General features: G+C 38.2%; 3 protein-coding genes and 1 pseudogene across 5 annotated transcripts; 1 reads left to right on the top strand and 3 right to left on the bottom strand.

The window, feature by feature from the left end:
• The first annotated feature begins 17536 nt into the window (after window positions 1–17536).
• On the top strand, window positions 17537–18384 carry MPC1L (mitochondrial pyruvate carrier 1 like). The gene has a single exon (XM_043997957.1). The coding sequence runs from the start codon at window positions 17757–17759 to the stop codon at window positions 18153–18155; it is 399 nt and encodes a 132-aa protein (XP_043853892.1). The 5' UTR covers window positions 17537–17756; the 3' UTR covers window positions 18156–18384.
• Window positions 18385–27486: 9102 nt separating this feature from the next.
• C3HXorf38 (chromosome 3 CXorf38 homolog) lies at window positions 27487–48710 on the bottom strand. 3 transcript variants are annotated; one of them, XM_043991356.1, is made up of 7 exons: window positions 48444–48709; window positions 46745–46879; window positions 39418–39537; window positions 35830–35979; window positions 35354–35533; window positions 29316–29481; window positions 27493–28153 (listed from the first exon to the last, which is right to left on the bottom strand). In XM_043991356.1, exons 1-6 carry the CDS (start codon window positions 48657–48659, stop codon window positions 29341–29343), a joined length of 942 nt encoding a protein of 313 aa, XP_043847291.1. In that variant the 5' UTR covers window positions 48660–48709; the 3' UTR covers window positions 27493–28153; window positions 29316–29340. The 3 variants fall into 3 exon arrangements, with proteins under 3 accessions (XP_043847292.1, XP_043847291.1, XP_043847293.1); XM_043991357.1 differs by lacking the exon at window positions 35830–35979 and having other exon boundaries at window positions 27487–28153; window positions 48444–48710; XM_043991358.1 differs by lacking the exons at window positions 46745–46879; window positions 48444–48709 and adding an exon at window positions 43274–43576.
• Window positions 48711–53594: 4884 nt separating this feature from the next.
• Window positions 53595–123352, bottom strand: MED14 (mediator complex subunit 14). Its single transcript, XM_043994478.1, has 31 exons — window positions 123018–123352; window positions 117083–117109; window positions 113703–113808; window positions 109844–110017; window positions 108932–109061; window positions 106589–106717; window positions 104953–105060; window positions 103992–104124; window positions 102976–103126; window positions 101639–101750; window positions 98390–98515; window positions 97032–97110; window positions 93865–94024; window positions 92428–92622; window positions 91934–92068; window positions 89154–89230; window positions 80689–80849; window positions 80450–80596; window positions 80262–80353; window positions 78449–78601; window positions 77756–78025; window positions 75943–76089; window positions 69269–69380; window positions 68601–68732; window positions 66808–66990; window positions 65226–65461; window positions 63910–64089; window positions 63709–63816; window positions 59894–60019; window positions 58866–59058; window positions 53595–56491 (listed from the first exon to the last, which is right to left on the bottom strand). Exons 1-31 carry the CDS (start codon window positions 123224–123226, stop codon window positions 56418–56420), a joined length of 4365 nt encoding a protein of 1454 aa, XP_043850413.1. The 5' UTR covers window positions 123227–123352; the 3' UTR covers window positions 53595–56417.
• Window positions 123353–133006: 9654 nt separating this feature from the next.
• On the bottom strand, window positions 133007–133101 carry LOC122752257 (annotated as a pseudogene).
• Between the last annotated feature and the right edge of the window lie 2922 nt (window positions 133102–136023).

Raw genomic sequence — 136023 nt, 5'->3', positions numbered from 1 at the left:
ACAGATCCAGATTTGACTAAGGAGGGCTACGAAGCCAACATAGGCCTCAGGTAAGAGAGGAGGAAGTACAGAACTCAGCAGCAGCTGAAGTATAGCTCAGACCCCTCAATTCCAGTTTCAAGCCTAGTAAGAAAGACAAATCACATAAGGAAATGAGTAGAGGCAATGAGATTTTTGCCATTGTCCAGGAGGGTATAATGAGTGCTTGAACAAGGATGCTATCAGTAGCAAAACAGAAGGGGATGGATGCAAGAAGTATTTATGAGGATGGAATCGATTGAACTTGATAACTGATTAGCTATGAAAAGTCAGGGAAAAGGAAGAATTAAGAATACTTAGGTTTCAAACATGAGAGGATGAATGGTGGAGCCACAGATGGACATAGTCAAGTCAGAAGAACAGGCAAGGTCAGGAGTAAAAATAAGCTTTGTTTTGACTAAACTGAGTTAGAAGTCCTGGAAGGGACATCCAGGTTTAGGCAGACAGTGATGTTGGTCCAGAGCTAGACAGACTGGTCAGGACTGGAGGTGTGTATTGGGTGACACTAGCACAGCTTGTTCAAACACCTTAATGTGGGTAACTTTTATTCTCCTTTTGTCTCTTCACTGTAGAGAATCATGAACCTAGGGGCAGCTAGATAGCACAGTGGATAGAGCACCGGCCCTGAAGTCAGGAGTACCTGAGTTCAAATCCAGCCTCAGACACTTGACACTTACTAGCTGTGTGACCCTGGGCAAGTCACTTAACCCCCATTGCCCAGCAAAAAAAAAAAAAAAAAGAGAATCATGAACCTGATTTTCAACTCCATAGGGAAGAGGAAAAAAACTATCATAAAATTGATCTATGGTATATAGATATAGTTGGGTGTGAGATATGCTTTCTTTTTGTTAATATGTACAGCTTCCATACCTTTCCTCAAATACCCTTAACTTTAGATTCTGGTCAGTCAGATATTAATTTTATATACAATACTGTTAGGTAGTTGAGATCCAAAATGCTATAATGTGGTTAAGATTAATTTTTCTTTTTAAAAGTTCTTTGTGCAAACGTTGCCATAGAAGGTAGATTGTTGTGATGAAATATGAAGTAAGCCAAAGCCTTTGTAATTTAAAACTGATGAGCTTTTAAGTTCAGGGGTAAGAAAAAAATTAATTACACAACAGCACTGATCCTTGCAGGGTATGTGGCACCAACATCCTCTTAGCTCTATTAGTCAGAAGGCAATTAATTAAAATGGATGTTCTGCCAAGATTATTACACCTGTTGCTGATGATCCTCTCTTAAATTAAGTCTAATTTGTTCAAGAACATAAATCATAATGTCAGGATTTGTGTGAAAGGCAGGAAAGTCGGTTGCACAGAATAATCTCCCACTGACATTGAGGGAGAAGACTTGTATTGAATTGGTGGGATAGTCTATTTATGGAAGATTTGATATCTCATGTGTAGTAATGTTAGTGTATACTGTATTCTTACAGGAATCATTTGGCATTGGTTTTTGTTTTCTTTGGTTTTTGTTCTCTTTATTTCTAAGAAGCAAGATTCTGGATGTCATGTGAATGCAACTGATATGGGAAAATACAGGGGATGAAACTGAGGCCTGAGCTGTGACCCCAAAATGAAAGTAGAACATACTGTTTGTTCCCCTGAAGTCTGTGGTTTAGTACCAACTTCCTGACATATGCCTCTGTTTACTGAAATATGCCTTCCTGTCTACCAAGTAGCTCACCACAATGTACCTGTGAAAACCTGCATGCATTTTCACGCCTAAGAGATATAAAAACTGCAGCTTGGACACTTGGTGGCTGCCCAGAGTATCAGAGGCTACTCTGCTTTGGGCTGGCGCGTCAATAAACTGCTCTTCCTTATTCCTGAGTGCTGTTTGGGTTTCTCCGTCGGAAATTCCCACAACACAACTACAGGTAAAACCAAATAAAACTATAGTGTCTCAAAATGAAATATAATTATCTGGCCATCATTGTCTCTTCCCAAATCAAATTTTCTTAAAATTATGAGTCAATCAAGTAACAGCTGGTCATAGACATTAGAAACTTACTTTTTGTTGAAATATGTTTTCTAAGGGCAGGTAGGTGGTGCAGTGGATAAAGCACCAGGCACTGGATTCAGGAGGACCTGAGTTCAAATCTGGCCTCAAACACTTGACACGTGCTAACTGTGTGACCTTGGGCAAGTCACTTAACCCTCATTGCCCCGTGAAAGAAAGAAAGAAAGAAAAAGAGGTGTTTTCTAGGATATAAAGAACTGTAGTCAGCAATTACCATGTATTTTCATCATGAAATAGCATTAGCAGTTATAACCATGAGGTCATAATGATTGCACACAGAGTAAATAATACTCTTTAAATTTTAAGAATTTCTGACTGAACCTAACTTTGTACCATCAACAATGTCACCTAAGAAAAACTAGTTAACACAGTGATTACAGACTTAATTTGATAAAACAACCTAAAGAAAAGAAGGGGAGAAAAGGATGGAGTCAAGATGGTGAAAGGAAAGATAGTATTTTTGCCTAATTCTCCCAACACACCTTCATAGCCACATAGAAAATACCAAATTCTGATTAGGAAAGCTAAGGAAAAGTCACTGTGAGTCATTTTTCCATTCCAGGATAGCTTGGAAAGACAGAGAGGTCTGTGGATGCAAAAATTGTATTTGGTAGCAATAGCTATGATGATGATGGTGGTGGCAGTGGCAGTGGTAGGGAACTTTTTAGTGCCCATGGATGATAAAAGAGCTTTGACTGATAACCAGAGCTGGAAGCAGTGGGAAAGAAAGAGATCCCAGGGGACCCCTGAACTAGGACTGGAAACAGGAACAGGGTGCCTTCTGGAAGCTCTGTCACCCATTAGCCAGTCCTGATTACTATTCCAGGGCAGAGAGGAGCACTTGCAATCATAAGGGAGAGGCCCTAGCTGTATCCTGAGCAAGGAACAAATGACAGAAACTTAGCTGTGTGGCTCTGAGACCAAAAGCAGAGGGGAAACTCACTTCAAACCTTCAGCTTCACACACATCTTAAGTGGAATAACCTGGGCAGGAAACGAAAATCAAAGGGGTGTCAAGCCGTTCAGTGGCTCTGAACCTGCAGAACTTCAAGCAGGCTGACAATAACTCAGTCCAGCAGCAGTTTACTCAAACTCAGCCCCACACAATCCAGTAGATCCAAACAGAAATCAGGAACATGCACAGGGCAGAGCAGCAGAGCAGTGAACAAAACTTCCCCCAAATCTCACGACCTTGGAAACACTGAAAACTTGCTGGTCCCCAGACTGATCTGTGAAAATGGCAGAAGGACATAATAGAAGCTCAGGTCAACTATCCTGTCCCCACCCCTATCCCCAGAAATGAGCAGAGCCCAGCACTAAAACAAGAAGAATGAGGAAACAAAAAAAAAGAATTCAACCATAAAGAGCTATTCAGATGACAGGGAGCTCAACACACAAACAGAAGAGAATGACTTGAAAATACCTATAAGAAAATATAAATATCTATATTTATTGCTATCTGTGAGAAAATAAGAAAATATAAGAAAAGCCTCAAAGAAATATGCAAATTAGACCCACTAAGAATTCTTAGGAGAGTTATATTTTCTTTTTTTTTTCTTTTTTTTTCTATCCACTGAGCCACCTAGCTGCCCCGAGAGTTATATTTTCAAAAGAGCAAAAACTTATTTTAAAAACCAAATAAGAGTAGTAGAAGGGGAAAAGGGGAAAGAAATGACAGCTGATGAAGAAAGTTATGAAAAGAGAATTAACTGTTTTATAAAAGAGGTGTAAAGCATTTTTGAAGAAAATAACTCCTAGGGGCAGCTAGGTGGCACAGTGGATAGAGCACTGGCCCTGGAGTCAGGAGGACCTGAGTTCAAATCTGGCCTCAGACACTTAATACTTAACTAGCTGTGTGACCCTGGGCAAGTCACTTAACCCCAATTGCTTCACCAAAAAAAAAAAAAAAAAACCAACTCCTTAAAAATTAGAATTGGCCAAATGGAAACTAACAACTCCATGGGAAATCAAGAAAAAAATAAAACAAAGTAAAAAGTTTAAAAAAAATAGAAGAAAATGTGAAATATCTCACATTAAAAATAACTAAATTATAAAACAGATCAAGGAGGGAGAACTTAAGAATCATTGGTCTACCTGAAAGCCACGAACAAAAAAAGAGCCTAGACATCATGAGGGACAAAAGATCACTAACTCAAAATAAGTACCTGGAGTTGGAGAGTTAAAGAAAAAAATCAATTTCTTTCTCGAGGAAGAGGCACACACCTGTGTATGGTGAGCACGCCCATAAGTTCAGAAGCAAAGTATTATACTTGATCCTAACAATACCCCCTCCCACCTCTGTCTGACTCCCACTGGCTGGTTGCCAGGGCTTACAATGCGACATCTAACCCAATCAGAGAACAGCATGATGTATAGTATACTCTGATCATGAGCTAACCATAAACTCAAGCTGGGGGGCTAAGATTTATGGTATAGCCTGCATGTCCCTGATGTTATACAGTGTCAGGATGTAAGCTAGAAACTAGGGAAAAAAACAAAATATACGATCAGAATATGGTTCCTCTGAGAAAAACACCATATTATCTCTCACAACATGATACTTTTTTTTCAAATTATAAAGGAAAACTTCCCAGATATCTTAGAAAGAGAGGGCAAAGTAGAAACTGAAAGAATTCACCAACCACATCCCAAAGGAAACTCCAAAATGAAAACTCCCAGGAATATTGTAGCTGAAGTCCAGAACTCCCAGGTCAAGGAAAAAAATACTATAAGCAGACAGAAAGAAATATTTCAAACACTGAGGTGCCACAATCAGGATCACACAAGGCTTTAGCAGCCACCATTATAAAGGAATGTAAGGCTTTTGCTTTTCCAGAAAGCAAAAGATCTAAGATTACAACCTATCCATAAAAATTGAATATAATTCTCTAAGAGGAAAAAAAAAAGGATATTTAATTAAATAGAAGACTTTCAAGCATTCCTGATGGAAAGACCAGAGTGGAATAGAAATTTTGACATTCAAATACAGGACTCAAGAAAGCATAAAAAGATAATCATGAGAGAATTCATAAAGAAATAAAAAAGGTTAAACTGTTTACCTACTTATATGGGGAGAGGATATATATATATATATATATATATATATATATATATATATATCTCCCAACAGAATATTATCATCACTAGGGTTCTTAGAGGGAGTCTAATTAGACCAAGTGATTCTATTATGATTCTATTATGTTGAGATGATGCCAAAAGAAGAATGAAGAATGGGGAAGAGGAATGCCCTGGGAGAGGGGGAAGGGAAGAGCACTCAAGGAAGAGTTTAAGCAATTTAGGGAGTGTTGGGGCAACACTTGAATTTCACTCCCATCTGAAAAGGTTCAGAGGGAAGAATACACATATGCATGGTGGATATAAAAATTACTCTTACCCAACAGGGAAATAAGAAGGTTGACAAAGGGACTATTAAGGGAGGCAGTGGTCAGAAGAAAAACAGATTTTTGAGAAGGGTCAGGGTAATATAGAGAAAGATAAGTAAAATAAGATTAAGGGAAATATTTGTATAAATGTGAAAACACATTCATCATTCATCATAACTGTGAGTGTGAATGAGATGAACTCTACCAAACATTTAAAGAATGAGTAATTATAATGCTTTACAAATTATTTGAAAAAACAGGTAAAGGAGTAGAACTACATTAAACTCTTTCTATGACACAAATATGGTCTTGATACCTAAATGAGGGAGACTCAAAAAAGAGAAAGGAAGCTACAGATCAATTTCCCTAATGAATATTGATGCAAAAATTTTGAATAAAAGACTAGAAAGGAGATTACAGCAATATATCACAAGGATCATACACTATGATGAGGCTAGATTTATACTAGGAATATAGGGTTAATTCAGTATTAGGAAAATTATAAGCATAATTAAATATATAAGTAACTATATAACCAATAAAAACAAAAAATAGCATGATTATTTCAATAGATAGTGACTAAAATACCCATTCCCATTAAAAACACTAGAAAGCAGAAGAAAATTGGAATTTTCTTCAAAATGAAAAGTATAATCTATCTAAAACCAAAAGCAAATATTATCTATAATGGGATTCTGCCTTTTCAATAAGATTAAGAATGTCTGTTATCACTATTAGAATTCAATATTGTACTAGAAATGGTAACTATGACACTAAGACATGAAAAAATTGAAATTATTGAATAAGCATAAAGAGAAAGCAAAACGATCACTTTTTTTTTTTTTGGCAGGGCAATGGGGGTTAAGTGACTTGCCCAGGGTCACAGAGCTAGTTAAGTGTCAAGTGTCTGAGGCTGGATTTGAACTCAGGTACTCCTGAATCCAGGGCCGGTGCTTTACCCACTGCGCCACCTAGCTGCCCCTCAATGATCACTTTTTGCTGATGACATGGTTTATCCAGAGAACTCTAGAGAGTCAACTAAAAAACTAATCAAAACAATGAACAACTTCAGCAAAGTTGGAGGATATAAAATAAATTCACAAAAATCATAAGCATTTCTGTATATTACTAACAAAATCCAGTAGGAGGAAGTAGAAAAAGAAATTCCCTTTAAAATAATTATAGATGGTATAAAATACTTGGGGAGTCTACTTGCCAAGATATACACAGGAATTATATGAATACAATTACAAAACAGTCTTCACACAAATAAAGACAGATCTAAGTAACAGAAGAAATATTAATTGCTAATGGATTGGCCAGGTCAATGTAATATAAATGACAATACTAGCTAAATTAATTTACTTATTCAATGCCATACCAATCAAACTACTGAAGAATTATTTTTGTGGAACTAGAAGAAATAATAATAAAATTCATCTTGAAGGACAAAGGTCAAGAATATCAAGAGAAACAATGGGGAAAAATGAGAAGGAAGGAGGCCTAGCAGAACCCAAACTATATTACAAAGTTGTAATCATCAAAACAATTTGGTACTGGGTAACAAATAGAGAGGTTGATCAGAGAGTGGAACACAATATACAGAAATAAATGAACAGAGTAACCCGTTGTTTGACAAAGCCAAAGATCCAAGCTATTGGGGCAAGAATGTACTATTTGACAAAAACCATCAGGAAAACTGGAAAGTAATCTAGCATAAACAGTCATAGACCAACATCTCACTCTATTTACCAAGATAAACTCAAAATGAATGCATGATAAAGGGTGACAGCATAAGCAAATGAGTGGAGAAGGGAAAAAATTACCTGTCAGATCTATGTATGGGGAAGAATTCATGACCAAACAAGAGATAGAGAGGTTCACAGGAGGCAAAAGGGATAATTTTAATTATATAAAATTTAAAAGTTTTCAGACTAACAAAACTAATGAAGCTAAAATTAGAAGGAAAAGCAGGAAACTGTGTGTGCATGTGTGTGTGTGTGTGTGTGTGTGTGAACACTTTGCAGTAGTTTCTCTGATAAAGGTCTCATTTTTCAAATATGTAGGGAACTGAGTCAAATTTATAAGAATAAGAGCAATTCCCCAATTGAAAAATGACCAGGAGGAAGAAACCAAAGCTATAACAGCCATATGGCAAAATGCACTAAATCATTATTAGAGAAATGCATATTAAAACAGCTCTGAGGTACCACTTAACTTCTATTAGATTGGCTAAGATGACAAGGGAGGAACATGACAAATGCTGGAGGTGTTTTGGGGAAAAACAAGCACATTGGGGCACTATTGGTGGAGCTATGAACTAATCCAACCATTCTGGAAAGTAATTTGGAACTATAACCAAAAATCTAATAAACTGTGCAAGCCCTGTGATTCCGTAATACCACTACTGGGGCTATACCCAGGGAGATCAAAGATATGAAAAGTACCCAGCATAGAAGTTCTTTTTGTGGTAGAAAAGAATTGGAAACTGAAGAGATGCCCATTAATTGGGGAATGACTGAACAAGTTTCAGTATATGAATGTGAAGGAAAACTATTGTGGTATAAGAAATTATGAAGAGGATAGTTTAAAAAAACCTGGGAAGACTTATATGAGCTAATGCAAAGTGAAGTGAGAAGAACCAGAACAATCTACAGAGTAACAGCTGTATTGTAATTAATTTTGAGAAACTTTGTAACTATGATCAACCCAATGATCAAATATAATTCCAAATAACTCATAATGAAACATGCCTCTATCTCTCATCTACATGATGAAACATACCTGGAGATAAAGAACTGATAGACTCAGAGTGAAGACTGAAGCTTCTTTCTCCCTAAAATGTCATACCTTTTTTTGGAGAGGGGCATAGTGGGAGACATGGCTAATGTGGAAATTTGTTCTGCATGACTATACATATTTATAATAGGTTTTGTTTTTCTTGTCTTCTCATTGGGTAAGTAGGGGGATGGAGAGAGAGAGAATTTGGAACTAAAGAAAAAACATTTTTAAAGTCTCTGGGCTTTCAAAAAAACCCATGAACTTGGTTTAGTAATTCAGCTACAGAAGATGGGGGTATTAATAAGTATGAAACATTGCATATATCGTCAAATTTTTTCAATGCTTTTTTGCGGGGCAATGAGGGTTAAGTGACTTGCTCAGGGTCACACAGCTCAATGCATTCATTGGTTTTGCTATTTTTTTTTCTCTTCCTCTTTTCCTTTAAAAAATTCTTTGTTATATGAGATAGCTCTGTGGGAGTAGGTAAGGAATGAACAATGGGGGGATTTTTAGGTAGTTTAAAAACAAAAGATATCAATACAATTATTTTAAAATAATAATAAAAAAGAAAATTTGTGGGGTATCACCCTGAAAAAAGAGAAAAGAGTAGGATATAAATAACTTTCACAGTCTACAAATTGCAAGGGGCTAAAATTCTAGCTATACTGTCTAAAATATCTAATGAGTTGGTCACCAATAAATTATAAGCTTTAGCAAGAGTTAGACTTTTAAGCATTTATTAAGGAGAATAAGAATTTGGTAAAGAGAGAGAGAAAGGCCTAGATTCATCTATCTATTAAAGGGAGAGCGCATTTCTAGCTCCCTTCTCCACCAGAGTCCTCAGGAAAGAGAGAGAGTCAGAGGGCCAGTCTCCCCCTTCTTCCTCCCACAAGCCAACACCACTTCCTGACACCCAAGAAAAGCCACATGGTCCTGCCCTCAGAGGCCCTCTCCTCATGTTGGAGCTTTCCTACAAAATATTTATATTGTCTGTCAAGCATTTATTAAGTACTTATGAATATGCCAGGCATCATGCTAGGAGATGCAAAGAAAGGCCAACATATGGTTCCTGGACTCCCAGAGATCATATTCTAGTGCAATGAGAAACTGAAAATTGGATGACCAAGTGTGTATAGATACAAGTATTTGGGTAAGTCTGTTAGAGACAGGATTTTAACCATCTTTCTTTTCTTTTCTTTCCTTTTTCTTCCTTCCTTCCTTTCTTTCTTTCTCTCTTTTTTTTTTTTTTTGTGGGGCAATGACGGTTAAGTTACTTGCCCAGGGTCACACAAGCTAGTAAGTGTCAAGTGTCTGAGTCTGGATTTGAACTCAGGTCCTTCTGAATCCAGGGCTGATATTTTATCTACTGCTCCACCTAGCTGCTCTCCAACAGCATCTTTCTGAATCCAAATCCCCCATCTACTATGTCATGGTTGCCTTTCTAATTGACTAATTATACACACAGTCCAAATTTACCAAATAATTCAAAATTTATGCAGTGTAGATCTAACATGTGAAATTAAATAGCACTGAATGTAACTGAAAATATCAACAATTAACCAATAGGCATTTATTTGGTTCCTATTATATGTCCAGCACTGTGTGATCAAACAGAATGGAAATAAATGAAATTTTTGTTCTACATGCTATTAAAGAATCACAGGGAAAAACTGTCCCCTTAAGACTCAGTTTAGGCCATCCCCTTCTTGATAAAGCCTTAAATAAGGCCCTGACAAAGCCTTAAAAAATTTCTCCTTCTTCTGAATGTCTATAGTATTTGTCTGGACCTGTTATTTGACAGATATGAATAAATGAATGAATGAATAAGCATTTATTAAAGTATTTACTATACATCAACAAATGGCCTTCCAAATATCTTAAATCAGGTGTTTGGAATCTGTAATGGGATTTTCCTATAGAAATAACTTTATAAATAATTCTCAGACTCTAGGGCTTTTCCCCAAAAGCCTATTTAAATACCTAACGTATATTATTTTCCTCGGTACAATGGACAAATAATTGGGTTTGAAGACAAAGGACTTGGATGCAAATTTTAGCTCACCACTTGCTACCTCTATGACCTCGGAAAAGTTACCTGACCCCTCTGGGCCTCTGTTTCTTCCTCTGAAAAATGGGATTACACTAGAATTCCTTCCACTTCTAAATTTGTGATGCTAAATATAACTATATAACAATGATTTTTCTTTGGGAAAATACATTCTGAACTTGAACTTTGGATGTTAGAAATATGCTTCTGCTCACTTGAGTGCCATTAAAGACTTCTTCCATGTGCTGACTTTCCCAGGTCCAAATCATTGTTAGTGGCCTTTTTTATTGCTTTGGGCAGAGGTAAGAAGTGATGGAGTACTGAGTCACACTAGTGTGGCTTTCTTAGTTATTTCTGGTCACCTCCTTTTTTTGGGGGGGGGGCAGGACAATGAGGGTTAAGTGACTTGCCCAGGGTCACACAGCTAGTAAATGTCCATTGTCTGAGGCTGCATCTGAACTCAGGTTCTCCTGAATCCAGGGCCAGTGCTTTATCCACTATGCCACCTAGCTTCCCCTAGTCACCTCCTTTTAAAGACCCCCAAGAACTTGTTCACCAGCTTCCCTTTCTACTGTTATCATCTGTTGCTTCCAAGTAAGTTTCTATTCTCTGAACTATTGGGGGAGAGAAATTTGTGCTGTAGCTTTTCTTCCATGCTTCTGTCCCTAATGTCAGTTACATGTCTTTTCTGTCAGGATCCTCATGCCAAAATTACCCCTTTCTTTTTATTCCTCTCTTTTTACTATTAGAAGATACCATGTTTTCCAGAGCTAAGGCCCAGCAAGCAAGCTGTGTCCTGAGCTTGGCATTACAACAATCATTTGTGCTTACCCTCTGGAAGAACTCTGCTGCAGCAAGATGCTAGAATTGTTTCATACTGGCACCAAGTGGTCCCTGGAATTGGACAAGCGCTCAGAGCCGGGGCTGGGTGGAGGAAGCTGATGTTTGTGTGAGGTTTATGTGCGTATCCCCACTGAGCAGGGCTTGGGTTCTGTGCAGGGTGGTTTCAGGAGAGCAGTTGCACTGGGGGGAGGGGTGGCCCAAGGCTAATTTTAGTGCTTACACCCCAAAGGGGATGGAGAAGGACACTTGATGGGTCTTAGGAGGCTGCAATATAATGTAAATAAAGATTTATGCAGGAGAAGTTGAGTAAAGAATGTCAACAAAGAAGTATATTCTGATTATAAATGAAAAGGGGTTGGTCATATAGTGAAAGAGAGGCAGAGGGAGACAACTGCATGCTCTGTTGTCGTCCTGGAATGTCAAGAGAAATGGAAGCAGGTCTCTAATAGACTTTATGGGAAGTCATGGATGAGGGTTAAAGGGGATGAGCAGGTATACATTTTAGTGGAAAAGCCTCAAGTTATCTCAAGTATCATCACACAGGGATTGGGGGGGGGTTGGAGTATGGGTGCTAGGACAAAGATGATTTTCTCTCATTCCCATTGTGAGATTTAGAGCGCTACCAACCTGTTGAGAAAAATATTGCAGGGAAGCTCTGCCATGAGGAGAAAGCATGTGACTTGGAAACCATGTGACTTTAGCATCTGGAAGTTACCACCTGTTAGTTGTGTCAATCAAAGTTACCAGCCAATTAGCTTGGAGCTGTGTGTGTGGACGGCCCTATTTCCTGTTTCACAAGAAGGTTCTGGGAGAAGCCGAGGGGGAAGAAAAGTCTTTTTTGGTTTCTGACTTGGGCTTGGAGGCAGAGGCAGCAGGGAACAGGCAGAATAGGGATACTTTATCCATGTGTTTCTCTTTACTAACCCCTAATATACTTTAATAAATACTTAATGCCAAAGATTGGTGCTATACGTTTTTTAATTTAAGGTGACCGATCACTCATTAGATTTTAGACATCATAGCTAGAATTTTAGGATCTTACACCATCCTTTGCAGGAGCATCCCTGCCACCACTGATAATATCCCAGGGAAAGGTGGGAAGCAGGGCAGAGAGGAATGCTGCAAAGGAAAACCTAAGGAGGGAGGGAAGGATATGGCTACATGGGTGGCTAGTTTGTTATTTGAACTTAATTTGAAATAATTTTTCTAATAAACTAATATTTAAGAGACTTTTTGAAAAAACTTTGTTAGGTAAGAGCTTTACCTAGTGTGGAAATTTATTTTGATTTGGGGACCCTACCTTTAGGCTGAGATTAGAAAGCCTTAGGCCCTCAGGGTCTCTCCCCCTCCTCCTCAGCTTCAGCAGAGTGAAAAAGCCCTGTGGGCTATTCAAGTCGCCAGGTCAGACAGCTGGGGGAAAAAAAGCCCCCAGCTCCCTCTGACCTGAGCGGAGCTATCTGAAAGATAGCCTGTTCCGAGGCCCGTGAAGTGGGAGTGCACCACCCCCCCAAACCAGCCGCAGCCCTGGCTGGCGGATTAGCTTGGTCTGTGGGGTCGAAGGAAGCCCCGAGATTTGAGTGGAGAGAAGAAAAGGTATATATAGACCTGGGAGTTAGAATAAAGGGAGGGGGAGTGCCCTAAGGCCTCAGGCTGCGAAGGATGGACTAGATAGAGAGACAAGATTAAGGAGAGGGGCTGACTAGAGGACGGACTAGAAAGACTAGAGGGGAGCGTGGATGTGAAGGATGTGAAGACTTCTCTCTCTGGAATGGGCAGATGGGAATAATTTGTTCCAATGGCAATGCAGGCAGCTGAAACAGATGCTGTGGAGCACTCTAAGCTCTAAGCAAGGTCAGACACCAAAGATGCCAAGGTCATCCACCGTATCCTTTAGTCATCCTGATTTTTGTCCTGCTCCTGAACTTAGATGACTCTGGAAGAGAGAGTGAGGCAGACAGCTTTGTACACCTCTGCCTCACTTAAATCAAATGCAACTATAAGTCAAGACATCATCCACAATGTCATTGGTCCTCTTCAAAAACAAGGAATGAGCAGCACTTCTTAAACAACTGTTCAACTCTTATAAGAGGGCCATTTGACATTTTTAGGTATGTTTTTCATAATTTTCTTTATTGAACCTTTGAGATAACATATTTTGTATTTAATTTGAAAATATTTTCCAATAAACTCATATTTAATAGACTTTAAAAAACTGAAAGCCTGGGGGCAGCTGGGCAGCACAGTGAATAAAGCACCAGCCCTGGATTCAGGAGGACCTAAGTTCAAATCCTGCCTCAGACACTTTGCATTTACTAGCTGTGTGACCCTGGGCAAGTCACTTAATCCTCATTGCCCTGCAAAAAAAACCCCCCAAAACAACCAAAAAAAAAAAACAACCCTTAAAGCCTCCATTTATTTTTTGTTGGGTATTGTTCAGAAATGTTTATTGATACCTTTTTTTTCACAATAGGAAAGAAACACATATTCTTGCCCGACTTTTGAGAAGTTTCATTTGCTAATGATAAAGAGGCTAGAGATGTCTGTTTTGCCTCCGTTGCAGCCACACACTACAGCCAATCACCACATCATACTAATGATCTTCTCTAATAGCTCCAACTGCTATCACAATCTCAACCTCCCTCTTCCCCCCACAAGCTAATCCTTTGAATTTGCAACCTCATCTTTCCTCTCAGTTTAATCTATAGCCTAACCAACTTTCTTGGCCCAGATATATTATTCTACTGGGAAGCCTTCTTTGATGAACATTTGCTGAATGAATGAATTTATGAATGTATAACTTTAGCTAGCACAGTGGATAGAACATCAGCCTGGAGTCAGGAAGACTCATTTTCCCAAGTTCAAATCTGGCCTTAGACACTTCTTAGCTGTGTGACTCTGGGCAAGTCAATTAACCCTATTTGACTCAGTTTCCTCATAAAAATGACTTGGAGGAAGAAATGGCAAACCACTACAGTATCTTTGCCAAGTAATCCTTGTATGGGTTCATGAAGAGTTGGACATGACAGAAAAATGATTCAATAACAATAACAACAACACCACCAGCTTTAGCTTCTCTTTTTCTTTAAGTTCTTTTGCATTAGTTTTCTATATACTGCATAATTAACTATAGAGTCTGATTTTTAAACATGTTTATCTTGTCACTTCAAGTATTTTGATCCATATTTCAATCAGCAAATATTTGTTGGACACCTATCATATGCAGATCTCCTTAAAAAAATATTCTTTCTCAAAAGAGCTATTAGTTTCTAATATAGAAGATTACACATAAACACAAAGAAAAAAGCAAATGATAAAAATTAAATCATATCATCAAACAAAATCAAGCATGACTTATTATATGACATATGGGCAGGGCTATTGAATTATACCCCATACCCTTCAGCATATGAGTTTGTGATAAAGTCACAAATAAGTACATCTTGGCTGATCAAAATCTTCTGAATTAACTTTTAAATATACACAAGACAGTATGTGAGAAGTTACTGTGCTTGCTATGTGACAGAGAATTCAAGCAATGGGTATTCAAAGAAAGGAAAAAATTAGTTCCTGCCCTCAAGGAGTTTCTGGCCCAATTTCTATCTCTATCCCTATCCCTAGGTACCCAAGTATAATCAATATTTTGAGTTTCACCCACATCTAATAAGATCCTGTTTGAGGGGCAGATGGGTGGCACAGTGGATAAAGCACCAGCCCTGGATTCAGGAGGATCTGAGTTCAAATCTAGCCTCAAACACTTGACACTAGCTGTGTGACCCTGGGCAAGTCACTTAACCCTCATTGCCCCCCCCCCCAAAAAAAATCCTGTTTGATAAACATTTTAACAGGATTTAAAGAAAATTAAGCATTACTCTTGAGCATGGGATAAACCATGCATTTTTGCAATTTGTGTTAAAATATTATAATATTTGAAATTAGTAAGGGAGAAATTTATAGGGCATTTATTTTTAAGTACAAAGAGATAGTGAATAAAGCCTGCAACACCTGGGTTCAAATCTTGTCTCTGACTCATACTTACCGACTAGGAGCAAGTAATTTTTTTTTTGGGAGGGGAGAGGCAATTGAGGTTAAGTGACAGCTAGTGTCTGATGTTGGATTTGAACTCAGGTCTTCCTGACTAGAAGGCCAGCAAGCTATCCACTGGGCCACCTAGCTGCCTCAGGTGAGTCACTTCTCAGTGACTTAACAACTTTAGATTATAAAGTGAAGAGAAGCTACCAGGCTGCATTGGTAGAGGGAGTTTACTCACCTGTGAGTTCCTGTGCCAATGAGATCACAGATCCTACCCCTATCTTTATGTCTAAGTATGGAATGAATCCATTATTTTCAAACCCAAAATAAATATTTTGTGAAGAATGGAGAAAAAGCCATGAAGACTTCTTCAAAAGGAAAAAAAAATAATAAAAATTCAAGACCTTTTTGTGACACAAATGTGGAGAAAAGGCATTTCTCAGAGTTTATTCAAACATATGTAAACATTTCTACCTCATTCCTAGAATATGTGTAATTCAGGAACAGAAAGAAAACGTGTGTCAGTTTTGTCAGTCAATGTGAATGCTTTTGTTGTACTACTGACCCTGGTTTTAATCATGCACATTGAAATAACAGTGAATATTGTCAAAGACAATGTGAACCTGTACAATTTTATATAAGGTTTGGGAATCTTGTCACCAAATCTGGTCAAAGTGAAAACATGGTTTCATCAGAAAAATCAATCATCCCTGCATACATCTCTGCATTACAGAGCAATGATTGATTAGCTGTGGGAATGGGGAAAGTAAAAACCAACTGCAAAGTTGGGGAAGGTATGGAGATGGCCTAAATTTATTTGCATGTCAGAAATAACACAAAAGGCAGTAACCCATAAATATATCTGTAAGCCTGGTTAGTTGAGTAGTCGATGAGCATTTCTTAAGTGGCTACAAAACAGATACAAAGAAAGGGAGAAAAAGGCAAAAAACAGTCTCTGCTGTCAAGGATTGTATATTCAGATGGAGGACAACAGCATGTAAACAAGTAGGCACATATAAAATATATAGGGCAGCTAGGTGGCACAGTGGATAGAGTGTTGGGCCTAGAGTCAAAGAAGACTCATCTCTGAGTTCAAATCTGGCCTCAGACACTAGCTGTGTGACCCCAGGCAAGTCACTTAACCCTGTTTTCCTCAGTACCTCATGTGTAAAATGAGCTGGAGAAGGAAATAGCAAACCACTCCAGTATCTTTGCCAAGAAAACCCCAAAGGAGGTCATGAAGAGTTGGACACAACTGACCAACAACAAATACAAGATAGAGAGTAGATGGAGGCAACCTCAGGGGGAAGGCATTTAGCAACTGAGGTTAGGAGGAGGTGGGAATGAGAAGGGCCTCCTACAAAAGGTGAAATTTGAGCAGTTTTTAGAGGAAGTCATAGAAACTAAAAGCCAGAAGTAGCAGTGAGGCAGAATGTTCCAGGCAAAGGAATAAATATGGTGATGAAAGCTGGAAAGGTTAAGTTATGAAGACCTCAAATGCCAAATAGAGTACTTGAGCAGGGGAATTATCTAGCATGAGAAACACTACCTTCTCAAAATAAGTTCTTTCAGAGGCAGCTTTGGTATGACAAAAGCCTTTATTGTATTCTCATGAGAATGGTGTACCCACAGTAAAAACCAATCAGTGAGTGCCAGTGCTTAGAGTGTGCAGCCTATATTTATCCTAAGCCCTGACTTGGTAAGTCCCTCCCCTGAGTCACTATAGGTTGCTAGGCTCAGCTTTACAATCTTCACAGAGGAATTCTAACTAAATTCTTCTGGATATGTTACCCCTCCCATGCATATACACCTTCATGCAACTTACAATCAAAAATGGGGCGGAGATTTTAGACAGGGGAAGAGATGTTAATATTAATAGATCTATTTATTAAACAAGGGCAGTAGAGACTAAGGTTAACCTTTTTCCTACTTTTACTAGGACACCGTGGAGGGCCAGCTCAAAAGGGTTTCTATCTCTAGCCCTGAACAACTTACTTTTTTTTCTTGAGTTGCCGTAATTCACTAGCTAATATTGCCTTGCTGTTCCTTATATGAGCACGCTTTTCTCTGAGAAGATTCCACCGTGTATCAAGCTATTACTGTTTCCCACACTTAATATATTTTTATAGTTTAATTGTTATTTAAATCGTGGGAGCCCATGCCTTCAAAGGAAGGCCGCCCTGTCCTCCCCTCCAGCCTCAGCTTTTTCCTCCTGGGGCCTCTCTCTACAGGTGGCGCTGTGCTTTCCCAGAGACAGTCAAATCTACCAGCGTCAGTTCGTCAGTTCACACGTGGTCGTTTGAGGCTGCGCGCGCACGCAGGAAGAGGGAAAGCTCGAGGTTCTCGCTGCATACCTCACACTCGGGCGTCCCTTTCTCCGCCAGGGAGCGGCGGTTCTCTCGGCTGTTGCGGGGTTCCAACCGTTAACAGCCCTGTGGCGTCGGCGTCGGCAGCAGCAGCGGCTTCGGGGGAGGGGGACCTGTAGCGAACCCTCGAACCAACACAGCCTGCCCCCACCCTCCCCCCTCCCTCCCCTCAGACTTCGGTTCGTCCCCCCCCCCCTCCCCGGGGTGGGGGAGAAAAAGGAGGAGAGAAAAGAAAAGAAGAAAGATGCTGACGGCGTTTATCGGGGTGCTCTTTCAGAAGGCGAAGGCCTACGTGCGCACCAAGGAGTTCAAGGACTACGTGAAGAGCACGCATTTCTGGGGCCCCGCGGCCAACTGGGGCCTGCCGCTGGCCGCCTTCAAGGACATGAAGGCGTCGCCCGAAATCATCAGCGGCCGCATGACGTTCGCGCTTATCTGCTACTCGCTGGCCTTCATGCGCTTCGCCTACCGCGTGCAGCCGCGCAACTGGCTGCTGTTTGCGTGCCACTCCACCAACGTGCTGGCCCAGAGCCTGCAGGCCCGGCGCTACCTGCGGCATCGGCGCGGCCTGCCCGACACTGCTACCGCCGCCGGCGGGGCCCCGTCCCCGGAGTGCACCTGCCCCGCGGCCCCCCAGAAGTAGGCCCGGGCCAGCGCCCGACCCCAGCCTAGGGTCGTGGGGACCTGCTGGGAGGCCGTGGGGGAACTTTTTGTGGTGCATTCCAAGAAAAGGGAATTTGATTTTGACAGCCCGAGCCTTGAACCTCGTGGCGTCTTGCTGAATTACACCTCCCCCCTCTTTTTTTTTAAGCATTTTTTTAATGGAAAAAGAGAAGTTAGAAATTTGTGTGGGACTGATTTTTCAGAACAACCTCCCCCCCAAACCCTCCCCCCCAAAACCCAAACCTAAACTCGATCCTGGGAATATCTTGGGTTTCCCCAGGAGGCTTTTTTCTTCCATCCTCAGTCCGTAGCACGTTATTAATTAATTAAAAAAAAGAAAGAAAGAAAAGAAAAAAGCTAAGTCGAGTCCTGGTTATTTTTATGGTCTCAAAATGTTGTTATCGTCATCAACATTGTCGCAATTGTCATCATCATCATCACTATTATTTCTTATAAAAAGGACACATTCCGCACAGGAAACTGCCAGAGATGATGAAAACAGGTAACGCAATTTTAAAGATTTGGGGTAAAAATGATTAGCTTTTGTATGGTTTCCCAGCAGGATGCTAGAGCCAGTTCTGAATCGTGGTGAACTTGGATGCGTCTTAATTTTCATTACCTGAAATTGAGAATTAAGTTATGGAGACATAGACACAAACACCTTCACAGAAGCCCACAAAAACAGTTCTACTGGGGGCAGAACATGAAGTGATAAGCTAAAAAAGCACTCTGGGAAAATTAAGACACTTTTCTTAATGCAGTATTTCTGAAACCGTTGCAAGGTACCTTCAGACACCCTAGGTTTTTTTTTTAAATGAACCTTCGTATTATTTATTTATTTAGTGAGGCAATTGGGGTTAAATGACTTGCCCAGGGTCACACAGCTGGTAAGTGTTAAGTGTCTGAAGCTGGATTTGAACTCAGGTACTCCTGACTCCAGGGCCGGTGCTCTATCCACTGCGCCACCTAGCTGCCCCCCGTATTATTTATTAATAAATATTAAAAGTAATAATTTTAGAAAGTTTACTGCAACTATTCTGCCAATGTTTCGTGTGAACCGAAGAGTTAAACCACTGTGTAAAAGTCTGAGAATCACGGCTTTAGTATAAGGAGAATGAAACCCTGAAATGCCTTACCAAGGGCATTTTCAGTCAACCTTCCAATAGAGTAAACAAATAGGTAAAGGGAGCAATTAATTCTTTTGAATTTAGGAGAGTAGTTAGCAGTTTGCAAAACATCTGGTTAAATTTAGTCTAGTTTGAAGATAGATTAATAGGATAGATTGTGGTCAGCAACCCTTTGTGGTTCTTAGTGGTTGTGGGTAACTTGTGGATATCATTACAGATCTGTGTCATAAAAAGCCCTTTTTGCTTACTGTTTTACTCAATTATTTCTTTCTCTATGAATGTTTGTAATGTGTAAAAACTAAGCATTTCTAAGTACCCTAATGGTACATTGCTTATACAGTTGCTTTACTTAGTGCTCTAGGATTAATTCGTTTAAATGCAGTTTCATTGCCTATGTATAAGGCATTGTATTCTGAACATGAAATATGGTAAAGGATACAGAGATAAATAAGATAATCTTTTACCCTCAAAAATCGTATGGTGAGTAGGTGGGTGTGAATTGTTAAAACACTTGTAAAACAAGGAATAAGGTAGGGAGTGCAGTGGAAAGAAGACTGGCTTTGGAATTGGAGTCTCTGGGTACCTGGATTTGAATGGACTTGAGTTCCCTCTCCTATAAAACAAAGGTTTGGAACAAGATTACTCTAAAGTTCTGAAAAGGACTAGGATCTGTGATCTTTCTGTTATAGTCTGAAGCATGAACAGAGAGGTTGGGCTGTCAAGGAAGGCTTGAGGTTGAGGGAGATACTTCCTTTTTTTGGGGGGGTAAGGCAATTGGGGTTAAGTGACTTGCCCAGGGTCACACAGCTAGTAAGTGTGTAAAGTGTCTGAGGCCAAATTTGAACTCAGGTCCTCCTGAATCCAGGGCTGGTGCTCTATCCACTGCGCCACCTAGCTGCCCCCAAATGCAGACATTTTCTATTTTATGCATTCTTCCAAAATATAGTAGCTTTGTGTGGTTATGGTTTTTAAGTAAAAATTGTTGAGGGCAGCTTTATCAAGCACCGACCTTGGATTCAGGAGGACCTGAGTTCAAATGCGGTCTCAGACACTTACTAGCTGTGTGACCCTGGGCAAGTCACTTAACCCCCACTGCCCCACAACCCCCCCCCCCCAAAACCAAAAACCGTTAGGGTTAGGTTATCAGCATCATGTGGTAGGTATTATCAATATGAAGATCCTGCAGATGGCAAAATTTGTGGCTGTGAAACTTCCTTTTGTTCTTGACTCTGTAGATTCAGCAAATTCATGAAGCTTCTTTTTGCAGCTGTAGTCATAGAGAATAGTTCTCATTAAAACAATAGTTTCATAAAACCTAAATATTTCCTTCCCACAGAAATGTCACAAAGCAGTAATTAATAAAACCTTGTTATTCTTGACTCTTGAGTTAATCCCAGTGCATTTCCTAGGGCCAGGCCTCTTATTGGCTAAGTTTTAGTTCCTTCAATAAATTTTTGGTCATGTTAGATACAAGCAAGATAAATCATCCCAGTTCAGCAACTTTCCCTTTCTAGAACCAGTTCTTCTACCATTTTGAACTTCTCCTTTGGGCTTTTTGAGATAGATAAGACTAGTTACTCAAAAAGCAGTCAGTGGATTAGAACAAGGGTTCCTAGGATGGGGACCACAGACAGATTTTAGGGAAGGGTCTGTGAACTTGGATGGGAAATGGTTATATAATTATTATTATTATTATAATTACTAATTTTTCTGAAATTTATCATTTCCTTCAATTATTTAAAAATGTTATTCAGAGAAGGGAAGTAGGCTTTTCCATACAACCAAAGGAGGAGTCCATGATACATAAAAGGTTAAGAATCTCTAGAATAACACCTCGGTCTACAAACTTTTCCCTCCTCATACATCTGTATCCATAAGTAATCTACAACTTTTATCACCAAGATATTTTATTGCTGGCTTCTTGATGGACCACTGTCTTTCAACCAGCATTGAACAATTCCAAAAAACCCTCTCCCTTTCAGACAGTTAATGTAATGTTAAACCATTCCTTCATAATTGAGGCTTCTTCATATTCTGTCCCAAGGATGGAAAGATTTCTAGTTAACATAAATTGCTTAACCTAGATTGGTCTCATGGGAAGGCTGAGATGAAAGGGAATCCAAGAGCAATGGTTGTTGAGAAATTGAAACTGTTAAAACAGATATTAAATGCTTGAATTTTTCTAACCTTGTCTTTTTAGACAAGACTAAAGAATTTCAAAAATACTTGTATGACCTAACATCTTTTTGTGTGTTTGTTTTTTGTTTTTGGTGAGGCAATTGGGGTTAAGTGACTTGCTCAGGGTCACACAGCTACTAAGTGTTAAGTGTCTGAGGCTGGATTTGAACTCAGGTCCTCCTGAATCCAGGATTGGTGCTCTATCCACTGTGCCACCTAACTGCCCCGTGACCTAACATCTTATGTAGAGAAGAGTATGATAAACTTTTATACACTTAACATGAAAAGAAGTACAGAAGTTTCCAAGTTGTATTATTTTTAAAAAGATGTATTGTTTATTAATCTACATTTAAAAAAACTTAGCAAAGTGATACAATACCAATTCCAAATCGCCTAGAATTATGGGGAAGAAAAAAAGAGAAGAAAGGCTAAGGGTAATACAAAACAGATAATTCCTAAATATTTGATTTTGTAGTTCACTCACATATTCTACTCACCAATATCTTTTTTTCCATTCCCATATTAGGGAGTTTTTAAAACTTAGCAAAGTAATATAATACCAATTCCAAGTGGCCTACATTGATAGGGAGAAAAAATGGAAGAAGGGGTAAGGATAATACGACCAGATCCTGCCCAAATATTTGATTTTGTAATTCACTCACGTGTTCTACTTCACAATATCTTTTTGCTACTTCCATATTGGGGGTGGGAGGGTTGAGGGAGGTGCCTATTACATGCGAAGCATTGTGCTAAGCACTTTATAAATATTGTTTCATTTGATTCTCACAACAATCCTGTGAGGTAGGGGCTACTGTGATATCATTTAACAGCTGAGGAAAATGAGGCAGACAGTTTTTTTTTACTCAGGTTACACAGTAAGTGTCTGAGGCTTCATTTAAACTCAGGTTTTCCTTCCTGAATGCCATCCCAGCACTCTGTCCTCTGCAGCATCTAGCTGCTATTGGCCTCTGGGACTTGGCTTCCTAGTGATGGGGAGAGGTACTAAATTCTGTAAATAATCTACATTTACAATTGAGAAATTATTTTTAATAGCATAGCTCTGCAGATAAATTCAGAATTTTTAAGGCCTGCTATAAAAGTCTTTATGTAACTTTTGAATGAATTCCCATCTCTTTAGACCAAGAGATCACAGATCTCTCTCTGCATTAAGGATCTAATACAAATAGAAATTATAGGATAATAGCATATAAGAGCTGGGAGGGAAATTCAGATATTATTCAGTCCAACTCCTGAATTCTATTCATGGGGAGGCCCAAGATCACAGGTGGTTAACTAGAACTAGGATAAAAGCCCCAGGTTCTGGCTCCAAACTCAGTGCTTTCTACTACCCCATACTACCTACCTTTTTTGATTATTTATTTTGAAGACTGGGAAATTTCATTCGAGCCTCCAAACTCACCATATGCTTATAAGCATAGGTAGTGTATATAGTACACTGAGTATGGGTGATGAACTGATTAAAAAATAGTGGTATCCCCTTAGCATATTAGATACTTTGAGCTAAAATTCAATGATCAGAAAACCCATTTTGAAAGTACTACAACGACCAGAACCTTTATGAAACTTAATTTATTTCAAGATTATTTTTAATATAAAATTACAAGGACATTTTCCTATTCCACTAAATGTCATGTTACTGGAAATTAATATATTTCTTTAGTGCTCAAATAAAATGTATTTTTTTAGAATTGCAGCATGCTTCATAAAAAAGCAATTTGAATTATATTTCATTAAAAGGTCACTGCCTACTGAAAAATTTCAAAATGGGTGGACTTCTATTAGTCTGGAAATGGGGAGGAGTAATTTCTGCTCATGTTTTTCAATTTCGAGGGCAAAATTTTTAATGGAAATAATGAAAACAAGCTATAATATTTAACTGCACCCCAGATCTAATTTGTAACCTGCCAGACAAACAGATCTAGCACTTTGTTGCTTAGCATACTGTTGATGTTCACCAGCTTCCTTCCTTCGTTTATTTTTGGTCCATACCTGTGTAATGTATCATCAGTGAAGTTTATAGGATCACATATTTAGAACTGGAAGGAATCTTAGAGGCCCTCTCTTCCAACCCCCTCCATTTACAGATGTGGAAACAGAGAAATGAAGTCAGTTGCTGACAGCTGTTGTGTGAGGCAGCATTTGCACCTGGATCTTAACCTGACTTCAAGTCCAGTGCCCTACCCACTCTGCTTCACAGATACATATCAACAGGTATATCAGAGGCAGGATTAAAAGATAACTCTTTTTGACTTATAGACTGACCATATACATACATACATACATATATATATATATAGCCATAAAGATCCATATACCATATTGCCTTTTAAAAGAATCATCACATTGCCTTTTAATATTTAGTGATTTGATAAGTTTTTATTATTTATTTGGATAACTAACCTCATAGTTTCACACAAACCCTAAAAAATAAGTAAATCCTCTGCTCTTGGGAATTTTAGGATGCTATGTATTGACCATGGATCTACATGACATTTAACAAACTAAAAATTGCTATAGATTGCTAGGGCTGGTCCTAAGCAGGCTACCACTGACATAGCTTGTTTCCCAGAATTTGGCTATTTTATCTTTTGTAGCATGACTTTATTGGGAAATTTAGGAAGCTCAAGCCCAAGTTACCTAACAAGGCAGAGAACTGAAAAAATGAAAACTACTCTTAGCTGAATAGTGGTACTATTAAACAATAATTTATTGCTTCCAAATTTACAAACCATAAACCTACCAGATTTTTAGACTTCAAATTTCCTTTATCAATGGGAGGCTGGAGGACTCTTATAGGGGCAGAAGGCTGGCTCTGCAATGCAAAATCAATGCCTTCCCAACAGATCAGTCTTCATTTCTTCTTAAAATCATGGGGAAGTGCCCTAGAATATTATTGGTGGATACTGCTGTGATATTTTCTCCAGAGTAGACTGATTATACTTTACATGTACAGTTTGAATTTTCTCCTGGTGTTTCTACATCTTGCTTCTGCATTTGCAATCTTTTTCAGGGATTCTTGTTTCCTCTCCCTTCCTATTTCAGTTTCCTTATTTTAATGTTGATGATGTTGAATACAGTGACTTGAGATTGCCAGAGTGAAGATACTTATTCAACAAGTATATTTTTATACATTTTTTTTTAAGTGAGGCAATTGGGTTTAAGTGACTTGCCCAGGGTCACACAGCTAGTGAGTGTTAAGTGTCTGAGGCTGGATTTGAACTCAGGTACTCCTGATTCCAGGGCCGGTGCTCTATCCACTGCGCCATCTAGCTGCCCCAAGTTTATTTTTAAAAGAATCTGTATCTCAAAAGTCTAAAGGTTAAGCTGCTCCCAAAGATATAATATAGAAGCTTTTATTTATTAAGACCTAAATTAGGCAGACTATGGAAATGAAATGGGTTGTCACAACCTTCTGTTGGATACAGAATGAAGGACCCAGGATATTGCAACCCTTTTTCAATGCTGAGATTTTTATTCCCTTAGCTGGATTTGAGGAAGAGGAAGGTCCTATATATTTTTGCTATGAAAGTCTTCCTAAGAAAGTGAAAGACTAGAGACCAAGCATGCATGGGAAGAGAGTCAGACAAAATAGATAAAAAAGACACATCCAGATAGTCTTATAATAAAATGCATTTTTTAAAAAAAGACTAAAAAAACTCTGCCACCCCAATTCTGTGTGATATATTCAACTTTGGATAGGCAGTTAAGTGAGTCAAAGACCACATTTTCCCACTAGTCTCTAAATATAGATGAATAAGATAGTGGTCAGTACTGTACCGTTGTGTCTCTGTCTCTGTCTTTTTGCAGGGCAATGAGGGTTAATTGACTTGCCCAGGATCACACAGCTGGTAAGTGTCAAGTGTCTGAGGCTGGATTTGAACTCAGGTCTTCCTGAATCCAGGACTGGTGCTTTATCCACTGTGCCATCTAGCTGCCCCTAGTTGTCTCTTTAATAAGACCAAAATGATACTGCTGTTTACTCTTTCTGGTCTTTCTACTCTTGGAGGTTAGTCTGTGATTAAGAAAATTAGGAACAAATTTGCCCTGCAATATGATATATAATATGGCATACAGCATTTGTGGACTGCTGAATAAATTATGAAAAAGTGGCATATTTGGCCCCAAATATTTTAGATCTAAAGAGAGCTTCAAATAGTGACAGGCTATGAAAATACATAAATTCTATGAAATGGGTCCATCCAACATGCTGGAGGGTTATCTAAAGATTGTGACATTATGTGGATACCAAAGGAACACAGAGGTTGTCCACAGATACCACCTTGCTTTTTTTTTCCCCCAGCCCAGGTCATACATCTTTCTGATGACATTTTTTATACTGTTTCTCTTTGGCATACATGCAGTTCCTTGTTGGCAGTATATTACAGCCTACTAATGTCTGCAGTATGCCTTTCTCATTGTTCTTTGGGTGACCTCCAACTTTAATTTTTCAGACTGGCATTCCATAATTCAGCCATAAGACATCACCAGAAGAATACTGATACTAAAAAGACAGGCCATTGTTTTAGGGAGAAACTTGAGGTCATTAAAAGCCTGCGTAATTGCCTAAAGGCAAACCAACTTGCTTTCCTCCTCCAATTCTGAGCCCAGTTTATTATCTAGTTGCATTGAGTTCAAGAAGTATGTATGGGTGTATTGTGAATTTAACAAAATAATAAAATGAACATTTCCATATATTAAGAATAGAAAAAGGATTGTACATGAAACTAAATTATTCTCCCTCCCCCCAAAATTGAATTAATGGGCTGGCTTGATGGGTTGTCTATATCATAGTTTGGAAAATAGTCATTATTTACTTTGGTTTTCCAATGTGTTATAGTGAGGCTGAACTTTTGAATATGGACATATTTCATTTAGGAGGTTCTGCAAGGTTCCAGGGCTTAATAGTACTGAACAGAAGAGGTCATTAAACAGTATCTTCATTGTTACATCTTTCCAAGAAATTTTTATGATTTAATAAGTTATATAGCACATACTAGGTGTCAGGCACTGGCCTAAGAGCTTTACAGAGATCTCATTTGATCCTCCTAACCATCCTGGAGGTAGGTGCTATTATCATCCCCATTTTACAGTTGAGGAAACAGGTAAACAAAAGTTAGGTGTCTTTCCTGATGTCACGCAACTAGTGAGGTTGAATTTGAACTCAGTTGTTCCTGACTCCAGGCCTAGTACTCTATTCACAGAGCCACCTAGCTGCTTTAATGATTTGACATATGTAGAGGGCCCAATGTTTGGAAGGAATCTTTAAGGCAGTGCTGTGTTGTATTGAGTCAAATGCATTTTTTTGTTTGTTTGGGGTTTTTTTCGGGGCAATGAGGATTAAGTGACTTGTCCAGGGTAACACAGCTAGTAACTGTCAAATGTCTGAGGCCATATTTGAACTCAGGTCCTGAATCCAGGGCTGGTGCTTTATCCACTGTACCACCTAGCTGCCCGAGTCAAACACTTAGAGTGGGATCTTATTTTTTCTATAACTTGCCAGTCAGTTTCAGTCTAAAGATTTGTTTTCCTATAGAATACTTTCTGCTAATGCTTGCTTGTTCACTTCTCAAGCCTTTAGCAAGAATTCCTTCAATATGTGTGCAGGTTATTTTCCTAGAAATTTTATAGAGATAGGCAAGTAAGCATATGGGTTGGGAGTTATGCTAATTTCTTGGTTGCCCTTTTCTGATTATAAGGCCTGAGATTTCCCAAGTGTTTGGTATCCCCTCCCCCCTTTTAGATATTTTGAGAATTTATCCCTTAGCATCCTCAAAATTCTATTGCCAATTGCGTGGATCTCCTGAGTACACTTTAGTTTGGCACTTTATTGTTTTTTCTTGTGTAGTTATATAGCACTCTTTCTCTCTTTTAGCCTCCTAGTTATGCCCATTCTCACAAACTAGGCTTACTACTGCCATACTAAGCAACTTAGCTTGATTTTTGTAATAATTGCAAAGGTTTGGGGAACAGCATCTACATGATATATCTGAATTTAAATCACGAACCCATTTTTTATATTTAACCTATTATTTTAATTTTAGGAATTTCCAGACAAAGCAGTAAGAGATAGGAATGCTATGGCAGTGGACATATATATCCAGTGACTTAACATATATAAAGCTAGCTTTGCAGAGTTCCTTTCTATAGCTCTTTTAAGAGCAGAGAAAAGCCTAACTTTTTTTTCATAATAATTATTGGGTAGGAGAAAGTTGTATTTTAAGAACTTCTAAAAATTTTGGTCTATGGAGAAGATAGAGCACCCAAACTTTTAATCATAAAGAAAAAGAAGAATCTTGAAGAAAAATCCTTTATTACTATGAAGAATACTTCTATTTGCTATTAAATTCATTCTTCTTCCTTGAATAAAAGTTTCTAGTAATTAAGGAGGAATCTTTGGTCTTTGACCTTCACAACAGTCCTGAAAGGTAGGTAGGTGCTGTTATTTTTCTCATTTCACATCTGAGGAAGCTGAAGCAGAGGTTAAGTGACTTGCCCAGAATCATACAGCTAGTAAGTGTCTGAGGTCACATTTGAACTCAAGTCTTCCTAGCTCCAGGGCCAGCTCCACCTTGATGCTTCCCCCTTCAGTAATGAGACTGGAATCAAGATGATCTTCAGATATCATGTTTTATTTTGACTAAAAAAAAAATCACTAAAATAAAAGAATAAGGGTTTTAAATTAATCATCAAAAGAAAGAACAGGCCCTGAAAATTGCAGTCCATCTACAGAGAAAGAACTGATGGTATCTGAAAACAGACTGAAACACATTTTTTTTTCTTTGACAATTCCTTAATCTGAAGTTTTGTTTAACTGTTTTCTCTCACAACCTAGCTAATGTGGGGATGTTTTCCATGACTACTCACGTATAACTTATATTGAATTGCTTGAGTTCTTGGGGGTGGGGGATGGGAAGGGAGGAAGAAAAGTTGGAACACAAAGTTTTAAAAATTTGATGTCAATTTGTTTTTACATATTTTTTGGAAAATAAAATTCTAAACAGAAAAAAAAAGAACAGGTCAAAACTAAAGGTTACTTTTAATGGGTTGTTTTCATAGAATCATAACAAATATTTCATAAAATTGCCAGCTGTTCCTATTAGAGTTACCTAAGAAACAGGCATCTTTATTAAATGACAATTTTAGGGATGAACCCCTACTCATATTTCATCTATTATGGATATAAAGTTAATTCTCTTAAAAATAAACCAACAGGGGGCAGCTAGGTGTTGAAGTAGATAAAGCACCAGCCCTGGATTTAGGAGTACCAGAGTTTAAATCCGGCCTGAGACACTTGACACTTACTAGCTGTGTGACCCTGGGCAAGTCACTTAACTCCCACTGCCCTGCAAAAATAAATAAATAAACAAACAAACCAGCCAACCAACAATATAGTGTTTGTATAAAAATTGCTGAGTTTTGTTATATATGAATTTGCTTTTTGTATTTAAGAACCATTGCCTGAAGCAAATCAAGGACACAGCCTATTCTTTCTTTCTTTTCTTTTCTTTTTTTTAGTGAGGCAATTGGGGTTAAGTGACTTGCCCAGGGTCACACAGCTAGTAAGTGTTAAGTGTCTGAGGCCGGATTTGAACTCAGGTACTCCTGACTCCAGGGCTGGTGCTCTATCCACTGTGCCATCTAGCTGCCCTTATTCTTTCTTACAAAGTCATTCCAGCAATAGCATACATCATTTGAAGTCCTAAGCATATAAACATAATTTGAATTCTTAAATAACCCTAATACTCTTCCCAAAGGAAGAGATTAGAGAAGAGACAATTCTGTCCCTTAGTTAAAATGTGTGCATTAAAACTCACCTTTAGTCTCTATCAGGTCAAGCATCTACTTCCCAGGGTCCTTTGTACACCTTTTTTGATACTGTAGATTAAAATCTTCCAACTTTTGTATTTCTTTTTTGAAACTAATTCTAAGATCTTTGTTGTTTCTTAGGAAGACCTTCATTGCCTCTACATTTTTTATGATCTGAAATAATGAAATTAAACAAAACATTAAAATAAAAAATTACTACCACAAGCTTTTCATTTTAAGCCCGGCCCTGGGGGTAAGGATAGTTATCTTGTGGTGGCAGGTAATCATTTATATCTCTAATTATCTCAGCTATATGTCATATAATATATAACATATAACAATGTGTCAGTTCCCCTTACCTTTCTAGTTTCTCCTGTCAGTGTACCTCTTAAAATGTCACAGAGTTGGGGCAGCTAGGTGGCACAGTGGATGGAGCACCGGCCCTGGAGTCAGGAGGACCTGAGTTCAAATCCGGCCTCAGACACCTAACACTCACTAGCTGTGTGACCCTGGGCAAGTCACTTAAACCCAATTGCCTCACCAAAAAAATAAAAAAAATTTAAAAAAATGTTAGAGTACTTAACTCAATACTCCAAATGTGATAAAAACCAGTACTGAGTACCATGGAATTATTATTACCTCTTTTGTCCTAGATACTCTGCAATTAGTATGACATGACTTGTTCAGCTGTTTCACTCGTATCTGACTCTTTGTGACCCTTTTTGGGGTTTTCTTGGCAAGAGATACTGGAGTCGGTCTTTCTCCAGCTCATTTTACAGATGAGGAACTGAGGCAAACATGGTGAAGTGACTTGCACAGGGTCACACAGCTAGTAAATGTCTGAGGTCAGATTTGACTTCAGGAAGAGTAATCTTCCTGACTGCAGGACCAGCACTCTATCCATGTGCATCACCTAGCTACCCTGAGCATTTTGCTTGGTATATATTGCATCATCTCAACTAAATATAATATACTTGCCATGTAGATTAATACTTAACATTAATATAGGGATTTATACTTACCAAAGCATTTTATGGATCTGATCTTAATTTGATCATCGCTGCAGCCATGTAGGTGTAGTAGTTTCTACTTAAAGCTCTCAAACAGTTTCTGAAGAGATACTTCCCTTAACTAATGCCTAAAGAATAGTGCTTTTGTTGGTGTGGAGTCCACTATATTTTTCCCCCCGGATTTTTATTTTTAGCTATTCTAAGCTTGACAAACACAACAAAAATGGACATTTCCCAAAGTCAAAAACAAGAACTATATGAAACATACATATAGTTTTAAATTAAAATATATAGTATGTAATATATAATATACATCATTATATAATATAATAAATTTAACCTATTACTTTTAGAGCTATGTTTCCCTCTGAATTTGCTTTTGTTCTCTTCTGTTCATTAAAAAAATTTGATCCTTTTTTTCTTTCTTGGTATTATATCACTATACCCCCTCCTACCATTTTCTTCCTACCCCAAGCCCCCTAAATGCCTTCCCTTGTAACAGATAAGGAGAGTCAAGCAAGGCAAATCTACACATTGGCTATCTGAAAATATATGTCTCATGCTGCACCTTTAGTCTACTAACTCTCAAGTGGGAGATAAGCTTTATCAATTCACTTTCTGCAATCGTGTTGGTCAGTGCATTGACTGTTAAGTGTGTTTAAAAAAAAATGTATACCAGTGGTCAAGAGCTGTTTTTAACCTTAGACTGCCTGCTTTTGAATCAGAGCAGGGAGTACCAAGGCATTTAGTTTTTTTTTCCTATAAAAGGATTTTAGTTGAATTTGTTAAAAAGTCCATAAAAAGAGTGGTGAGCATCTTCACACTTTGAAGGATGTGAAAGATGCCTTATGGCTCCAGCCCAGCCCGACATGGGGCTCTGCTAAGCCTGAAGCTGCATTCTGATGAACACCACTCGTTAAGCTGTCACTTGATCCAAACACAGCATGAACAGTTTCTGATCCCATTTGGCTCTTTTTCTGAAAGTATTTTACTATCATTTGTATACATGTGCTGTATATTTTAACATAGCCCCCCCTTTTTTTATAATTTTATGTATCGTTAAGGCTCAGGCAAACTTCAGAAAATAAAAGGAGATTACGAGCTATGGCTGCCACAATGTCCTTTGCTATCCCTGAGGAGTCTTCACGCTTTCCACTCACATACCACTGTGCATTTACTTTGAAGTGCCAGTGTCACTCTTAGCTTCCTAATGGACCAGCTTCAAGTCAAGTCCCAAGTCATTCCACTCCTATTATCTGTTTTGAAAAAAACTTTGGATTGTTAAATATAAGGGGAAAAGGTTATTGGGCCCCATACTTTAATGAATGGAAGACACAGAATTATAATGAGGAAAAACTATTCTCATAGTGTTTCAGGACTAAGGCCCTGCCTGCTCTTATGACACTGCTTTTATTTTCTTCTAGTCCTATGAGCAAGAAGATTAAGTATAGGTGCCTCAGGAGAGAAATGAGAAAATATGGTAGCAATGGTAGTGGAAATGAGAGTGTCTTAGGATGGGCTTTTCTAGCTCTAACCAGACCAGCATTCCACAGCTGCTAGGAGGTAAGGTGCCAATTTCTACCTTGGTCATTAGGACTTTGCAGCAAAGGGGCTTTGAAAGGAAAATGAATGCTGACTCAAATGTCATTTGAAAATAGCGAGGCAGAATTAAAGATGTGCTAGTAAAACAGAGGATTTGGTAAATAGCACCTTCCCCTTTTTTTTTTTTTTTTTGGTGAGGCAATTGGGGTTAAGTGACTTGCCCAGGGTCACACAGCTAGTAAGTATTAAGTATCTGAGAAAGGATTTGAACTCAGGTCCTCCTGACTCCAGGGCCGGTGCTTTATCCACTGCGCCTCCTAGCTGCCCCCTTCTAATATTTTAAAATTCTTAAAGCATATTATAAAGTAAAATATAAAAATGTTTTAAAATAAAATTCAGAAAGCTTATAAATAAAACCAATTATCTTATAGACAACAAAATGTTTTTTAAAAACCAAGTTTATAGGGGCAGCTAGGTGGCGCAGTAGAGAAAGCACCAGCCCTAGATTCAGGAGGACCTGAGCTCAAATCTGGCCTCAGACACTTGACACTTACTAGCTGTATGACCCTGGGCAAGTCACTTAACCTTCATTGACCCACAAAAATAGAATAAAAAAAAATAAAAAAACAAAAATAAATAAAAAACAACCCATGGGGAAAAAAACAAACAACAAACCAAGTTTACAGACCCCAACTTAAGAAACTTTAAAAGTCTAACACATCCATTAACAGAATCACAGAATTCGAGATTGGAAGGGACCTCAGTGGCCATCCAGTCCAAACCAAAAGCAGAACAGAGAATCTTAAGATTTTAAGTATTTACTGTCAATAAATAGTCATTAAGTGAATAACAACGCATAATTAGTTTTAAGTAGTCTTCCTTGTGTTTAATCCAAAGTTGTCTTTGACATCTCTCCTGCTGAATTTTCTCCTTATTGTATTTCTGTATTTTTGAGTTATAAATCTTTTATTTTCAGAATATCTGATACTTTGGAGATTCTCTACCATATTTTAACTTACCTATTCTAAGTGTTTGTCTTATATATTTCTTGGAGGCAGGTGGTGTTGGGCCTGGAATCAGGTAGACCTGAGTTCAAATGTGGTCTCAGACATTTATTAATTGTTTAACCCTGGGCAAGTCACTTAATTTTTGCCTCAGTTTTCTCAACTGCATTGCACCTATCCTGCAGGGCTGTAGTGAAGGTCAAATAAGATAACATTTATAAAAGTACTTAGCATAGTGTTTGGCACATAGTAGGCACTATATAAATACTTACTCCCGTACCCCCTTCCCCTTCCTTGGGAACTCTGTCATGGAACTTTTTGGTGATTTGATAAAGCCTGGGGACCAACTCTTAGACTGTTTTAAAATGCATAAAATAAAATTCAGAAAGCTATGAAGGAAACCAATTATCTTAATGTACCATTATAAAAATATTTTTTAAAAAACAAGTTCATGGACCCCAAGATAAGAACCTCTCGTGAGTTTTAACACCTATTAAAAGAATCATTCAATTTGGGATTGAGAAGGACCTTGGTGGCATCCAGTCTGACCCATATGCAAAAGGAATCTCTATTAAAATAGAACTGGATAGCTGTCATCAATCTTTTGCCTGAAAAATTCCAATGAAAGAGAATTCACCACCTTTTATGGTACCCCATTCCTGTTTTGGACAGCTTGAATTTCCTACAACATGTCTCTTGGTAACATCCACACATTGCTTCTAGTTTGGCCCTTTGGGGGCAAGCAGAACAAGTCTAATTTCTCTTGCACATGAGAGCCCTTCCAATAATGGAAAGACAGGTATCATATCCTACCCTCCCTCCCCCAATTCAGACCAGTCTTCTCCAGTCTTCCCCGATTCTTTCAAGTGATTCCCCATTTAGTATGAATCCTTTACTGTCCTATTCCTGTCCTCTGGATATTCCTTATCTTATCCATGTCTTTCTTAACCTGTGATATTCAGAACTGAAAACAATGCTCCATATGTTGACTGCCTAGAGCAGGGTATGAGAGACTATTCTTTCTTTGTTCTTGGAAATCACACTTCCTAATGCAGCCTTGTCTTGTGGTGCTACAGAATTAGTGCATTCTTATTCTGAGGCTATTGGAATAGAGTAATTCCATGAAAAAAAACATCTTCCTTCTATTTAAGAGGCCAGTGGAAAATGATAACCATGCTATCAGTAGTACAGGTAAAGAAAAGGAATCAGGTGAATGGAAGTAGTTTGTTCAGGGTCGTCTAATGATTCTAAATCTAATTAGGCCTTCAGTACTTCTGTCTGTCTGTATACAGTATTCTTTCTATTGCTATTTTATATAGTTCTCAACTGAGAACCTTGTTGCCTCATATTTTACAGAAAAAACTGAGACCATTTATTCTGAGCTCCGTCTTCCTCATCATATAGACCACTTATGCCACTATCTCCTCCTTCACTCTTGTCTCACATGATGACGTAACCTTGCTCTATTAAGGCTAAACCCTTAAACAATTCCATTCTATTGTGTATCCTCCAACAAACAGCCACCCTTTTGTCATTCCCACTCTTTCACTTATTTTCATTCAGTCAGTCTTTTTTTTGGGGGGAGGGGCTCGAGGCAATTGGGGTTAAGTGACTTGCCCAGGGTCACACAGCTAGTAAGTGTCAAGTGTCTGAAGTCAAATTTGAACTCAGGTCCTCCTGAATCCAGGGCCAGTGCTCTATCCACTGCGCCACCTATCTGCCCACTTATTTTCAAACTCTCCCAGTTTATTACCTACAAATATGCCCAAGGCTTCCCCAAAAAACCCTCACTTGATTCCCTCATCCCCACTATTGTCCTATGTCTCTTTTGCCCTTTGTGGCTGAACTCCTTGAGATGGCCATTGACAATAAGTGCTTCTACTTTGTCTCCTTCTACATTTTCAGTCTTCTTATACTTTACCCCTTGACATGTACTGTTTGATCTAGTGACCTTGATCTTCTGGCTGTTCCAAAGACTATTACCCCATCCCTAGTATGCTTGCCCTCCTGTCTTTGTTAACTGGCTTCCTTTTAAGTCTTAACTAAAATCTCATTTTCTACAGAAAGTCTTTCCCAACCCCTCTTAATTCTAGTGCCTTTTCCCTTTCATTTATTTCCCATTTTATCTTGTATATACCTTTTTTGGGTACATATTTGTTTGCCTGTTGTCTCCCAATTAGATTGTGAATTCCTTGAGGACAGGGACTGTCTTTTCCCTCCTTTTGTATACTCAACACTCAACACAGTGGTTGGCATATAGTTGGCACTTAGTAAATGTTTATTGACTGACTGACTTACTTATACTTTTGATATAGTGACCAGGATTCATATTTTAAAAAAATACTAATCTATATTTATGAGATATTAATTACCAACAATTATTTGGTTTATAAACCAGAACAGGAAATGTTCATTAAGCATGCTTGGACTACTAATCTCTTCTAATGGATTTTTTAGAAAGAATTTTAACACACAACATGTGATTTTTACCTCTTCAGGTGATACTGCTTGCTCTTCTGCTTGAAGATAACTCTCTTGAAGTTTTTCCCTTAATAATTGCATTTCAATTTCATTAATTTCACTTTCACTGAGGTAAAGCCTATTTTCACTTTCAGGCCCATCAAACTGATCGTCCCCAGGGATATGGACAGCCCAATCAGATGTTAGTAGCTATTTGGTTACAGAAAAGAAACATATTAATTAACTTATATTCAAAGCATAGTCTTTAAAATCATTTAGTAAGAATTATGATTAAAAGCTGTTGAGACTGTGTTGATATCCTTTTGAAGTAGGAAAAAAGCATCTAAATAACGGAGGATTTCACATCATATGTGAACTTACCTGGAGCACTTCTCTTTTTTTTATATAAAAATCTTAAAATGTGCAGTAAGCCCCATAAGATCCAAACTCCAGATGTTTGAACAGTTTTCTTCTTTGTCCCATGTATTGTTGTTATAAGTTTTTACCTGTTCTACTCTGGCACTTGTGGCTGCAATCTCTGGAATATTCCTGAATTCATTCAAAAAACTTTGAATCTTCTTCTGAAAATCTTGCAGCCATGTAGAAGAAACTTTCATTTCTGAAGAGTGCATGATTTCATTACGACACTTAATCACCTAAAAATAAGATGAAGTCACAGAATCTTCAAGTTTGTATAGGACCTGGAAGCTCACCTAACTGAATTCATACTCAACTGGAAATGCCTCTACAACACATCCTCAACATTTCAGGGAATATACTACTTCTCAAATCAGCCCTCTCCAATTCTCAATAGTTCCAATTGTTAGGAAGTTTTTCCTTACACGTAGGTGCAACTTGCTTCCTTGGAGTTTCACCAACTGTTCTGAAGAGAACTGTCATGTCACCTTAAGTCTTCTCTTGTCCAGATTAAACATTCCCAGTTTGCTCAACTGATTTTCATAAGGTATGAACTCAAGACTCCTTACCATTCTCTTTCTGCATGCTTTCCAGCTTATTAATGTGCCTCTGAAAATGTGACATCCAGAATTGGATACCCCTGATGTGGTCAAAGCAGGGTAAAATAGAGCAAAACCATCACCTTCTTTATCTCTCTTAAAGAAGTTTAAAGTTTGCATTAGTTTTTTGACTGCTATATTGTACTCTTATCTCAGCCCACCAAAGCCCCCAGTTCTTTTTTAAGTTAATTGCTATCCAGCCAAGATTCCCCCATTTTCTCTTTGTAAAATTGATTTTTTGAATCCAGGTATGGTACTTTACAATGATTAGAGTTAAATTTAACATTGTTAGATGTGACCCATTGTTAGCTTAAAAAAAAAAAAGTTAGATCATTTTGTATCCTGGTTGTCATTCAGTATATTAGCTCTTTTGGTTTTTGTGTTATCAGTAAATCTGACAGACCTGCCATCTTACCCTTCTTCCAAGTTACTGATAAAAAGGAGGGCAGTATAGGACCAAAGACAGATCCTTGAGGATGATCATAGGAAATATTCTTAATCTCTTGGCAACCTCATCAGCTCTCATGGGTTTAATTGCCATGTCTATGTAGATTACTCAGAGATCTATATATCTAGCACCTCTCCCCAACCATCAATTCTGCATCACCAATTGTCTATTGTACATTTCAAAATGTGTTACTATGACATCTCAAACTCACCATGTATCAAACTGAACTCATTATCTTGCCCTCCCCTCCAAACCTTCCATCTTCTAAGCTAATTGATTTCTGTTGAAAGCTACCAACAATGTTCCAGTATCCCAGATTCTTAACCTTGGTATTATCCTATACTCCTCATTCTCCCTCAGTCCACATATCCAATCAGTTATCAGACCTTACTATTTCTACCTCCACAACATCTCCTAAATGTAGCTCCTTCAGTAACCTTAATTTAGGCCCCCATCGCCTCTGAGCTGGATTGTTGTTATAGCACACACTGTCCTATCCATTTCAATTCAAATGGCTCCTCTAGGATATTGTCACTTCTAGGATAAATATAAACTCCCCTGTTTATCTTTTAGTGCCCTTGACAACCTACTCCTAATCTATTTTTCCAGCTTCACTGAAGTAGCCTCACAGAGGCAGTTAGCTGGCTCAGTGAATACAGCACTATGCTTGGAGTCAGTCAGACCTAAGTTCAAATCTGGCCTTAGGTACTTACTACCTGTGTGACTCTGGGCAAGTCACATAACCTCTTTTTGCCTCAGTTTCCTCAACTGTAAAGTGTGGATAATGACAGCACCTCGAAGCGTTGTTCTGAGGATCAAATGAGATATTCGTAAAGTGCTTAGCCCAGTGCTTGGTACATAGCAGGTGCTATGTAAGTGTTTATTTCCCCCTTCATACTCCCTGGCTTATCCTCTGTGATTTAACCTCCCTCCCAAACTACTCTGTGTTGAAACTACTTAGTATATATTTGTATTTATCCGCTTTATATTCATACTGTATATATTTTTGTTGTCTCTTGTTGTCTCCCATATTAGAAGGTAAGCTTCTTGTGAGTGGGGGTTCCTTCATTTTTTGTACTTGCATCTTCAATTCCTAGCATGTAGGAGGCACTTGACACATACTTGTTGAGAGATTGGTTGTAAGCTCATGCCCCATTAATAAATACCCTCTGTGTGTTGTTATTCAAAACCGTGTCAAACCTAGCTGAATCTATTACTGTGCAGCTCACCCCTTTCCATCAAGACTAGCAGGAAAAGCTTTGTCAAATATTCTGAATGAATGAAAATGCATTTATTAAGACCTTGCTACAGGTCAAGTCCTTGCTACTGGGGATACACATAGAAAAAGACAAGTCCTTACTCTCAAGGAGCTCGAACTCTAATTTGAGGAGACAAGACATTTTGTTGTTGTTGTTGCTAGAATCCAGGTAAATGCTAGCTAAAAATCCCCCTGATTTGGTCTGAAAAATTGTGTCAGTAAATGAGGTTATTTGGGCATGCCCTCCCCCTTTTTTTGAAGAAACCATGCTGATAGTGATCAGTACCTCTCCTAGATGTTTATTAATTACTGTTTAAACAGTGTATTCTAGAATTTTGTCAGGAATAGAATTCAAGTCCATAGGCCTATAGTTTGCAAGGCTCAGTTATCTTCAATTTTTAGAAAATTGGCGGGGGGTGAGGGGGAAGAAAATAGGGAAATTTTCCCTTTTCCAGTACTGTAGCATCTCTCCCATTCTTTACATCCATTGAAGATCACTGACAGCTCAGCAATCACAGCTATCAGTTCTTTTAGTACATTGGGATGAAGGTCATCTAGATCTAATGACCTGGTTTCAAATTATTTCAACTCTTTATTTAGCCATTTTAGTTTTGTCTAGCTCAAAGAACATCCTCTTTGGCTCAGAAAACATGCAGAATAAAGAGCTGAGCAAGTATGTTTTTTCTCCATTTTTGCTGTCCTATCCATTTCTTACAATAGTCCAATCCATCTGAAACAGTAGTCTTCTTATCCTTTTCTCATACTCTTTTCTCCAATATAGTTAAGGAATATATATTTTTTAAAAGTAATAGTTGGGGCAGCTAGGTGGCACAGTGCCCCAGAGCACCGGCCCTGGAGTCAGGAGTACCTGAGTTCAAATCTGGCCTCAGACACTTAACACTTACTAGCTGTGTGACCCTGGGCAAGTCACTTAACCCCAACTGCTTCACTTAAAAAAAAAAAGTAATAGTTGAAGAGTAACGCAAGTTTAAATTATGGGAATAAGTAGTAAATGGATCATTATGTCAGGAACAGCATATATGTTAGGGTCTGGGGGATGTGATTTTTAAAAAATTTATTTTGTTTATTGAGTAAACAATTTAAAAAGTGGAGCATTTTACATTTCTGTATCCCTTTGACACCCCCTCACAACCCACCAAAAATTGAATTAAGTTGCTTTACTTTTATAATCCTTTTTTTTCCCCTATGAATCAGAGGTTCTCAATAGGAAAAAGATTTTCCACACTCGATTTATACTATTATTTTCCAGTGACGGCCACTATTAAACTCATAAGATTCGCTGGCATTCATGGTTGACTTAAAATTTCAAATCAGACAACTTAAGCATTTAGAAGTACCTGGGAATTCTTACCTCTATGACTTTCTTTCGATCAATCCTGAAATGATCACAGGAGTTGATAAGATTCAGAAGAGCAACTGCATCACATTCCTCTGGTCCTTTTTTGTCCGCCAATCCCCTGGGCATAAAAGCCTGCATCACAGAGCCCACAAAATTCCCATTTGCTTAAGGAAGCTGCAAATCACTTGTCATATCTCTATTTTCTTAAGGATAACTTAGTCTTTAATTAACAAACAAAAACTTGCCTGAATCAGATTTCTGGTGAATCCTAAGTACAAGTTGGGCAGCAGAGTTCTAAATAATTAAGAGAACTTTCTGAAAGAAACCTCAAAGGAAGGGTTTATCCAATCTGTTTTTCTTATCTCACGTAAAACTGGCTAACCCACAAAATTTGGCATTTGTCCTGTTTTCAAAGGTCTTTAGGAGCACTCCATAACCTCTGTGCTAGCATTTCACAAATTGTAATAGTAAGGAGGTTTTCTCATAGAAAGACAAGTGGTTGTGCTGCTTAAGTAGAAGCTTTATAAAACACAGATGATGCTCAAAACAGACACTTTTTATAGGAGATAAGTAAAAGAAAAATCTGTACAACACAACCCATCACAGCTCAGGATTCAGTGTAACACAGAGGGAGACAGAAGTCTAACTGAGATCACACATACATACATACATACATATTTTACTAATAAAAACAAAATCAGAAGAGTGATTGGGTTTGACCATATACACACAGAAGGCTGTGCTAGAGGTGACACTCCAACAGATCAATTCTCAAGATATCTGAAATTAGAGAGGATAATAAACCTTTGGGAGGGAATCATGTACTTTATAGTTACTGAAAAATGAAACCAAGGAAATGGCAATAACCATTACATCAAAATGTGTGTGTGTACATACATATATGTGTATATGTACATATAAAATAATCTAAATAACCTCTCTTAGATTACTGCATGTTTTCAGTGCATACTTTTAAATATACACACATACATATGGTAGTATCCCAAAAATTTTATGAAGTTTTAAGCTTTGATATATGATTTTAAAAAAGTTAATGTACTTAATTTTGAATTAGCTTTTTTTTTTTTTTGCGGGGCAATGGGGATTAAGTGACTTGCCCAGGGTCACACAGCTAGTAAGTGTCAAGTGTCTGAGGCTGGATTTGAACTCAGGTACTCCTGAATCCAGGGCCAGTGCTTTATCCACGGCACCACCTAGCCACCCCAGTATTTAATTTTTAAAATATAATTGTTAAGCACTACTATCCAGTGTAAAATAGCTTCTTTCTTACTAACCTGGCCCAGCTTCTTTCCCTTTCACTCCATAAATCAGCTCCCCCCCCCCCCCCCCCCCCCCCCCCGCTTAAAACCACACTGAATGTAATAGAAAAAGGAGAATCTAGAAATTTCACGGATTCTCTAGCCCATGGTAGTAATGGTCCTAAGACTTAACTATTATATTTTTCTTCCCCATTTCTTCTTGCCAATTCAATAATGTTTTACTGTGTATTTAAGTCTTATTGTCTCCTTTTATTTTAGTTCACAGACTATTAGCTTTTCCTAAGGAAGTTTAACTTGATGTAAATCAATTACCACAAAGAAGAGACCAAAAGAACCTGCAAACTGCTTTATCAGCAAATCCTTCATCTCTTTGCCAAGCAAAGAGAAAGGGTAGCCAAGGGCAATACTGGCATAGGTTATAAACTCTTGTGAAATCTTATAAAGGAAGATGGTGGAAGATTTTGTGCAGCATCAGCTCATAAAACAGTGAAGGAAGGAACAAATTTATAGAAAAACTTGACATGAAACACCAACCACGCCAAATTATTTGAAAAGCAGTTAAGAATAAAAATGGAAAGAGGACAAACACGATTTTTGTGAAAATTGTTCTCCCCAAAACAAAACAAAACAAAACAAAAAGAAACTTGTTCTCCCTAATGCAGTATAGCGACGTCATGTCTACTTTTAACATATGGTTCCCATGTAAAGAAGTAGAAAAAGTGCTAATAAAACCACATGGGCAGAGTGGCTGGGCTATACCATGTACACCCAGAAATGGTCTGTGCTAGAGGTGAAAACTTGAGGGATCAATTCTCAAGATATCTGAAAGAGGGAAGAGAGGATGATAAACACTTGGGAAAAAATAATGTATTTACTGAAAACTAAGACTAAGATAATGACAATAACTATTACATCAATAGCAACCTTATTTCTACAAACCCATCTCTACAAAAATCTGTTGAGAGAATAATGCCCTCACATACATATTTGAGGCATCTTCAAATATCTGAGAAGGGAAACAGGAAGGTTTTCACAAGCAACATTCCAAAGTGGACTAGATTCACCATCTTTAGTATCACACAAATGACATATAAGATTCCATTATCTTATTTATTAACTACAAAAAAATAATTGATTTGGTAGAGTTAAACATTGCCTTAAAGGCTCTTTTCCAACAAGATGGCTCCCATGAATTGGTCACCATCATCCAAGATTGCTATTAAGTAAGATATTACAATAGGATCATAGTCACACCTGGAAAAGGCTTTGGAGGTTTTTTAGCCCAGTGCCCTCAAGAAAATGAGGCTGAAGGTGGTGACAGAACCAGCATTCAAATTTAGGTCCTGTGACTAAATTGAACACTCTTCTCATTATACTATAACAGAAACTACTTTGTTCGCAAGTCCTCTGATGATTACTATGAAGCTAGGCATATGACAGAAGATGTATGTGGACCAAATATTTGATGCTGCCATGGAAGATGCCCATAATTGGATCTAAATGGAAGAGGTATATGACCTCTAGATCAGGGGTTCTTAAACTGGCTTCCATATCAAAGGGTCCATGGATAGATTTCAGAAGGCCTATGAGCTTAGGGGTTGGGGGGAACCATATCTTTATTTTTACTAACCACTAAATGAAATTCTGTACTTCAGTTAGTTAAAAACATGATTCTAAGATGGGGCACCCAGACTTCACCAGACTTCAAAAGGTATCCGTGGTATAAAAGAGGTTAAGAAGACTTGCTGTAGAACAGCTCTCATGTACTCCTGTTAGCTGATGACACTGTGCTGCTGCACCAAACCCTTGAACACTGTAGAGCCACCTAAAGGAAATGTGTAATCGTTATCCACATGGGACCAGAGGAGAATGCCCATTGTCCAAATTATGATACACTGTTGGATCCATGAGACCATATCCTAGACATAGGCAAAAGATGGGCAATGAACTGTACCCACAACTGATTAAAAGAAGGGAAGGCTTAATTGAATTTGAGAAACCTCACGGTGCTTTTAATCATCCTAAACTTCTCCTGGAAACCAGGGCTTGTCTTTTTGACATCAGTGTTATTCCAGTTGTGCTATGTGAAAACAAATCATGGGAACAGCTACAGACTCTGGAGTCTCTGAATGTAAGGGATGGCCACCCAAAGAGTAACATACATACAGATGGGTCTGAGATGGCTGCAGTCTATTACCAGGTAAGAAGTGAACAGAAGCAGCATAAAGATCAGAGAGATATATGACCTGAAAAGTCTGCCAGCTCCACTGAAGATCTAGATGAAGGCCCCTAGCACATAGATCGAACGGCCTGTGGAGAATTTACAGGAGGAATATAAGACAATAAAGACCTAGAAAGGACCTCAGGGGTCATCTAGTACTACCCCTTAGGAGAACAGGGATAAGAGACACAGGATAAATGGTGGTGGTTGTTATCTGCACTGGTGGATGAGACAGGAGCACCTCCTAAGTATCATCATAAGACACCTGAAAAATTAAAGGCAAGGGATGGTTTCTGTATGAATTGACATTGCTACCTAGTGACCCCTCCCTCATAACAAAGAGGTATAAAGAAAAACGAACACTTACCACGTCTAACAGCAATGCTTCCTTCTGTTCCTGTAGCCTAGCATCTTTCAACTAAGAGACTGGAGGTATGCTTCAGTCCTCAACAATCAATTGGTCTCTGCATTTATCTGAATTATGTCTCTGTGTTTTTCTTCATATTTTTGTGATCACAATATATGACGACCAAATAACCCTCTTGGTTCTGCTTATTTCAGTCTGAATTATTTCATACAAGTCTTCCCACATTCCCTGAATTCCTTGTATTTGTTATTAATGTGAAGCAATAATAGTCCATCATTTTCACAAAATCACATTGAGAGCTAGAAGGTAGTTCAGTGGCCCATTGTCCAAAACATACACAGAGAAATCATACTCATAAACCACAATTTGCTTATCCATCCCCTAATCAATGGGTACCCCCTTTTCACTTCTAGTTTTTTGCTATTATAAAAAGCACCATTATTTTGCAACATGGCCACATGGAATATAAAGTTAATCTGGTCTAAATTAGTCTTCATCTCCTTAGGGCTATCATATCAACCCATAGGGTAAAAATTCCATCCTCCTACTCTCCAGAAATGGTTAGTGCTGGTCAATTTGATTTGACCTAAACAGTTTTTATTTGCAGAGCACCATAAGTTTCTTCTTAGTTGAGGGTGTTGTTACAGTCCCTGCTCATTTGGGGACATGAGAGAGAATCCACAATACCTTCTCAGTCCTGAGGTTCTTTGTATTTGGCACAGCCCCCAAACTCTTGAGGTTCAGCCTGGTTGTTACTGGCCCTGTGTTATTCTCAGTAAATCTGTGTCCTAAGTAGCCTCCAGATTTCAGGGGGGGGGACAGAGATTCAAATGTAACTATGGAGGGAAACTTACTTTAGCTTCTAAAACACAGAATGTTGTGGGGACCCCACTTATTCACTCAGTCAGTCAATAAGCATTTATTGAATGCCAGGCACTGTGCTAAATGCTGGGAACACAAAGAAAAGCCAAAGACACTCTCTACTTTGAAGGAATTTGAAGTCTAAAGGGGGAGACAACATGAAAGCGACTGTACAATACAATAAAAATGTAGGATAAATTAGAGACAATCAGTAGAAAGCAGGCACTAGTAAGAAAGGGAATGGCTTCTTGTAGAAGATGGGGTTTTAAAAGAAGTCAGGCAAGTCTAGAAGCAGAGATGAGGAAGGACCATATTCCAGCCATGAAGAATAGTTATTGAAAATGCCCAGAGTTAGGGGCAGCTAGGTGGCACAGTGGATAAAGCGCTGGCCTTGGATTCAGGAGGACCTGAGTTCAAATCCAGCCTCAGATACTTGACACTAGCTGCGTGACCCTGGGCAAGTCACTTAACCCTCCTTGCCCCATGAAACAACAAAACAAAACAGAAAATACCCAGAGTCTAGAGATAGTATCCTGGGCAAGGAACACCAAGGGAACTGGGGTCACTAGATTGCAGAGCTCATGGTGGGGAGTAAGGTATAAGAAGTCTGTTGAGGTAGGAGTGAGCCAGGTTGTGAGGGATTCTGAATGAGTTTTATTTTTTATAATTTTATATTCGTTCCTGGACGTGATAGAGAGCCACTGGAATTTATTGAATGTGGGGAGGAGTAAGATCTGAGCTTTAGAAAGATACATTTGACAGCTGAGGGGGTAGAGGGAAAGCCTTGAGGTAAGGAGAGAAACCAGCAGGCTTCTGCAATAGTCTAGGTATGAGGTGATGAGGGCTTGTACCAGGGTTATGGTGGGGACAGAGGTGAGAAAGGGGCATGTATGAGATATTACTCCACTCCTTTACAGTTTGCAGCCCCTTGAAATCTGATTTATAGTTCCACCATTCCAGATTACCAAAGATCTCTTAATTGTTAAATTCAGTGACCTTGTCTCTCATGTTCATCTTTCTCAATTTCATTGTAACACTCAACCTTCTTGACTTCTCTGCAGCAACCTGGATATTCTCTTTACCCTCGGACATCTTCCTAGCCATTTCCTTGGCATGATACTTGAGCATTAGCCTCTTCTTTCAAGCTGGAATTCAGGCTCCCACCTCTTTAACCACAGGTTTCTGCCTTGGAAACATTCACCTTTTCTTGCCCATGCCCAGCCCTATGCCCAGCCCCAGAACAATACTTCTCTACCATTTCTTCCTTCATTGCATTCTAACTGTAACCCTGAGAATATAAATCAAACCAACACCACCATTTCTAGAAGGGAAGTACCAGTTAATTGTGGAAGAATTCCACTCACCATCCTCTAGGCCTTTGCTGTGCTAAGCACTCCTCCCTGCCACCATTCGCCTGTGTGTGTTCTCTACCATTAGAAATTTAAGTTCCTTGAGAACAGGAACCATCTTGTTTGCTTTTATTTGCCTCGGAATGTCTAGAACATAAGATTTGCTTTATCATTCATTCATTTTCTTAGTTTTAATGACTGTTCTTTTTCTGGTCTTCTACTTCTCTGACTGATTCTTCTCAGTCTTTGCAAAATCATTATCTACCTCCTGTATCCTGTGTGTAGGTATTCCTCAAGGCTCTCTTATAGATCTTCTCTTCTTTCTCTATGCTAGCAGATGACTACCAGATCTACATATCAAACCTCCCCTTTCTGAGTTCTAGATCTATAATTGCCTCCATGGTATATGAGTCCATCCCCTTCCTTCTATTCACACTATGACCAACATAATTCAAGTCCACATCAGTTCTCATCTAGACAACTTGCAGAAACCTAATCTTCTCTGTTCACTTCTGCCCTCTTCAATCCATCCTCTGTATTGATGCCAAGCTGCTATTCCTAAAGCACAGGTCTGTCCAGATCACATCCCAGCTCAGAAAATCCAGCTGTTCCCTATGCCTTCTAGGACAAAATACAAACCCCTTTGGCATTTTAAAAACTCTCATTCATAATCTACTTCCAGCCTATCTTTCCAGGCTAATTCATTACATTTTTTCATTTCTGCTAGAGTGTCCTACCAGCCCAGTAAACAACTTCTCCTACTTAAGTGCCTCCCCACACCTGGAGGGTTCCCATCTTCACCTATGCTGCTTGGAACACTCAGCTCTCTGCACAGCCTAGTGCAAGGTCCTTCTTTACTCTCCCAGTTGTAACTGCCTGTCCTCCACCCTCTCCATTACTTTGTATTTGTCATATACATATCTATGTACCCATCTCTCTCCCACCCACTATCTTATTTACTTGTATTCCCAGAGCAGAATGTAAATTCCTTGAGATTGAGAACTGTCTTGTTTTTGTCTTCATCTTTCTAGCACCTAGCACAGTGCCAGGTAAACAATAAGGGGCTTAACAAATGCTTGTTGAACAGTTCCCAGCACATAATAGATGTCTAATAAATATTTACTGACTGATTGAATGGATCTGAATTCTCCCTGTACTCCATATCTGGGCTCTCACAGCGCTATATTTGGGTCACACCTTTTGCTCCTTCATGCTAGTTTAATATAGGTTCCTGTGGAAAATGTATTAGATAAGAAATTACCTTTGCCAGTTCCCAGGGGTCAAAAGGCCAGCGCTCAGGCTTGCAATTTCCCCAGTAGATGTCTCCATTTCTATTGGTGTGATGTTTCAAAATCTCCCTTTTCCATTCTGCACACAACTGACATTGAGGCTGAAACTAAAAGGGAGAAGGGGAGGCAGGAAATGGTATACAGAGTTCTGAGAATTTCCGGATGCAGTGTTTGCTTGCTTGGCAAGGTGGCCAACATGTGCTTGTGGACTGGGCAAGTATTTGGTATCCTTTTTTGTTGTAGTTCACAAAGCTCAATCATAGTTATAGCTGGAAGGGATCTTAGAAGTCATCTTGTCCAACCTCATTTTATAGCTGCTCACACAGCTAGGAAAGGCCAGAGCTTGGCTTTGGATCGAGGTTCTGGCTCCAGATACAGTGTTCTTTTGCCCCACTCAGCATTACTTAGCAAACAGCTGAAAAAAGTTTTCTGGTGGAAGGTGGGCTGCATTTTAGCACCTGACATTCAGTTCATTAAAAACAAAGTCCCACATGAGCAACCCCTGATGGAAAATTTACCCGTTGTAATATTGGGCTAGGCTGTCCACAGGATTTCCACCTCGAAAGTTTCATCCATGGAGGGGAGAGGAGAGTGTCACTGGCCACCCGCCTTAGCCAGTAAGCAGGCCTATACCAAGGAAGGTGGGTGAGTACAGGACTTGGGGCTGTCCTGGGATTTTACAAGGTAAGTTAGTTGACAAACATTTATTAAGCAGGTATGGTGGCTAAGCCCCGAGTGTATGTAGAAAGGCTCCTCTCAAGGAGCTCACTGTTTAAAGGGGGAGACAACATGCAAACTAGGTAAAAATAAGATGTACAGTAAATTGGAGCTAATGAGCAGAGGGAGGCACTAGCACTAAGAGGAGTTGGAAAAGGCTTCTTGATGGAATTTTGGCTGCGACTTGAAAGAAGCCAGAGATTAGGGGAAAGAAGGAGGGAAAAGTGAAAATGTCCATTGTCTGGAGATGGAGCGTCCAGTGGGGAGCAAGAGGTCAGTGTCTGGATAGCCAGAGTACCGGGTGCAGGGGCGTGGGGAGGTTAAGGTGTGACAACACTGGAAAGGCAGGAAGGGGCCAGGTTGTGAAGGGCTTTGAATGTCAAAGAGAGGATAGATCAAATCTGTGAGAGGACTCAAGGATGACACCTAGATTGTGAGCCTGAGTGACCGTGACCGGGAGGATGGTGGTGCCGGCCACAGTAATAGTGAAATTACGAAAAAAAGGAGGGTTGGGGGAGGAGGGGCAGAAAGAGAACGAGTTTAGTTCTGAAAAGGTCTACACGACATCCAGTACGAAATGTTCATGAGGCAGTTGAAGATGTGAGACTCTGGACGTTGGAAGAAAAGTTTGGGTTAAGTAGATCTGAGTCCGTGGGAGCTGAGACCTACAATTCTAAGTGGGGTGGGGGAAGGAGGGAGTCTGAATTCTTCCAAGTTTTTTTTCCTTCCAAGGGCAGCTTGGTCGCCAGTGGTAGAGGTGATGGCTGCGGTCCCTCACCTCCTCTGGCCAACTCTGCTACCTGGGTCCGGTCGGAGGCCCAGAAAAGCTAGGTAAGTTCCTGGGGCAAAGCCCTAGGGACAAAGGGTGCGGGTGGGAAGAGCACACAGCCAGGTAGGGAAGGGGAAGGGAGCGGGGAGACGTGCGGGCACGCAGTTCCGGGACGCCCTTCTCACCTGCCGAGCGCGGGGGGTGCAGCGCACGCCTCCGCTGCAGGAGGCGTGGGGGCCCAGGTTAGGGGCGGCGGCTAGGACGCGCTGGTGGAAGGCTTCCACCTCTGCGCGGATGAAGCCTTGCAGGCAGCTCCGAAGCAGCAGCAGGCAGTGCCCCGCCTTGACCCAGTTCTTGTACTCCGTGCTGTTGAGGCGCACGGCCAGCTCCGACAGCACCATCTGCCCCAGAGCAGGCCCAGTGGAGACCTGGGAGTGGCACCGAGGGACTGTGCGCATGCTCGTCCTTTTGATTCGGAGGGCGGAGTCAGTAGCCATCTAAGTCCGGCACTCTCCTCCCTTCCCTCAGCTTCCGGAGGTCCGGTGTCGAGCCCTGTTCCCTGTCCATAACCCTCCCTGTTGTGATGGGAGCAGGACACGCGCCGGTATCGCAGGACTTGTTCCTAGGAGTAGCCGTGCGTCTGTACCTCGATTAGCCGGGACCATCCGCAGACGCTCCAAACCGTGGGAAAACTGTCGTGTTTAGGCTTTCTTTAGAAAGACCACGCTTTTCTGTTTTCCTCGTTTTCTTGTTAGGCTTGGTGCCCGGAGGATTTTTTTTTTCTTTTAAAAAGACCTTTTAAACCCATCTTTAGTCGTTACCGTTGTTTACGAATGTATCCATTAACTCCCTCTCCGCGAGTCACCCCAGAGACAAAGATTAAGCAGCAGCTCAGCAAAAACAGCCGACGCACAATTGGCGTTCTCGGGATATTCTACAGCCGCTGTCTCCCTCCTCAGCAAAAGAGAGAATGTGCTTTTCATATGGGTTTCGGGGCGTTAGGCAGGACTAGGAGTCAAGAAGACTCGTCTTCCGAGGTTCAAAGCTGGCCATAGACACTTAACTACGTGACCCTCGGCAAGTCGCTTAAGCCCGTCTAAATTTAGTTCATCATCTGTAAAAACGAGCTGGAGAATTAAATGGCAAATCACTCCAGTATCTTTGCCAAGAAAATGCTAAATGGGATCACGGACAGTCGGAAACGACTGAAGAATGAGGTGGTTTTTGATGTAGGAGGACGACTCACGATCAATATGACCCTAATTCCATCCCACATCAGGTTTGGTGAAAACCCTGAGGGCCGGAGTGTGTGTGTGCGCCTAAATATGGCTTTAAAAGACTTGGAAATATAAATGAACTATAATCTTCAAACCAACACCTAGCCCAACTCATAAGCCCTCAATAAATACTGATTATTTGAAGGGTTTCCTTATGTTTTCCTGGGCATTCCAATCTCCCTTGGCAAAGGACAATTGGGTACTAATTGGATTAATAATACAAAGTTACTTTTTAGTTTGTAATAATGTCCACTTACTTCCGTCCTACCTATCCAAATTCCTTCTACCCATACCTTAGAGAGAGACAAAGTTCGGGTCTTCAGTGCAGCATTCTCTGAACACTTGACTTTCAATTCAGTGGTTGCTCTAATAGCTACTTTCTGTCAACACCACTTATCCCAATACCCTGAAATGATTACTAGTTTTCATGCTTATGTATCCTTCCTTTGGATACAGTAATGCTTCATCTATCTGACTGAAAGAAAATAAAGAACCTAGAAACAATAAAAGGACTCCTAGGCTACCCCGGGTAGTTCCTCTTATTTACAGACCCATATGTAAACGATTCTACAACACACTTTTTACATTACTTCATTTGTTCACTGGTGAGACAGTGCAAGTATCCCCATTTTACAGATAAGGAAATTAAGTCAGAAAATGTGTTATCAGTAGAATGAGAGGGTTTAACTAGAAGTTCTCTAAAATTCCTTCTGCAGACTTCTACAATGTCTAAGATTCTGAGCTTGGATTGTGACTTGCCCAAGGGAACAGACACTTTATTAAAACCAGATCTTTTGATCAGGTGTTCTATACCACATTGCTTTTAAAATAAATATAATTTAAGACTTTGCAATAAAGCACATGCCCCTTTACTGGTGGGCAGCTTCCCTTATTTAGAGCCACTTTTTTTTAGAGCCACTTCTAATAGGGTTTTTCTAAGTTTCTGTTTTCTAAGTCTATGACAAATTAGGAGAGGACATTGTAGAGGTCTACACATCAATAGGAGCAAAAAGTGCCAAGTCATAGGGGAAAGAAGTGCCTAACTGTAAAGATAAAGCAATCTGGGGTTGCTTGGCCCACAGTAGGATGTGAGAGCATAGATTGCACATTATCAAGAAGAAGGATGTATGTGGGAAATATTTTCTCATCTGAAGCCTTGGTGCTAACCATTTACTAGGTCCTCCATTCCAGCCAACTGGTTTACTTTTTTCTTTTTTGTGGGGCAATGGGGGTTAAGTGACTTGCCCAGGGTCATACAGCTGGTAAGTGTCAAGTGTCTGAGGCCCGATTTGAACTCAGGTACTCCTGAATCCAGGGCTGGTGCTTTATTCACTGTGCCACCTAGCCACCCCTACTTTTTTCTCTTTAGAAGCCTTATGCTATCCCCCTTTCTGCTTTAGTCTAATCCTAGTCTCAATAGACCCTGAATTACTCATTTGCTGGATCATCTATCAATCTGCTATCCCGAAAACTTACTCATTCTTGGGCATTTTTTTCTCTTAGTGACCTCATCAGTGCCTACTCTTTCAATTATCACTGAAGAGGTCTCCCAAAATTATATATCCAGCTCCATTCTTTAAGAATTCCAGTTACACACTACCATTTGTCTTCTAGACCTCTCCACCTGGGTGTCCCATTGGCATCTAAAACATTCTAAATGGAACTCATTCTTTTTCTCCTAAACCTGCCCCTAGTAACTTTCCTGTTTTGACACCCAGAATTATTTCTGACTTTCTATCACCCTCCACTTCTGGTTAGTTACTAAGTCTTGTCAATTTTATCTGCTTGCATGTATCCTCTATGATGTGGCCATCACTCTAATGTAGAGCTTCAATACTCCTCACCTATGCTATTTTTTTTTGGTGAGGCAATTGGGGTTGAGTGACTTGCCCAGAGTCACACAGCTAGTAAGTGTCAAGTGTCTAAGTTCAGATTTGAACTCAGGTCCTCCTGAATCCAGGGCTGGTGCTCTATCTACTGCGCCACCTAGCTGCCTATGCTATCTAATGCTCCCCCACTCTACCTACCCCTGCCAATAAGTCTCCCTGCTTTCTGTCTTTTTTCTTTAGTCCATCTGCTGTATAACTCAAAATGACGTGGTAACACACAGGTCTGACCATACCACTTCCCTGCTCAAAAACTTTGTGGCTCTCTGTTATCTCTACGATAAAATCCTCAGACTGGCATTTAAAGTTCTGTTCTGGCTCTAATTCAATTTTATTCCATTGCAACTACCTGCTCCCCAAACTCCATTCTACCTCATCTTGAGGTACCTACAGAGTCTCATTGTCTGCAACCTCCTCATTTCTTAGAATCTTTAGCTTCCTTCAAGGCTTACCTCAGGTGCCACTTCCTATTGAGGAGCCTTCCCTAATCCCCTTCCTCCTCCAAATCCCTTTCCTGAGTTGTGCTTTCTCCCTCTCAAATTACCTGCAAAATCTCAGTTCCTTGAGGACTGAATGATTTACACATAGCTTCCAGAGGGCTGGTTAGCTTGCTATCTTGCACTTGAGAAACTCAATAAACATTAATTTTTCTCTATGCCCTCCTGGGCCACTGAGGAATGTAGTAGTTTGCCTTGTTCTTAGAAATACCAAGGGGTCCCAGACCTTTTGGAATTGTCTTAAAAACAAACTAACAAAAAAACAACAAAATTTTTGCTTTTTTACTTGCTAGGCTATCAATTTTTGGGGGGTGGGGTGGTTCCACTTCAAGTTTGTTGCTCCTAATTGCCATGGGCCTCAAAGTCAGTAATTAAGTTAATTAAAACTATGTCTAAAATAAGGTGGCTCTGGCAGACTTGAGGCTGTCCTAAGACAGTCTAGAAATCTTTTTGTCATTATCTTATTTCTAAACAGACACATTAAGCTAAGTATTTTTATTTGTGGTTTTCCTAGTCTAGACATTTTTACAAATTTTTAAAACCCAACAGGATGGTACGGAGGCACTTCACAGGAAACTTCCAGGAATATTACTACCTGCAGACTCTTGACTTTGTTGTTCAGTAGTTTTTCAATTGTGTCCAATAACTTTTCATGATCTCATTGGGGGTTTTCTTATTAGTAACTGGAATAGTTTGCCATTTTCTTCTCCAGCTCATTTTATAGATGAGGAAACTGAGGCAAACAGGGTTCAGTGACTTGCCTAAGGTCACATAGCTACTAAGTATCTGAGGCCTAATTTGAACTCAGGAAGACTTCATCTTCCTGACTCTGGGCCTGATTATAACCACTGTCACCTCACACTGAATTCATTATGAGTGTCTTCACATGAAATCCATGCATGTAGCACTATCTTTCTACACTAAAATGAAAAACGGGTGGGGGATCTTGAAGCATGGTGGGGAGAGGAATTCATTGGAAGTAGTTTTCACTTTGGTATCTATTTTCCCATTCTGTTCCAGATGTTTGTTGGGCACAGAATTTTTTATGCTTTTCATATTGATAGATCATAATGAAGACTACCATAGGTGCTTAAAAATGCAACAAAATGTTGCAGGCTTTTGTTCCTTCTTTTGACTTCAAACAAGGGCTCACACTGGGTTGGTTTTTTTTGTTGTTGACAGTTCCTTGAATTCTGAGTAACTCAGTAATTCCTTGAATTTTTCAAAGCTATCAAATCAAGCATAGCCCAGGAAAAAAACTAAATTGTAGTCCAACAACTGTGCCTTGACTGTTGTGATGGCTAATATGTTCCTCAGCCAACTGGCCCCTTACATAATTTACATTAATTGGTTTTCTTCTGTTACATACAACAGTGGATTCCAATGTCTCCATTTGTTGAAGTTGAACAGTGAAAGAAAACTCACTGTTGGTGATACTATCCTGATGTATATATACAGAACTTTAAAGTTTACAGAGCACTTTATATAGGTATTATATAATTTGATCCTGACAACAATCCTCAGGCTAGTCCAGTTTATTTTTATTAGCACTAATGTAGCCAATACTATGATTACAAATATAATATACATTTATCATTAGAATAAGCTATTCTTCACCTTTAGCTTAATAACTATACTGATGAAAATATAAATGGGTGCTTGACAAATTCATATTAAGTAAAGCATTAATGAAGTCTTTATAAAGAGGGCCTCAGTGTGTGTATGGTGGAAAGAATAATGGAATTAGAGTCAGAGGGCCCTGATTGAATTTCACCTCTGCCACTTACCTATATTTGACCTTTGGCAAATGCCTCAGTTTCCTCATCTGCAAAAATGTGTTGGCTGTACTAGATGGCCTCTAAGGTAGTTTTTCCATTCTAAATCTATGATATACAAGTTATAGTGTAATTTGGCAAGATCCCATAATGAAACTATATTCAAAGTACATTTTCCCCCATCACTTACAAAAGATAACAAATGCATTTTCTGTTACTAAAATTGCTCTGCCACTGCTTTAAATGGATTAATTTAAATGCTAAATGTAATGAATACTAAGGATTTATACAATGAGAAAAATTTAAATGGCTGTTCAACAAATATATGTTTATGCCTTTATTTGGCTCAGGAGCTGTCAAACAAACAGAGTTCAGCCTCTATTAAAAGTCTCTCCTCTCATAACTGTTTCTTAAAATATTAAAATCAATTCTAAAATTTTAGAAGATGTTAAAAAATGCAGTAACATTTTAGTTATGAGAAGTTTAAAATTTCATTTCAAGGAAGTTATTATGCACCTAAAATAAACCAAGCTACTGCCTAAAGCATCTTCAGCAAAAATAAATACCTAAGAGAAGTGTTCTCTAAAACTTGTGGTACCATTTTTGTTCAGTATTAGTTGGTATTAGAATTGTATTGTAAGACAACTTTAATTAAGGCTGAAGGCATTCACCAACCCTAATGTCTGTCTACCACCAAGAAAGCCCATGCTGGCTGCTGCCACTCCTGTCACTCAGCAGCAGCAAAAAGCTCAGGACATCCTGCATTTTCTTATCACCAAATTTAGAAGCCTAAATTCATGAGCTTTTATTCTGTAAGTATCCCTCATTGGAAGAGATGGATTCCAGCAAAGTTTACTGTAAAGGAAACTTTTGTGAAGTAAATCGTCCTTTGATTTACACTATAAAATCAGATGGCTGCACTGTAAAAAAAACCCATGGCATATAGATATGGTAACATCACATTTAAGAATGATCTATGGCCTTCCAAAGTCACATATTTAAAAGGAAAGATAACATTTTTATAAGAGTATTCAAAATAGTGAAAATAATACTGTACTAGAAGTCATGAAATAAAAAATTAAAAAATTAAATCCTCTTTGTGCCCATGGAAATGTACATGTAAGATTAAACCCAAAAGAACAGAATTAGTCCAGTGTTGGTATCCTGCATCCTCAAATTGATGTTACCACCATTTTAATGATGAGAGAAAACCGAAGGAAAATGAAGTTAAAAGAAGAATTAAATAAAGGAAAATATAAGTCACCAGGAGAAGGTTCCATAAGAGCCTCAAGGCTGGGTGAGAAGCACAGCAATATCAGGAGGTAAAAGTAAAAGAAGCCTTAGAAGGAAGACAAAGGAAAGGTCTTGAATCTGATTTAGAACTTAATGGAGATCAAAAAGAGGGAGAAGAAACTGATGGCAACTACATTGTTCATGAAATGTGAGTCACAACAGGTAGCATGCTGGAAATTGGGGGGATTTAGTAGCGATGGAAGCCCAATCAACCTATGTAATTTAAAAAACAGAATTAGACAAATGATTAAAAAAAATATACAGGAAGATCTTATGTTGATTAGTTAACTCAGCATAATACCATTTTAAAATTTTCCGAATGTCAAATCACCAGAAGTTCTCTCTCCTTCAGATACATTCTCAAGCTAGTCAAAAAAGTCAATGACTTTACCACATATCAATGCCATTACCATATCATGGCAAGAGCACAAATGGATTGATGTGGAGACTGAGTGAACTAAAGGAAATTTCTTCCAAGGCTGCAACACATTAATGCTATTTCTTGATTTTAGAAATAGGGTATTTCCCACTGATGCCATGGCAAAATATCTTGTGAACTAATTTTATCCAATGAAAATTTCCCATTTTTTTCAATGGATGAAAAATATTACTGCAATACTTATAAACCATGGTCATATTTAGAACTCACAATATGCGCTCTACCCACTCAAGTCCTACAACAAAGAGCCATGATTTGGTGAAGATAAACTACAAGAAGCCATAAAGGTTAAAAGAAAAGGAAAACTGGCTCAACTCCAGGGTATACAATCAAGTATTTGTAGTCAGTTTCAGTCATATTATTGCAAATGAATGCTCCCACCAAGTTAAAGGTCACGGGAGGAACTAAGTTTATATAGAGTTTATACACACACATTAGTACTATTATTCTTTTTTTAACCTAGTTTTATTAAATATTGCTTCCTTGGGATATGTTTATAACAACTCCCAGAACATTTTCATGTAAGGATTCAAAGCGGTCATATTAAAATACAGCTTCAATATAAAGTTTATCACAGTTTTACAGTATTCAAAATGACAGACCTGCCTTACAAAAAAAAAAAGACTATTACACCCAAAACATAAGAAAAACAATTAAATAAACAAGTTTGGCATTTTTTTTCATAATTTTTGTAGTATAAAACAGAATATTAAATCTATTACTGGCAAGCTGACACTGACCTATAATCTAGTTTGAATGTGTCCCATTTAAACACACTATACAAGATCACTGTACAAAAGGTTGATGCGCATTTTGATGAAAGAAGTGCATCCCTGAAAGTTTTTTTTTTTTGCCAGTTTAGTATATTTATCTCTTTAAAAAAAAACAAATCATGTCAAAATGTCCTTTTCCTTTTTTAAACTGAAGGCTTATTTCAGATTTTTTTGTGTTGTTTTGTTTCATTTTTCAGCCTTGTTTAAAAACAATAGTGTCTATGGATGCCCACCAGGGGGCAGTGTAAGATTAGCCATTAAATCACGAACAGCTGGGAATATTGTGCATTCACCTGTAACAGAGAAAAATGTTAATTAGCTATTCGCAACATAGGAAAGAGGTTCTTAACACAACTCGTGGTGGGGAGTGTTTAACTTGTAAGTAGTAATAAGAAACTGGACAATGAAAGAAGCTTAATTTTTAATTGCCCAGATTATAGCTATAAGGCAATTTTGGGGGTTTTAGAAGAAATTTCTAGTCAATTCACATCTAGGGTTTTTATTTATAAAGGTACTGATAAGATCATCAACACTGAAAATTTCATGTAGTTAAAACCTTTGCCTTGACTAGGTATTAACAGAAGTTAGGTTTTTAAGGCTGTACTTGTTTCTATCCCTTGAACCTAGCAAATAAGAGAACTATTTATCCTAAGTGTTGCTACCTTACCTACAACATCAATGTGTTTGGTGCAAAATTTTCATTAAGAGCTTACCAAGCATTGCCTAGGAAATCCACCAGGGTTTTCAACAAAATTTCAGGAAAACAGTCATCCTTCTCAGTCACAGTAGTTTTAAAGATAGATCAACATTCCTTACTAAGTGTATCAAAACTGAGAATTTCTTCAAGAAAAGTATTATATCCATTAAAAGCATCTTGAGAAGGGATTTTTTTTTTTACCAAGAATGCAAGTACAAGAAATTGTTTTGGGGTTGGGATGTGTCGTTTTATGTTTTTCCACACCCAACCCCTACCCCTTGACTTGATCTGGCCAAACAAATCAGAAGCTGCCAGTCTCCCTGATCTTAATTTGGTCAGTTATGATAATTCAGTAGTTAAGAGTGCAACTATTTATACAGAATAGTCTACTTTCACGCACGTAACACCCTGGAAGAAACTGGAATCAAGCCATTAGATGTGATTAACTGTACTACTAAGACAATGATTTTTGGTTACTTTTAACTTAATCTTTTATCCATAGAAATGGCAAACTAGATAAAGGAAATTGGAATGTGAAAATTAAACTAAATTGTTTTTAAAAATCCCCCTCCAGAATTAATGCAAATTCTAAACACCAAAAAAGTTTCTATCTTCCATTTATCTCCATGATTCCTAGTGTATAGTTTTCTGTAGTTCAGTGAAAAGTCATCACTCTAGGTGGAAAAGCTTGCTGAGTTAATACAAGTTGAAATCATTCTCCCCCAACCTCCCAGAAAGTATAATCTTAAATTCTACAAAATACAGTAATGCCACTCATCAGCCTGTGAAAAATGAAGATTGTTAGGTCAAAGACTCTGATAGCATTTAACTTTGATTCTTGAAGAATTCTACTTTTCGCCCAAAGAGGTGAGAAGCCAAAGGAAGAAATGAAGATAGCAATATGAAGGTTGAGGAAGTATTGCAATAAATAAAGCATAACTCTCCCTACTGCTACTGTACTTCTTATAAGTTCTAATTCAATGAAAACTTAAGAGGTAAGAAGAAACTACTGTGGTTACTTCTGAAATGAAAAATACCTTTTCTTGATCCCTTAGTCATAAGCATGCATAATATGGAGAACCACAATTTTTCCATCACATGAAAAAAAACCCTGGTAAGTAATAAAATATAATTTCTTCTATGATTCTTACTCCTAGAAATTGTTTGATAAGTACTTTTAACTAAAAATAGACAGAGTATAATCTTTTTGGAGAACAATTTCACTTCATTTCAAACTGTAAATTGCTATCTTATTGAGATTAAAGAGAATCTTCTTTGGGATAAGTCAAATGGAGGAAAGTACCCCCTTTTGAATTAAAAAAAATGTTTTTTAAACAAAATTTAACACTGCCAGAAGTAAAAAATTTTAAATTGCATGCTACCACATAAAGTAAAAATTAAAGGGGTTTGACATTTAATAACATCTGGTTTCCTTGAAAATGTTAGGCTTGAGAGCTTCACTGAGCACTTGGTGAAAATGTTCACTTGCACCCAACCTGACACTTACATAAGAAGCCCATACAGCAGTGATGCTAGTTGTATCAGCTTTTATTCTTCACAAAACATTTGAATATACAGAACTTTTGAAGATTATTCTATTAATTTGTTATTCATCAGCCATGAAATATGATAAAGAAACATGCATTTCAACTTTGTTGAGTTACAGAGCAAGTATCAATGCTGGGGGAAGCAGGGCTATGGAGAATTTTGTTGTCCTAACTACAGTCCTCTGGCAACACGTGCTATACATATAACTTTCTGGTAGTAGCAATGGGGACAGTCCCATTATTAAATCATGAACAAAAGTAAAGTCTTGGCAGCAGAGAAATGAACAAAAATAACAAGTGAGGAAGGAGATAAAGTGAAAGGCAGACATTAAGGGGTCACAACAAAGAGAAGTAAGGAGGAGGGCGCTTTCTCGTCAGAATCTTAAGACCCATGTAACAAAATACCATCTACTGGTCATGTACCTTGTCGTGGTGGATTCATCTCTGCAAACCTCTTTAGAATGTTGCTAACCATCATGGGTGCAGCAACAGAAGAATTCTGCTGTCGGGGAATGTCTGCCTGTTGGGTTGTACCTGAAGCCATGTCATAAATAATTGGAACAATAATGCTAACAGGTTCCTGGGGAGGTACTGACGTTTTCTGAGTTAGCTGAAGCTGTAGGTAATACAACATACACACAAAAGAAAAAATTAAAATATTTAATAAAAAGAAAGTAACTGTCTTAATTTTAAAAAGTTGTTATTACTATACATAGAAAATGAGATACTATATATAAACTTGGATTCTTTATTTTCTTGACAATGTAAGCTCAAAATGCTCCCTTTAAAGAGGTAATGTCTAAATTAACTATTGCAAGACTCAACTTCCTCTCCCATACCTGGCTGCAAAATAAGTAATTTCCCTCGGTCCATTTTAACATGCACTGAGAGGCACTGGGGATACAAAGATAAGTTATACATCTGCTCTCCTTTAGCTTAATCATTTAAGACAAGTAAAACTACTACTTTGAGTTGCCAGGGCTTTCTGGTGGAGTTATCCAGGAGACATCTAGAAATACATGACTAGAAGTTTTGGGGAGAGACTAGGAAAAATTTTTTTAAAAAGGGGGGGTGTGTATGGATATGATGCATAAAAACACAAATGAGGAATCGAAGAGAAGAGTGGGAGTGTGCAAGGAATAGAATGTAATTAGAGAAGAGGGCACAGGTCTAGATTTAGAAATAAGGAGATCGTGACTTCATGGAGACACAAGACAGATTGCAAAAGTTGAATAGGTTAAAGTGAAGAAAGGATCAAATATAGCCTATTGATTGTGTAATCTGGACTTGACACATGAAATTCAAGCTTTCAAAGTGCAGAAAACGAGGCCTATAATTTGGCGATATCTGATTGTTCACATATTTACATAAGGGACACAAAACTTATTTACTACAATAAAGCCCCATTTACCTCTAAATCACTTTTAATTCAGATATTGGATAATACTTACAAAAAATAGCATTTTGGATTTGAGTACTACAGCAGGTGTCCCAGGAGGTGCAATAGGTGGTGCACTGGGAGGAATTGTAAGACAGAATTGCACATTCCATTTCAATTGTGTAGCTTGATCAGGGAACTATATTTAGAAATAAAGAGAAAGTAACTGGTAAGTCTATGTAAATGGTATTTTAGTATGCTATTTCAATTTGGCATTAGATGTCCTAATTTTTTAGATTTCAAACATTCATTATTACAAGATCACAAAAATCAGTTATTTTCTAAATTTTTATGAATTGATCATTTGATAACTGACTTATGGTTTCATATATAACTATCATATCTACTGCCTGCCTGGACATATGAGATGGTAATTTTTCTCCACATAATTTCCCTAGTAAACTAAATAGTTCACCATGAGGAGGTCCAACAACTACTCTGAAAACTTGGTCAGGGCAACTTAAGATGTGTCAATCACTATCTCAAAAGAGGAAAGGCGTTAATGAATATTTTAACAATGGTTAATTGCTCTAAGACTTCAAAAGCTTCACTGTTGCTTTTTTTTGGGGGGGGGGGCAGGGGGAACATTTGCTTTTCCTTACAAATCTTAAGGTGCTTGGTCAGACTGATGGTCTAGCCAGCCCAGTATTTCCTCTCTATAACCCTAACAAGGAACATGGACTTAGAAGGGTAGTTTAACCTTATACTTTCACTATACTTTTACCTTCAATGGGATTCTCAACCATCATTCAATTAAACTATTATTTAAGCTAATTATCATCTCTTCATTCTATACTACTGGCCTTAGAAGGTAACTCATACCATAGTTTTCTATCTACTGTGTTAAGCGATGGTTCCTTTAATTTGTATATTCACCTCTTCCAAGTTGTTTCCTTTTTAATAATGGATATTTGTCACTTGTTGATCAAGCTTACTTTCTGTTTCCTATCTTTATGTCAAGTATCCCATTGTGATTCAAAACATTTAAGACTGAGCCTTTGCCACATGGAACCCTAAATCAAAGGTTTTTTTGAAAATGTCCTTAGATGAATGAATCTATGATCAAATTCACATAGGTACTCCCTAGCTAGTGCGGGTCACAACCCCCCCCCCAATACTGTGCAATCCTTGGCCATGTATTTGTGCTACAGAATACCTACCCCACAAGCTTCTTATATGCCTTCTTCCAGTTCTTTTATTATCTCAAGGGTACCAATGTAGCACTTGCACTATCATCTACTGGCTTAAATCCTCACTACATGACTAGCTGATTTCCATTTCCAATCATGTCTGTCCTCCATGGTGTCTTTCACATAACTTCTCACGGGCAAGTAGGTTATCACTTTTTTTTTTTTTTTTTTTTTTTTTTTTTTTAGTGAGGCAATTGGGGTTAAGCGACTTGCCCAGGGTCACACAGCTAGTAAGTGTTAAGTGTCTGAGGCCGGATTTGAACTCAGGTCCTCCTGAATCCAGGGCCAGTGCTCTATCCACTGCGCCACTTAGCTGCCCCAGGTTATCACTGTTAATATCTTGTAGCCTACTTACACACCTAAGAGTCTATCTTAGTATGGATCACTTGTCATTTTGATTTTCATGAGGTTCAATGTTTTGGAGCCACACAGATCCTCAGGAAAAAGAGGTGGGTTTCTGCAGCAATGAGCAGTTTGAGAACAGGGAACATATTCTGTAATTTTCCATATAAGAGCCTTTTCAACTCTGGGCTCAGCTTACTGTCCAGCTGTAGCATCTATCCAAGATATTAATATACTCATTGATGGAAGAGCCAAATGGGCTATTTGTCCATCAGAATGTCATAGGCAGGGCTACCTCCATTTTCATTCACTGTTTTTTTCAGTGTGGATACTTAGACAAACCTCTGTAGATTTCATTTTAGAATGGTGTTCTGATGATCAGTGAGATTACTACAATATCAGTTGTAATAAATATCTGGAGAACCTTGCATTTGATAAAGATACTTTTTTAAAAAATGGTAATTAATTTTTTTTCAATGATCAAACATTTATTTTTTTCTCCCATTCCTGGCAAAAAAGAAAAACAAAATATACTTGCAACAAGTACATAGTCAAGCAAAACAAATTCCCATACTGGCCTTTTCCTAAAACATGTGCCTGTTTTGTATATATTGTGCATCATTTTCACTGTCAGGAGGTGGTAGCATTTTTCATCATCTACCACCCTCTGGAAATACAGTTGATTGCATGGTTCAGAGTCCTGATCTGATCTCAAAACTATTCATTTTTACAATGTTGTTATAATATAAATTGTTCCCCTAGTTGTTATGTCGTCTTGATCCCTCGAAAAAATTTGTTATCTTTTCCATTCTTTCAGTCATTCCCTCTTAGAGCTATCTTAGCAAGTAGGTCCCTGAATGTCTCTAAAATGGTATCACATATAGATTTAACAACATATTGTTAGAGCCAAAAAGTAATTCAGAACATCTTATTAAAAAACCCTTAAGAGCTAACTATGTGCTTGGCTCTAGGGCTAAGATTTAGACAACAAAAAGCTGGGGTCCGGGGAAGTGGAGTCACAAAATCAGTTACCTAGTGGCAAAACATACCTTGAATCCTGCTTTCTTGACTCCAGGTTCAAAGCTCAGTTCAGCACTACCAATGCCATTGCTACTTCCTCATAAAGCTGATCCATTACTGGAGATTTGCGAACTTAAAAGGTGATACCATAAGCATTGAGCCAGGGAGTCATGCCAGCGGAGCTGCCATCTTCCCTATGGTCTCAGTCAGGAAAGCTCTCTAAGCATCCTGCTTCAATAGTTCTCACACCAAGGTCTGTGAAGCGCCACTGCCTCCTCAATTACTTTTTACTGTTTGGAGACATGACACTGTCACCTTCTATCAATCTCCCTGCATCAATCTAACAATGCAAAAAAGCTTCTGTGACAAACATGGGCTGCCCTTCGATTCTCTGCTTGGCAAAGAGATGAAGTGTCTCCTCTCCTGAGCCCCATGACTGTAATGCCCTCAACAGCATCAGTTAACTTCTCTATGAAATGACCTGTCATTTTCTTTCTTTGTTCATTTCCCATGTTTTTCAGTCAACAGCCAAGTGAAACAGATGAGGATGGACTTGTAATTGCAGTTAGTGTTGTCCTCTCATCTTTATTGTTTCTTACTTTGCCTTTGCTCTAACTAGTCAATACTGACCATAAACAAGTTGCTGCACCTGTCATGTAACCAGCTGTTTCCTATCTCTTAAGATGCAATCAATTTCACTATTATAATGTCACTACATCCACTGCCTTTCAAGTCTTCCTGAAAAAGTACTCATGATTTAGTAACGTGAAGTAATGAGTAATCTACAAGGTTATTTATATATACCTCAAGGTATCCCTTACTGAATTAGAATCACAGAATTAAAAGCTAGTAAAGACTTCAGAGGCCATCTGGCTACCTCCTCTACCTCTCTACCATTATAAAGACAAGGAAACCGAGGCTGCTCAAGATTAAATGTTGCCCAATGTCAGACAGATAGTAAGCACTGGAGACGGGATCTGGACCCATATTCTCCCAAGCCTATCTTCTTTCCACTGTAGCACCATGCCTCCCTCCACAAACAACCGTGCCAGCTCTTCACTCCCTCCCCCAAACATGTGATGAAGTTATAAGCTACCTAAGTTCACAATAAAGGCAATTTAGCCAAATAAACCCCATTCCTATTTTTAGCTGAAATACCTCTAGGCAAAAAAAAAAAAAAGGGGCAGAAAGGTAAACAAGGAATAATCACAGAAATAGAAAACAGAGCTACTGCTTTTATTCAAGGCATACTTTTGCTTCTTCCTGTACAACTCACCAGCTCTAGTTTCATGATATGCACACAATCCCTGAGGATATGTGTCGGAGCACCTAATAGCTTGGTGAAGGCTATTAGTGTATTGGCTTTAAATGGTGGTCCTGCGACCTAAAGAAACATAAGAAGTAATTATTTTCCCTCTCAACATGACTTTACATTTCATTTTTTAAAATGCATAAGTTATTAAAACTAAATACAAACCCTTGTTTCAAAGAATTTCTCCAAAACTTGAAGTTCATCTGGTTTCCACTGTCCTGCATTTTCAGGTGTTACTTTTAGCTGAAGAGTCTGGTTGGTCTTGGGGCTGAGAGCAACTCTGCACTTAAGGGCATCAGTCTTAAACATTATTACTCCAGGTTCATTGGAGTTTATTAGCTGTAGCTACAAAACCAAATCAATTTATATAATTATTAACATATTCAGATTAGGGGCAGCTAGGTGGCACAGTGGATAGAGCACCAGCCCTGGATTCAGGAGGACCTGAATTCAAATCTGGCCTCAGACACTTTACACACTTACTAGCTGTGTGACCCTAGGCAAGTCCTTAACCCCAATTGCCTCACCAAAAAAAACAAAAAACAAAAACATATTCAGATTATAGGAGAATTGAATAATACTGAGACTACAGGCCAGAAATAAGCTGACAACTATATTCAAAATAAGGAGCTTGATAAGCAGTTACTAATGCCTATCAAAAAGCCAAAAGTCTACTTTACATCTCAGTTTTTCATAAGACATTTTAAAAATCTGAATAATTATGACCAAAATGGCTACAATGACAGATATTTTAAAATTCACTGTTTGTTTCCTTAAATTCAAACAATATTTCTAATGACTGGGCCACAAATTTTACATAAATTTAATCATATGTATTGTTCCAAAGTTTTACAATCAAAAGTGCCTTATAGTGCCAGCTAGGTGGCACAGTAGATAGAGCTCTGGCCCTGGATTCAGGAGGACTTGAGTTCAAATTCAGCCTCAGATACTTGACATGTAGTAGCTGTGTGACCCTGGGCAAGTAACTTAACCTCAGCTGCCTCACCAAAAACAACAACAACAACAACAACAACAACAACAACAAAAAGTGCCTGGTAACCATTCCCCAAGCATATTTAAACATGTGAAAAGAACTATCAATCTTTGTTGACTTAAAATGATGAAATTTCTATAGATATAAAGATCATTAGATTCTTGAAAGTCTTCAAAAAACAACTATATTTTAATAAGGCTTAATGGCAAAATGTAGGGAATTCTGATTAAGCACCTCTTCAGTTTAAAGAAGACATCTGTCATATAGGAACTATAAAAAACTGAAGCATGACACCATCACATGAAAAACACAAAATAAATAAAAACCATTCATATGCTAATATTAAGAGAAGGATACTTGAGCTTAGTAACATTAGGGAAATCACATCAGTTCTGCTGTGGGAAGGAAAAGACCACATTCTACAATTTAGTATATTTCCTTTCAAAACTAATTTTGCTTGTGAAAGTCTATAAAAAGTACCAAATACCGTTTCTTGTTGAATAATCCTTTGAAGATGTCGTCTCATGATAACTGATCCAAGGAATCGCTCAAGTGGGGAGCAAAGGTAACTACCAGCCAGGCCAGGTACAAGTCCCGGAGTAGGAGAGGGTAAAAGTAAAATATTCAAGGCACTGTGAGTGAGGATGGTAGGTATGGATGCAGCCCAAGAGCGCTGAGGTAGTTTACGAGGTGGAGGCATGTTGGTTGGCATTGTTTGAGAACCTTTTGGAAAAAAAAATTGTTATTCATTTCAATTCTCAATGGCAATTTTATATTAATTTATTTTTCTCTATTTTCAACTTTACAGTCTTTTCCACTGGAAAAAAAACCAAACTGTGGGTGTTTCTGGTTGAGTAATCCATTCTGTACATTTATGGCATTAGTTAGATAGCAGCAAATTAGGTTAGATTGGCAGTAAATCTGAAAAGTTAGGCCAATATGAGTAAAACTCTAGAATTATAAAAAACAACTTTAAAATCTGAGCCATTAGTTTTTGACTCTATTGAATTAAAGAGTTCACCAAGTATTGTTGATGAATACCTACTGTTGCTAATCTATTTATTAAACAATCAAAGGACTGTTACTAACTAATCTATTTCAAAAGATGGGCCAAAACGCTAAGATTTTTAATTCATTATCTTGAATATCACAATATAGCATTAAACTTGCTTCAAATTGACTGTAGTCAGTATAAACTTCATGATAAGTGCAAAGACTCATAGAATTTCATGGGATCAAAACATTGAAGGATGGAAAGGCTCCTGGACCATCTAATGTGACTACCTTATTTTACAGATGAGCAAACTGAGGCTCAAATATAAGTGAGTTGTCCAATGTCACAAAGACACAAATCATTAAGGAAAATCGAGCCACCAGGTGATGAGTATTTTGGAAAAACTTGATGGCACAATAGATAAAAGTGCCAGACTTGGAGTTGGGAAGGCTCATCTTCCTGAATTCAAATATGGCCTCAGACAGTTACTAACTGTGTGTGACTCTGGGCAAGCCATTTAACCCTGTTGGTTTCAGTTTCCTCATCTGTAAAATGAGGTGGAGAAGGAAATGGCAAACAGCACCAGTATGCCAAGAAAACCCCAAATGGGGGTATGAAGAGTTGGAGACAACTGAACAACAAAAAAGTATGGATGAGATGGTCTTTTAAGGTATTTTATCGTCAGATCTTACTGATCTCTTTTGATCTTCAAATTTTCATTTAAATATAAAATGACTTAAAAATGATTTATCGGGGCAGCTAGGTGGCACAGTGGATAGAGCACTGGTTCTGGATTCAGGAGGACCTGAGTTCAAATCCAGCCTCAGACACTTGACACTTGCTAGCTGTGTGACCCTGGGCAAGTCACTTAACCCCCATTGCACCCCCCCCAATAAAAAAAAAAAAGATTTATCATAAACCCTTTATAAAAAGAAGCTACTACACAGGTCAAGACTAATAAACTTTTGTTATATTTAAATTATTTTAAATGTGAGGATATAATGTATTCAACTGATTAAAAAGATAATATTAACAAAATACATTAATCTATGCAAAATAATGTTATGAGATTTACTTGTTCCAGCCCGAGGGGAATGAGAAGCATCTGGAACAGGAGAATGTAGAGATGGATTGGCTGGTGACATTCCAGGCATTCGTGTTGCTGGTGAGGGACCAGACACTTGAGGAGACCCTGGCCAATTTCCCGCTCTTCCACTTGGTGACACCATGGTATATGGTGAACTAGGATCAATGGTACCTGTATAAATTGCAGAGTTATTCCTATTTCCATCATATTGAGAAAGTATTCAAACAAAAGGTTAAAAAAAAAATCTAATCCTGACTCAACAGCCATGATGTTCCTTAGTGTTTTCTTTTCAGAGCAAAGATATTAATGGCTACCCACTTTGATTTTTTTTCCTTTAAAATGACATTTCAACTGAAGATGACTACATCCTAGCTGCAACCTCAGAATCTATTAAGTGTAATATACCAGATGGAGTAACATCTGGTTTCACCACGATCATAAACAACTAAGAAAGGGTTCACTTTATCTAAGCAAATGCTTTATGCCATAACATTAAAGCCTTACGCAATTAACTCACAAGACCTAAAGAGAATGTTAAAATCATCTTCAGAGGACTTGAGACCTCATTTAAGTTCTATTATATCCTTTATACCAAAACTTCTTAAACTGTGGGTCGAGATCTGGCATGGGATAGGTAACTGAATGTAGGGGGGGGGGGTCACGAAAAATTCGGCAACAGCAAAAGGTTATATAAACCTATTTTACGTACCTATATACCCAGAATGACTAAAAATTTCTCGGGCAAAAAGGGGTCACAAGTGGCAAAAGCTTAAGAAGTTCTGCTTTATACCACCTAGCACATACCACAATACTTATGGTTACAGGATGCTTTAGATTTACCAGGTGCTAAAAGATACAGGATCTTTTGATCCATTCAACCACCTTGTGAAATTGATGAGAGTCTAAATAACTTGTTCAAGGTTATATAGCAAAGAAATGGGAGAGCTGGGACTAGAGTCTGTGTCTTTGGATTTTCTGCCCAGTTCTTTTTTAGTACATATCATGTATACAGCAGGTGTTCAATAAGTAACTACTGACTAATCAGCTAAAATCGAGCCTCTGGTTTTCTTGGATATGTTTTATTACACCAATAAAAAGCAGACAAAACTGAAAAAAGGATGACTAAGATTTTCTTCATTTGACAAATATTAATGCTAATGTGATTAGATTATGAGGCTGCAAAAGCCAGTATCTTTCTGAACCATATGGCTCTATTTATAATCATTTCTTTCTAGATCTTTATTTTAATCCAACATATTTTTTATTATGAACTTTACAAACATCAATAAACATGAACATTTCCTTTAGAAAAAGAGGCTTCTATATGAAACCACGAATCTGTGATACATTATGGCTATTTATTTTTCAAATGTATAAATTAAATTTAACTTGGTTGTACCAGTGCTGCACTTAACTGTCTGTCTCCTTAACTTCCTTTGGCTCTCTTCTGTGTATTTTCTAAACGTTTTATTGATGCTCTTTATATTCATTTTTTTAGTATCATTATCAGTAACTCTCCACTCCCATCTTTCCCACAACTCTTCACCACGAAATAAAAGCCCTTCCTTGTAACAAATAAGTAGTCAAGCAAAAAAAAAAAATGCATAAAAATGTTTAGATATTCTTAAAAAGATATTTTTTTTAAATGGGATCTGAAATAGTCTCCTACAAATATTCCAAGTTTAGTCCTTTTTTTGCTTTGTCTATCAGTCTGAATTTGTTCCTAAATGCATGATTTCAGAAAAATCTTTTACTCTTATTACTGGTTTCTGAAGACTTACCATGTGGACTGGCAAAGCTGGCCCCTGGTCCTATAGAGATTCCATGTGAGGAAGGGGGAGGAGTTGGAACAAATGAAGCTGGTGAAGGAGCTCTCAAAGCACCACTAGGTGAACTAGCAGCATGCAGATTTCCTAATCAAGGGAAAATTAATGGCTGATAAGCTTTTATTAAATATATTTCAATAATTAAAGAGATTTATCATTTTATTAGTGAGCTCCTTGATCCACAAATCTAGATTATGATCCCCCTAGACTGCTGAATGTCTATAGTTAAAACAACAACAACACCAAACCAAACATCCGTGGTGGCCAACTTTCTGGTGATAAGTCTTATACCAAACTGGTTCTTTGGCTACCTGTGCACTGCTGGGCCAGAATCTGATGCCTTTGCAGCTTGGTAGAGCTTAACTGTCACACATCAGTATGACTCCAGTGGACAATCACTATATATATGTTAAATGTTCACATAATAAAGAAATAATAGAGCTAAAATAAATGCTGCAAAGAGTACAGATCAATCAGTAGGAGGAAGACCCTAGGTGACAAATAACAAAACATGAGTAAGGCAAATAATACTAAAATCTAGTTTACTGCTTACCAATACATCGATTGCTTCTAATAAGGTTACCTGAAGACAAAACATAACAATACAATGAGTGCTATCTTACCTGGGGATTGTGTGTGCATCATAGAAGGAGACTGGTTGACGGTACTATGATAAGATGTAGGTGGTGAAGTAAGAGGATAAGCTCCTGATGACCCTGGCTGCTTTGAAAATTGCTAAAAGTTCAAAAATAAAATTGAAAAATAAAAGTGGCATAAAACTCAGATTTAAGCAGTGAAAACACACAAATATGAAACTGTACAACTAATTTTAACTCCAAATGAATGAATGCTTAAAAATCCCTTTTCAGATTTGTAAAAAGCTTTCAAACAAAAAAATCCCCCTTCTTAAATGGGAGGGGAAAAGGATAATCGTATATATCATTATGAAGTCTATTGATTTTTTTCCATTTGAGTTTTATACAGCTACAATGCCTATCATCCCAAGTACAACACCCCCCTCCCCCCTCCTCTTAGCTAGTCCTATTTCTCTCCTTTCTAACCTAACCCATGGACTATCTGGAGGACTGTATTCTATTCTAGGTGGCCCATTTTAAGAAGGACACTGGGGAAAAAAAAAAAAGGGGGCAGCTAGATGGTGCAGTAGTTAAAGCACTGGCCCTGGATTCAGGAGTACCTGAGTTCAAAGCCAGCCTCAGACACTTGACACTAACTAGCTGTGTGACCCTGGGCAAGTCACTTAACCCCCATTGCCCTGCAAAAACAAACAAACAAACAAACAAAAAACAAGGAGGACACTGAAAAGATGAAGAACACAGAAGGAAGCCAACCAGGAGGGTAAGGATCCAAGTCTGTACCACAAGCTTCATCATGTCATATGGGGATCAACTGAAAGATCTGGGGATGTTTTGTCTGGAGAAGAAAAGACCGGTAGGGGCTGGGGTGTGGGACGGGACATGAGATCGGCCTCAACTCCATGAAGCATGTAGAGGAGGGATTAAAATTGTTTGGCGGCCCCATTGGGCATAAAGAGGGGCAAAGAGAAGTTGAAAAGAAACAAATTTAGTTTTGATTTCAAGAAAAAAATTCTAACAATTAGAGCTCTTCAAAAGTGGAAGGGGCTTGTACAAGATGGAGGACGCTCTCCTCCTTAACGGAAATATTCAAATAGATTCTGGAAGAAGACTGGTGAGGTTTATGTATGGATTTACTTGATAGCTGCTGATATCCTTTCACTCAGTGCTCTTCCTAACTTGACAATTTTCTTCTAGCTCTGTAACTCCATTTTCACTAGCTCAAAAACAAATTTACATACTGTGTCATTCCCAGCTAACAGGGTATATATGTCACCTTTCTTTCTGGCACTACTAATAATGCTACTTCAAATTAAGATAATTTAACATATTCCCAGAGCATTTTAAGTTTTTGCCCTCTGCTCTTCAATCCTTGCTCTCATGCTCTAGTCTGATACTAGTATTCCCCCCTCCCTTCCTTCTTTCTTTAAAAAACAAAAAAAAGGATAACTATTATTACATAGAATAAGGCTAGGGTCTGGACCTGTGGTTTCACTGGAATAGGGAGTTCCTAGATGAGGAAACTCTGCCAAAGTAGACCAGGACAGTTTGAAAGAGTAGCTTAGAAGACAGGGAGATTAAATGACTTGCCTAAGGTCACAGAGTCAATACAAGTCAGAGGCAAGACGAACCAAATTTCCCTGCCTCTGAGGCTAGCTTTCTATTCACTACACCAGGTGTTTTCAAGCATTTTCTTAGGACTCCTATACTCTAAATAAAAGTGCTAATTAAAAAAAAAAAAAGTTTTGAATTCCAAATTTTATCCCTCCTTCCCTCCCTCCTCTCCAAGGCAATAAACAATCAGATATAGTTATACATGTGCAATCATGTAAAAAAGACCCCTATACTCTTAAAAATTATTGAGAACTCCAGGGCAGCTAGGTAGCACAGTGGATGGAGCACCGGCCCTGGATTCAGGAGGACCTGAGTTCAAATCCAGCCTCAGACCCTTGATACTTACTAGCTGTGTGACCCTGGGCAAGTCACTTAACCCCAATTGCCTCACACACACACAAAAAAAGGCATAAAAAATTATTGGGAACTCCAAAGAACTTTTGTTTATATTGAATGATATTTACCACATTAGAAATTAAAATGGATAAAATCTTAAGATACTTATTAATCCTTTAAAAATAATAAATGCATTACAAGCTAGCATAAACAACATGAAAAATAACTATACTCCAAAACAAGAAAAAATATTGAGAATGGCATTATTTTATTTTTATACATATATACACATATATATTTGGGGGGTGGCGAGAGGGGCAGTGACGGTTAAGTGACTTGCCCAAGGTCACACAGCTAGTAAGAGTCAAGTGTCTGAGGTCATATTTGAACTCAGATCCTCCTGAATCCAGGGCTGGTGCTTTATCCACTGCGCTACCTAGCTGCCCCTATTTTATATATTTTTGCAAATCTCTTTTGCATGTTTTAATGTCTGGCTTAATAGAAAACCACTGGATTCTTAAATTTGCTTTTTTTCAATCTGCTGTGATGTTATTTTGATTGAAGTATAAGAAAAAACCTCTGGCTTTACACAGATACACAGAAAGAAAAGAAAGGAGTATTTTAAAAGACAAGTAATGTCAGTATTAAGAAAACAGTTTAGACCTCAAGGACCTTTGGAAGTATCTTGGGAACCCTCAGGGGTACAGAAATCATACTTTGGGCAACACCATCTTACACCATGATGCCTCTGTTGTTACTAAACACAAAATACTTAATATTATAAAAGTCTAAGGTGTCACTCCAAACAGAGGTATGCACTGAAACACAAAAGCTACAGTATCAGAGTATGAGAGGCCTTCTATGTTTTCTCTTGCTGTTTTGTTGTTCTTTAGCTCTTCAGATCCCTTGGTGAAAAAAAAAAAAAGGTGAGACTATCGGTGTATAATTTTGTAAGCTAGTCATTTAAAGGTGTTAAGGCACTATCCAAAGCCACTATTACTATTCCCAAAGAAGCTGCTTAAACAAGAGAAAGAATCTACAAATTAGATTACATGGAACAGTCAATGATTGGCTTGGCTACTGAGGACTCAGCAGCCTACCTTTTTTAGGTCCTGTCCCTGCCCCCAACTTCTCTAGCTTTCTGTGGATCTTTTCCACAGAGGAAAATGAATCAAATTATGTGGCAGCTCTGCTAATGTACTAACACTTTCCTCCTTTTCCCATGTTGGCCTCTGGTGAACCACTTCAACCCTAACCTTGTCCTTCCTCAAAGGAGTGAGTACTGATTATTGTTCCTGCCCTGTCAAGTTACACCCTTAGATCACTCCCACCATCTGCTGCCTTCACTCCTACACACATGCTGCTGAATGAAGTTAGGGGAAACACATGACTGCATCTACTACAAATTTATATTACATAACCTCAACTAAGTCCCCATTGCTGCTGGGCAATCCTTTTAAACCTCCCTAATTAACTCACTATCCCACTCACCACAGAAGTTCTTCCAAATCTTTTCACTGCCCAGTAACTCCCTTGGTTCCCACTCCCCTCACCTTCTCAGCAGGGAACTCTGCCTCCTATTTTACTGAAAAAAGCTGAGGCTATTTACTAAGGACTCCTCTCTTTTCCCTTAGTCTTTATCCCACAACCCTCAGACACCTTCTGCCATGATCTTCTCTTTCATCTGTCACCCATGAAGAGGTGATCCTTCTTATCCACGTAAACCTCTCTACATGCACAACTGATCTCATTTTTTCCCAGCTTCTCCGGCAGACTGTTCCTTCCATCATCCCCAGTCTCTCAATTTATCATCAATCTGTCTACTGGCTGCTTACCAACATGTCAGGTCTGTCCCATTCACAAAAAAACCTCACTTGATCCATTCAGCCTTGATGGCTCTCACGCCATATCCTTCCTTTTGTGGCTAAATGCCTTGAGAAAGCTGTCTATGAAAGGTACATCCAATTCCTTTCCTCATTCTCATCCTAACCTCTTTATAGTCTGGCTTCTGACCCCACCATTAAACTGGAATGTGTCTCTCCAAAGTTACCAATGCTCAAATTACCAATTCTAAAGGACTTTTGTCTATCCTTATCCTTCTTGACTTCTCTGCAGCCTATGACACTGTTAATCACCCTTTTCTCTTTAATACCCTTGTCCCTCCAGGTTTTTGTGACATTCTCTCCTGGTTGATCCCTTACCTACCTGACCACGTTGGATCTTCATCCAGGTCACACCTGCTAACTATGGGTGCCCCACAAGGCTCTATCCTGGTGACTCTTCTCACTTTATACTATTTCACTTGGTGATCTTATCAGTTCTCAAGGATTTGCTTATCCTATCTATGCCAATGATTTCAAATTACTTCTCCAGCCCTAATTTCTTCGCTGACCATTGGTCTCACATCTTCAATGTTTTCCAGACTCAAATTGGATGTGCTATAGATTTCTTATACTGAACATGTTCAAAATTGAATCCATCATCTTTCTCCCCAAACCTTTCCCTTTTCAAACTTCTCTTTGTTTAGGGCACAATCTTCCCCATCTGCACAGGCTCGCAACCTAAGTGTCATCCCCTACTTCTAACTTTCTCTCATTCCCCATATGCAATCTGTTCACCCTCAATTACAACATCTTTAGCATATGCCTCATTTTCTCCTCTGATAGTGCCACAGCCCTTATCAGCTCAAGACTGGACTATTACAATCTCAATTGATCTATCTGCCACAAGTCTCTCTCTACTCCAATAACATCTTCCATTCAGCTGTCAGTGATTTTCCTAAAGCATAGGTCTAATCAAATCACACCCCACACACCCAGCCGTGCCTCAATAAACTTCAGTGGCTCCTATTACTCTAGGAACAGATATACTGCTTATGAAGGGCAAGCCTTTCATAACTCACCTCCCTATTTCCAGTTTTCTTGCATTCCCACTCCCCCCCAGTGATCCAGTGATACCGGACTCCCTGCTGTTCCTTTGGCAAGACACTCCCTTTCTGACTGGGCACTTTCAGTGGCTATCCCTCATGTCTGAAATGCTTGTTCTCCCTCCTCATCTTTACCTCCTGACCTCCTTCAAGGCCCAGATAAAAATCACACCTTCTACAGAAATACTTTCCTGGTTTCTCTTAATTCTAGTGCCTTCCTCCTCTGTTGACTATTTCCAACATAGCCTGTTTGCTCAGTTATTTCCATGCCGTTTCTCCCATTAAACAACAAGCTCCTTGGGAGGAGGGGCTGTCTTTTACCTTTCTTTGTATTTCCAGCACTTAGCACAGTGCCTGGCATACTGCAGGCACTTAATAAATGCTTACTGACTTGATGCTAATAAGGATAACATCCTGCTTCCTGCTGGGACTTAAGATTATATTCATGTAATTCAACAAAGAAACTGTAGGAAGACTCTCCAGGAAAGCGTGTATAATTAGGATAAAAAGAATCTAGCAAAAAATGTTAAAAATTTATCTACAATGGTAATGTAATTAAACATCCAGAATATGAAGAATTAATTCAGCTACAGAGCAACCAGGCAAAGAATACATGTCAAATTCTAATCAAGACAGGGTTAGCTAAGGACAACCAGGTGGAAGTTCATTGGTTTTAAATGTAGCTCACTGAAGCTTATTAGGATTTCTTCACAATGGATAGATATATTTTCTTCTGCTCTTTGTAACATGCTTAAAAACCTCACAACCTGTATGATATAACCATAGGAGACCACTGGTAGTACAAGAAATAGAACAATGGGCATGGAGTCAGGTAGACCTGAGTTCAAATTCAGCCTCAGTTGTGTGACCTTGGGCTAGCCACTTAATTTTTCCCTGCTTCAGTTTCTTAAGCTGTGAAATGGGGACAAAATAACACCTACCTCCCTAGATTGTCCTGTGGAACAAACATTTGTAAAAGTGCTTTGCAAACTTCAAATTGCTATATAAATGTTGGCTATTATTATCTGGGGTCTGCTATTTAACCTGAGATCATAAGAGTCTAGAGCTAAAAGAGACTTTAGAAGTTCATCCACTTTAGATAAGCAAACTGTTAAAATGCAGAGATGGGGCTTGTCCAAAGTCATAAATTGAAAAGGATCATATTGTCTAGTCTGTCATTTAAAGAGAGATAAAGCACTGTGGGCAATTAAACTAGCAGGACACAGCCTAAAACAGCAATAATCTGATGCTTCTTCAAAAATCTCAAGTCCCAGCATCTTAGATAATGTCTTACTAGAAGCTGTCTGAAGCTCCCTTGTCTATGTAAGTGTAAGAAAACACTTCTTCTAGTTGTCCTCTACTCAGGGTGAGAAGAGTAGGCAGGTTAAGGGAACCAATGCCTAGATACACCACAAAGGGAACACCTGGAAGCAGAGGGATCCTTTGTGAATTGCACCTGTCAAGAATGGTTGCCCTTCTGGAGATATGGCTGAGCATCTGATTTCTGATTCTGCACCAAAGTCGAGTTTGCCTGACCAGACATAAATAGTACTGTGGGATCCACAAGTACAAAATACTGTATATTATGATGCCACCTGTATACCTGAAACAAACTTCTGATGAGAGGAAAAAATTTGAAATGACATGTCAGTTAAGAATTTGCAATTTACTGTATTATGGTGAGTCGATCCCATACAAAGTAACAGATATTTTTTTCCTTAAAAAAAGTTTTAATGTTATATGATGGTATTCAAGTAATACTGATTTTCAGGTGAAAAAAATCAGATTACATGCATATGATACAATTTAAAACCTTTAGCATACTTACCTGTTGTTGGGAGGAAGGCTGGGGCTGTAGCTGTGATATTAAAGAATCCATCATATCACCCCCTATTGGGGAAGGGGGGTTATCGTCTTCATTTACAGATCGTCTTCGAGCATCTTGATTGCTATCAACAAACATGTTTAGGAATGTCTGTGGATACACATAAAAGCATTGTTTAGAATTTGTTTTAAAAATATTTTTCTTTTAAAAATATCTAAAAATCAGCCTAAAGAGACTTGGTTGGATATCCTAGCCTCAAAAGGAAAGCCTTCCTTACATCAATCCCACAACCTGAAACAGACATTCTCAGGATTTGTGGCAGAAAATACAGAATCTAAAGAATAAGCACCTTATCACATAACCATCAAAAAGTCACAGAGTTAACCCTTGAAGAATGCTAGGTGGCACAGTGGATAAAGCACCAGCCCTGGATTCAGGAGGACCTGAGTTCAAATTTGACCTCAGACACTTGACACTTACTAGCTGTGTGACCCTGGGCAAGTCACTTAACCCTCATTGCCCTACAAAAAAACCCAACAAAACAAAAGAAATGAAAAAAAGTTCTTTAGTCAATTTAAGTATTTACTATTTTCAGACTTGAAAAACTCCTAGGCCTAACCTGTAATGGTCTACCACTAACTAAGCTAGTTGTCCTTGGACAGGTCACTTAACTGAGGTCTAACCCCTAGGCTGGGGTTACCTTAGCTAGGTCTGATTTGCCTAATCTGTAAAATGGTAGGATTAGATGATCTTTAAAGATCCCTCTAGCCCTAACAATTTATGAACCTATAAGCAACTTTAAAAAAATTATTTTTCTTTCTTTCTTCTTTTTTTAAAAAAGAGGGAGTATACAAGAGAGGGATATTGGAACACTTAAGTAATGATTTCCTCCTACTCTTTTTTCCATCACATCTGGCCTGACTAGAACCAGGAGATGGAAGTTTTCATGATAGCAGGCCACAATGAGCATGACTTCCAAAGCCTGTAACATCTTTCAAGAGGGTCCATGAGGGATTTGGATTCAAATAGGAAAAAATGAGTTTCAATAAAACTCTTCTAGTAGAATGTAAGTTTCCTTGGTGGAAGCAACTCTCTTTTTTGTCTTTGTAGCCCCAAAACCTAACAAACAGGGACAGAGGCAGGGCTGGACTCATGCCTTCAAAGATTGAAGGAACTCCCCTCTAGCAATACAGGTTGGGTTCCTTCTCTGTAACATAGTCTTAGTTTTTAAAAGCACTGAGAGTTAAGTGATCTGTCCAGTCACACAGCCAGCAGGTATCAGAGGTGCAAGTGGAATCTAGGCCTTCTTCCTGGCTCCAAGGCTAGTCCAGGCCATGCTGCAGGAAGCACTACTACAACTAGCACATAGTAAGCACTTATTAAAGGCCTGTTGTATTGAATTAAACCAACCTAAATAAAATCCACCTTCCTGGTGTAAGTTACCAGGAAGGTAGGCTGAATGACTTTTAAAGTACTCTAATACCATTTGCTAAATGGATGGAAAAGAAATCAAAAGCATACCATTTTTTGGTCACCTCATTTTAATTAAAAAAAAAATTCTAAAAGACAAGGAAAAGACTACCATAAAAGGCAGGAAAACAAATGTAACTATAACAAAATTCCCAGTATCTTTAGCAAGTTTGTTCTTAGAAGGAAGTCACAGAAGAGATGAATTAAGCAGATGGAATAACTGTTCAACAGGCTTTTAAGGGAAAAAAAATTAATAAATTATTTTCCTCTGAAAAGGAATATTTCAGGGCACATTTTAAATGTTTCCTCACATATTTAATATGCTAGAATACATTAAGACTATTACCTTCAATCCTGGTGCTGGATAAAAACCTTCAACTATCTTACTGTTGTCAAAAAGACTGTAGGCTCCATCACGTATTGCCACAACACCCCTACTCCGGCAGTATATATCTATGCAATACATATTCCTAAAAGCCAGCCTGATATGAGTGGATGACTGAGGCAGAATTGAGAAGCACTGGTAGGCAGTATTAGTCCGTTGTGTCAGGCCTAACATTGGCACAGTTGGGAGCTTATTGATGGCATTTAATGGAGCTTGAGTATCAAAAAGTACCTATAAGAAAAAAAACACAATGAGAAAAGTTAAATGATCATCAACACATCCATTGGGCATTCAGTATATGGCATTCACTACTTTCAGATTTCATTCTAGGAAGATGGAAGCACTATTTCTAAGACTCTTCTGATGCTACCCATCAAAATTCCCCTTTGACAGTATCTAAAACACATTGTAGGACATCAAACAAATCAAACAGCTGATGCTGTTTTAAATTTGGAGGGTTTTTGGAGCGATCATGTCATGAGTTTGAGAACTCAGTGCTGTTTGAAATTTAAAAATTCTCAAATCATCCCCTAGTACCAAAATGCATTTCTCCAATGTATCCTCTAAAGACAATGAAGATAAAGAACTCAACTTATAAACAATTTTGCATACAGCCCTGACCAAAGTTCAATCCCAGAAAGTTACGCTGGTTACCTGTAATAACTGGACCACATTTGGGGTTTTGTTAAACATCTCCTGGAGCTGATGGAGGATAGTATTGTGACAATTACTGCAACCTGAGTTTGGACCAACGGTTCCCAATGAAATATTAAATTTCTGATGTGAAGAGTTCCACTGAATGCTAATCTAAGTAACAAAGAACACACATTTCAGAACCTAAGAAGTATTCATTTGGATTAGGCAAAAGAATAACCATAACAAGGACAAGGAGAAACGTAGAAAACCTAAGCTCTATATGTAGGAGTCACTTTTCTTATGCTGAGTAAAAAAAATCTAAGGAAGACACTAAGACAGCAGAGCTTAAGCTCTTTCCTTTATAACAGGTGGTGAAGTATTAAAAAATCAACTTCTGAGACACTCAAATTTTGCTAAGGAAAAATGACTAGAGAGGTCAGAATGCACCCAAGACAAATTTTCCATCAAATGTTATGTCTGAAACAATATCTGAGCTTGACCAGTTTCCCTTCTAAATTGAAGCAATTTTTTCAGGCTTACTCTAAAGTACCAGAGAGCACTTAAATGAAGGGCATTTACTGATTATGCCATAAGACATGCCCAGCTAGTTAATAACAGATTTCCTTGAATATCTCCACACCCATCCTTTCATGCTTGGAAAGACCATCATGAAGGGGCTACAGGGAGGAGAGACAGAATTTAGATGTAAAAATATCCAGCCTTAAGTTTATTTGTGGGAAAAAAAATTTAATTGACAAAAAAATGTCCCCTTAGTTAAAATGCCAGCAGTGTTTACATAAATTCTGCAAGATTTCCTTGAATCTATTTAACTTAAAAACAAAACAAAACCTCACCATTTTTGACATATATAGGCTGTTTATAACCATAAAGTACTCGAACAAAAGTTTTCTAAGTCGCTTTAAAACTATTTAAGTCTTGCCTGCATCCCGAATTAAGAGGGTTATTGAACTGATGTTTATAAAACTAAAAAGTGCAACAAGTCAAAAGGTAAACAGAAAAATCCCAGAAATTGTAGATACCCACTGGAAATGGGTGTATATACAATTCACAATATGAAACTATTCCCTTTGCCTAGCAAATTAAATTTTGTCCCAGTAAAAAGCAAAGTACAGAAAGAGTGCTGGACTTGAAGTCAGCTTAGACCTGGATTCAAATCCTGCTGCCTAAACTTGTTGTAGTTATGTGATACTGGAAAAGTCATTCAGTGTCTCTAAGCTTCAGTTACTTTAAAAAGTGGGATAATGACAGTACTTCCCTCCCTCTAAGAGTTGTCATGAGAACCAAATAAGATTTTTTTTTTTAGTGTCTTGCAAACCTTAACGCATGATATCAGCATTAGCTATTATTATTATCATCACAACTATCTGCTGAGTGAATCCAAATAAACTTCTTGAGGAATACAGAGATTTTGTCCGACACGATTCAGTCATATATTTTACTGATGAAGTATTTTAAATTAAAAAGCTAAGGAAAAACATATTTTTGGCACTACTTAGGTAAAAAAGTACTTGAAATATACCATTTTATACCTTGTGAATTTATATTTTGTTAAATGAAAGTTTATATCCTTTATAAGTAAATGCTTCGGGGCAGCTAGGTGGCGCAGTGGATAAAGCACTGGCCCTGGATTCAGGAGGACCTGAGTTCAAATCCAGCCTCAGACACTTGCCACTTGCTAGCTGTGTGACCCTGGGCAAGTCACTTAACCCCAATTGCCTCACCAAAAAAAAAAAAAAAAAGAAAAGAAAAGAAAAAGAAAAAGAAAAAAAAAAGTAAATGCTTCTTTAATAAAAAGGACTTAATCACTTACTGAGCTTCCCTTGGTGGTTCCATAGCACAAGATAAGCTTACGATAATTATAGACACGAACTTCTGAGAAAATATTTAGATGCGGGGGTATGTCTAGTGGAGAGATTAAAAAAGAGAAAAGGAAATAAGGTTACAAAATAACACAAAAATAAAAATAAGCTAAAAAAGAATCAGAAAAATAATACTTGCCTGGTAGAGACCTTGCAAACTCTAACACACATTCATATAATTTTGCAATACTATTCCAGTCATTAAGGAACATCTCCACAACTTTTCGACCACCAACAGGTTCAGACAATAAATTTTCATATGTCAAGTAAACATGCCTTGTTGGTCCTGAGATATTAAGGATAAAGAACTGTTAATAATTGGCAAATAAAAGTTGATAAATTTATTAAAGTTCATATACAATATATGAAATACCACACCTTGTTCTCTGGTAGAAGTGCTACTAAGTGGACAATTTGCAAACACTAATTCTGCCACCCATGTACGGTTGTTTCTACCTTGCAATCGGAAAGTGCAATCAAGAAGAGCTCGATCTAGAGCCTTCTGGGTTTCTTCACTTGTGCCTTTACATGGAGGTATTCTGGATAATGAAAAAAATAACATGATGCATAGATATATATGACATACACATAAAAGCAAAATGTGTACATTTTAGTAGGTTAAAAAGAAGCTTCAGCTGTAACAGCCACTAAAAGGTACTTTTGCCCCCCCCCAAAAGAGTGCCAATACACAGAAGTTATCATTTAACCATTAAGCATTAGTAAAATCCTTGATTATGAGCCTAGTCAATAATCTGATATGGTATAAAAGACTCATTCTCAAGGAAATAGTGACTAATGAGGTAATATTTGCCACCAAGCTCATCTAAAAAATGTTCAGAGTAGTGAATGCTAAGGGTAACTGAAACTATAAATGCATTCTATTTTTTTTTTTTGCGGGGCAATAAGGGTTAAGTGACTTGCTGAGGATCACACAGCTAGTAAGTGTCAAATGTCTGAGGCCAGATTTGAACTCAGGTCCTCCTGAATCCAGGGCTTGTGCTTTATCCACTATGCCACCACCTAGCCACCCCAAGGCATTCTTTTACTTACCCATTAAAACAAGTTTCAATTGCATATTGTTGTTATAAAACCATTGCACAGGGAAGAGTGGTCAAGGGGAAAGCATACTGGACTTTGAATTGGAGAAGGCCTCCGTTCCTTATCTACCGCTATTAGATATCTCTTTACAACTCTCTGAGCCTATTTCCTCATGTGAAAAATAAGCAGCATAGTTGGGTAGAAGAACAACTAGATGACAGGTTCTTAATATGAGCTCTATAAACTTTTTCTTTTTTCTATATTTTGATAGCGACATTTCAATATTGGTTCCCTTTGTGTTATTTTATGCATCTAAACACATTATTCTGAGGAATCTCTGGGTTTCATCAGACTACAAAAGGGGTCCATGACACACAAAGTTAAAAACTCCATAACTAGTTGATTTCTAAGGTCCCTTTTGGGGTCTAGTGTCTCCTGTGGTGGTTGTTTTCAGTTGTTTTCAAGTGTGTCTGACTCTTCATGACTCCATTTGGGGTTTTCTTTGCAGAGATAATGGTTTGCTATTTCCTTCTCCAGCTTATTTTACAGATAAGGCCACTGAGGCAAACAGGGTTAAGTGACTTGCTCAGGGTCACACAGCTACTAAGTGTCTGAGGCTAGATTTGAACCGGGGAAGATGAGTCTTCCTGACTCGACCCAGCACTGTGCACTATGGAGCTTGCTGCCCTCTAGTGTCTCCTATTCCAACATAAAACAAAAGGATTCTATTAGTCTAGTGTCTTCAACCCTCTTGTCCTGGATCCTCTCTTCTCTATAGATTTTCCTGACTTTGTTCTCTCCTGGTTCTCTTCCACCCTGCATGAATACTCTTTCTGAATCTCCTTCAATAGATCTTCATCCAGATTAAGTCCACTACCCATGAAGGTCCCCAAAGGCTCTGTCTTGGGCCCTCTTTTCTTCTCCTTCCAGACTACTTTGCCTGGTTCATCAGTTCCTACGAGTTTATTTATCATCTCCATGCATATGATTCCCAGATCTATATATCTATCCTAATCTATCTTCGAAGCTAGTCTTGCTTCAAAAACTGCCTTTTAGACATCTTGAAATATGATAGGACAGTTCAAAGTCAACATATACAAAACAGAATATACTATCTTTACCCCAATCCTTCTCTTTCCCCCACTTTCCTATTATTGTCTATGGTACTAGCATTCTCCCCGTTACCCATGCATGGGTGTCACTGAAGTGACAAACCTCAGAGCCATCCTTACTTGCACTTACCCCACATAACTAACCAGTTACTGAATATTGTTTCTACTTTCATAATGTATCTTATCTTTCTGCTCCATTCATACAATTTTTTCTGTGGTAAAAGTCCTCATCCCCTCTTGTCTTACCTTCTTGTTGGTCTCCCTATCTCATGTCTCCATTTCAAAATTCATCCTTCCCTCACTGCCAAGGTTATTTTCTTTTTCATCCTGTATTTTTTTCAGTTAACAAATCTATTTTTTCTCCTTTTCATTCTCCTCATCAAAAAAAACCCCAATGCTCCCTCTTCCCAAAGCTTTGTAACAAATATGCGTAGTAAAAACAAAAACAAAAACAAAACATGGCCAAATTGGCCACATCAAAAAAAAAATACATCTCAATATGCACACACTCTTCTTTTTGTTTTTTCACCTCTGTGTCAAGAAGTGACCCATGCTTTATCATGGATCTTCTGGAATCATGGTTATCACTGGCTTAGCGTTCTTCAGTATTTCAAAGCTATTTGTCTCAACAGTATTGCTATTAAATTGTTCTCCTGGTTCTGCTCACTTCATTGCACTGATTCATAAGTCTTTCCAGGTTTTCTAAACAACACGTTAGCTAAATCTGTAAAAAACAATTTCTTTTAGAAACTAAGCCAGTAGCAATAATTTTGAAGGCTTAACTCTAGCTTGTTAATGGCTACTAAATACGTAACTGAAAACTATGCACACATCATATTAAGAGAATTGTTTCCAAGCACTGTCTATTTAGATTTCCTTTTCTACTGGAAAGCAGCATCTGAAGAACAGATGTTTCTAATAGGTTTCTATGTTTTAGAACAAAATTTTAAATGAAAATACGAAGTGCCATACAGATACTTCCTAAATCTGGGTTGATATAAGGAACTAGAACTCTTCCTTGTATCCATTAAGTAGAGGGCAAATGGCCTATAAGGACGTCATAGAAAGGGTTCTTAGGTAAAAGAATTTGGACTAAATGGCCTTTGAGATCCACTCCAACCCTGCCATCTTGTGATCCTGAGATTTTTACAAAGAAAAGGACTGCAAAATGACACTTAACAGTATCTTTGCCTCTAGACCTCCTCCTGCTGATTTCACTGTTTATGGTGGTGCTAAGATTCTGTCTGTGGGTGGCAAAAATCAGCCTCGGATGCCCCAAATGGACCGCCTCTCCCCCAGCCTAACTGCTCTACCTGAAATCACCCACAGGAGGCACACGGGAGGCCTGAGGGATACTGGAGCTTCCTTCTCTGTGGTGGCCCTAGGGCGGCCAACCAATTAAGCTTGATGTGTGTGGGGGGCTTGGCCCTGGGGTTCCCAAGGAGAGAGGCCTTTTATATACCTATGCCGGGGTAGTTTGACAGTCGGGGGGAGGCTAGAAGAGAAGGGGCTTTTAGTGAGAGGAAGAACATAGGACGCTACAGAGACAGAGAGAGGGGCTGACAGTGGAGGAGAGCTAGCGAGAAGGTAGAGACACTGAGAGGTCAGTGGAAGAAGAAGCGCAGGGGAGGAGCTGGAGTGAAGGAGAAAAAGAGTGAAAGGGAGAGGACTGAAGGTGAACCAGTCCAAAGGAGGCCTGGCTGCAGGGAGCAGCAGAGTGGCCAGCATAGCCTCAGGCGAGAGGCGGCAATGGCAGGAAAGAAAGTGTAAAATGCAGTCAGGTCCTATTTTACTTTTGTTCTTTATCCCTAAGTTTATTCACCTAAATAAACCCTTTGCTGTTAAATGGAAAGAGGCTGTTTGTTATCAATTTGGGAGAAGCAGTTGTAGGAATTTGGGCCCATACCCCGTACTAAATTAAAAGCAGTCAGATGGCTAGCCAGGAGTTCACAGATTAGGGCCCAGTTAAGTTCAAATATTTTTTACATGTCTTTTGGAATAAACCTTTGATTCTTCCCCCTCATAACAAACAGTTATCAGGTTCTACTGACACTATAAATGGTGTTTCTTTCATCTATCCCTCCTTTCAACTTCTATAGCCACCATCCTCATAGTACAGGCAAGAGCCCCTAACAGGATTTCCTGCCTCTAATTTTTCTCCTCCACAATCCCTTATACCACTATCAGATTAATTTTCACTAAGAAAAAATAATATTGTATCATTATTTTAGTCAAAAATCTTCAGATGCCCATTATCACCACTGCTATTTACCAGTGCTAGAAATGCTAGCTATAGCAATAAAAGAAAAAGGCAGTTTTAAAAAAAGGCATGTAGGGGCAGCTAGGTGGCGCAGTGAATAAAGCACCGGCACTAGATTCAGGAATACCTGAGTTCAAAAACCAGCCTGAGACACTTGACACTTACTAGCTGTGTGACCCTGGGCAAGTCACAACCCCCATTGCCTAACAAAAAATTAAAAAAAAAAAAAAGGCATGTAGGTGGCCGAGTGGAAAGGGCATTAAGCATCAGAGCTAGATTCTGGAAGAACTAAGCCCAGATTCTACCTCAGACACTTATTAGCTGTGTGATCCTGGGCAAATCATTTAACCTTTTTGCCTTAGTTTCTTCATTTGTAAAATGGGGATAATTGTACCTACCTCATAGGGTTCTTGTGAGGATGAAATGAGATATTTGTAGTCTTTTGCAAACCTTAACATGCTATAGAAATGCTAGCTATTATCATTAATAGAAAGGAATTGAAGGAATAAGCATAAGCAAAGAGGAAGTAAAATCATCACTTTTTTGAAGATGATATAGTGGTATGGAGAACTCTAGAGAGAAAACTAAAAAACAATAAAATAATAGCTTCAGTGAAGTTGCAAGATATAAAATAAATAGGCACTCCTATATGTAACGATCAAAACTCAACAGGAAGAAATAAAAAGAGAAATTCCATTCAAAATAACTAACAGAAGCTACAAAAATATTTGGGAGTAGATCTTTGAGGATATACCCAGGGACCATATGAATCTAACTACAAAACACTTTGTAGAAATTAAGATAATCATAAACATCAGAGGACTATTAATTACTCAAGGGTAAGATAAACCTATGTAATAAAAGATGACAATCCCTCCTAAATTAATTTATTCAGTGCTGTTTCAAATTCTCAAAAGGCTATTTTAAAGACCTGGAAAAAATAACGAAATTCATATGAAAGAACGAAAGGTCTAGAATCTGAGGGGAATTGTGAAAAAAAGTGTAAAGGGATTCTATTAGTATTGTATCACAAAGCAGAAATCAAACACAGTAGCAGTGTTTGATAAACCCCAAGACTGGAGTTATTAGGGAAAGTACATAATATCTGACAAAAACTGCTGGGAAAAATGGACAGTCTGCAGGAATCAAAGCAACATCTAAAATCATAAACCAAGATAAATTCTAAATAAGATATAAGACAAACTTAAAAGGTAACAGCACAAATTAGAGCAGTAAGGAAATTATTTTTGGACCTATGGATGAGGAAGAGTTTGTGTCTAAACAAGTAATAGAGATGATCACACAAATAAATTTAACATAAAAGTTAAAGAGAGGGGGCAGCTAGGTGGCGCAGTGGATAGAGCACTGGCCCTGGAGTCAGGAGGACCTGAGTTCAAATCCAGCCTCAGACACTTAACACTAGCTGTGTGACCTTGGACAAGTCACTTAACCCCCAATTGCCTCACCAAAAAAAAAAAAAGTTAAAGAGAGACAACTGGGAAAAAATTCTTGGAGCAAGTTTCTTTGATAAAGGTCTCATATTCAAGATACATAAGAAACTGATTCAAACTTGTAAGACAAGAGCCATTCCCCAATTGATAAATAACAGCCAGCATTTCAATAATGCTTTTAGATTTACAAACATTATCTAGTTTCATTCTCACAACAAACCTGGGGAATAGGTGCTATTATTATTCTGATCTTACAGATAAATAAACTGTGGCTTGCCTCAGGACTCACACAGTGACAAAGTCCAGGATCACAAAGCTAATACAAGTCTGAGATTGCATTTGAACTCAGATCTTCCTGACTCTGGGTTCAGTGCTCTACCCACTTTATTACCTAACTACAAAAATGATCAAAGGATATGAACAGGTAGTTTTCAAAGGGATTAAGCTATCAACAACCTCATGAATAAAAATGCTTTAAATCATTAATAATTACAGTAATGAAAATGAAAGCAACTCTGAGGTTCCACCTCACCTATCAGACTAGCAAAAATAACAAAAGAAGAAAATGACAACTGCTGGAGGAGCTGCAGAAAGACAGTTCTACTAGTATCTTGTTGGTGGAATTGTGAATAGGTTCCATCCATTCTGAAAAGTCATTTGGAACTATGTCTAAAAAGTTAACAATCTGAGCAAACCTTTTTATACCATTACAAGGCCAATCCTCCAAAGAAAGAGGAAAAGAACCAATATGTACAATACATCTATAGCAGTTCTTTTCAAGGTAACCAAAAATTGGAAACTAAGGAGTATCATGTATCCTCCTACTGGGGAATGACCAAAGAAACTGTGGTATATGAGTATAATGGAATGTTATTCTGCCCTAACAAAAAATGAAATGGACAGCTCCAGAAGAACTTGGGAGGACTGCTATGAACTGATACAGAATGAAGTGAGCAGAAAAATTTAAACAATGATAACATAATAGAGAAAAACAACCTTGAAAGACTTTACAACTGATCAATGCAATGCTAAACTAAGTCTAAAAGAGTGAAGATGAAACACTATATTCACCTCCTGACAGAAGGAGGGTATGAAGACAAGTAATGTGAAATAAAGCTGCAGAGATAGATTTAAGCCAGACTGTAAAAGGCTTTAAATGCCAAAATTCATTGGAGTTTATATTTGGTCCAAGAGGTAATAGGGAGCCACTAGAATTTACTGCGTAGGGGAAAGAACATAGTCAGACCTAAGTTTTAGGTATATCAATCTGGCAACTGTGTGAAGAATGACCTGGTGAAGAGAGAGATTTGGGACAGGGATCACAACTAAGAAGCTATTACAATAGTCCACGCAAGTAGTGATAAGGAAAGAAACCAGGGTAGTGGCGTAGGGAGTATAAAAGACAATGTTTTGCAAATAGAGGGAAAGTGAAGAGTCATGGATGACTTCAAGCATAAAAACTTGGGTGACTGGAAAGATATGGGGGTGGTTGGAAAAGGGGGAGGTTTGGTGGGGATAAGATAATGAGATCTGTTTTAGACATACTGAGTTTCAAAAATGTTAAACAGGCAAATAGAGGACTGGAGCTTGGGGAAGAGGCTGGGGGAGGACATAGAGAGCAGGGGAGTCATTTGCATAAAGATGATAACTGATAAGTGAATCTATGGGTGATTAATATCCCTGAGAGAATTTAGAAAGAGAAGAGGACAGAATATCAGGGCTTGCCCACAGTAGTTGAGTGAGTCAATGTGACCAAGCAATAGAAGCTGAGAAGGAACAGTGAGACAGGTAGGAGAAGCAAGAGAAAGCACTGTCTTAAAACCCAGAGAGGAAAAAGTATACAGGAGGAGAGGGTGATGAGCAGTGCCACATACTGCAGAGCTAAAGAAGGATGAGGACTGAGAAGAGATCATCAAATTTGGTCATTTAAAAAAGCATCGGTGACTCTAGAAAGTGAATTTTCAGATGACTGAGGAGGTCAGAAGTCAGATTACAATGGACTGAGAAGTGTGAGTTGAGGAAGTAAAAGTAAAAAGTATAGACAACTTTTGGGGAGGGTCCTTCATTAATGGTTGGATAAAAAAGAATTTAGGAACTCAATCATGAAGTCCCTCCATAATTATATACAAGAAGAATAAGAATTCACAAAGAATCTTGTGGCAAATTATAAAGAATTCAATAGCTTAAGCACCGTGGTAATTTATATTGTAAAGCAACAACTAGGAAAACAATACGTACTATAAAATGAATACTATATACTGAATGATTAATCTCATTTCCTAATATATCAGGAGGGGACAGAGATTGGACCTGTGATTTAATAGGAAACTCCCTAGTGAGGGACTCCTTATACTAATGCAGGTCAGCACATTCTCTGGAACTTCATCTAAAGAGAGCAATCTGGGGGGCAGCTAGGTGGTGCAGTGGATAAAGCACTGGCCCTGGATTCAGGAGGACCTGAGTTTAAATCCAGCCTCAGACACATGACACTTACTAGCTGTGTGACCCTGGGCAAGTCACTTAACCCTCACTGCCCCGGAAAAAAAAAAAAGAGAGAGCAGTCTGGAACCCTGGTTAAAGGACTTGCCCCAGGGTCAGCGATGGGACTGATAATATAACTATAAAATATCCCATGCTATATAAAAGCATTTAGTGTAACAAGCAGCAATCCCTAAGGCACAAAAGTACTGAGGGAGATCCTCTTAAGGCAGCAGCAGGACCTCAAAATTCTTTAGGTTAAGGAATCAGTCCTTCATCACCACTGGTCTCTTCCACCCACCCAGCTAATCCCTTTTCAATGGTCCTGTGAAGTAACCTGACAGACAGAAAATAATGAAATCTCTCTATATAAACCACATATTTATAATTGTGCTTCTTACATAGAAAAAGAACTCCACTTTCTTAGGGTTTTTTAAAAGCAATTCTTTAGGGAAGTGTAACTGAACTTGTTTCAGAAAATGAAATTCATTAAAATAGTCTTACTTTAATAAACGAATAGCATGGCTGAAACCATCTCCTTCTACTTGTACTCCTTGATGTGGAATCTCCATATTACATAGCTATAAAAGAGAAAAAGTCAGTCAAATTATACAAAACATTTTACAAATTCCCCTAAGTATTACTTCTTTTGGTACAGTGATATTTAGTAACACTTTTTTCTCATCCATTTATGTCATCCCCTCTTCTAAGCAGTTCTGTGGGAATATTTGTTGCAATGATGCAACCATTCCTCAAAAGTGTATGAAATAATTTCAGAAACTGTCACACATTCCTTTGAGTATTCTCAAAGATGAATGTCAAATTTTAATCTCCCTAAGGAAAGAATTTACTTTAAAAAAGAGCCAAAAGTCATTCAGAGTCAAGTCTGGCAAATAAAAATGTTGATCACTCTGGGTAATTGTCTTTGGCAAAACAAAAATGAGGTAAATCTAATAATGCAATTGACTCTGTGAGCTTTGTGAAGTGGCTCTATGAAGTGTGTGTGCACGGTGCACATGTGAGTGTGCATGTATGTGTGTGAACACAAAATGTCCCAAAAGTCTAAATGCCATTTTAAGTTATTAAAACTATTCTTAACAATTAAAACTGAAAGCTGTCCTAAGACTTTTGGGAGACGCGGAATATAGAACTCTATGAGAGTCCTTTCTATGATTACTCTACTCTCATCTCATTTCTAACCCCAACAGTACCTACCAGCTTGTAACTTCTTCATGATATGTTTAATTTGTGTGTGATCTACTTAAAAAGAAACAAGAAAGCTTCTCAACTACTGTCTTTATTTGATCAGGCGTCTTACCCAAATGAATATGGGTGCTTATAGATGAAAAAGAACGACTATATCTAGAGCATGTAATATATAGTTTCATGCCTGAAACTATGGATCACTATCTAAAGTGAGCCTGGAACTAACCAGGTTTACTGGTGTAGCCTACCAGAGGCAACTTATTAGGCAGCTCAGTGACTTTTTCTGAAGGCTGGAGGATGCATATGAGGCTCAGAGATACTTCCAAATCCAAATCCAAAAATGCCTCTATTTTTCTAAAATGTAAAGATTATTTATCTGGGTGGCAAAAGGGAGAAGAATGAAATCCAAATATTTTGTAATACAGAAGTACCAACTCAAATTTCATAAATAAGCTCCTCTAAAATGTAAATAGTACCTCCGATCCCAATGGTTATACCTATATCAGTCATCACGATGAATTACTTCAATCAAACAACCCTACTGCTTCTATCTCATTCAGTCATTTCAGTCTTGACTCTTCCTGGCCCCACTTGAACTTTTCTTGGCACAGATAGTAGAGCGGTTTGCCATTTCCTTCTCTAGCTTATTTTACAGATGAGGAAACTGAGGCAAACAGGGTTAGGTGACTTCCTCAGGCTCACACAGCTAGTGAGAATCTGAGGTCAGATTTGAACCCAGGAAGATGAATCTTCCTGATTCCAGGACCAGCACGCTACCATCAACCTAGCTGCTTCTATCTTAGCACTAAGTTAAACACTGACACCACAGGGATGGGACTTGTGATAAGAGAAAAGTAGGCAGCTTTGGCTAAGTTAAAAGGCAGAATGAGGGAACTGGGTGCTGGGAAAGAAAGGTGCCGAGATATAGGGACAGCTTCAGTGAAAAACTTTACCCACTTTGCTTTAGGTCCCATATAGGGAAGTTCCTGTAAATTAAGAAAAATTACCTTATATATCACGCGTCAATTCACATTGCTAATTCAACTAACTGCATGAAAAGATACAGAAGCACACACCCAGATCAGCTAAAAATGTTGCTGCATTCCCTTCAGCAGCTTGAAGAGAACATAGTTCCAGGTCCTAGGCCTTGGCTACAAGTGCTCCAAAAACTCCAGTCACCCTCACCACAATCTAACAGCAACAATGACTTGTTAGTCCTGCATTTTGAAGCTTTCAGTGTTTCTTCTACTTCCTTCAGTTTTACTCCTGCTGGATAGAATGCCAATATTCCTAGGAATATATTTTTTTTCTGAATCATAGGATCATAGCTTTAGCGCTGAAAGGGACCTTAGAGGTTATCAAGTCTGGCCCCCTCGTTTTACAGATGAGGAAACTGAGGTACAGAGAGGTTAAATGATTTACCCAGGGTTACATAACTACAAAAAGGCAGCATTAGAATACAGGTCTCCCTGACTCCAAGTCCAGCACTCTATCCCCTACACCATGCTGATTTCACCCACTACAAGAAAATCTGTGTGCTACCATTTCCCATAATCAAAAATAAGTAGGGGCAGCTAGATGGTGCAGTGGATAGAGCACTGGCCTTGGAGTCAGGAGTACCTGAGTTCAAATCTGGCCTCAGACACTTAACACTTACTAGCTGTGTGACTCTGGTCAAGTCACTTAACCCCAATTGCCTCACTAAAAAACAAAAAACAAAAAAACAAAAACAAAAATAAGAAACCTGGTCAAGAGGATACAATTAAAACTGTTATCATTAAAATTCAAATGTCTTCAGCTAGCAAGAATGTTGGGTCATCTATTAAGGATCTGGTCTCACACATATAAGCAATGGTAAGGTGATAAGCAAAATATGCCAGGAGTCTAAACATTTGCTTTTGATGATGTCCCAAGAATCACACACATCCTCTAAAACTTGATATAATTTCATAACAAAAGAACAAAAAAAGGATTTACAAACATTTCAGTTTCCTTAGAGGGAACCACTTAACCTTGAAAAGACTACCTAAAGTAGAGAAGGGGAAAAGATAACAAACCAAACTGTTAAAAATCCTTACCTCCATACGAAGTCCTATAAATGGCATATTCGTGTCACATACAGCTACAAAGTGAGCTAGAACTTTATTGAAGGCACACATTTCTCCTGATTGTTTGGGTTTCTTCGGCTCTACAGGGTTTGGGTCACCAGATAACTAAAATTGAAGTAAAGAGTACAAAATAAATAAAAGTTCTTTTGATATAACTGCTTTAAGGCAATTTTTTAAAGTTACTACATCACAGTTCAATTTTAAAAGACATTTGTTACAAAATATTTAGAATGACACACATGACAACAGTGTCTATCAAATTGGCTTCTGGCTTCTCAATGTGTCATAAAATCCAAATAGTTAAAAAAAATGCACCTTTTTTATTTAAACCAAACTTCTGTTTATCCCTCATAAATTCCAGGTAATTCTTTCAAAGGTTGGGGTTGGTTACTTCCACGAAAACATCTAAAGCGACAAGTTCCCGACAAGGCCAAACAAATTCAAGGATCACTGGTCTCCCTTACCTTGCGCTTGACACCTGCTCTTACTTGTTTCCCAGCTTTTGGGTCCAGCAGCCGCTCTTCAATGTTAGTTTTGAATTGCTGTAGTAACAAGGCTGTGGCTGGACTCTCATCTCCTTCTGCAGAACTCACAGAGAGAAAATGATACTTGTACTCCAGCTCTGTGGGGTTGCTAGGAACTTCGAACATTTCCACCACCTAAACATTAATAAATAAAATCTCAGACCCAGAAAATTAAATAGTAACAATTAAAACAATTTATGGAATGAAGCATTTTTCTTACTCCTCTCCTAATTTGAAATGCAATTTCAAGTGGTGCTGTGAAATAAAAATCCAATGCAGAATTCTATGTAAGGACTAGTCAATCATTTCAAAACGAATATTCCTTTCTGATACACAAAAATGCATGTAACTAAATCTGTCAGAATTGAAATCCAGCAAATGGGGAGAGAAAAGCAAAAATACGTAAAATCTAACAAAGTTAGGAGAAAATACCAATATATACTAAATGCAAGAAGTCTTCGAGATGCTGACACACTGACAACAGATAAAATACTATGTCACACAAGCACTGCTAATTTCTAATTCTTACTCCCTCACCCTAAGAAAAATTTAAAGAAGGGTCACCTTAGTGGTTGTAAAATCAATTCCACTGGAGAAGACCCCTTGCATTGCAGAGGCTTTTCTGGCAAAAGCTATACCTATGTATCTGACCAATTTTAGCTCAATAAAGAATTCAGAGTATTAACACTTTTATTTATTTATTTTTTGTGGGGTGAGGCAACTGAGGTTGCCCAGGGTCACACAGCTAGACTTTGTTTCTAATAAATGTGTCTAATTTAGGTGATCAATCTGGAGAACAGTACTAGTGTTCCAATATACAGTATTGTGTTATTTTTTAAAATATGCTATCACTAATAAAGTCCAATGCTTTAAAAAAAGAAAAAGAAAAACCATCTTTTCATTCCATTTAGTGTGTGAGCAGATAAACAAAATGCAAAAGCCTTAGGTATACTGCTGAGAGGAGAATCGTTATATTTTAAGCCTAATGTCCTTAAAAATTAAAAAATATGCTAACTGAAATTTTAAAAAATATTTTAGATGTATATTAAACAATTTAAGATCTTTTAAAAGCCAGAAATAAGAACACAGGAGGATTCGACTCCACATTAAAAAGAAAACAGGATCAATGTCCAATTAATCATGGTATACTGTATTTAAAATGCTGTATTATCCAAGGCTGGTCATCAAGTGAATTTTTTCAGTCTCCGCAACTAAAGAAAATAACCTCTTAAGGGACAACAGGGCTTCCTTTGCACAAAAGTAATATCTACACAAACAAAATCATGGTTCTCTTAAAGTAATAAAGAAGCCAGGGAAATGACAGACTTAATGAACCCTAAAAAGGATTTATCAGAGAAGTTCCATTTGGTTACTTACAATGTAATACTGTGGGAGACGAGTGAGTTTGATAAACAGTTTATTCTTCGAAAGATTTCCAACAGGATGAGTTGAATAATTAGAAAGCTGCAAAGTTTCACTGCACATTATAGGGAGATGTTTTATGGATTGCTTGCAACGTTGCTGTCCAAGCCAAAATCTTAATTAAAAAACAAAAATAAAACACCAAGTAATTATTAGAGAAACAGACTATTCTGGTTAACCTGTTATGACTGATTAAGACTACAAATTCAGTTTTATTACAAGCAACCAATCAAATAAATTAATGTAAATTTCACATGTTAGAAATGGCTAACAGCTTGAATAGAGTTTGCAGCTCAAGTGTTGCTAGTAGCTCACAGCTCAAAGAATCCAAGCAGGCAGCAGAGTGTGGTTGAAGGCTTCTTTATTCATCTTCAAAGATGGGCATTCTTCTGAATATGCCAGAGAGTACACTGAAGTGAGTTCCCTCACCTCTATTTATACCCCTCTCAAGGGTCCCTCTGGACCAATCACATTATAGTTCCCATTTATATACAGCATTACAAAAACAACCAATCACAGCATATAGTACCAACCTCCCGCATAGGGTAACTAAGGAGCAATCAGATTCTATCAGTCAGCCAATCAGACTGCCCTGTTAACAACCAATCAGATTGCACCGGTCGACCAGTCAGATTTCGGCACTAGGCCTTATTAACCTTATTCTGGGCAAGAATGTCCCCATTCCTCACTAGAACAGTGCTGTGTTAACACACATAAACATACATAACTTGTCAAGAAACAACATTTAAGTCGGGGTTTAAACATCTGGGTCACGTGGGTATCACCTGAGGCACCTCAAGGTGAACTCTGAGCTTAGCTTGGCTCCCATAAAACCCAGGCCTCGTTCCAGGCCCTGCTCGGGCCTAAGGCCCAGGAGCCTCGGCTCCTCAGGGCCTCGTATGCTAAGCCAAAATCTTAAATTAAAAAACAAAAAAACAAAAAACCTCCCTGCTGGGAGGTTTGGGCAACAAAACGGTAGGGCCTGAAACCAGACTCACTCTCTGCCTTTGGGGCTCTGAGAAGAGTCCAAATATAGTCTTTTCTCTCACACAGAATCACTAAAAGCATACATAAAGAGGAGAAAACTCTCAAATGGTTTATATTCTCTACTCAATTTTGGTTTAGACAAGCTTTAAATAAGAGAAATGGATTACGGAGTTATAAGACAGTGCAAAAGATTATTAAGAAAAGTTCACAGAATTTCTTTTAGAAATTAGAACAGCAAAACAAACCTCTTAAGAGAGGGATTCTTAACCTGGGGTCTGGGAACTTTAAAAAATACTGACAACTATATTTCAACAAAATTGGTTTCTTTGTAATATTTCATATTTTATTTAATGCATTTAAACATATTATTCTGAGGAGTCCATGGGCTTTGCCAGACTGCCAAAGGGGTCCACAACATCTAATTCAATCATGTATTCCCTAAAGAACTTAAAAAATGATGCAAAGGATATATTTGTATGTGTGTACATAAAGGAACTCATATATAATAATTCTTGACATTGTCAAGAAGCTATTTCATATAAATGATTTTCCAAGTAACTGAAATTTATCCCTCAGGATAACAACGTCTGATTTTCACTATTTTGAATAGGAATCTTTCTTAAAATACTGCCTTCTTAAAAAAGAAAATATTGACTTGATTTTGTTTTTCTTAATGACAAATGCTCATTGTGAGCACCAATTATTATACTCACTTTAAAAGGGGATTTTTGCCCCTTACATATAAAATTACCTAAACTATTAGTGCTTTTTGAATTTGGTACACTGTTCTCACTTCTTGCTATGCTGATATATTCTTCTATAATTTGCCTTTATCATCTGTTATTTTCTCAGAAATCAGGCAAATAAACAGTAAGGGTCTCTCCAATACGTAAAAAGCATGAGCTGATTCACAGATTTTGTGACATCTGCTCTGGCTGATCATACTTTCCTAACCCCACTGTAAAAAAACTTAACAAGAAAAACCTAAAAACTTTCCATCTCGTGACTGTTTCACACAGTTGACATTGCCACATTGAGGCTTTCCAGAAATGTTTTAAATGTGCTGCAGTTTTACTTATTCATTATTCAAAAAGAAAAGCAGTTGGTCAAAATTTATAGAGAATAATATTAAACCAGTGGAGAAAAACAATAGTAATGACCCCCTTCCCTCCCAAAACAATGACATCTGCACAATGGCAACAAAAATATCAATTTTGTTCATAAAAGTTTTCTTCAGACAGAGCAAATAGCACAGTATTTACAAAAGCAAAACTGTAGGGCATGGGGAAGAGGGCGAAGCCAAAAAAGGAGTACAATGAAGTCTTTCCACCATCCTCAGCATAAATACTACAGAATTCCCTTTCACTACAATTCTTTTCATACTTAACTCATAACTGAGTTCCTTTTAAGAAAGAGTCCAAGATGAAAGTGCCTTAAATAAATTTCCTCTTTGAAGTGTGATTTCAGCACATTTGTATCAAGATTAACTTTAATAACATTTTGACTAAAAAAGCTGGCTTTTCCACACAGTGAAATTTTGTTTTGAATGAACATCTCACAAATGATCACTTATCCACAGCACATTTCTGCCCAGCAACTGCTCAATGTGATGGATTCTTATCATCTACCTCTTCTGAATTCACTGAATGTTCCCAGATACTATCCATGGTACAAATTCACATGCAGTTATTTCTGGAAGAACAGGCTCTGCTACTTGACTGATTGGTTAAAATACAACTTATCAAAATCCTAAGATGAGATTTTTCCCCAATAATGTGAAAAATGTGAGATTTTAGCTAAATTTGTCTCTTACAAGGGAAAGATCTTGTTACCAATGATCAAATCAAGTTAACAATATATTGAAAAAATGTTGAAAACTACCTTTACAGGTAACTGGAAAAAATAAAATAAATGTTTGTTACAAAAAAAAATCAAAAATATAATGAAAATAGATATATTCATATACAACCCTCATTTAAAAAAACACACAAACCTTTCTAATCAACTTCAACAGCATATTTCCAAGCAATTAGATTGAACTGAATGAAGGGAAAAGAATGCTAAAAAGCAACATATCAAGTTAAAGCTATTTCTCATTTGTCTTAAAAAACAAAACAAAACCAAAAAAACCTTACTTGAGTTGTTGAATCCAAGGGATGATTCTTTTCATATCATCATTCACAGATTTCTCTATGTCATCCAGAGTTGCCTGGTCTAAAAGTATTAAGCTTTTCATTAGTTGCTTAAATGAACAAAATCTTTTATACATAAAGCTTTCAAAGAATGAAGTAAATAGATTTTTTTTTTACAAAGTCTTATTTTTGAGTCACAAATAGAAGCTCAAATAAACATTAAGCAATAATCACAGAGTTATATGACCACATGTCATAGAATATGTGTCTAATTTTTGCCCAAAACTAAATAAAGTTCTAGCCACACTGATTTGGAGTCAGCAAGGTAGTTCTTCCCCAGGCTACTCCTGGAATAGCAATAGGCACAGTAATGAAAGGAAACAATGGTGGAAAGCTTACCTCTCGGTAAAACTAAACTTAAATAAACAAATCCAAAATTAATGAAATAAATAATTTGAATGAATTACTAATAAATAAAAATTTAAATAAACTTAAAATTAATTTTGGGGGAAATCTTTTCAAGGAAATGTTAATGTATTAAATATATTAACTATCATATACAATATTTTGAAAATTAGCAATAACACATCATTTTCAAAATTTGAGATAAGTGAATCCTGAATAACAAAACAACATATATGCATCATTCAAACTGGGGCATAAAATAATTAACATCTATAAATAAGAATAAAATGTTATCTTTTTAATAACACCAGTGTCAGAAAGCACATCATGTTATATGTAAACTGTTATAACAAGTTTTTAATTCAATAAACTTACTCTGTTTGGAGGATATAATTTGATCTGTTTGTTATATTACAAAGATGTTAAGGTTAAAGACTACAAAGCTAAAACCTATTTTATATAGAAGGGGAAAAGCAAGCAACAAATTCATCATTTTTTGGGCAAAACTTCAATTCCTAATATTAGTTTGGTGATTTTATTCATCGATCACAGATAGTTTCATATTAAAATGCCATAGAGCTTGGTTTAGTTATAAAATAAGGCTTCTGTAATTTCAGTACAATTTCCCTCTTTAAAAATCATCAATAGCTCATAGGCAGGACCTATTAAGTAAACAATTAGCTTCTCATTTTGAAGCATAAACACTAAGCAAAATATAAACTTTTAGGATATTTCAATAACCCTGAAATACTACAAATATGGCAGTGACATATTATTGGAAGCAATGGCTCCTATAAAACTTAAAGGTTGTTCTTTCTGCCGTAGTATCATACCCTTTCACTGCTGCTACTTGTCTCAACACCAAATACCTGGGAAAATAGACATATCTTTTATATTTGAATAGACATGGGTTAAACAACTATACAGTAAGTAGGTGTAATATTTTATTAACCTACCAAGTCCATAAAGCATCAGTTGGAACATTCCAGAATGCAAGTCCACAAAAATATGTAGACATTCTGAGCGGCTACAGGGCTCCAAGATAGGAATGACGAGAGTTGGAAGTGCAGTCTCTATGAATGCTAAACAGTCAAAGGTTAGAATTTATATCTTGCTATATGTTCTTTTATTTTATTTTTAAATTTTTTTTGTGGGGCAATGGGGGTTAGGTGACTTGCCCAGGGTCACACAGCTAGTAAGCGTCAAGTGTCTGAGGCCAGATTTGAACTCAGGTCCTCCTGAATCCAGGGCTGGTGCTTTATCCACTGCACCACCTAGCTGACCCTCACTATATGTTCTTAAAGTTCAACTCTAAAATCAAAACATAAGTCAGCTAGATGTCCATGATGCACGACCAAGACAAAGCAAGCAGTTTTGTTAAATCTGGGATACTACATTATAAATAGGAAGAATGAAATTTTCAAGTAGAGATTAATGTACTAGTCTTAAAATCTACATTAAAATTAAACTATAGAAAGGGAAAGAATGTCTTTTGTAGGAACTGAATACTCCTAATACCTCAATAGTGAGCCTTCTGGGCCCTACTTAATAACTCACTTAGTGGTTACAATAACAGTAATTTTTAAAAGATGTCTCTCTTTCAGGTCACATCTCTCCATTCCAACCCTCACCTTACAAAGGGAAGAATGGAGAAGAGATATTTAGGAAAATCTAAACACTTTAATTTATGGACTAAAGTTTTATAATGCCATTCTCAAGGAAATAATGCCCATATATTAAGACATAATATAAAAACTAAACTATCAAAAGCTACTGGATGCAGTAGCTTCTTTAATTTGACTTCGAAAAGTCAAATTAAAAACCCACCACCCTTTCATTTTAAATACACTTAAATTTAAATGTATACTTCATTTTAAAGTCACAGATGAGACTGGAATATAGGCAGTAGCTATACATATATCCAAGAGCTAAGGATTTACCCAATCTCATTCAAAGTGTTTCTAAAAAGCTCAATTAACTTTTCCCTAAATCCCTAATCAGACAGAGCAGAAATTCAGAGACATTAGCAGGAAGGAGATGCAAACCAAGGGCTAGCCTGCCCAAGATATTATGAAAGTCATTAAGATATTATAGGCAAAAGATATAAAACGACAAGACCTCTAGAGCTATGGTACAGTGGAAAGAAAACTGGTCTCAGGAGAATCTAGTTCTAGTCCCGGTTGTGCCACTAATTAATCAACTATATGATGATGGGCAAGTTCGGTACTTCTCTATGCTTCAAAGATCAGAGAACTTAAGCTGGAAGCAACCTCAGAGGTCATCTCATAAAACCACAATTTCTCAGAAAAGCAAAGTGAAGCCCAGGGACATTAAATGACTTGCCCAAAATGATACACATCAGAGGTGGGATATGAACCAAGGTCCATTGACTCTAGAGCCCACTGGACTGTAGGCCCTCAGAAAGAGATAGAATATCTGCTACCTACCTCACAGGGGGTCTGTGAGGATAAAATGGCCAGACTGTAGCTGCCCTATTAGATTTTTTTTTAATTAATAAAGTATTTTTTTCCCTATTACATGTAAAATAGTTCTCAACTTTTGTTTATACAAGCTTTGCCCTATTAGATTTTAAGCTTCTTGAGGGTAACAATAATTATTTGCATACAGTAGGCATTTAATAAATGTTTACCAAATTGAAAAAAGATAATGTATATGAAATACTTTGAAATATGTAGTGTTGTTCATAATTCAAAATACTACTTATCTTATTATTATTCCTCATTCCTATTATCAGAAGCAAACACCAAAATCTCATTAAGTTAAAAAATGTTGACAGTACAGACACAGGTGGGAATGTAGTTTCCTTCCAGGTTAACTAGGACAAAAGGATTTATTAAGTAAATTAATGGGTGATAGGACTTCAGAAGAAGCATCTGATGTAAGAAATTAAATAAAATCTTTCCCAATCATCAGATCGCAGACTGAGAATTGTAAAGGACATTAGCTCACCTAGTTCATCTCTCCTCATTTTACAGTTGAGAAAACTGAGACCCAGAGAGGTTACTAGAGGTAAGATTTAAATCCAGGTCCTCTGAGATATAAATCCAGTATTTCTTCCAAAATATCAGGCAGCCTCCCGTTCTCAATTATATTTAATTTAGCAAGCATTTATTAAGTACCTACTACATAAAAGGCACTGTCCTGGGCACTAAGGTACAAAGACAGAAAGGAAATAGTTCCTGTCCTTAAGAACCTAACATTCTACTTGGGGATACAACATACAAAAAAGTAAACAGAAAATAATATAAGATGAGAGGGAGCACTAATAATCAAAAGGATCAGAAAAGGCTTCCTAAAGAAAGTTGAACATGAGCTTAGTCTTGAAGGAAGCTAAGGATTCTATTTTGTGTTATTATATGTAATTGAAAGCAATAAAACTAAATTCATTTTATAATAAATTAGATATTACAAACTCAAGACAAGCTTCCTCCACTTATCTAAATTCATCGTCCTTTAAAAATCTAATGGGGCAGCTAGATGGCGCTGTGGATAAAGCACTGGTCCTGGATTCTGGATGACGTTAGTTCAAATCCTACCTCAGACACTTTTAACACTTACTAGCTGTGTGACTCTGGGCAAGTCACTTAACCCTCACTGTGTCCCTTCCTCCCCCCTCCCCCTCCCATCTAATGAAAAACATTCATAGCTCTAATTCAAATATATGACACACACTGTGCTAAGGGGCACACAAAGATTATCAAGGCATGGTCCCTATCCTTGAAACTCATAGAGTTAATCTGCCAGCTTACTGATATTTAAACAGGTCTGTGTTGTAATAGTCTACAGCATGGTTCAGGGTCAAATCCCCACGCTGATCCAGCTGGGCAGGGTGACCCCAGCAAAATCATTTAATCTCTCAAGTTCTCTAAGCAACTCTCCAAGATTAGATGTTGCAGAGAAGGTACCAAGCTGCCCTGGTCCAGGGAGTATCCTTTTCTAGAGGCTCCCTTTGCCAATGAATACCAAATAATACCAAAAAAAAATACCAAAAAAAAAAAATAATACCAAAATAATACCAAAAAAAAAAAAACCACCCAGAATTTCTACTTAAAAAGCCCAAACTCTTGAAAATAAACTATTATGTACAAATGATCAAGTAAGTGAAGTCACATTTTAATGTAAAGCTTTCATATGGAAAGGACTTATTTCAAAAGAATAAGTAAGCATTAATAAAAAGAACATACAATTTTCATTGGCATTGAAACCTTTAAGAATGGACTTCAGTTCCTGGAGTTTCTGATGAGATCTTGCATGTACACTATCAATTAAGAGTTTTTCTATTGATAAGTGATCGATCTGCAGAAATAAGAAAAATACATCTCTATAAGTTTCTGTTAACGAAAGAACTTAAGCTCAAATTAAGAGAATTTAAAACATTAAAGTTGATTAACAACGTACACCTTTATTTTAAAACCTTACAACCATCTGGAAATAAGTACATTTGATAGATAGTATTATATATAGAGTTCCTTGAGAATGTTTTAAAGAAGCAAATTAATCAATTTTAAAAAGAATTTAAATATACCTTATATGAAAAGGCTAAGTTAATTTGCAAATTAGGTCAATTTAGGAATTATACCAAAAACTTTATAACATGTTCAGTTATAGAAAATAATAAAAAGATAAACTTGTATAGTTTGCAGAATATCAACGTGAAGAGGTTTCAAGTTCCAGCTCTGCTCTCGTGAATGATAACAGTAAATCACCTTTTCAAACCTTAGTTTTCTCATTTGTAAAGTGGGGATACTAATCTTTACATTAAATTTGTACTAGAATTTGCATCTGCTGCCTCACTGTGGCTTGGAAACAGCTGTAGGTTTCTACAGGTTATTCTAGGGAAATAAGTCCCCTCCCTGCTAAAAGTTTAGCAACCAATTTCGCCAAAACATGAAGAATCTGGTTACAACTACTTTCCATGTCTCAATTAAATAGGTAAGTGGCCACAGAGACAAAATCCCAGAGGAGTAAAATACTGAATACTGTACTCTATAGCCTATGACTCCCAGGACACTTGGCAGGACACAATGTGATAGTAGAGTGCCTTTTAAGTCATGTTTGGTCCGGATCTGTGATTTCATCTTTGTAAGGAACTCCCTGGGAGGAAACTGCCCCAACCAATGAAGATCAGTGACTGTCAGCAGTCTGCACCTCCTGAGACATTAAGTGACATTACAGGGGGGACGTGAAACCAAGTCTTTCTAATTCCAAGACTAGCCATGTACTGTATTCTGTGACTCCTCTTTTATCTTTTTAAACCATAAAACCTTTCTTAAAATGGCACTTTCTCCCTGGCACTGCTATTATACATGTCTCACCCCTTCTAGGCTGCAAACTTCTTGAGAACTAAAAAGACCACTTCTCATTTTTGGATTCCCAATGTCTTTCACATAGTCAGCATGTAGCAAGTTTCCTAAATGGCTTTATGGAAGGTATGTTGAAGAGTTTTTGATAATGGCTAATGTGCTAAAAATAAGTTAAATTATATTCATTTCACAAATATCTGTTACAGATAGGCACTTACCTTCATGGCTCTTTCAACTAATTTGGAGTCAGAAGCTGGCAAAGGAGGATCATGAAAAATCTGTAAAGGTTTGGAGACATCATTCTCATCAATTTTGATCGTGACCTTGTGAACAGAGGCAATCCCTGTTTTTCTCCCAAGAACCTGTTGGCTTAACAGAAAACCAAAGTGTTAAGTGTGTTAATTTAATGGTAGTTCTGAGAAACAAACCTTCAATATTACAGTGCATTTTTAGAAATTGTATTTCATTTAACTTTGTATTTGCATGACACTTTAGGATAGCATGGAGGTAAAATTTAAAGTACACAAAAAATTAACTTTTTTGTGTATATCTGTTATCAGTTTTCATCCTTTTACAATAAAAGGCTAATATCAGTCATATATTATGATGAAGGCTGCAAGGCTAGTGACTTTGATGCTTGATTGATGCTTATTTCAAAATCCTAAAAAAGGAAAACTATATTACCACACAACCTTCTGAGAAAGCAGTTTTAGAGAATGTCAACATTTCAAATGTACATATACAACAATCCATTTTAATTATGTGTTTGTAAAAGGTACATAGGGTGTCCCAAAAGTCTTAATGCAGTTTTAAGCAATTAAAAAGAACTAAAGACTATTAAGCCATTAAAGCTCAAAGCTGCACTAAGTTTTTTGGGACAACCTGTATTTAAAAATAGGAAAACTCAGCAGGCTAACAAAATTATTTGACAAGTTTCTTGAAATAAATTGAAAATTGAAATAAAATAGACCCCTTCTTTTAGGAATCCAGCTTGAGTCAGAAGAGAATTATTTTGTTGTTCAAATTTTTGAGAAATATGAACAAACCAAATATGATCAAGTAGAAACATTTATACATTGCAGCAGGATCTCAGTCACAGGATAATGAGCTGGAAGAGATCCAAATGTCACTTAATGATGAGGACTGTACTTTGAATAACCATCTAACAAAAATAAGAAGCAGAAAAATGTGATTTAAGTAATAGCAAAATGCAACTGGAAACAATTTTACTTACTTCCAAACTGTGAGTGAGAGGCACTTCCCAGCATGATACTTCTCCACTTGAACAAGATCACCCCAACGTTCACGAATTAGCATTAGAGTTTGTGAATGTAATACTTCTAATTGAAGTGATAAGCAGAAAGAATCTGATAAACAAAGTTAAGAACATAAGCAACATTTCTCTTGTTCAAAAATAATTGGCTACTTGTTCCAATCAAGTAGAAGTAAACCTGATTTTAAAACCAACACTGGACAGAAAAGTTGCCTAGAAAACAAATTTTTACTTCCTGAATCATGCCATTTCATTGATTTACATTACAGAATTAGAGAAGAGCAAGCTTGGGACTACTTTTGGCCCTGTAACTAAAAAAAGTACATAAATGTCTAGTAATGGAGTCAGTCCTCCCCAAAATCTAAAAAATCAGGTATACAAAGTAAAAATAAATTTACTGCTATTACAAAAAAATGTTATAAAATGTAAATATAACAGCAGAAAGCACATTCTCTTGAGAGCTAGATCTCTAAGAAAGATTCACTCTTTTACATTTGTCTGACTTTCTATCAAATTGGCAATTTTGTTCTCCATTCTGTCAGGAAAAGACTGACACCATCTTTCCCACCTTTTCAAAAGTTTGAGAAATTAGACAAATTAATTTCAATATAACTTTAAATAGCAATAAGTCAACCACCCCCTTATAAAAATGTTAGAATTTCCATTTTTATGCTATAAAAATGTATATAAATTTATGCATTATAGAGACCCACTAATACTACTTATTATTCTCCATTAGTAGCTTTTTTTTTACATCTGTCAAGTCAGTATAATCCTAGTTTAAAAGTAGAATTTCAGTATGTTTTATTATAAAAAAACAACAATCAGTAAATAGCCTACTACACTTAATAATTAAGAGCAAAAAGGAAAAGGGAATAAGAAAGCCATATCTGGAACTACCACCCTATTTTCAAAAGGATACGTAGGCAATTGTACATGTCCTGAAGAGGCTTCTCATCAGCAAAGAGCCTAGACTGGACCAACTGATGAATAAAGCTGATCTGCATACTATGTACCAAAGCTCGACCATCTGTGTTAGGAAGAGAAAACGAGAAGACCAAATTAATCACAATTTTACATATCATGGAAACTCAAAAACATGTTTTTACAAGTATGTGATAAAAAAAGAGGCTAGAAAGTTGGCCTTAGAAGATTTGATACATACTAGATAAGCAATACTGGGCAAGTCACTTAAACACTCATGGCTCTCAGCAACTTTATAAATAAGCTGCAGGGAATTATGTGTAGTGAATAATCTGACTTAATATAGAGGGAATTTCGTCAACAGAGTTCCTTATACCAATAGTCACAGGATTGTAGTCTCTACCCTCTACCCTATGTGATAAAATTAAATAGGCACTAGACACAGAAATAAATGCTAAATGAAATGAAATAAAGTGAATAGAAATGCAGTCTATTGTCAGTGGAAACCAGAACACTACACCTCAAGAAAGACGAAAACCTACATATATCTTCTTACTAGATTTAAATCACTGAGTTAATTATGAAAAAAAAAGTTAATTATGATACTTTTCAAAAATGTTTATCATTCCATAGGCCATATTTCTATGAAAAGTGATGACAATGTAGTTTGGTAGATAGAAAGCCAGCATTGGAGCTTGGAAGACCTGGGTCCAAGTCCTACTTCTGATAGGTATTGAAATATGTTCATGGGTAAGTCACAACCTAAGTGACCCAAACAACTCTCTATGATTAAGTTACTGACCTGCCGACATGAAAAAATTAAAAGTCACTGATCTGCAAACATGAAAATTAAAGGTCCAGATTTTTAAAAAGGGAGAGGAGGATTTTTTTTTATGTGTAATAGGAATTTGTTTCTTAATTTATCAACCTCACTGGACCAAAACCTGACTCGTGGAATAATAATGTAAAGAGAAGGTCAGTGCCATTTCTCCTAGTTGAGAGATTACTGAGTTAACCAAGACCTGATCCCATAGGATGTGAAAATTTACTTACAACCTTAAACATTCCTCAGATAAGGAGCCAGAGGAAGACTCTCAACTGTCCCTGACCCCTTAGTGACATGTAAATCTTGCCCCTCAATCACCCTATTTGTGAACCTCCTAAATGTAGTTTAAGCTATAATCTAACTTTGCTTAAAGATTTTATCTGACAAAGTCTGTTTCCTTAGGGGAGTATGAGATTATGACTGCTTAAAAAAATCTGTTCGACTTTTATGCCACTGGTAGAAATATGTTATTATGAATCTACCTTTTCTTTAAGTCATAATCTAGGAGGAATATACAAGATTGCAATCATGTTAAAGAATTATTTCTGTCACTCTGAAGTAATTCTGTCTAAATGAAGCTTGGTTAAAATCCGAATGATGATTCAAGTGTTCTCTAAAGCCTACACTTCGGCTTAAGCATAAGAATAAAACCCAGGTTTTTACCTCTATAATTTCTGCATTGTGATGAATATATTTTGGAAACAGTCATCTACTACATGAACTCAGAGACAGTAGACGTTTCTCCCATAACAAAAGGATACAAAAATGATTAAATACTTTAACAGAAGAACAACTTTTCTGGTTTTACCTCCAGTCTCCTTATCCTCAACCAGAATCTCCAATTTGAGAAGACGCCAAGGGACATCAGGATCATCTCCCATCACTGTTAAGGTGGCTTCAAACTCTCCTTCCACTCGAAACTTTACCCGACCATTTGCTGGATAGTTTTACCACAATTTAAGAAAAGTAAAAGAAAAAAATTATCTTTAGCTTGTTAACTATTCTAAACTTTTATTTTCCACAGTTTAGGTAAGAGAATTTTTCTTCTGAGAGCTGTTTAAAAAGAATCCACGTCATGCTAATGCTACTTATTTGAGCTAGTTTTTAAATCAAGTACATGTGTACGTGTGAGAAGTGGCCAGTTTCTGCTCTTAGGTGATCATGAAGAGATAAAACCAGATGTTCTAGTAGTACTAAACAATATTTACTAGGTAATCAGTGACTAAGAAGCTGAGTAGACACCTGAGAAAAAATTTTACTAAACGAATTTGTTCTAACAGTAGTAAAGAGGTAAGACAAAGAAACAAAGTAGGTAATTTCCTGCCTAAACTGTGGTTCTAGTAGTTATATATTTTTCATCCACTTAACGTATTTATGTTTCCAAACCAAATTTAAAACTAGCTTTAGTAAGGGTTTATATTTCTGTGATTTGATTAGTAATTCCAAATGTCTATAATACAAACTAGAAGTCCAAAAATTTAAATCTCAAAACCAGCACAATAGAACATGCAATTTATTTATGCAAAAACTGATTAAGGGTTTATCAAAGGTCAGTAAGCTAAAACTGAAAAGAGAAAAATGAAAGGCATACTGATCAAGTCTGTAGCTTACAATTATTCACATATCAGAGCCTCAATTAAGCAAACAAGGAACTAACAATTAATAAGGTCTTACTATGTGCCAAGTACATGCTAACTGCTAAGGACACAAAGAAAGGCAAAAACATACAACTAGTCTCTGCCCTCAGGGAGCATGAGACAATACAATATAAATAGGCCCATGCTAACTGTTTTATGCTCCTTTGTCTCATCTCCTGAATTCCACTACAAAGGTCAATGGGCAGGGACTCTTATCTTACACTTATTTCTGTTGCACCCTTCGTGCACAAATCTGACCATGTTACAACCTACTTGATAAATTTCAGTGACTCCCTATTTCCTCTGGGATCAAATATAAAATTCCTCTATTTGGCATTTAAAGTTCTTCTCAACCTGGCTCCCATCCTACCTTTTCCAGCCTTTTCCCACATAATTCCCCTCCATGTACTCCACAGTTCAGCCATATTGGCTAACTTGTTCCTCACCCATACTGTCACCTTTTTGCACTTGATATCTCCTCCATGACAGAAATGTTCTCGGGGGCGGCTAGGTGGCGCAGTGGATAAAGCACTGGCCCTGGATTCAGGAGTTCCTGAGTTCAAATCCGGCCTCAGACACTTGACACTTACTGGCTGTGTGACCCTGGGCAAGTCACTTAACCCCCATTGCCCCACCAAAAAAAAAAAAAAAAAAAGAAATGTTCTCCCTACTCACCTCCATCTCTTGGATCAACTGGTTTTCTCAAAGACAGTTAGTTCAAGAGCTTCTTACACTACTCCCCATCGTCCCCCTGCCCCCAGCTTCAAGTTTGGTTCCCCTCCTAGGTCACTAAGTATCTGCTTTCTTGGTTTAGCTGCGTTATGTGTCATCTCCTCCACCTTAAGGGCAGGTACTGCTACAATTCTGCCTATATATCCCCAGCATCTAGCAAAGGCCTGAAATATTTGAGGTACTGGATGGCCTAGCAATGTGCTACTTCTCTGGGATTCCCGGTAGATCCCAATTTTATGTACTCAATAAGTATTTGTTTATTGATAAAAAACAAGAAAAAAGAATGCTTTTTCTACCCAAGTCTCCCATGTTCTCATTCTTCTTTTTCTCCTGTCCTATGTAAAAGTACCATATATGGGGGCGGCTCGGTGGCGGAGTGGATTAAGCACCGGCCCTGGATTCAGGAGTACCTGAATTCAAATCCGGCCTCAGACACTTGACACTTACTAGCTGTGTGACCCTGGGCAAGTCACTTAACCCCCATTGCCCCACAAAAACAAACAAACAAAAAAGTACCATATATGTACTATATACTTTTCTCCTGTACTTCAATCTCTTTTTCTCATCACCCCTTCACAATTCTCTACTTCTTTCAAAGTGGGAAGGAAGTCTTAAATGGCTACTTCAGGCTGGAACAGATAACTAATATGGTTGTAATTTTATAAATTGTACTTAAGTACATGAAATGTATATTGATACTTTAAATACTTCAAAATCATTCTGGGGGGAAAAAGACATCATTTGAACAAAACTATTCTTTAAGAGAACCTTCGGATCCATACCCACTGTAAGATTTGCCAGCTGAGGAGGGAGGTCTGTAGTTACTAGTCGATGTCTAAGAATCTGGTTCAGCTGATGCAGTGTGGTCTGTTTCTCAGTCTTGGTAATAGGATCAGGAGGAATGATTTTATCCTAAAAAGATATGTTTAAAAGCCGTATTTAGAAAGACCCAAAGCAGGAGTTATTTTTTACATGCATCTAAGAAAACCCAACTATTTTCTTAATTTGAATTTTTTTTTAAACAAGACTAAACATTCACTTTACAGGTTTAACATTAGGAATAAGGATAGAAACTGGACTGATATCTTCATTCAGGTCAGGAACTTCCAGGTGAGGAAACTAATCAAAATGTAGATTAGTACCTTTCTCTGAAACTTAAGAATTTCAGAGAGTTGCTTATATAGTACTAAGGGTTTAAGGGATTGGCCCAAGGTCACATAGCCAGTATGTTTCAAGAGGGGAGACTTGAACCCAGGTCTTCTTGGCTGGCTCTATAAGTCAAAATGAGATACTCCATCTTATGATTTAGAACTTTAATGAAGTGCTCTAGATGAAGAAAAGCTATGTATAATTTTACCTACACAAGCCTTATCTTCTTATTCTATTCTTGAAAGTGAAGGTACTAGTTACATACTTTAACACAATACCTTCAAATGTTAATTCCCTTAGAGAAATCAATGACACATTTAGCTTATAGCATTTTCATTTTAAACATTTATTTTTCAGTCCAATGCTTGATTTCCTCACCTGCTTCCCAAAAGGCTCCAACACAAAATACAGATTTTTAGAGTACTTATAATATTTTAGTTCAATTGATTTAATGTAAAAATGTATTTGTAGGTGCAAAATAGAATAAAACCAAATAATAAACACTATGGAAAAAATTTTCAAAAACTACACTAAAAAACCCTTACCCTAATGCATGTTGGTAGACGTGGGTAAGACCCAGTGGTCAATACATCAATGGCATAAGGAATAGCAAAACTGGGTAGACGTGCATGGACCAAAGCATCTCTAGCCAACGATGCCAGACGATCAGCAGTGTCAACAAAGAGGATGGCTTGTTGATCTAAAAAACTTGATATCATCTTTAAAAGAAAGTACAAATATGTTAGACTTCTTAAACTATTTGGTCTTCATACCATTTACTCGTTCTTAAATTAAAGGTAAAATAAATGTAAACTTGAAATTAAAAATATTCCTAATGCAACAAAGCTTAAAGACAAAAAAGGAAAAATAGTTACTAGAAAAACCATTTAATACCCTTTTACCCGTACCCTTTTAAAATCTTTCCCACTTGGTTTCCCTTCCTTAACTACAAGTACAATAAAAGAATGCTAAATAAAATTTAGTCCTTTTACTCTCACATGCTGAGGAGATTAAAATATTTGCTAATACCATAAATAACACACTTTAAAAAACTTCACCTGTGATTTTTATCAGGGTAGGGAGCTCTTGGTAAAGAACTTCCTCTGACAATACAGAGTACTACCTTCTCTTCTTAGAGAGGTCTAGGGCACTGAGAAGTTAAATAACTTGCCCACAGTCCTACAGTCAGTACAGGAGAAGAGTTGGGACTAGAGCCCAAGTTTTCCTGACTTGGATGACACTTTCTGATCACCGCTCCCCCTGCTTTGCTATGGTTAGAAGATAGCAGTCAGGCCATAAGAGTCAGGAAGACATGGCTTCCAGTATCGGACACAAACTTTTAGTGCCTCACAACCCTCTAAGACGATAAAAGTTGTAGCATGTCTGCATTGGTGGTGGGATCTGCCACACAGGGAGTTCCCTATGTTGATCAAATTTGGCCCAACTCTCATGTATTTTCAGTTACAAGAGAACTTAAGGGATTGTGGGACTAGACTTAGGAGGAACAGCAAGGCCTGAGTTAAAAGAATACTATCCAACAGAAGTGATGACTGCAGCCACTGGAATGAACGAGATCACCAAGGAAAGTATAGTTTAAAAAAACACCTGGGGGATGACTACATAAGAGGTTGAGCCAAACAGCATGTAAGGTCACTTCCAACTTTGAGTCTATGAATCAATGCACTGCTCCCCCCCCCCCCTTCCACATCACTCCTGATGAGAGTCATCCAGCATCTACTTAAACTTAGTGATGAGGGACTTGAGACTTCATAAGGAAGCTTGTGTTCCACTATTAAGACCAGTCTTATGCTGATGCAAAATCTTCCCTTTTTGCAATTTCCACTGAGCCTTTGAAATCTTATCACTCCTTCAGCATGAAACCCTACAGATCTGTGGAGACATGTCTCCTTACTTTCTTCTTCTCTAATTACTTCAAACTTTTCTCCAATACAGTGGTTCCATTACTTCTCCACCTAGCTTTCCTATCTTGTGGATGGTCATTTAAGTTCCTTCCTGAAACTGTGTCCAGAATTATAGTTACCATCATCCTAATTAACTTAGTGTTTTATAATTTAAAAAAGACTTTCATATGTGACTTTATTTGAACCTCATAACAAATATCTAAAGTTCAGCAAGTATTATCCCTCTTCTAAAGCCTAGAAAATACTGCGGCTCAGAGTGGTTAAGTGATCTGCCCACAACCACAAAGCTAGTAGAGCTGAAAAGGCCAGAATTAGAACTTGTACCACAAAAATTCTGGTCCATTGCTTTGTGGTCTGACCAGCAGACGACAGACCATTTATTATGTCTCCAGCCTATATACTATTCTTAGCATAGTATAAGACTGCCTAAACACTATAGGGCTAGGTTATTTATTAAGCACCTATTATGTGGTAGGCACTGAGCTAAGTGCTGGGGTACAAAAAGAGATAAAAGCCAGTCCCTGCCCCTCACAAAGCTTACAATTTAATGGGGGAAGAGATAAGCACACAAATATATACGAGGTCAAGAAAAAGCACTAGATGGGGCAGCTAGGTGGCACAGTGAATAAAGTACCGGCCCTGGATTCAGGAGGACCTGAGTTCAAATCCAGTTTCAGACACTTGACACTTACTAGCTGTGTGACCCTGGGCAAATCACTTAACCCTCACTGCCTCTCCAAAAAAAAAAGAAAGAAAGAAAAGAAAAAGCACTAGAATTAAGAGGGGACTAGGAAAGGCTTCCTGTAGAAGATGGGATTTTAGTTAGGAAACAAAGGAAGCTAGGGAGGTAAGTAGCTGGAGCAGAGAGAAAGAGCATTCCAGGAACAGGAGAAAGCCAAGGAAAATGCTAGGAGCTGAGATATGGAATGTCTTGTTCTTGGAACAGCCAGGAGGCCAGTATCACTGGATCAAAGAATACCTGGAGGGGAATAAAGTGTAATAAGACTGGAAAGGTAGGAATGGGTTATGATGTGAAAGGCTTTGAAAACAAAATAGTTTGTATTTGCTCCTAGAAGCAACAGGAAGCCACTGGAGTTTATTGGGAGGGGGTGGTGACATGTCAGGTTCTTTTCTCCTGGTAAGAATTATTAAGTCAGGTATTCCCTATACTTGCTAATGATGTTTAAAAAGCCTAAAGATAAAAGTTTGCATTTATCCACGTTAATTTTCATTTTCCTAGTTTTGACCTAGCATCCCAATTTGTTTACATTTTGAATCATTTGTTCATCCAACAGATTAGTTATAAACGTAATTAATATATCTTCTTTGGTTCTTTTAAGTAAATGATAAAAATGGCACTGCAGGATTCTCTACAGGTAGACACTATTAATTACTCGTTGTTTTTTGTTTTCAACCAGTTGCAAATAAGCATAACAGTACTAACCCATTTTTCTCCAACTTATTTACAAGGGTAAAATAAGATACTTTGGGCAAATACCTTTCTTACCTTAAGATATGCTATGTCTGAGGTATTCCTTTGACTTCCCAATAGATTCACAGCTTGGCATTACTTTTTTTTAAGAAAACCCAGGCTTGACTAGCACTACATTCCATTCTAGAATTTTACCAGTGCTCAAAATGCTTACCTATCTAAAATTTCTGGAAACCAGGACAATATTCATCTGCCACTAGGCTTCTGGGAACTCTTATAAATTCTCCACAACTTCTCAAATATTACTGAAAAAGGCTCTAGGGCCACATTTCCTTGGGGTGGGGTTTGGGGAGAAGGTAGTCTTGAATCTTTATTTGGGCAAGTAAATTTCAATTCATTTAAAGTAACCAGATGTTCTCTTATATTTCTTCACCAATTCTGGACTTTAATCCCCATTCTAGCTTTTCACTTTAAAGACTATTATTCTTGAGAATGGAAAATAAACAAATGATGTGAATAGCTCTCTGCCTTTTAGCTCTCAAGCAGAGGAATTTCTCCTTCTTTCTTATTATTCTAGTTTTCAAAACTTGTTTTGCTGGGTTTTTTAAAGCAATTTTCCCCCAGGTCTCAGTTCATTCTAGAATTTGGCCCTGAAATATTTTTTTTTCAGAGCTTCCTGACATCCTCGGTATATTTTTCCATCTCTTCTCTTTACATATCCATCTTTTTAATCTCTATTAGCAGCTATAAAGTAGAAATTAATTTACAACTTCTCAACCTTGAAATCTTATTGCTCTTAAGAATCTCTAAATATATGATCATATTTCAATCCAAAAAGCAAACATTCATATCACTCACTGCTGGTGTAGAAATGAGACATGATTGAGAATTAGTGACACAAATAATTGTTAAAATTCCAATGGAATACATTAAATGCTATAATGAAGAAAGCATAAATGAAAAGGTGAGCTTTAATTAGAAAGTAAATTAATAACTAGTTTAAATATACCATAAATTAATTTGGTACCAAATTCTGAAAAAAAGACTTACCGCACATTTTTCCACCTTCCCAGCATTATTAGCCCATTTTACTAAAGCTAACAATCGAACAAAGAGTTGACGTGTTCGGCTAGCAAACTGCACAATTTCTATCTTCCTATAAAAATAAAGCATAATTGTAAGTAAACAAAAAATATCAGAAAGGTTATTTTACAGCCTGTTTGGTTCAAATGTAAATAAGAAAATTTCACCATTCTCATTTTAAAACCATAAGAAAACATTTCTTTTGCAAAAAGGTTGTAAGCAATTATTTCAGACTAAATCTATATTCTTGTAGGGAGGAGGGAAGAAACCAGTAGAGAGAAAGAGATTCAAGATTAGAGAAAAGGGTTATGAAATGATTAGGAAGACACTCTGCTGGAGAAGATGGGAGGAGATAGGATCAAGGATACATGTAGAGGAGGGTGGCCTTGAGGAGAATAGCCACCTTTTCATGAGAGACTAAAGGAGAAGAGAATGAAGAGGATCTTTCCAATGCATGAAAACTCGAGCCCTTCTACAAAGTCTTTTGAAAACATGAAGCTAGGTAATCCTGTACTCATTCCCCCCTATAATGTGACATCACTAGGGAAATCCAACAATGAACAAACCAAAGGGACCTTAAAATTGCCAGGTAACTCTTTACCCAAAACAAGATATCGTCAAGCTTCCTGAGAACAGAGACTGTCTTTCTTTTTTTTTTCTTTTTTTTTTAGTGAGGCAATTGGGGTTAAGTGACTTGCCCAGGGTCACACAGCTAGTAAGTGTTAAGTGTCTGAGGCCAGATTTGAACTCAGGTACTCCTGACTCCAGGGCCGGTGCTCTATGCACTGCGCCACCTAGCTGCCCCGAGACTGTCTTTCTTTTTATTCACTGTATTTCCAGTGCTTAGCACAGTGCCTGGCCCACAGTAAGTGCCTAATGCAGGTTTATTGGATTGGATCAATAACAGATTTTATCATGATAACCAACATATGAACTTGCCAGACACAATAGATTGTATGTACTGAACTACTACTATGTACTGTAAATTCTGTAAGCAGATAAATGAAGAAGCAGAGAAACCAAGTTCTGTTTCATGACAACCTCTAATAAGGTCAAGGGATAAAGACTCAAGGGTGAAGGAAAGTGTATTAATTAAAAGGTTGGTTCCTTACCCCCATAATTCCTCTGTACTTGCAAAAGGGCTTTAAAACATTTAAAAACAAAGTTCTACATTAAAAAAAAAACTACAAAAAGAGAAGGGGTCTAGATTTAAAAGGCCTTTTAAAAAGTCATACTATTATGTAAAGTTCTCTTCTAAAGGTCATTTAGGGATGTCTGGAAGATGAGTGGCTAAAGTAAATCCAACTCCACAAAAGGAATGTTTGTTTACTTAAGTGCACATCTTGTTCTTATGAAATGGGCACAGCTGAATGAATAATCTCAACTACATTTATGTTCAAACCATTCAAGAGGTTTTCAGGCGTCACACATTGTTTCCTCAACTACATTTACTTGCCAACCTTGTCCACTAATGTTCATTCAAAGCATTTAGAAGTGAATTAACTTACTTATCACTGTTGATCAATCCAGATTCATTTAATATATTCAACTAATCATCTTGGATTTCCTACCAACTCATAAAACTTTTATAAGGCCTTTATAAGAGGTGCCAGCCAATGTCTAAAAGTTTCCCTGTAGTGTAAAAGAAATGATTTAGTTATTAAATCCTGATTCTACTTCTATAATATTTTAAATTATTCCTTTCATTTCTACTTACACTTCTTTAGTCCTGCTAAAGAAGGACCTTTATTATACATCATCGGTGAGAACTACTTCAATAGCTTCCTCAATTTTCATCCATCCTTCATACCATGTCAGACTATATAAATGGTCTAGTGAAAATCCTTTGGTAGGGCTCTCTTGTCTGAGCTAAGTTAAAACTCCTTTGCTCGGCATTCAATGCCCTTCATAATACAGCACCACCTTACTTTTCTACTATTCTCTAATGCCAATTCCCTCCACCTACTCTATGCTCTAGTAAAACTGGACAATTCACAATTCCCCATACATGCCCTAAACTTTCCTGACTCCATGCCAAGTCTAGCTCCTTGGGGGAGTCAAATCCAGGTAAACACTTGTAATTAAAGCCAGTGCTCAGTCTAAACAGAAGCAAGGAAAGTTATTTTTCCTGCTGAGCATCAACCATAAGGTGAAAGGAATACAGACATAATTTGTGACAATTAAACTCTCACTACTACAAAAGAATATATCTAAAACTTGCTTATGATAACCGCCTGGGGTATACCTAGAAAATGAGCAAAATACAACCCCGATAAGTACCTCTGTAAACAAAAGTCACTATTCTTAAGTTTAAAAATTCAATTCAACAAAGACTGAAAAGGTATTTATTGTGGCTGCAAACACTAAGCAGAAGCTGGATGAAAAAATAAGTCAGATGTGGGCATTCCTTTCAGGTGTGAGTTGTATATGATGGTTGCTGAGGCTCCTTCTAATTTTAAAATGCAGTGATTCTGGAGGCAGTCCCAACCCTCAAGAAACTTGCCATCTACTGAAGGATACAACTTGTACATAGCGAGTAAATATATAAAGGCTTTTTTTGGTCTAGACCTTTCATTTATGAAGGGAGCACCAGGTGAGAAACTCCCTGTAGTAATGCAGATCAGCAGCCCCTACTCTGCCACTTACAAGTCTGAAAGAGCTGCTTAGGACATAGAGAGGCCCAGAAAGACAAGTCAGTATGAGGAAGGGACAGGTCATGGGCAAAGGGCTTTCTGTATCGGTAAACTAAACAAAACCTTGGAGCATCAGTTGAAACTGCCTTTCCAAGGCTCCCCTAATTACAACAAAGTTTTCTAGCAAAAAGATTTGCCAAGTACTTCGGAGGAAGGGCCTTCAGAAGGCACTAAAGTCTCATTAAAATCTCTCACAGTATGCTGTTTCTGTGGCCATAATTTAAAATCCCATAAAATTATTTTAAAATTATTTACCAATGAGCCATGTGCTAACACTTATTTATGGCCATCTCAAACTTCATTCCTTTACAAGAATCAAGTTTTCTGTAGAGCAGCCATGGAAATAAGCAGATGTCAACCCAGTAAGACATCTAATAACAGGAGTACAGAGGAAGTGATGCATGTTCAACTGGGATGGACAATTCCACAAAGATGATCTGAATGTACTATATCCCTGCACAGTCCCAAAGGTTCTAGCACTTTGTAGGCATTCAACAAATATTTATTAAAAGAACGAAGTTCTAAGCAAATACCAAGTACCCTAGAGGCTAGAAAAGTTTCATTTCTTAAGGTTTCTTCTTCACATAACATATTCTTACAAATTTCTAGATATATTTAAGCTGAGATAGAGATAAGGATATCTGGAAAACTCACCTTTCCACATCTGACTTCCTTGGCAGTCTAAGGAAACAAAAATATTTTAATTATATAAATATAGCATTTGAATCAAAACATTACACTATTTTAATTATAACATTACATACCATTATTAATAGTTTTAGGAAATGTCAGTATAATACCTGTCATTGCACATTGTAAAGTCCAATTTAGCTAATAACCTGATTTTATTTGTATAGATATAAACTGCATGCAACAAAAGTATTTTTCAAAGTATGAAACCAAGGAAAAATAACAATTTTCTCTATTCAAAGAGCTTCATAGAATACTTACCTTATGCTAGTAATGAATCAACAAGCATTTACTAAATACACCTATTATTTGCCAGACACTGTAGCACAAATTCTGCCAAGTATGACATTTCTTTTGACACTGAAGTGCTCATAGGTTCAGGAATTCATAGGCCCATAGGACCAAAAACCAACTTCATCAAGGGAACTATAAATACACTCGCTGGAAAAAGGTTTTGGTAATGTTACCACTAATTTTCTTAAACTTTTTGACAAATTCATATTGTGAAAAGATTTTAAAACTCAATTCACAAAAGGCTGAAGGCTTATGAATATTCTTTATTCCTATAATAAAATTGGAGGTAGAAAAGTTAATACATAGTTACAAAATTTACTGTATTTTGTATTAGGCATGAAAGCAGCTGAGTAGTGATTGTAATTAGAACTATTTATACATAAAACAAACTTGTTAAGCTTTTCTTTTCTTAGTAGCTCTCTAGTATCTATAATCAGCAATGGACCCACTGCTCCCCCTTCCCCCAACCATCTATAGTTTAAACCCTATCTAATAGGGGGCAGCTAGGTGGCACAGTGGATAAAGCACTGGCCCTGGATTCAGAAGTACCTGAGTTCAAAGCCGGCCTCAGACACTTGACACTTACTAGCTGTGTGACCCTAGGCAAGTCGCTTAACCCCCATTGCCCCACAAAAAAACAAACCAAAAAAAACCCCCCTATCTAATAAACCCATGGGTAATCCCCATAGTCCTGTAGTTGATGCTCCAACAGTAGGTTCCTTTTACTCTGTACTTTCCAGTCCCTGCAACAGTCTAGGCCTGAGACTGGTTTTTCCTTACATTCTTGGCCATTCTTCTGAAAGATCCAGAATAGTGTATCTCAATATTCTATTGTCTCCAACAGTTCCTCTTACTCCCCTCTCCCATATACACATGTTCCAGGAAGTCCTGGGTATGCAACAGCCAAAGAAATAGAATCTTTATCCTTCCTTGGTTGTGGGATGGCCTGTCCCAGAATTACTGAATGCTAACCACATTGCAAGAATGAGATGGGGGAGACCTAGAGGATGGTGATATAGGAAACAGGTCCACAGGAAAAAAAAAATGAGTTCTAGGTCCCAGGCAATGGAGTCTTTTTTTTTTGGGGGGGGGGGGGCAGGGCAATGTGGCCAAAGTCACACAGCTATTACGTGTCAAGTGTCTGAGATGGGATTTGAATTCAGGTCCTCCTGAATCCAGGGCCTATGCTTTATCCACTTCACCACCTAGCTGCCCCCAGGCAATGGAGTCTTAAAGTGAAGGTGACAGGCAATATGGCACAAGTGGACTGGGATGGAGATAATAAGGGACCACACCTAGCTATCTTCAGAGAATCACCAGGATGGGCTGAACTATATATCCCAGTACTGAAAGAACTGACACCTATGATTGAGACCTCTAAATCTTTTTTTTTTTTAACAAAAAAATCATGAAACACAAGCAAGGTTCCACAGCACTGGAGGCAAGCAAATGGTAAATTTTCGAAAAAGGGGGAGAGAGATGGCCTTGATTTTCTTAGTAAAGTAGGAGATGCAGTCCCCTGCTGAGAGAGAGAAAAGGGACTTTGACAGAATAGAAGGTTTGGTACAGGCACTGCAGGATAAAAGGCAGAAACTCAAGAGAAAAATTAAAAAAACAAAACAAAACTATTTCAAAGGTCCAGGTAGGATTAGATAATTACAAAATTGTAGTAGACACAGTTATATGACCTTCTTTAGTGGCATCCAGCCCCACAAGAGAGGACTGGGTTTGGACAAGACATGAATGGAGAAAAAAAAGGGAAAGAAATTCAAGGCAGTAGACAGCATATGGTTAAAATGGTTAACCAGACTGTGAAGGGAAAGATATGAGTCCAGAGTTAGAGTGACTGAAAGAAAGGGGGAGAGGGGGGGAGGCAGCGTGTTGAGAACAAAGATGAGGCTTTAGGAAGAGTGAGGTGGAATGGATGGAGCAATAATAGTTATGATCAGAGAAGTAAATTTAATAATTCAATATAACAGAGGAAAGGGTTATGGAGTGGGCGAGAGCTAAGGATGACTAAGGTACTGTGAAACAGACTACAGGCCTTGAAGAAGTTGGTGAAATGGGAGGCCAAGGTATTCGAAGGGACATCAATATTGAAGTCATGTAGTATGAGGATAGGGGTTAGGATGAAGAAGACTGGGAGCCAAGTACTGAACTACTTGAATAAGGTTGGGAAATAAACTTCCAGTAGATGGCTATGACAAAGATTTGCATTAGGTGATGAAAGATGGAATGAAAAACCTCAAAAAGGGGGAGAGGCTGCTGAAAGATGGAGGCAGAGAGAGGGGTTTGGAAGTGGTAGTAAGGAACAAGGCAAATAAATCTACTACTGAACCAGTGTGTGAGGTTACATGGAAGTGAGCATTAGTAGTAGAAAGAGTGGTGAAGGATGCAGCATCTTCTAGAAGAAGTCGGGTTTCCACAAGAACAAAAATATGGAAAAACTATGAAAGGAAAAGGCTAACATTTAAAAGATCCAATATGAGTAAAGATGGTATCAACCAGAGCCAAAAGAACATAACCTTAGGCTACATTAAGATGGGTTCATTATCCTGATTGAGGAGGTGATGTTCATCCCATATTTTGCCCTGGTCAGACCACATATGAAGTACTTTATTCAGTTTTATGCATTATGTTTTAGGAAGGACATTAACGATGTGGAGCTCATAAGAAGAGAGCAACTACAACAGTAAGGATGAAGAGAGTTTTAAAAAACAGGGAGGTTTAATTTGGAGAAGGGTAGATGACAAGATAGGTGTCAAGGCTATGAATTATCATTTGGAAAAAGATTAAATGTTTTGCTTTTCCCCAGAAGACAGAACTATGCAGTAATAGGTAGATATTGCAATGGCAGAATTTAAAGAAAAACTTCCTAATAATTAGAGCCATGGGAAGTAGTAGGTTTCCTATCACTAGAGGTCTTCAAGTGGAAACTGCATGACTACTTTTCAGGGATATCGTGGAGATTTCTGTTTAGGCAGAAGTTGGATTAGATGACCTCGAAGGTACCTTCTAACTCAGATTCTCAGTGTCTAAATTAAAAGACATGGATTCTAGTTCTGACTTTACTACTGACTATCCATATGGCTTTATGTAAGTCACAAAACTTTTCTAAGGCTCAGTTAAATAAAGATAATATTTGACAGGCCTGGATCACAGGATGTTTTAAGAATCAAATGAGATCATTTATATGATAGTACATAAGAACAACAGAAACATACAATATGATTATTCTTCCAACAAAGGCTACTCCAATGTTTGATTGTACTATGTTGCTTACTCTGGGTTCTTAAAAACTGCTTTGCAGAGCATGAGCTCTGGCAGGTCCTATCAAGCTGAAAAATCTTCAAGTAGAACCAAGTGAGAGAAGTTCTGTTCAAGGACTAACCTAATTAAATTTGGATAACTTTATCATCAGAAGACTGGCCACCAGGTAATGTCTTTTAGTCACAGCAACTTACAGAGCCATCTACCATGATGAGGAGCAAATTCAATCTATGTTGGTAAAAAGAGTACACTGACATACAGATCTGTTGGTATTTAAATGCAATTATGAATAGGGAATGGACAAGGATACCTAGAGAAAGTAGTTCAGAAGGTCAAATCTATGATTCAAGCGGTTTCAGGACTCAAATGTACATAGAAATATAGCTGAAAGAGATGAGATCATCTAGATGAACTCCTTCATTTTATAGGTGAAAATATGGAAGCCCAAAGAAGGTAAGTGACTTGCCAAAGGTCATACAAATAGTAAACAAACCTGGAATTCAAACACAGCTCTTCAGACTCCAAATCCAATGCCCCTTTTACTACAGGATAAAAACTGAAAGCAACCAAGTGATCCACTCTTGTATCAGCAGATATATAAAATTCATTCCATGCCTTCTTCCTCAGAAGGAGACTGAACAATCCCTTAATCCATGTACTTTAAAAGTTTTACATTGGTCTGGGATTCAGAAATGGCCTTATGAATAGATTATATGACTTTGGCCAACATATACGCTAAAGTTCTTTATGTGAAGCAAAACTCTTCATTACACAATTTGAGGTGGTTTTTTTTTTTTTGGTCCAGACCTATAATTTCACAGTTATGGAGAGCTCCCTCTACTAACAATTAACAATTGTTGGGCACTTTACAGTCTGGAAGGGATTTCCTGGTGTTTAGGGAAGTAACATGACCTTTTCAGGGCCATTAAGAGTCAAAGGTAACTCAGACCCTAGAACCTTCCATCCACTATGCAATCTGAGAGACAACAATTAAAATGTAAACGGTGGTAAAGGTAACAGAAGAAATGATTCAAATAAAGGATGATCAAAAAATTTTGAAATGTTACAGGGTGCAAAAGGAGAATAAGGGTTAAAGGGAGGGCTGAAACGGGAAGACTTTTTAACTTCATAATTCTGCCATGGGCATTACTGTGTCAGACATAAGCAAGGACATAACCACCTTATCCTCTAAGGCATCTAAGAAGGAACATTTTTCTAAGTCCTGGCCCTTCTCCTCCGGTTAAGGCAACAAGGAGTTTGCTGCTTATGAATTTCAAAACTTTCTTTTCAAGGAATTGCTCCACATGCCTCATGTAATAAGATTCAAAACCCCACTGATTCACCAGAAAATAATGTATGAATAAACCCTTAGACAAAATTTAGAGATACATAAAATCTGGTTCTGCCTCCTCCAAAGAGAAGTGAGCTTTAAAAATTAATCCTATGGGGATGAATTTAACTGTAAAGAAAAAAACTATCTAAGACATATGCTATGATTCTGAAATCTCTTTGCAATCCCCCAAATTATAGCATAAATTACGTTATAACTAGCTGGCATTAAGCTCCCTCCTTTATAAAATGGAGACACTTCCACTAAATCCCAGAAAACTTCAAGAAACTTCTCAAAAGCTCAACCAACACTCCCCGCCCCTCCTACCCCCTCCCCAAATCTCTTTACATAGTATAGTTCCCAGGCGAGTCATTTATACAAGGTGATATACCGCACCTAAAGCAGGTACTTGGATAAAGAACTGGACTTGGACAGTAAGGTAGTACTGAGTTCAAATGTGAACTTAGACACTTAATAGATGTGTGATCCTAGGCAAGTCATTTAACCTCTGACCCTCAGTTTCCTCATTTGTAAAAGGGACAAGTCTCCTTCGAAAGTCCCTTCGAGCTCTAAATCTATGATCCTCTATACTAATTACCTGAACTTAAAACTCATTTAAGAAAAAAAAAAAAGAAAGGAAAAAGTCATAAAGATTCCCTCTCCCCCTCCCCCTTCCCCACCTCGGTGCTGAAAAAAAAAAAAATCATGTACCTGATGCACCAGGCAGATGACAGGCTCCCCCTTTGACAGATGGCCCGCCTTTCAAGTCAAGGGGCGCCCGGGGATGGGGATGGAGGGGTGTGTGTGACTAAAATTACGATAAAGCACACATTGAAGAGGCTTCTGCCGAGTCCTGAGAAAACCCTCCACCGTGACGATCCTGCACAAACCCATACCTGCCCACACTCCGGGACCACCCCAGTCCCTCCAGCCTAAGCATCGCAACCCAAGATCAGCTCAGCCTGCGCAGGGGGAAGAGAAGTCCCTGGGGCGGGGGATACTTACAGGTCCGTCAGCACCATGAGCTCCGCGTAGGCCCGGTGGAGCAGGAATTCGATGAGGGTGCTGAGCCGGTAGCCCGGGCTGGCCGCAGCCGCGGCCGCCGCAGCCACCGCGGCCCCCGGAGGAGGAGGCGCGGGCGCGGACGCGGGGCCTCCGCCGCCGCCGCCTCCGGGCGGGACCAGCTGGTGACTCTCCAGCTGCACGGGGGCCATGGCGGCTCGCGCGGGGAGGCGCGGGGGCGGCTCGCGCGCGGCGGCGCCGTAGAACGCGGCTCGGGAGACCCGCCTCCCTCCCCCGCCCGCAGCCGCCGCTCGGAACCCGGGGCTGGCGCAGCCGCCGCCGCCGCCTCCTCGGCTCGGCCTGTCGCCACCCCGCCTCTACCTAACGCTGCCCCGCAACGGAGCGGGGACCGGGGCGGACGGCGCGGAGGCCCGACCCCATTCAGCGAGCCCGAGAGACGGAAAGGGGACGGAGTCGGGAGAAAAGAAGGGGGGGGAAATAAATTCCACCGCCGCCGATCAGAAGCCACTAGCCCGAGAGGCCTCAGACTCCATGTTGGCGGACCAAACCGGAAGTGGTTTGTAAAGCGGAAGGGGAATTTGTAGGGGACTTCCGACAGCAACCTAAGCTTGTTTTGGCCATGGTCCGCCTTCTCTTGGCGCCGGGGGCGGGGCCTGGATGCTGGAGCTCGCGGCGGCAGGGAGGGGACGTCTGGCGGGCGTGAGGCCGCTGTTCGCGGGTGGCTGCTGCTTGGCGAGCGCCCTTTCTCGCCGGTGGGGCGGGACGAAGAGTTGGAGCCGGGCTAAGAAACTGGAAGAGTGGGGTGCGCGGGCCGCGTCGTCCCTTCCCCTCCCCCCTCTCATTCTTCCTGACAACAAGAGGCGGAAGATGCCGAATCGCAGGCTGAGGATGCTGCTCATCCGCCGGTGCCAGCCGGGCGCCAGTCTTCTCCTGGAGAGCGGCTCTCCGCTGCAGCCCGGCCTCCCTCTCCCCGACGTGCTTTGCATACCAGTGTCGACCCCTGGCTCTGGTTGTCACCCGCGGGGGGCTTAGGAGATAACATTGGGGGAATTGCCTTCCCTCCTTAGAGGAAACTTTAGGAAAAGAAATCCTCCATCCACTTAAGTCTCAATTAACGTCGTTATTGTTGTTAAATAAAGACTTGAGGTGTCTAGACTGCGCACACAGCGCAGGTTCTTAACCCGGCGTGGGTGAACAAGTTTCAAAGGAGACGGAATTTTTTCCCCAAATTATTTTGATTTCTTTTGTATCGTGTTATTTTATACATTTGAAAACGTTATTCTGAGAAGGGGTTTGTAGACTTAACCAGACTGCCAAAAGGGCACATGAATTAAAACTCGATGGGGGAGGGAGGGAAGAAGGGAAAGAATTTGGAACTCAAAATTTATTTAAAAATGTTAAAAATTGTTTTATATTGTAATTAGGGAAAAATTAAAATATCACAAAGAAAAGAAAAATATTTTGATAAGGTTATTTCATTTTAATTGGTTTCCTTTGTAATCCCGTGTATTTGATTTTATGTATTTAAAAACGTTGTTCTGAGATGGGCTTCATAGGCTTCACCTGACTGTCAAAGGGGTCTATGAAACATAAATTGGTTAATAACTGACAGCCAGGAGAAAGATCCATTCCTGGAAGCGATCAGGCAAGTCAGTTAACAAGCATTTACCAATCTGCCGATGTGCCAAGCACCGTGCGGAGCCGGGGATACAAAGGCAAAATGCATTCCCTTCTCTAAGGAGCTCTCAAGTGGGGAGACAACATGAAAACAACTAGGTACGAACAAGATATATACAGAATAAATTGAAGATAATAATGGAAAGGTTCCAGCATTAAGGGGAATTGTGAAAGGCTTCTTGTAGAAAGTGGTATTTTGGCTGGGGTTTGAAGGTGGGGGGAGGGCAGCAATGAGGAGGGAGAGAATTTCAGGTCTGGGCACAGCCAGTAAAAAGTGCAGCAGATTGTAGATGCAAATGATCTCCCTACTAACACTTAAAAACTTGTAAATTCCAAATACATTTTGATGTTGTTTTATGTTGATGGAAGACTTTCAGAGAGAGGAGGTTAAAAATTCAAATTGATTTCATTGTAAGGGTAGTACTTCACTAATTATTCCACCTTCTTTTAAGTACCACTTTTACTTTTAAGTAATTACTGTAATAAGGAATAATTTAAGTATTACTTTAAGTAATTACTTTTGCTAGGTAGAACCACTTCTTGCGGGGGCAGCTAGGTGGTGAAGTGGATAAAGCACCGGCCCTGGATTCAGGAGTACCTGAGTTCAAATCTGGCCTCAGACACTTGACACTTACTAACTGTGTGACCCTGGGCAAGTCACTTAAACCCCATTGCCCCACCAAAAAAAACCAAACCACTTCTTGGTTGAACCAATCAACCAGAACCAGTGTGGACACGGTTGATATACTTCCTTGAATTAATCAAAGGCATTATGTGAGAGATTTGTTCATGCCCCAAGGAATTTGTATAAAAAGAAGGATCTTATAACTATATAGAGATTCTTAGCTTTGGGATCAGAAATGGAAGAAGAGCTATAGTATTCAATTAATTTAGTTATTCAGTACCATGCCAATCAAACTACCAAGTAATTACTTTATAGAAATAGAAAAAATGACAGAAATTCATCTGGAAGAACAAAAGGTCAAGTATTTGGAAGGAAACAAGAAAAGTGGGGACAGATCTTCAGTTATACTTACAAAATAGTAATCATCAAACTGTTGGTACCTCTTAAAAAATAAAAAAGTTGATCAATTGGACAGATTATATACATAAGATCTAGAAGCCAGCTGTTCAAAAAATCCAAGTACTCTAACAACTAGGATAAAGACTTGCTATTGGACAAAAACTGCTGGAAAGCTGTTTGGCAGAAATAAGTCTGAGACCATAAGAGGTGATACCATAGGTAAATTAGGAGAGAAAGGAATAGTGTACCTATCAGATCTTTGGAAAGGAGAACAGTTTTTGACCAAACATGAGATAGAGTATATTATAAAATGCAAAGTGGATGATTTTGATTATATTAAATTAAAAAATTTTTGTACAAACAGAAGCAATGCATCCAAAATTAGAAGGGAGGCAGAAAGCTGGGAAACAATTTTTGAGGCCAGTGCTTCTGATAAAGGCCTCATCTCTAAAATATATAGGGAATTAAATCAATTTATAAGAATCCAAGTCATTCCCCAATTGAGAAATGGTCAAAGGATATGAACAGGCAGTTTTCTGATGAAGAAACCAAAGCTATCTATTCCCATATGAAAAAATGCTCTAAATCTCTAATGATTAGAGAGATTGCAAAATTAAAACAACTCTGAGGTACCACCTGACACCTATCAGATTGGCTAAAATGACAAAAAGGGAAGATAATAAATGTTGGAGAGGCTGTGGGAAAATTGGAACACTAATACATTGTTGGTGGAGCTGTGAGCTGATACAACCATTCTGGAGAGCAATTTGGAATTATGCCCAAAGGGTGATAAGCTGTGCATACCCTTTGACCCAGCAATCCCACTTTTAGGTCTTTGCCCAAAGAAATCATGGAAGGGGGGAAAGGGGACCCACATGTACAAAAATATTTATAGCTGCTCTTTACGTGGTAGCAAGGAATTGGAAGTTTGAGGGGGTGCCCATCATTGGGATATGGCTGGACAAGTTGTGGTATATGAATACAATGGAATACTATTGTGCTGTAAGAAATGATGAGCAGGCCGGATTCAGAGAAACCTGGAGGGTCCTACGTGAGCTGATGATGAGTGAGATGAGCAGAACCAAGAAGAACATTGTACACAGTATCATCAACATTGAGTGTTGACCTACTGTGATGGACTATATTCTTCTCACCAATGCAATGGTACAGAAGAGTTCCAGGGAACTCATGATAGAAGAGGATCTCCAAATCCAAGAAAAAAAAAAGAAAGAAAGAACTGTGGATTATAGATGCTGATTGAACCATATTATTTCTTTTGTTTTGGGTGCTGTTGTTTTTTTTTTCTCTATTTTGAGGTTTCGCATCACTGCTCTGATTCTTTCTCTTGTAACAGGATTAATGCAGAAATAGGATTAATGTTATTATGTGTATATATATATATGTGTGTGTATATATATATATCTATATGTATACGTATAGAGATATATAGATATAACCTATACCAGATTACCTGCTGTCTTAGGGGAGGGGGGGAGGGAGGGGGAGGGAGGGAGAAAAATCTGAAATTGTAAAGCATGTATAAACAAAAGTTGAGAACTATCTTTACATGTAATGGAAAAAATAAAATATCTCATTAAAAAAAATTTTTATTAAAAAAAAAAAGAAATAAGTCTGAGACCAATAGCTCTCACCATATCCCATAATAAGTCCCAAATGCATACATGATCTAGACATAAAAGGTCACATCATAAACAAATTAGAAGAGCAAGAAAGAAGATACCTTTCACAATTATGGATGGGAAAAGACCTCTTGACCAAATCAGGGATTGAGAAGATCATGGGAGAAAAAATAGATAATTTTGACTGCATAAAGTTTTTTTTAATAGAATTTTATTTTCCAAAATATATGTAAAAAACCAAAATTTTAACATCAATTTAAAAAAAAGTTTTACACAAAATCAATGTACTTAAAAATCAAAAAGGAAATAGTTAACTGGGATTGCTTTGGTAAAAGTCTGATATTCAAGATATATTAGGGAACTGATTTAAATATATAAAAAATAAACATTTTCCAGTAGGTAGTCAAAAGATCTGAAAAGGCACTTCTCAAAAGAAGACAAGCAAGTCGTCAACAACCATATGAACAAAAAAATGCTCCAAGTCATTAATAATAAGGGGAAACAACCTTGAGTTTCCATTTCATACCCATCAGATTGGCAAAGATGACAAAAAGGGACAATGACAATTATCAGAGGGATGTGGTAGAATAGCCAAGAGATCTTTTGTTGGTAGAGCTATGGATTGGTACAGGTACTCTGGACAACAATTTAGAACTATACCCAGGAAATAACTAAACTGCCCAAACCGTTTGACCTATTTATACCACTGTCAGGTTTATGCCTCAAAAGATTAAAAGAAGGAAAGGACCTATCTGTACAAAAATATTTATCACTGCACTTTGTTGTATCACAGAACTAAGAGGAAAGTCATTAATTGGAGAGAGTCTGAATAGATTATACATTAAATTGTGACTCCATTACATATAGCTTGGCTTTTTTAAAAAATTATATAATACATTCAGCATGTTAGTTCTAGAGATGTCCAGTCTATTTCCCTTTGAGTTTCCTTCTGTTCTATTTTGTACATTTAAAAAAATACTTAATTGGGGGCAGCTAGGTGGGGCAGTGGATAGAACACTGGCCCTGGAGTCAGGAGGACCTGAGTTCAAATGTGACCTCAGACACTTGACACTAGCTGTGTGACCCTGGGCAAGTCACTTAACCCCAATTGCCTCACCAAAAAAAAAAAAAACCAAAATTACTATATTGACACTTTTTTTGCATCAATATTATCATCCCCCTATTCTTCCCCACTTTCCAATAAAAACCTTCTTTTGTAAAAATAATGACAATAACAATAACTAACATTTATATAGCACTTATTATAAGACAAGCTCTGTGCTAGGCGTTTTATAAGTATTATCTCTTTAATCCTCACTACAACCCTGAGAGGTAATAAAAAATTATAGTCAAGCAAAACAAATCCACATATTGCCCAGCTCTGAAAATGTATGCCTTGTTCTTAACTTCTAGTCCATCCCCTCTCTGTCAAGAGATGGGAAGCACATTTAATAATCAGGTCTACAGAGCCCTGGCAGGTAATTGAATTTATCAGAGTCCTTAAGTTTCTCTACATTGTTTTTCTTTACAAGTTGTAGTCATACTCATGATGGAAAATGCTCCCCATATCCAGAAAAAGAACTATGGAGTCCAAATGCAGACCAAAGCATACTATTTTCACTTTTTTAGTTGTTTTTTGTTTGTTTCTTTCTTGTTGTTTTCCCCTTTTGTTCTGATTCTTCTCTCATAATATGACTAATGTGGAAATATATTTAACATGATTGTACTGTATTGCTTATTTCAGATTGCTTGCTGTCTTGGGGAAGGGAGAGGGAAGGGAAGGCAGGAGAAAAATTTGGAACTAAAAATGAATATTGAAGTGGGCAGCCAGGTGGCGCAGTGAATACAGCAGAGGCCCTGGAGTCAGGAGGACCTGAGTTCAAATCTGGCCTCAGACATTTGACACTAGCCGTGTGACCCTAGGCAAGTCACTTAACCCCCATTGCCCTGCAAAAAAAAAAAAAAGAATATTGAAAACTATCTTTACATTTAATTGGAAAAATAAAACAGTTTTTAAAAAAAAACAACTTGTCATAGTATAAATTGTTCTCCAGGTTCTTCTCATTTTACTCTGCATAAATATATTCAAACCCTCCCATGTTTGAATCATAACACAAAATTAATTCTTACAACACTTTTCTTTGTTTCTCTAAAGAATACCTGTGAGGCATGCTTCCATTTAGCTGCAAATTATTTTTTTATTTAATTTTTCTATTTTCATGCTACCAAGGGAGTATTTTATAGAAACAGAAAAAATAACAAAATTTAAAGGTCAAGGATTTGAAAGGAACCAAAATAGACTAGAAGAATGTTGGACTGGATTGCACATGTAAGGCACTGGGCCACAAATAGAAAAGCAAGGCAGTCCCTGATCTCAAGGAGATAACTTTCTAATAAGAAAAGAGACAAGTCAGGTGGAAGAGTCCCGTGGTCCTTAGGGTACAGAAATAAAGTAAATGGTAATGTATCTTCTTTAAAGTAAATTCTATTGAAAGAACTATTTCCATTTCTGATGTTGAGCCATTTGACAGCGCCAAGGACTTTGGTGGCAAGAACTATTTTTACCAGATCTTCAATAGTTGTGGCTGCTTATGGGGCAGGAACTGCAGTACCCTGAAAAAGCAGCTTGGTTTTATTGCCTCAAGAACTGGTTCCCTTAGATATAACTGCTATATGAGCTGTTGCCTAGTCTCATGGGTTCAGTGTCTTGGGCTGCGTTCATTGAGGTCCGAGGGGAGATGGTAAATATGGTTTTAATTTCTTGGAGATTTTTTACTTTCCATCTGTCCCTCAGGGTATCTTGCCTGCTTCAGTTAGGCTGACTTGCCTGCCCTGTGGGTGGCCAACTATTGGACAAGGCAAAGGGCATTGCTTTTACTTTAATGATTGAACTTATCTCTCCATCATGTGTGGGAAAATAATGGGTTTTGGGATGCCCAAAGGCCCCACTCAAGAGGATAATATTGGGGTTGATTGGACTGACTTTGCTGATTAACTCACTTAAAGTTGACTTGATTAAAACCACACCTACCGGGGTCAGCTAGGTGCCAAAGTGGATAGAGCACTGGCCCTGGAGTCTGGAGGACCTGACACTTAACCCCAATTGCCTCACAAAACAAAACAAAACAAAACAAAACAAAACAAAACAAAACAAAACAAAACCAAACCACACCTACCTGAGAGCCTGGCCCTCAGGGAGTATGTTCTCTGAATTCTGACCTTGGGCACATTGTGCTCATGGACCGCCCTCAAGTCCAGTGAACCAATGGATTTGGGTGATGCTAGCCAATTAGCTTGAAGCACTGTGTAAGGACCCGGCCCTCTCCTTGGGACCTGCAGGAAGCTTCTGGTCACACAGGGAGAGGGACTTCCTTTTTTGCCTAAGACTCATAGGTGAAGGCACCTTTTTCTCTCTTCTTCCCTAGATCCTAGTGAGGCTTTCCTAACTTTCAGAGAAATGTGCTCTATCTTTACTAATACCTAATATGCTTGAATAAATGCTTAATGCCCCAAAACTGGTGCTAAAGCTTCTTTTTTTAGTGAGGCAATTGGGGTTAAGTGACTCGCCCAGGGTCACACAGCTAGTAAGTGTTAAGTGTCTGAGGCCTGATTTGAACTCAGGTACTCCTGATGCCAGGGCTGGTGCTCTATCCACTGCGCCACCTGGCTACCCCATGCTAAAGCTTCTAATTTATAAGTAGCAATATATTAGAAACCCCAGCTAATTTTCCCCAAACTTGGGACAGAAGTAAGGTGACCACATATAGTTTTACTTGCCACACATGGCATTTGGTCAGTGATTGATGTTGGTGACGGCAAAGATGGTGGGTCAATTCTCCACAAAGGTTTTTCCCTTTGATGTTGGATGTAGGGTCTAGGCTAGAAGCAAAGCCACTGGTATGAGATGCTGCTTCATCCAGGACTCTTGGGTTTAGGGTTCTGGACTATCTCTATCAAGGTCTGAAGGGAGGCAGTGCTAATGATTTGATTCTCTTGGGATATGCTACCCTTTGACTCTCCCTCAGCTTCTTCAGTTAAGCTGGCTTACCTATCTTGTGCTAAACTCATCACTACCACAAAAAATTTTCTTTTTTACTTTTATTTGTATCTTTGATCTTTAAAGAATATGTTTCAGAATATATTTCCCTTCCCCCAACCCCTCTAACAAAGATTAATAAAAGAAAGAGGGGAAAAACACTTCAGCAAAACTAGTCATTCATGACAATTCAAGCAATATTTCAATTCTATGGTCTACAAATTCAGCAAAGAGGCTATGAGGATATAGTTTCTCAACTTTTCTCCAGGGATATGCTCAGTCAGTATATTCAGAGTTTTAAATGTTGGTTTTAGTTGTTCTTTTCCATTCACATTGTTGTAGATATTGTCTATGTTGTTTTCCTGGTTCTGCTTATTTCATTCTTAATCAATCCATATAAACCTTCCAGTGTGTGTTCGAATTCTTCATCACTGTTTCTTACAGCACCACAATATTTCATTAAATTAAAGTATTACAATTTGTTTAGCCATTCTCTAATGGACAGATATTCCTACTTTTTATTAAGCAGCAATATTCTCCCAGTCATGTTCAATGGTTATGAATCATGGGATCCTACTAGCTTAGAAAAATCATAATCACAAATGACCCAAAGGGCAATAGAAAAATGCAGTGTGGGTGGACACAGGCTGTAGCACGTTATCAAGAGTGATTTGTGTGAGAGAAGCAGTATAAAATCAAAGAAGTGATCAAATGAGTTACTATATGCAAAGTGTTTTGCAAACTTTAACTACCACATAATGATGATGCATGTGACCAGACAAGAAAGTTGACTTACGTATCAAGAGCAAGAGGTAACAGATTGACAGATTGGGAGAGTGTTCACTAGTATCCATAAAATACTAAGAAAATGGGAGGAAGGTCTCTTGAATGGTAGATCTTCTATGGAGAATTTGCAGAAAGATAAACAAGAATAACAAAGAAAGAAAGGGCATTAATAGATTGGGTTCTGCACCAATAGAGGGAGTACTCACACAGGGGACACCACAGATTCATTTATGGAATAAAGTAATCAACAAATTGAAGAAAGGGAGGAAATGTGGACTATTCAGGGTAGCCCAAAACACAAAAGGTACATTAAAACCTCAATAGGTAAAGCACCAGCCCTGGATTCAGGAGGACCTAAGTTCAAATCCGGCCTCAGACACTTGACACTTACTAGCTGTGTGACCCTGGGCAAGTCACTTAACCCCCATTGCCCCGCAAAAAACCAAAAAAAAAACCAAAACCTCAATAGGGCCATTTTATTTGGTGCTTGGATAAATTGTTGTTGTTAGTCCTTCATTCTTGAAGAGGACCCCTGACATCAGGGTGATATCATGACTTGCACTGAACTAGACTTAGGGGAGGCAGTGCTGTGCAAGGTCAACAACCTCACTCTCTCCTCCAGAGCCATCTGGGTCCAGTGGCAAGATATGTTCAGGAGGACTAGAGATGGCTCTGGATGTTTAAGGCAATTGGGGTTAAGTGACTGAGAGTCACACAGCTAGTAAATATCTGAGGTGAAATTTGAACTCAGGTCTTTGTGACTCCAGAGCCAGTGCTCTACCCACTGCATCAGCTAGCTGCCCCCCCAAAAAATATGGAATGCTTCACAAATTGTGTGTCATCCTTGCGCAGGGGCCATGCTAATCATTCCAATTTTAGTATATGTGCTGCCGAAGCGAGCACGCTGCCCCTATTTTTAATGAACATTAGATTGACCCTATATTATGACTTATTGAAGCCCAAAAGGTGACTTGTTAGATCAACCTATGCTATAAAAAATTTGAATAGCACACCTGTAACTTCAGGTTGATAGGAATGGTGTGTCCACCTCAGTTGGCAAGATACATTATTCAAGTTCTGAGGGCTTCTCCCCCCCATCTCCACCACTCCTTCCTTTTTCCTGCTGAGTTGACAGTTAACTAGTAGAGCATATTCCTCTCAGATAAGAACAAACTATGTAATTCAAGCCCCAAAGGCTTATTCCTACTCCCCAAAATTTCCCTTCCTTTTCCTCTGCTGAGTCAACAGAGGTTTCCTGAAGTTAGATAACAAAGAATTGTAAATCTTTGGGTCTGGTTGTCCCACAGGGTGGGGGCAGCAGTGGCGCCACATCTGGGGGGTGGTCTACATGTTTAGAAGTGTCATGAAGAATGTGAACCCAGATCGGGGAGGGACCTTGCATTAGATCTAGGATGAAAAGGAGAACTTCACTGGGACAAGCTGCACCACTCCTTTGGAGTATCTGCCCATTCTTGCAAGATCAAGAATAAAATGGCCTTCCTTCTTTGTACCAGACTGGGAGTTGTGCCTCAGTCTACCCATTTCTAACAAGGTAGAGCACCTTTGTTTAAGATAATCCCGTCAGATTCTCTATTAAAACTTATAAATACTCCATTTTATTTTGCATTTAAAAAATTAATTCAATTTTACTTTATTTTCAATTCTGAATTATCTTCCACCCTCCTCCTCCTCCTCCACATATTGAGAAAGCAAGAAAAACAAAACTCATTACATATGGATATAATAATGTAAAACAAATTTCTATATTAGCCATGTCCAAAAGAAAAAAAAAGAATGAAAAAGGTGGGGAGAGGCTTCAGTCTCCACTTTTAATTCATCAGTTCTCTATCTGGATGTGGATAGCATGTTTTATCATGAGTTCTTTGGAATTGTGATTGATCATTGTGTTGATCATGGAAATCTGAGTGGAGAAGTGCATAGAGTTCTGGGCCTGAAGTCAGAAAGATTCATCTTTTTGAGTTCAAATCCTTCCTCAGACACTTACTGGCTAAGTGACCTTGGACAAGTTACTTAACCTGTTTGCCTTAGTTTTCTCATCTGTAAAATGAGCTGGAGACAGAAATGGCAAACCACTCCAGTATCTTTTCCAAGAAAACCCCAAATGGGATCATGGCATGACTGAACACCAAAATGGTGTCGATCAGAGTTCCTAAGTCTTTCAAAGCTGATTATCCTTACAATATTGTCATTGTATAAATTGTTCCCTTAATTCTAATCACTTTATTCTTCACACAAGTATGTACAAGTCCACCCAGTTTTTCCCCAAAATCATACACTTCATTTCTTACAACACAATAAAATTCTATCACATTCATTTACTATAACTTATTCAGCCATTTGACACTTGATAGGTGTCCCTTCAGTTTCCAATTCCTTGCCCATACAAAAACAACTGCTATAAATATTTTTGTGCCTATGAGTCCTTTTCTTTGTTCCTTGATCTCTTTGGAGCAATATCACAGGGTCAAAGGGTATCCATAGTTTGAAAGCTTTTGGGGCATATTTCCAAAATGTTTTCCAAAATGATTGAACAAATTTACAGCTCCACCAGGCAGTGCATTAAAGTAGCTCTTTCTACCTTGCAATTTAAGGTGATACAAAGACAAAGTCAGTATCCTGTATTGCAGCCCTAGGCAAACATAAATTCAGCATGAATTATTATCCAGATACAGATCTGTGGATACAGAAGCTTTGACCCAGATGTACCCATGAGTGCACATTATGGTGATGCCTATAGGAGGGTGAAGGTAATCTCTGATATGTAAGAAGTTGGCCCCATATCATATGAAAGCAAAGTTATGAGACCCTGGGACTTCCATTTGAGAGTATACCCTTGGTCAATGTGAACCTGTTACACTAAATAAATTTTCCTTTGGTGACTGATAGAGGGAACAACTTTATGGTAAATAAGGACAAGAAATAATAGGGTGTGTCCCTTGGAGATTCCATCTTAATTCCCCAGAAGGCACCTCATCTCAAAGGTTGTTGTTGTTCATCCTTCATTCTAGAAGAGGACCAATGATATCAGAAGATGATGTCCTGACTTGCTTGTGAATTGGATTTGTGAGGCAGAGCTGCACAAAGTCATTAGCCTCACTCTCTCCTCCAGAGTCATCCTCCAGTGGCAAGACAAAAGTCAGCATGATTAGCAATGGCCTGGGATGCAGTGGGCAACCTTAGCTTTTTAAAATTAAGGTATTTCTGAGGTAACATCCATTCAATGACAAAGGGTAAGAATAAAAATTGCGGGCGGCTAGGTGGCGCAGTGGATAAAGCACCGGCCCTGGATTCAGGAGTACCTGAGTTCAAGTCATGGCCTCAGACACTTAACACTTACTAGCTGTGTGACCCTGGGCAAGTCACTTAACCCCAATTGCCTCACTTAAAAAAAAAAAAAAGATAAAAAATTGAGACAAAAGATGGCCTAGCTTACTCTCACAAAAGTAAGGACCTGGGAGGGGAAGACCTTCAGAATTTATGGCCAGAACAAAAAACAATTGCTACTCACACTCAATCTAAACCATCAAAACCTAAACAATGAGGCCACCAATGCTTGTGGAGGCTATTACTGACCATTCAAGGAAGCCAAAGTGATTTGGGTTAAAGACTTCATTAAGTAGCTTCATTGGAATCACCAATGGGTCTTTTAAAAGACTTTTTTTCTGAGCTTTATTTCAAGAAATCATATATGAGGGGCAGTTAAGTGGCACCCTGGATAAAGCACCAGCCCTGGATTCAGGAGGACCTGAGTTCAAATCCAGCCTCAGACACTTGACACTAACTAGCTGTGTGACCCTGGGCAAG

This window comes from Dromiciops gliroides, chromosome 3 (genome assembly GCF_019393635.1).
Source record: "Dromiciops gliroides isolate mDroGli1 chromosome 3, mDroGli1.pri, whole genome shotgun sequence".
Lineage (NCBI taxonomy): Eukaryota > Metazoa > Chordata > Mammalia > Microbiotheria > Microbiotheriidae > Dromiciops > Dromiciops gliroides.
Note: the sequence above shows the minus strand (reverse complement) of the source record. Positions and strands in the feature narration are given on the sequence as shown.

Excerpts from the sequence above, each read along its gene's own strand:
- MPC1L (XM_043997957.1), top strand. The coding sequence starts at position 17,757 with ATGCTGACGGCGTTTATCGGGGTGCTCTTTCAGAAGGCGAAGGCCTAC.
- C3HXorf38 (XM_043991356.1), bottom strand. The coding sequence starts at position 48,659 with ATGGTGCTGTCGGAGCTGGCCGTGCGCCTCAACAGCACGGAGTACAAG. Across the intron at positions 35,980-39,417 it reads ATCGAAAGAAAGTCATAGAG|GTGATTAAGTGTCGTAATGA; the intron begins GTAAGAATTCCC and ends TCTTATTTTTAG. Across the intron at positions 29,482-35,353 it reads AAGCAGTATCACCTGAAGAG|ATCATAAAAAATGTAGAGGC; the intron begins GTAAAAATCACA and ends TCATTATTTCAG.
- MED14 (XM_043994478.1), bottom strand. The coding sequence starts at position 123,226 with ATGGCCCCCGTGCAGCTGGAGAGTCACCAGCTGGTCCCGCCCGGAGGC. Across the intron at positions 109,062-109,843 it reads GTCTACCAACATGCATTAGG|GATAAAATCATTCCTCCTGA; the intron begins GTAAGGGTTTTT and ends ATATCTTTTTAG. Across the intron at positions 63,817-63,909 it reads AGAAATTCTTTGAAACAAGG|GTCGCAGGACCACCATTTAA; the intron begins GTTTGTATTTAG and ends ATGTTTCTTTAG.